Source organism: Neovison vison, chromosome 2, assembly GCF_020171115.1.
Source record: "Neovison vison isolate M4711 chromosome 2, ASM_NN_V1, whole genome shotgun sequence".
Lineage (NCBI taxonomy): Eukaryota > Metazoa > Chordata > Mammalia > Carnivora > Mustelidae > Neogale > Neogale vison.
Window position 1 is genome coordinate 183,591,970 of NC_058092.1, and position 144,179 is coordinate 183,736,148.

A 144,179-nucleotide genomic window follows, 5' to 3' on the forward strand; every position below is an offset into this window, starting at 1 on the left:
GCTTGTGTTCCCTTTCTCTCTGTCAAAGTCTTAAAAAAAAAAAAAAAAATCCAGGGTTGGGAACCACTGTCTAAACCATATAAGTGGTTGTTTCCATCATTAGTAAAGAGTTGTGTGGGGTTTTTTTGTAGTTTTGAACTTCTATTTTTTTTTAAGCTTATTTTAGAGAACGTGCAAGCAGGAGGAGGGGGTGAGGGAGAGAATCTCAAGGAGACTCCATGCTGAGTGGGGAGTTGGATGTGCGACTCAAGATATTGAGGTTGTGACCTGAGCCGAATCAAGGGTCAGACACTTAACCAACTGAGCCACCCAGGTGGCCGCTGAACTTACTTATTTAAAAAAGATTTTATTTATTATTTGACAGAGAGAGAGAGAGATTACAAGTAGGCAGTGAGGCAGGCAGAGAGAAGGGAAAGCAGACTCCCTGCTGAGCAGAGACCCTGATGGGGGTCCTGATCCCAAGACCTTGAGACCATGACCTGAGCCAAGGCAAAGCCTTAATTAACCCACTGAGCCACCCAGGCGCCCCAAGAACTTTTATTTTTTTTTAAGCAGAACTTTAAAAAGTACAAGAGGGACACTCTATAATCATTTTGAATTTCTGTTAGCAGGATCTGATAGCAAGAATCTAATGAAATAAAATAAGCAGTCATGGGGGGGTGCTATCTTTCTCTGTCCTTCCGTAACCCCCTCCCCCATGCTCTTCTCTAAAAGTGAATCTTACAGGCACCTGGGTGGCTGAGTTGGTTAAGCACCTGTCTTCAGTTGGGGCCATGATCCTAGGGTCCTGGGATCCAGTTCCATGTTGGGCTCCCTGCTCAGTGGGGAGTTTGCCTCTCCCTCTCCCTCAGCCCCTACCTCCCTCTGCCCCACTTGTGCTTTCTCTCTAAAATAAAATCTTAAACAAAACAAACCATGAACAATCAAATCAGTTTTTTAAAAAACTAGAATTTTTGTGAGGCGCCTGGGTGGCTCAGTGGGTTAAAGCCTCTGCCTTCGGCTCAGGTCATGGTCTCGGGGTCTTGGAATGAAGCCCCGCATCGGGCTCTTTGCTTAGCAGGGAGCCTGCTTCCTCCTCTCTCTGCCTGCCTCTCTGCCTACTTGTGATCTCTGTCAAACAAATAAATAAAATATTTTTTTAAAAAACTAGAATTTTTGTAATTTTTAACCCTTCCAATCAGGTCATGTTCAGTTTATATTAACTTTTCTTTCAAGAATGATTGGTAAATTATCATCTACTTTCCCTACTCACACATTTCCTCTCTACCTTGCAGTACTCAATTCTAAAGGCCAAAAAGCATTAATTTCTCATATTTAAGGTTCTTAAGTTACACATAAACATGGAAGTTAACATTTAGAAGATGTTAATTCTAAACAAAAAGCACCCTGTAAATCCAGTACCCTGGGCTTTTGAAGAAACCACAGTGGCAAATTACAGAAATAAAGAATCACGATTCCTTTTAAATGCAATCATCAGATTAAAAACTAGAACACTTAACCGATTCTACCTTAGGCGCTCTTAAATTTGAGAAACAGCTCCCAAAGGAGTTTTATTTTGAAATCATAGAAGGGGGAAAGTACAAAATTAGAAATAAGTGGTTGGCAGGCAGTGTTTGGAGTTGGTGAGGAGGAAAAACTTTTCTTCTACTTTTTTAGATCTTAGATTCTGTGTTTGGGGAGCCTGCTGGTTAAACTGACAAAAGACAAGCAAGGGTAAAGATGGACTTAATGAGTATGAGGGAGTCCACTTAAAGGGATAGTTAGAACTTGGGGCCTTATCTTGATAGGGGAAAGGGGGTGAAGGACATTTATACACTACTTCTTAATAGGGAAAGTTGGGGGTAGAAAGGGTACTTAAGGGAAAACAAATGACTTAAGAAAGATAAATGGGCCCTTTGGAGAATTGATGGTAGATAGAATACTTCTGTGACAAAGTCTGTTTAGGTATGGTGCCAACTTCTCACTGTACCTGGTAATGTCATCTTCCCTGGTTGCTCCCTGAGAGGGGGTTTATGACAATAAATTTTTCCTTTGAGGCAGAGGACTTCAGGAACTCAAATGCCTGCTCCTCAAAACTGTTATGCCACAGTGACATTTTCTAGAGCCCTTCACCAATGGGGATCAAGCAAATGGAATACTCAATTCTAAATACTTAGGTGAGTCAGTAGCGTCTTCTTTTCATGCCTTTTATATTCAACAGAATCTGTTGAACAGACCAAAAGGCACTCTCCAGGGGCTTATACTAGCTTGGATGGGAATATAACATATTTTAAGTTTCAAATCAAAGGCATAATGAAGAAATTGTGCACCCTTTAACATCATTTTTAAGGCTTGGGCCTTCTATGAGCATAATTCTTATGTCACTCCAGGACAGGAGAAGGCTTAAACTCTGTGCTACAAAAGACCTCTAGTTATTCTAAACTCCTTAGAGAATGCCCACTCTCCTGCCCGCACTCCACCTAGCTTTTTGTAAGACTCTCCTGGCCAATCTTGCCAGACACCATTTCCATCTCCAAGTCAAAAAGCTAGATGTTCTCTGTTTTGCTGCCAAGGTGTGCTGTGCTCACCTCCAGGACTGCGCTTACCACACTTAAAAAGACTTTTAATTTTATGGATTTTAAGCCTCTTGGCTCAGTCTTGTTTTAGTGTACTTTGTGCTTATGACATAATATACACTGAGTATCTGAATAAATGACTGAACCTTATTTTCCTAGTGACTATAAAATTAGGTGTCTTCCTTTAGACAAAAGTCTGATGAGGGACAGAAACAAAAAATGTCCACCATTAGCCCAGAAGGCTGATCTATAGCCTGCACAGTTTCAATAAGGGTCAGATATGTACTGGTTGTTATATTTTTATTTTTTAAAGATTTTATTTATTTATTTAACAGAGATCACAAGTAGGCAGAGAGGCAGGCGGGGGTGGTGGGGGAAGCAGGCTTCGCAATTGTGAGGCTCGAGCCCAGGACCCTGGGATCATGACCTGAGCTGAAGGCAGAGGCTTTAACCCACTGAGCCACCCAGGTGCCCCTGGTTGCTACATTTTTAAAAGGTCTTGTGATAGGGACACCTGGGTGACTCAGTCAGTAAAGCAACCAACTCTGGATTTCGGTTTAGGTCATGATCTCAGGGTCCTGGGATTGAGCCCTGTGTTGGGACTCCCTGCGCTGCAGAAAGTCTGCTTCTCCCTCTGCCCCTCCTCCTGCTCACATTCTGTCTCTCTCTCTTTCTCTCTCTCAGATAAAAAAAATTTTTTTATATTCTTAAAATATTTTATTTATTTATCTGACAGAGTGAGAGAGCACAAGCAGGGGGAGCAGTAGAAGCAGAGGGCCACCCAGGTGCTCCCAAAAATAAATCTTAAAAAAGTCTCATGACTGCCTCTACATCTCACTGAGTTAATATTGAGCTGAATCATAAGCAGCAGAGAAATATTATGAAAGTAGTTCTATGAGAAGAAATTTGAAGAAAACACTTATGATCTAATACTCCCTGCACATTCCCTCCCCCTTGAACACTAAGCATATAACCATCACTGGCTTCATATAGCAAAAGTGCAGCCCTTTCTGCCCAGGGGTCCTGTCCCTGTGCTACTTAAACTTACTAAGTTGCATGGTAAAATGGCTCAGGAATTACTTCTTGACTGTTGAGCTCAACGATCCCACAATTTTGGTGGCCTGTACAGGGATAATGGGATGACTCCAAGAGCCCTGGTGCAGCTTGGTGAGCCTTCTTTAGCCCTGGTCTTTGCTTTTTCATTTGTTCCTTTTCAGAGACGTCCTGGATAGTACAACCCTTTGGAACAGATCTTACTGGAATGCTCAGGAGAGAACCTCTTGCCCATGGCAACGCCACAGGCAGGAACAAACTCCTGCCACCTGGCTGGACACCAGTACCTTGGCCATAATGATATTGGGCTCAGAAATCAGCCTCTTCCTGTTTTACCTGTTAATACTTGCATTCTTCTCAGGCATGGGACGGCCACACATGCCATTAGGATGGCCACCAATCTTAAGACACCTGTGTAAGGTTTCTTCCTGAACAACCCAGTGTGATCCCTTGATGAACATAACGCCTGAGACATGTCTGACTGTGCTTCCTGAAAGGGACCAGAGCTAGTGCCCAGTTGGTGCATTCACCCAAAGGGGGACCACTCCCTTGGGACTGGGTCATGGATTAAACTCATGAGAAGGTTGCCTGGGTTAGATAGGGGTTCCAAACTTTCATTGTTTCATGTCTCTCATCTGTCCTTGCCCATGGACTATTTGGCATTTTCAGTCCTGCTCTTAGAATGAAAGTACTTCTAGCTTAGATAGAACACATTTAGTATAATATAAAATAGCTTCTCCTTCCTAATGAAGGCCAGGACCTTTACCCCATCCATTAATACTAGATCTAGAGGCTTTCAAAGGGTATTATTATTGGTCTCCAAATACAGTGGCTCCCCCAAAATGGAAAGAGGCAGCCCCCATCTCTGTGGTGTTTCAGCCCATTCACCAGTCCCTGTTGTAGTCTAGGATGCAATGGGGAAGGAAAGGGAGGTCGACATCATTTCTCACGTAGTACAAATGTTTCAAAGTGGTCGAGAACATGGAAGCCTCCCGCCGCCCTGAACCCCAGGAACTTGTGGCAATATTCCTGTTGGGATGCCATTCAGAAGCTGAAAGGGAGTTTGGGTAGTTAATGTACTCTCTTTGTTTTATAGGAATGGACTATGAGATCGGCTTTCTCAATCCTGAAGGACTCTGTCTTGGGCTGTCTTCTAGTATATTGGAGTCAATTTGGATTTAAAGAAAAAGCACCCCATGCTGTTGGACTATAAAATAAATCCAACCCCCAAGATGCACAACTCTTTTGTAAACAGGGTGCTGTCAAGATCCTTGCATGCCTGCCTGTTTTTCCTAAGTCGCTGGTCTCCTCTTTGCTGCTTCTTTTGTGTGTCAGGTCTGCAATATGCTCTTGAGAGGACTGGATGAGTGTCTGACTCTTGTATGTGGGTTTTCTCCATCATTCGTTTCCCAGGTTAATGGTTACGATCATTGGAACCAATGATCTGGTTGGTTCACCTTGGGACAGGGACTTTAAGGAATATTCCCCAGCAAGTGCCAAAACTCCCTTTGTTTGGGGGAGGTACCTTGTCTTCCCTGGTCCAACATGGACTGCCTATTTGCACTTTTTTAAAAAAGATTTTATTTATTTATTTATTTATTTGAGCGAGCGAGAGAGAGCGCGTACACACACACACACACACACACACACACACACAGGTGGAGCAGCAGAGGGACAGGAAGCAGCAGGCTCCCCTTTGAGCAGGGAGCCCAAGGTGGGGCTGGATCCTAGGACCCTGGGATCATGGCCTGAGCCCAAGGCAGACATTTAACGTCTGAGCCACCCACGCGTCCCTCACTTTTCACTGGTGGAAAACAGAAAATGTCTGTCTGCTCATCTATCGAAGCTGAGGAACTTTAGGACCAAGAGTCCTCTTTCTCTGCCCTCTGGGCTTTTACCTGCCTCCAGTCTTGCCAGCAACATCTCACCTACTCTGCCTCCACTTCCCCCTCCTGTTCCTGCACCACTCTGTGCCAAGCACTTACAACACTGGCTCCTGAGGGTCCCCCAGGCTCCTGGCACCATTGCCTCCTGCTCCTCCTACCCTCACTATCAAGGAGTGAAGAGCACCCCACTTCTGCCTCCTTCAGATTTCCCCACAGGTGCCTCAGGTAAAAATTGACAGTGGGGCACAAACTGATTGACTTCTAGTGGACTCTGAAACATATTCAGTATTTAAGCTAATTTAAATTCATTAGTCTAATTAAGGTAGAAATGTCTTAAGACTTCTCGGCGTTAAAGGTAAAACTTGTATTCTACCAAGGGTTATTAAAGGTCAAATAAGCTCTTGTTATTGCTGTTGCCAGTTGTCAGAAAAAATGACTTAATATAAGGGTTAATTGTGTTTATCACATCAGAGTTTACCAGGGTAATTGTTAAAAAAAAAAAACAAAACAACTGAGTGGGCTAAATAAGAAGGTTTATAGGTAAAACTTCTAAATAGCTTTCAAAATCTTTGGTAACCTGAAATTTCGAAGTTTTGCTGAGTTAAATGATAAATTGAATTCATTGGATATCTAAGTCTCTTCCGGGTAAGAGAAAATACTAAAAGCATTGGTTACTGGACGTAGGTTTGTCTGCTTTTGTCTTCTTATTACAGAGAAACGGAGGATACTTGGGTCTGTTAGCAAATGTGCTTCATGGTTTAGTAGTAAATGTGCTATGGGAAAATCTGTTTCTAGAAATTATGAAATGTATTCATGAATTTCAGCTATACAAGAATCCTGGTGTAATAGACAATTCACAATTGGTTCCTACTTAATTTTTACTGGAGGTGAAGGTTTCTGAAAGTTAAAATTCTGCTAAATGTCATTAAGACTGATGGAAATACCTTTTGTTGAGGGAAGAAGAAAGTAATTTTGTCCTAAAATGAGATGGGTTGTTTGGAGAAAAAAGGCTTAGGACAAAGTATAGATAAAAAAGAAAATTGTAGAAGATTTGCAAAGGAAAATCTTTGGAAAAAAATTTTACGTGTGGTCACAATGAAGGTTGAGGAATGCCTGAGTGGCTCAGTTGTTAAGTGCCTGGCCCTGGCTTGGATCATGATCCCAGGGTACTGGGAGCCCCACGTTGGGCTCCCTGCTCAGCCAATTGGTTTGCTACTGACGGGACAGGAGACCAGGTATCAGATGGCTAGCACCTAATGGAATGCAGTGGTTCTGTGGGCCCAATCTGGGGCCATGGCATCCACCAGTCTGGACTGGAAGATGTACTGTTGGTTATGCCTGGATGCACAGCCATAGCACTAAGACTAGCATAAGTCCAGCTAATGCCCCACATCTACAACAATGACGGACAGATGATCCTTACAACTTGAAACAAATTTACCCCAATGTCACCTCTGGACTCCACAGCAATTGGCTTCTGTGATAGTTACTTGTAGACACAGACAGTGATCAATTTCGATCCATGGATAGGGACATCTCTATGACCCCTGGCAGCTTGAAGAAGTTATAGAAGATAAGCCCTTTGTCCTTCAACAACCTTAAAGATTTAAGTACTGAAAATTCATCAGGAGGGAAATGATGTGGGACAGAGACAGAAAAATGTTCACCTTTAATCCAGAAGCCACCCAGGAGCCCCTGTTGTTGTTTTAAAGAAGGATTTTAAGCAGGGAACAGTTAATCAGATTTGTTTTTTTTTAATTTTATTTTATTTGAGAGTATGTGTGTACATGCGCATGAGTCGGGGGAGAGGGAGAGGGAGAGAGAATCCCAAGCTCACATTGAACGTGGAGCCTGACTTGGGGATCCATCTCACTACCCTGAGATCAAGATCTGAGCCAAAATCAAGAGTCGGATGCTTAACTGACTGAACCACCCAGGCACCCCCAGATTTGTGTTTTTAAAAGATTATGGTGACTGTGCAGAGTATGGATGTCAGCTTGAGAGCAGACAAGGATACCAGTTATGGTTATTGCATTCACCCACTCAAACAAAACACTTACTGAGGCTCTAAAATGTACTAGGTGCTGATAAATATCTCCCAAAGGGAATGACACCTCTCTATCCCATAGAAGCAAAAATTTTATGTTGAACATTCCCATTTCAATTTATAGAACTTTATGAACGGCTGAAGAGGAAAACCTATATATACTATCATAAAATTCAGACCACAATTTCTACGTGCAAGTAGGTGCAAAAAACGTTGCCAGTTAAAATTGTTCTAAGCTCCCCCCCCCTTGCCGCTGGGGATCCTGGGTGGCTCAGTGGGTTAAAGCCTCTGCCTTTGGCTCGGGTCATGATCCCAGGGTCCTTGGATCGAGTCCCACATCAGGCTCTATGCTCAGCAGGGAGTCTGCGTCCTTCTCTCTCTCTGTCTCTCTGCCGACTTGTGATCTCTGTCAAATAAAATCTTTTAAAAAAAGAGATTTTTTTTTCTGTGAAACTATATTAGAGTACATTACTACATCCATAAGATTAACAACTGCTGATTCTGGCGCAAATATAAACGTTTGTCAGGCATATTAACAAAAGGAAGACCATCAGCCTCAGCCTCATTGCATATTCAATATTTGGCTCATTCATTCTTCCAGTTTCCAAATCTAATGAGACATTCCTGTTTGATGGCATTTTCAGTCATTTTTAAATTGTCTAAGGATTTGTTAAGTCTCTCCATTCCATACACATGGTGTCCACAATTCAGACACACTAATCCACCATTTTCAGCTAGAAATTTTGCTATAGTTATAATTGGTTTTCCTCCCGGTTTTGTTTTGTTTTGGTGGGGGTTGTTCCAGTCTATCCTAGACATTTACTAATTTATTGCTCAAAAATTTAAAAACTATTTGCCAAATACAGAAAGAAGCCTGACTTAATTCTGGCATTTAAATTATTTCAATATGCCTTTTCCATAGTTAAGCCTCTGATTACATCCTTTCCTCTGACAGGAATTTCCTTAAAACGTCCCTATTTGTCTTGTTTGTTTGCTCCGAAGTCTGGCAGAAACTTCCTTAAGGATCTGAAATTGCTCCTTTCTTTGAACTCTCATTAGCCTAAGATTAACAAGCATTTGCATTATTTAACTTGTACAGTTCATATCACCAAAGCCAGATCTGAAACTTTTTGGGAACAAGGGGTTATCTATTTATATCCTGATGGTTGAAATATATTCTCTGGGACTGCCTGGCTGCTTCAGTTGTGGAACAGTATCCAACTTTGATCTAGGCGTCCTGAGTTGTAGCCTCACCTTGTGGGGAGTGGGGTATAATACTTAAAAACACACACACACACACACACACACGGAGTGGGGTAGAATATTTAAAACACACACACACCCCACCTGTGAATGAAAGGCCCACAGCCTATTAGCAAATTGTTACCGGAATCCTATTTGACACACGACATCACAATATTACAAGACGCGTCCCTTCAAGTCGCAAGATACTCTTTTATGTATAATGACAGAAACGAGGAAACTGTAACAGCGTATTTTGAATTAAGATGTTGCAGCCTCCTATGATAGTATTCAACTTATGCAAATGAAAGTAAACTTCGGCGGGGATACAGAGGACTTATTTTTGCTATGCGGTTGTGACATCTCAGCTACCTGATGATGTACACAAACTGATTACATTAAAGAACAAGTATTCACACAAGTGTCACACAGGGGGTTCACCTAAGAACCTGCAGAAAAAAATTCCTTAGCTACGTTCCCGAAGACCAGATCAAGCTATGTTCTCTAACGCTACTCTATCAGAAAACGAAAATTAATAATCCAATAAACTTGAGAAATGCTCTTTAGTGCTGGAGTCAGGAAGCCACGCTAGTGCTCACAACAGCGGTACATGACTAACCCGGAGCACTGCGCCCACCGCTCCCGGCGCTGCCCACGTGCTTCTGAGCTCGAGCGCACCTAAGAGTCTGGCTCGGGTCACGTGGCACAACTCGCAGGCCCCCTCCCCTCACCTGTGACATCCCTGACCGTGCCTGATTAGCTTCTTTTCTTTAGAGAAAGCTGGCCCAATCAATAATGAAAAAGAGAAAAAGAACAAGAACTGGTATTTAATAGATTTATTTCTTAGCGTTTCCTTTTCTATATGAGCAATCTCAAGACACTACCTTTTTTTTTTTTGTCAGGCTTTATTCTGGGCAGCACCCCTGCTCGGTCTGGGGCTTTCTGGACAGTGGGCGCTGGCGGGTCGCGTCATTGTCCACGGCCAAGTCCCAGGCCGCTCCAGCCAACCTCCCTTACGGCCAGCGGCCTCGATGTCCTTCCCCCGGTGTGCCCTGTTGTGGGCTCGGCTCCCCGCGGGGCGCCGGGCTGGCCACCCGGCAGCGGTCTGCTCTGTCCTTCGCGCCCGCGTTGAACCCGTGCCTGGGGCTCTGGGGCGCGCGTGTGCCGTTGCCTCCGCCTCCTCTTCCTCTTCTTCCGCCTCAGGAGGCTCCAAAGCTCCGAACACGTCCTTGTTCGTGCCGCTGACTGTGAAACCTCAGGGCCCCAGCGCGGATGGCGACGTCGGGGCCGAGCTAACCCGCCCTCTGGATAAGAGTGAGTGCGAGACTAGTGAGGGGCGGCGGGGGTGTCTGCGGGGTCGAGACGTGGCCGCGAGGAAGCTGCACCCTGGTGCCCTGGAGACCCGCGGTCCCCTCGAGCGTTGTCGTCGTGTCTGTCAGTGTCTGCTTATCGCGCTGGTTTGTGAGCCCCTTAAGGCTTGGGACTGCGTCTTACTGAGTCTTGAATATGCCGCCCAGAAGTGGTCTTTCCCCTTTGACTGCGCTCCTTTCGGAATGGTTTAAACCACCTTCTGATGGGACGTTTCCACCTTTCTTGAGTCGTAAGGTAGACTATCGCTTTTTGGAGCACCCTTCGTTGTTTCTCCTCCGCAGCCCATAACTATTCCCCTTGAAAAGGGCGAGGGGATGGTCATTGAAAAGTCAGAGTAAGATTTCTTTCAGGATTCTCAAGATGGGATAGGGAGCGAGACAAACCATAAGTGACTCTTAATCTCACGAAACAAACTGTGGGTTGCTGGGGGGAGGGGGGTTGGGAGAAGGGGGGTAGGGTTATGGACATTGGGGAGGATATGTGCTTTTGGGTAAATTGGAAGGGGAGATGAACCATGAGAGACTATGGACTCTGAAAAACAATCTGAGGGGTTTGAAGTGGCGGGGGTGTGGGAGGTTGGGGTACCAGGTGGTGGGTATAATAGAGGGCACAGCTTGCATGGAGCACTGGGTGTGGTGAAAAAATAATGAATACTGTTTTTCTGAAAATAAATAAATTGGAAAAAAAAAACAAAAACAAACCAATGCCATTGGAGAAAAAGAAAAGGATTATCTAGACTAAAATAGGGTAAACACAGTCAAAGTAATGCATGACATTTGATTGGATTCTTGTTTTGTTTTGTTTGAAAAAAAGATACAAAATATATTTGGGGACAATGAGGGAAATTTAAATTTGAGTCTAAGGTTGGGCTATATGTATTATATTATGAATACAATATTGGAGATTAATGTTAATTTTCTTTGGGGTTATAAGGACTTTGCGTTTATGGAACAAAATATGCTTATTCCGAGGAAATGCTTGTTGAAATAATGAGTGAAGTATCATGATGTCTGTAATTTACTTTCAATAAAAATAAAAAATCAAATATAAAAAAAAAAAAAAAAGATTTCTTTCAGGATTCTTTGTCATTTATTGGCATCTACCCAGACCTGGCACTGCTAGGCTGTGTGGTAGTTACCAAGAAGAACCAGACTCAGATCCAGCTTTTACGCTCCAGGAACTTAGAGTCTCGCGGGGAGAAAGGACGTATGGATAACCAACTCTAATACAAGTTAGAACATGAAAAGGGTTCCTCGGAAAGGTGTACGTATCCTTGATCATCCAGAACTCCAGAGAGAAAGGAATTGCTCAGTATCAGCAAGTGGCACCAACTAACTTTGAATGGGTTTGACAGGGAGGCATGCAAATGGTTTTAAGGGGGATTTCAGATTATAGGGCTATAAGACTTTAGTTTCTGGATGATTAGGGCGCAGGTAATTTCCTCTGACCAAACGAAGCTCTGGGAGATTGAGGGTATGCTGTAGCTTTAGAGGGCACTAGCTCTCCAGGAGTTATCTTAGTTCACTTCAACAAGCAACATTGGTGACTCCTATTGTAATTTAAAAATACAGAACTACAGTTTATTACAGGCCAAATCTTGTTTTGGAGGGCAGTAGTAGAATAGAAAAAGTAGACAGTGAAAGTAGACCTTCACTGCTTTAAATACCCCTGTGATTCTTCCTTCCTTTCTTTTTTTAAGCAGTGGCTTAATACTGAGTGTTTGCCACAGACAGGTACCGTTATACGCATGTGACTCAATTTCCCTAATAACTCTTTTGAGGTTGACAGTGTCTTTATCCTCCCAACACTTGTATCTCTACCATGTGCCAAGCACTCTTCTAGTCACACAGTAGGTGCTGAATATCTACCTATCTGTATTTCCTGGTTGATTATCATGCATATAGCCATGTGGATGCAGGTTGACTGACTGCGAGTAGAAAGTTGGTGCATATTTGTGATAGTCATGCAGCACTTAAGTTACTGGTCTGATTTACAGTCTATTTACCTTTTCTCCATTTCCTACTTGGTAACGTGAGCATAATATTTTCTCTGCCTACATCTCTGGATTGTGAAAATCATCAAAACATGTTAGGAAAAGCTCTTTGAAAAATATAAAGGGATGAACAAATGTAAACTAATATTATTTGTACTAAACGTTTGCTATTTGAAAAATGGAATTAATAGTTGTTGTTGTGGCACCTGGGTGGTATCTGCCTTTGGTTTGGGTCATGGTTGAGCCCTGCATCGGGCTCTAGGTGGGGAGCCTGCTTTTCCTTCTCCCTTGCCTGCTGCTCTGCCTACTTGTGCTCTCACTCTCTCTTTCTGTCAAATTTAAAAAAAAAAGAAAAAGTGAAAATTGGGTTGTCACCCTGCAATAAGAATAAGGAAACTGGGAATATTCCTTTAGAAGCCCAAATAACCTACCCTACCTATAAATCTAGGTTGATGTGAGGATTTAATAAAATAATGTATTTTTAGGTTAGCATATCAACAAGGGCTTTTTTTCTTAGGTTTTATTCTTTAGGCTATAATAGCTGGTGTAAAATTCCTTAGACATATTTCTACTTAGAATCAGCTGGTTCCACTAGAGTAGTATTTTTAAGAACTTTGGGCACTATTATGAATTTTTAAGAAGTTTAGAACTTCTAGAAGTTTATAAGCTCTAGCAGTGAAGTATAACTACCTTTTTCTTTCTTTTTTTTTTTAAAGATTTAATTTTTTATTTGACAGAGATCACAAGTAGGCAGAGAGGCAGGCAGAGAGAGAGGAAAGGAAGCAGTCCCCCTGCTGAGCAGAGAACCCAGTGTGGGGCCTCATCCCAGAACCCTGGAATCATGACTGAGGCTGAGGCTTTAACCCACTGAGCCAAGTACAACTACCCTTGATGGCAGAGTAGCCCTCTTTCTGGGAAAGGTGACAGCTGGAAGTTTTGGGCAGTCCCAAAAGGAGCAGCAAAGGAGGAAGATAGTAGCATCCAGACCTTGAGATCAGCCACCTGAGCCCTGGCTGACCATGGATGGCAGATGTACCAGCAGAGTGTGATCTTTTGATTTTTGATTCATCACTGGCTTTTTTACAGGAGGTGGCAGCAACAAATAATATTCTTGGTGGATTTTATTAGCAATTGTCACTCCTAGGGAGAGAATCAGATGAATTGAGGCAAGTTGTGGTAGTTTCCTTACAGATTCTAGTACTGGAAGATGGGTAGTTGCACATTGGAGCTTGGATATGTAGAGCTGTGGCAACAGGGTTGAAGCCACTTACCTCCCTGTTAGTAGAGTGAACTGGAGTTAGGAGTTTGGGGGAAGCTTGTCAAGACGCCTGGACTGATTTGTTCTGGCATTTGGATATAATGCTGTCGGGGTCAAGATTATGGAGACAGTCCCCGTATAGCCTGTTAGGTGACACTTCTTTTCAGAGGTCATCTAGCTTTCTGGATGAGAATCATGGTTGCAGGAGGAACCTTATGAAGGAGCAGAGTCTTAGTAAAGTCACTGTAGTTTGATGCAGGGTATCAGGCACAGACACATTTGGGGATGTAGAGAATAGCTGAGGCTCCACCTTCTCAGTGCTGCTGTCACACCTGTCATTGGAGCTCGAGGCAGAAGGGTCTGATGCATTTAGTCTGATGCACCTGTCTGCTACAGTAGTTGCCCTGGGAGCAAATCTGGTGCTTCTAACTCCCTTTGTGATGATATGAAAGATTTGGTCTGTTCTACACCTGAAACTAATTTTATACTGTATGTTGACTAACAGGAATTGAAATAAAAACTTGGAAGGGGAAAAAAAAAGGTTCATCATGAGTTCTGGCCACTATTAAAACAATATTCCAGCACATCTGCATATTCAGTGACAAGCATAGTAATACTTGCTGTAATATTAGGGGGAAAGGAAGTAGATACCACCACTAGGTTGTCTCTAGTACAGCCTCTTCAGGATTGATGCTGCCTTTCCTTTATGGATCCTAGCAATTTCCCAGCCTGTTCGATTACTTGCCTCCACCCGCATTTCCACTATGGCTTTGGCCTTGCCAGTTCTGTTGTGAAGAGAGGTTGAGTTGTATGACCTTCCATCTGCTTCTTCAGCCCTCAAATGAGTTATAGCTTTGATGTACTGAGGTGGGATTCTCTTTAGTTGTGGATGTGTACAGAGAAAGGAGTGAATTAAAACATTTTAACAAAATGGGTAAGTCCTGTGGTTTAAGCAACCACAATTGGTAATGGTTACTTTGTTGTTTATCATGGCATAGATGGGGTAAAATGGATTGTTACTTTTGTGTGACACTCATGTGCAATAGATTTACATTTTAGGAGAGAAGTTGTTCTTGTGGACTGTCTTGAACATTTTGTTTTCTCTTCAAAAGAAAATGTAATCATTTAAAACAATGCCACTGGCTTGGTGTTTATAGTTGGCTTCTTAATTTTAGCAAATGTAGCTGAGACCTGGCATAGCCATATTAAATCCCAGGCTCCCTTTGCAGGAGGCTAGAAGAAAGCTATATGATCTGGTGAAAAGTTGTAGTGACTGAGTCATTTCTACTGTGACTGAGATCCAGAGGGTGTCTCCTTTAATCACTGTTAATTTTAATGGGAAGTAATTATGACCAAAAATCAGGTCATTCTGTTAATAATAGTGAAACTGTGAAAGCTTAATTTTTATGAAAAGCAAAACTTACATCTTCGTATATTTTTGTAGTAAATTAAAAAAAAATTTAGTGCTATTTCCATTAATGTTTTTTGCACTTTCCTTTTAAAAATTAGTAGTGAATTTGGAACACCCTTTTAGATAAAATAAAGTGTCGATACAGAGATTTTTGTGTAGGTAATACTTATTTTTTTTTAAAGATTTATTTTATTTTATTTATTTGACAGAGAGAGATTACAAGTAGGCAGAGAGGCAGGCAGAGAGAGAGAGGAGGAAGCAGGCTCCCTGCTGAGCAGCGAGCCCGATGCGGGACTCGATCCCAGGACCCTGAGATCATGACCTGAGCCGAAGGCAGCGGCCCAATCCACTGAGCCACCCAGGCGCCCCAATACTTATTTTTTTTAAGATTTTATTTATTTATTTGACAGAGAGAGATCACAAGTAGGCAGAGAGGCAGGCAGAGAGAGAGAGAGGAGGAAGCAGGCTCCCTGCTGAGCAGAGAGCCCAATGCGGGACTCAATCCCAGGACCCTGAGATCATGACTTGAGCCGAAGGCAGGGGCTTAACCCACTGAGCCACCCAGGCGCCCGGTAATACTTATTTTTCAGCAACTTCAAAAAACAACGTATATGCCATAAAATTCATCTGTTTAAAGTGTGTAATGGTTATATTGTATGACTACCACCGTAATTTAATTTTAGAACATTTTTATCACCCCAAAAAGAAATTCCATACCCCCATAGTAGTCACTCCACATTCCTCTAGCCCCACTCCCCTTCACCCAGCCCATGACTAATTAGCCCAAGACTAATTCACATTCTGTTTCTCTTAGAATATTTCATATAAATAATATCACACAATATATGGTCTCTCTGACTAGCGTCTTTCACTTAGTACAAGAAACCTTATGCTTGAATAAAGTATCCTTGAATGTCTTGATTCTTGCATAACAAGAAAGTTAGTGTTAGTTATAGAAAGTGGATTACTGTTAGTTATAGAAAGTGGAAAGTGTTAGTTAGAGAAAATGGATTAATTCTGAACAGATGTGGTATCTTCAGTTTGTTTTGAGTCATAGTTCTGCAGAATTTCTCCAAGCAGTTGCATGTGCTTTTTTCCAATCTTTTATTTGTCAATGATTTTTCTACTATTGATGGAAAGAGATGACTGCTCCACTGTGTACAAAGTAACAGATACCCAGAAATATCAGGATAGCTGCCAGTGATAGGTGATATATATGTATGTATCTTACATTTCATTGTGGGAAAATCTCGTGCCTAAGCCATGGATTTTAAAATTCCCCATTATGCAAAACAAATTGTTATTAGTGGGTGCTTTATTAATACAGGTTTGATTTCTTTAGTAGGTATTGTGTATATTGTCGCTGCATGAAAATGAGGTTGGTACTTGTGCAGGAGATATAAGTACAGGCCACTTGGCCTTTCTGTGTTTCCTGGGCAAGGACGGTATCCTCCATGTTAGCCTCCCTTCCCAGAAATACAGTGTGTGTGTGGCAGGATCAGTAGAACATTTATCTCTGGAATAATGCAGTGGTATTTAACATGTATGATGTTAATACTATTGCAGCTTGACTGATTAAAATATTTTCACTTATGAAATTACTGATTCATGCTGTTATGTTACTTCAGCAGACATGTAACTCACCCTCCCCTCCAGCACAGTGATTCTCTGTCATCACCTGTGACATGCAGTCTGCTCAGCCTTACTTGGGTACTTGCAGTGATAGGGAGCTGGCACTTTTTTGAGACGGCCCTTTTCACTGTTCTAATTGTTAGAAGTTTTTGTATGAATTCCATTGAAATCTGCATCCCTCACTTCCCACTGACTGTAGTTATGCCATTTGGAACAAAATAAGTGTAGTCTGTTCTTAAAGTCGTCATCTTCAAACTAAAGATCACCCCTGACCTCTTTAGTCATTTGCATAAAAGCATGATGAGCTGGTCCTTGCAGCACTGGTTGTCCTCTTAAGTACCTTTTAACTGCTCATGGTTAGATGTTTAGAAAGGTTGTAAGTCAGTGAAACAGAATATGGTCATCTAAGAGTGGCGTGATGGAGGCTAAGGATGATGTCTAATCCTTTGGCACCTGGCTTACCTCTCTGTGGTGTAACAGGAATATTCTGTTATTTGACTTTATAATTTTTCTAGACACTCTTGCACTATTAAGCCATAAGAAGCTTGTGATCAACTGAAATTTTCAAGTACTTGAAACATTAAACTCCTGCCTTGAGTGTTATGATGTCAAGTTTTTTTTTGTTCTTTTGGGCATTTCTCCACCTAGAAAACTAATGTTAAGCACATCTTTCTTTCAGATGAAGTAAAGAAGATCTTAGACAAGTTTTACAAGAGGAAAGAAATTCAGAAACTGGGTGCTGATTATGGACTCGATGGTAAGGCTTATAGCATTTCCATTAGAGATATTTTATTACTTCTTAGCTTATAGCTTTTTCAGTCTTGTGTGAGACCTCGTGTGCCTGGGAAACAAGTACATACACATTGTCTGGATGATGTCCCTGACCTTCGCTTCTGTCTTGACAGGAGTTGGGCAACATGCACCTGGTGGGCCGGATACACAGCAAAGGAGCTGTGTGTTCATTTTTCCCTCCTGTGCTAGGATTTCACTGTTGGCCAGATCATAATAAACCAGCGGTAGGAGCCCCCAAAAGAGAGAGGACACTTTGATGAGTCTGGTGTGATGTATATATATACACTTTTAAATGAGAAATGGAATGAAAACTGAGCCCTGCCTATTGTGCTTTTGTGTTTCCCGCAGCTCGTCTGTTCCATCAAGCTTTCATCAGCTTTAGAAATTACATCATGCAGTCTCATTCTCTGGATGTGGACATTCACATTATTTTGAATGACATTTGCTTCAGTGCAGGTAAGTGTTTAGAGACTTTAAAAATATCTCTTTTAAAATATGTTGAGCATGCTTTGTATTTCTTCGCATGCTTCATGTTTATTTCTCTGGTCAGAGCCTGTTGTTGTAGGGTGGGCCCTGTTTACACTGTCTGTAAATAATTCTGTGCTTTCATAGGAGGCCCTTCTAGGTCATTTTGCTTTTATAGTGGGTCCCTGAGCTAATCAGTAAATGAGCCATATATCTTAGACTGGAGGAAGTCTGGGCCCTTGATCTATCACCTCTGCTTTCCACTGTGTGCTGTGTATAGGCCACAGTGAAGTGAACTCTCACAGAAGATAGAATTAATACATGGTAGATTCCATCTGTTTCTGCCACTGAGTATTTTTTGGTTAGATTTTTTAAATGTAGTGTTTGCACCTGCATTTGTCTTCAGTAACCATAGGTCTTGCTAATGTGTATTTCCAAGTTCATTCGTCCTTCCTTCCTTTCCTCCCCTTCCTTTCTCCCTTATTTTTTTTTTTTTGAAGATTTTATTTGTTTGAGAGAGAGAGAGCACAAGCAGAGGGAGGAGTGTAATCTCTGCTTAGCAGGGAGTGTGATGTGGGGCTTGATCCCTGGAGTTCCTTGCTTCAGAATTTTTCTTTTAATCCTGGCAATAACCCCTTGACTAGCTCACTAAGAAGGAAAGTTTCACTAAGTCTGGTTAGGGATAACATGTAGATTGCACCTGTTAATGCAGTGTTTTATTTTTCAGCTCATGTGGATGATTTATTTCCATTTTTCTTGAGACATGCGAAACAGATATTTCCTGTGTTGGACTGTAAGGATGACCTACGTAAAATCAGTGATTTAAGAATACCACCGAACTGGTTAGTTTCTTTACTTGTGGATTTGAAATACTAGTTTCTAATCTTGGGAAGTTAGTGATCATTACAGTTTTTCTTCTCCTTTTTAAAAAAAAATATTGTATTTATTTATCTGACACAGAGAGAGCACACATAAGCAGGGGGGAATAGCAGAGGGAGAGGGAGAAGCAGGCTCCCTGCTGAGCAAAGAGCCAGACATGGAGCCTGATCTCAGTACCCTGGGATCATGACCTGAGCCAGAGGCCGTTGCTTACCTGACTGAGCCACCCAGGCACCCCTGACCGTTACATTTTTTTATTGTAGGCTGGATGATAAATCCTAAAAAGTCTATGAGTTGTTTTCCCTAGAAAAACAGGCAGTTAATTCTGGTGTCTCCCCTTGATTCTGATCAAGCTAGCTTATAGGTTTTACTAGGACAAATCTAGAAAGTAGCCCTTACTTTAGAGTGTTGGCCTTACAAATTAAGTGTGGCCTTTCTGTGTCAGCTGAATGCCAGGGTGTTCATGAGCTCTCACCACTGCCACCACTGTGGCTAGAACTCCACATCTAGTGCCTTTGCCACCTCTTTGAGACTTTCTGCTCAAACCCTTAGCAAGCTGCTCTCTGCTAGGGCCTCCATATCTTCAGCTCAGCCCTTGGCCAAGGACCCAAGGGAAGTCTTACATAGACTTCAAGGCATCTCCTCCACTGAACCCTTTCTTCTCTCTTCCAACTTCTCCCTTCAAATTCCACCTGCTGTAGCATCTCTGAATTTGATCTCTACTGCTGAGCTCATTGGGACTGTCATACTTTGCTTGGGTTCTACCTCCCTGTGTCCTACTGGGGTACATTAGGGCTCATCTCAAATGTTCCTTTGTTTCAGGGCTTGTAGTCCTACATTGCCTGTCATTTATGTCCCCAAGAAACTGTGGTGTGTATTCTGTCCAGTTTTGTACTTGTTTGTGGTGGGAGGGCGAGTCCTGTACCATTTGTCATGGCCAGAGACAGAAGACACAGTCATTACATGGTACATGTTGAAATTCAAATGCTTAGGAATATTTACTTATAGGGTCATGTATTTAGAGCTGTGGAAATGTCAGCCTATCTGTGAGCTGATAGCAGTTTAAACTTACTTTAACTCCTGAAGAGAAGAGACTTGGACAGTGGCAGAAATAGCCAAGAAATTAATTTGAATTTAGATCTTTCTATCCACTAGTTAGTAAATGCCAATCTTGGAAAACAGTATTTTTTAAGTTTTAAATCCTAAAATTTTTTTTAAAGATTTTGTTTATTTATTTGGCAGAGAGAGCAAGAGAGCGAGTGAGCACAAGCCGGGGGAGTGGCATGCAGAGGGAAAGGGAAAAGCAGGCTCCCACTGAGCAGAGAGCATGATGTGGGGCTCGATCCCAGGATTTGGGATCGTGACCTGAGCTGAGAAGGCAGACACTTAACCATCTGAGCCATCCAGGTGCTCCAACAGTCATTATTTTAGTGTGGATCTGAAACTCATCATTTTATTTGGTTTTTCAAAGATGCTTTCATGTGAATATTAGCAGGATGTTTCATTGGAATCATTTTCAGTTGATACCTTTGTCAGGGTTGATTTTGAGGTTAATGGGAATAAGCTGTTTACCCACTTATGTTTTAGGTACCCGGAAGCCAGAGCCATACAGCGGAAGATAATATTCCATTCAGGCCCTACAAACAGTGGAAAGACTTATCATGCAATCCAGAAATACTTGTCCGCAAAATCTGGAGTGTATTGTGGCCCTTTAAAATTACTGGCACATGAGATCTTCGAAAAGAGTAATGCTGCTGTCAGTATATTACCAAATATTTGCTCTCTTTCTTATTAATTTGGGAGGGCTGGGCAGGGTGAAGATGGGAAGGTGGTAAAGGCATATGTAGTAATTTACCACTAATAAAAGTTGCTATAGTTCGTTGTACTTTGTAAGATGTACCATTATTTTATGTATAACTGAGAAAGAAAAAGATAACTGCCAATGAACTCTGACTTGCCATCTATTATTAGGCTACATCCTGATTTCAGATATGCTAAAAAGTGAAAAAATGTGTATTGGAATGAATGAAATACAGTATCATTATTTCACAAATACAGAGAAATGTAGAGAATTACATGTAAATAACTTGAATCCACTACCCAACTCCCATCAGATGCTTTTTTTTTTTCCTTTAAAGATTTTATTTATTCATTAGAGAGAGCACACAAGTAGGGGGAGAGGCAGAGGGAGAGGGAGAAGCAGACTCATCACCAAGTTGGGAGCCCTATGTGGGGCTCGATTCTAGGACCTTGAGATCATAACCCGAGCCAAAGGCAGACGCTTAACCATTTGAGCCACCCAGGCACCCCTTCTGTCGGATTCTAACATTCCACCATACTTGTTGTTTTATTTATTTTCTTAAGAAATAAGTTATTAGGGGCGCCTGGGTGGCTCAGTGTGTTAAGCCACTGCCTTCGGCTCAGGTCATGATCTCAGGGTCCTGGGATCGAGTCCCGCATCGGGCTCTCTGCTCAGCAGGGAGCCTGCTTCCTCCTCTCTCTCTCTGCCTGCCTCTCTGCCTACTTGTGATCTCTCTCTGTCAAATAAATAAATTAAAAAATCTTTAAAAAAGAAAGAAAGAAAGAAAGAAATTATTAATATGTTGAAACTCTGAGGCCTCCCTTGCTTCCTCAGAGTTAACGTACTCTGTTACCATATTTAATTTACCTTTTTTTTCCGATTAGACCTCTGATGCTATCAACTAGAACTAATGATAAAGACTGAAGCCACCTGTTCAGACCTGCAAAGAACTGAATGCCATGTTGGCTGAGGCATTGTTTGACTAAACGGGCCATGTTCTTATTCATTGTTTTATTATGACTATAATATGAGTTGAATAGGCTTGGGAAGATAAGTTGCATTCTCTATTTTTTGTTCTGGATGATTTGTGTATTTGGCGTACATCATGCCTCCTTATCGAAAATAAGAAAGTATTTCCTTAGAACAAAGACTTTCTTTTACATAAGCACATGGTATTCCTCAAAAGCAAGGTACTTAATATCGATAGAATGCTATTATTTAATTCACAATTAATACTAAAATTTTGCCAGTTGTCAGTAACACCACCACCACACTCTTCCAACCCCCCCCAGGATTCTGTCTGGAGTCTCAGCACTGTATTCTGTTGTCATACCTCTCGTTTCCACTAATCTCGGACAATTGCTCAGGAACCTTTTATCTTTCATAACCTTTATATTTGGAAGACTACCAGTCATTTGTATTGTAAACAGTCATTCAGTTTGGTTATGTCAGATGTTTCTTCATGATTAGTTCAGGCCTCTAGGGAGACTGGTTGTCCCAGATTGCCAGGACTTCCCTAAGATTTAGTACCTAAAGCCCTTTGTATTGAGGAACCCCTCAGTCCTGGGCAAACTATTACACCATACAATTAATGCTGCTCCTTCTCAAGGAATTCTGTTGGGAGGTTGTTCTGTTCTTAAATATTACTTATAATACTCTTCCTGAATATAGAAACAACCATATTTGTTTTATTTTAATCAGAATAGTACAGAAACATACAAAGTTTAAAAGTGAAATTGCTATAATTTCTCATGTTTGTGTTACCTGAGAATTTAGCTGATTTGAGATATTTCAATGTTTATATAGGTTATGTAAGAGAACCGCTTTTATTTTTATAAAAATTTTCTTTCCAGGATTGGGAATGAATTTGATGGTAATGGCAAGAATACTCTATTAAACGTAAAAATTTCTTTTTGTTGTCATTTTAAAGGTGGTGGTAACTCCAGATTTCTTTTTGTCATCCTAGGGTGTTCCGTGTGACTTGGTAACAGGAGAGGAGCGTGTGACCATAGAGCCAGATGGGAAACAGGCTGCCCATGTTGCTTGTACAGTTGAGATGTGCAGTGTTACAACTCCTTGTATGTACATGCCATTTAAAATGGTTTCATAAGGTTTAGTAATGGTTTAATTTTAAAATACAGATGAACATATGAAATGTGTTTTTTATTGTAAAAAAATATTTATTTATTTATTTATTTTTTATTTTAAAGATTTTATTTATTTATTTGACAGAGAGAGAGATCACAAGTAGGCAGAGAGGCAGGCAGAGAGAGAGAGGGAAGCAGGCTCCCCGCTGAGCAGAGAGCCCGATGCGGGACTCGATCCCAGGACCCTGAGATCATGACCTGAGCCGAAGGCAGCGGCTTAACCCACTGAGCCACCCAGGCGCCCCGTAAAAAAATATTTAAATGGAGATGAGTAGGACAACAGGTCCCCAGTGCTTAGAACAGCTGATAAATGTCAAACTCTCTGTGGTGTTTGCTTTTGAATGTTCCTTTTCTTTTTTCTCTTCAAGGAACTAAAATGTTAACAACTTTCCTTGTCCCACTCCTCGATTCAGTTCCTCTTTTGATCCAAGTGATAACAAGTATTTGGTATATGTCTTTCCTGTCTTTTTTCATATCACTGATACATATTACCTGTGAGCAACTGTAGATTGTGTATTTTGTTTGTTTATTTTTACTTACATATTTATTTATTTTAAAGAATTTTTTTTAAGATTTTATTTATTTATTTGACAGAGATCACAAGTAGGCAGAGAGGCAGGCAGAGGGAGAGGGGGAAGCAGGCTCCCTGCTGAGCAGAGAGCCCCATGCGGGGCTTGATCCCAGGACCCTGAGATCATGACCCGAGCTGAAGGCAGAGGCCCAACCCACTGAGCCACCCAGGTGCCTCTAAAGGATTTTTTAAGAAAGATTTATTTATTTGAGAGAGAGATCAAGCATGTGTACATGTGTGAGCAGGGGGAGGGAGAGGGGAAAGAGACTCCCTGCTGAGTGCAGACCCTGACATCATGACCTGAGCCGAAATCAAGAGTCAGATGCTTAACCAACTGAGCCTTCCAGGTGCCCCAAATATACTTTTCTTAAAAGTATATTTATCTATGGGACACCTGGGTAGTTCAGTTGGTTAAGTGTCTCTCTTCAGCTTAGGTTATGATCCCAGTACCACGTTGGGCTCCCTGCTTAGCGGGGAGTCTGCTTCTCCCTCACTCCCATCTTGTGCTCTCTCCCGCTCTCTCTTTCAAGTAAATAAATAAAATCTTAAAAAAAAAAATTTATTTATTCATTTAGTAATGTCTATGCTCAGTGTGGGCCTTGAACTCACAAGTCCAAGATCAAGAGTTGTGACTCTTCCAACTGAGTCAGCCAAGCGCCTCTGGATTGTGTATTTTAGTTTTTATTTATTTATTTATTTATTTATTTATTTTATTTTATTTTTTTTGTTTTTTGTTTTTTTCCAATTTATTTATTTTCAGAAAAACAGTATTCATTATTTTTTCACCACACCTAGTGCTCCATGCAAGCTGTGCCCTCTATAATACCCACCACCTGGTACCCCAACCTCCCACCCCTCCACCACTTCACTCCCCTCAGATTGTTTTTCAGAGTCCATAGTCTCTCATGGTTAGTTTTTATTTTTTTTAAAAGATTTTATTTATTTATCTGACAGACAGAGATCACAAGTAGGCAGAGAGGCAGGTAGAGAGAGAGAGGGAAGCAGGCTCCCCGCTGAGCAGAGAGCCCGATGTGGGGCTCGATCCCAGGACCCTGGGATCATGACCTGAGCTGAAGGCAGAGGCTTAACCCACTGAGCCACCCAGGCGCTCCCCTGGATTATGTATTTTTTAAAACATTGATGTGATTACCATATTGTATTATCGTTCTACAACTTGCTTTTTTTTCTTCCACAGCCTGTTTTTAGATCTAGTCTTGTTATACATGTATCATTTGTATGTGTATCATATATATCATAAATATATATATAAAGTTTGTGGCTAAAATTCCATCTTATGACTAAAATTATTCATTCCCTCCCCTAGTAAAAAATATTTAGATTGCTTCAAGTTTTTCACTAATGGACACCTGGGTGGCTCAGTCCATTAAGTGGCTGCCTTCAGTTCGGGTCATGATCAGAGTCCTGGGATTGAGCCCCATGTCCCAGCTCCCTGCTTAGTGGGGAGCCTGCTTCTCCTTTCCTTCTGCCACTCCCCTCTGCTCATGTTCTCTTTCTCTCAAATGAATAAATCAAATCTTTAAAAAAAATAAAAGTTTTCACTATTGTATCATATTTCAGTGAACTTCTATTTAAGTAGTTTTGAAAATATTTTAAATAAAAATTAATTTTTTCTTACCACTAAGCAGTCGTATCTTCATTATAGAAAATACAAAAATAAATGCAAAGAGAAGAAAAAAAAAAAACTACAACCTCCCAATCCTACCCATCCAGAATCAACAAGTGTTAACCTTAACCCTGTGGTGTGTATTTTCCAGATTTCTTCTGTGTTTGTGATTGTGTTGTGTATGAATATACTTATGAGTGCATTGTTGGTGTGTATATTTAATTAAATAGGGATTATACATTATGTACTTTAAATAGCTTTTTCTGTTTTAATAATTTTTCTGAGTAAATGAATAGTTTTTTTTTAAAAAAAATGAGTATTATAAAAGTAGTACATTATAAAAATTTAGGTAACACAGAATTTTATAAATCAGAATTCCCTCTTCTGTACCCTTGTTTCTAATCTTGTTTGTATATACCCAACTGCAGTAGGTGATTTTTAATATGATGGTTTTTCAGTATAAAATGTGCTTGCTTGCTTTTGTTTCCTAAATGTTATTGTGTGCATATTAATTTTTTTTCTTTAATGTGCTCTTCTCAACTCCTTGTTACTTGAGGAAGAAAATTAAAATACAGTTTACATGACTTAAAGAGAAGAAAATAATATGGTCAAAAGCATTTTGGCATTAGAAAATAAAATGAGGTACAGTTTTTGCTGTTGTGATGAGCTTAAAACCCCTAAGAATGAGCGTAATTAAAGATCAGGGATGACACTTGCTCTTCTCCTTCCTGCTCCTGACATCTGCCTGGGTTCCTGTGATGGAGAAGCTTCATTGTAGTAGGGCTGTCTACTCCTTGTTCCTGGAAGTGTAGATACTTTCTCTTTTTTACTACCCTGTGGGTATGTTTATTCTTTTCTTTTCTCTTTTTGTTTTTTTTTTTAAAGATTTTATTTATTTATTTGACAGAGATCACAAGTAGGCAGAGAGGCAGACAGAGAGAGAGAGGAGAAGCAGGCTCGCCGCTGAGCAGAGAGCCCGATGTGGGGCTCGATCCCAGGACCCCGGGACCACGACCCGAGCGGAAGGCAGAGGCTTTGATCCACTGAGCCACCCAGGCACCCCTCTTTTCTTTTTTCTTAAAGGTTTATTTATTTAGGCGCGCCTGGGTGGCTCAGTGGGTTAAAGCCTCTGCTTTTGGCTCCGGTCATGATCCCAAGGTTCTGGGATCAAGCCCCGCATCGGGCTCTCTGCTCAGCAGGGAGCCTGCTTCCCTTCCTCTCTCTCTGCCTACCTGTGATCTCTGTCAGATAAATAAATAAAATCTTTTTTAAAAATTAAAATAAAAAAAAAAGGTTTATTTATTTTAGAGAGAGATCATGTGCATGCATTTACAAATAGGGGGAGGGGCAGAGGAAGAGGGAGAGAAGCAGACTCCCTGCTGAGTGTGGAGCCCAGTGCACAGCTTGACTCCATGACCCTGAGATCATGATCCTGAGCTGAAATCGAGAGTCAAACACTCAACCAACTGAGCTACTTAGGCGCCACTGGGTGTGTTTGTTCTTATGAAGCAGATTCTCTAAGCTGTCTCATAAGACAAAGGGACCCAGTAGACGCTAGATGGCCTGCGTTTGAATTTCCTGTTTTTAGATCTTACACTTATTAACTGTACATGCTGTATAACCTTGGGCCAGAGATTTAACTCCTCTGGGCCTCAGTTTATTCTTCTGTAAAATGGCTAGAACGATGATACTGTTGTATATGTTTGTTGCCAAGATGAGTTGAGTTACAATTGTAAAGCACTTAGAGCAAGCCTGCTAGGAAAGAAGTGCTTAGTGAGTGGCGATGGTGGTGATGGTGGTGACAGAAGCTTGAGGTGTGGTGCTGTAATTTGTTCATGACACTGTTTAAGTTGATTGCATTGCTCATGATAACTTCTCGTTGTAGATGAAGTGGCGGTGATTGATGAAATTCAAATGATCAGAGATCCAGCCAGAGGATGGGCTTGGACTAGAGCACTTCTAGGTTAGTGGTCTTAATACTAAGAGCTGTGCTTTGTGACATCTGCATGGAGATGCATTTCTCTACTTTACATTACCAAATAGAGTCATTAGGATCTTCTCTTTTTGAGGGTTAGCCTAGTGTGAGTTTTTATTTCCTAATTATTATTTTAATAATGGGAAGTCCAGTTCTCTTACTACAAAGTTAGCATAACCAGTTAATTAAAGTTAAAATGTCTAAATCTCACCATCTTTACACAACCAGGATTAATATTTTGGTGTTTTATGATAGTCTTTTTCCTTGTGATGAGTATGGTGTTTTGTGAATATGCTATTTTGTATCTTGCTTTTTTTCAGTTTTCTTATTTCATAGACTTTTTTTTCACACCACATACTAATATTGCCTATTCTCCATTAAAGAGCTGTGCTGTTTTTTCCTACAGAGTTGAACATTTTTTTCTATTACTGATAGTGCTACAGTAAAAATGTTTGTGGCCATAGCTTTTTACTTATTTATTTATTTAATTAATTCTTTAGGATAGGCTCCTGGAATTGGAGTGTTTGAGATCCATGGACGTGAATGAACATTTCCACTGCTTGATTTTGGAGTGGATTTTTGATCAGTGTGTTGTAGGTCATGTGTTTTGTTGAAATTTAAAAACAAGTAGCCGAACTCCTTTAAACAAAGCATATACATTAAAATCTGTAATTTAAAATAGATGACAGTGAATCTGCTCAGCGGTAAGGAGCTTGTAGTCTCATTTACCCTTCAGCCCTCAGCCTTTGAGGCACTCAGTGATTCCATGGAGCCTAATTTGAAAAACATAAGTATAAGATTCAGGGCTATCCATCAGAATGCCATGTTCTAATCCTGGCTGGTTTCACCCTCGAAGAGACTCAAAACCTCGGCCAAACCAGTTTAAAAGCTCTGAGACAATCTCTGCCCATTAGAAGGTTGTTATTTTGGGGCGCCTAGGTGGCTCAGTGGGTTAAAGCCTCTGCCTTCGGCTCAGGTAATAATCTCAGGGTCCTGGGATCTAGCCCCACATCCGGCTCTCTGCTCAGCAGGGAGCTTGCTTCCTCCTCTCTCTCTCTCTGCCTGCCTCTTTGCCTACTTATGATCTCTGTCTGTCAAGTAAATAAATAAAATCTTAAAAAAAAAAGTTTTTATTTATTTTTTATTTTTAAAAGATTTTATTTATTTATTTAGTTGACAAATTAGAAGAAGGCAGAGAGGCAGGCAGAGAGAGAGAGTGGGGGAAGCAGGCTCCCTGCTGAGCAGAGAGACCGATGCGGGGCTTGATCCCAGGACCCTGGGATCATGACCTGAGCCAAAGGCAGAGGCTTTAACCCACTGAGCCACCCAGGCACCCCAAAAAAAGTTTTTATTTTGAGGTTTGTATCGAAGAGATGATTAATAGGCTTGGTAAAGTTGTAAAGCAATAGGTAAGCAAAGCATTTTTGTTATCTTAAGGTATTATATATTCAATTTCATATCTTTAAAAAAATGACTGATTTTTCATTTAACAGGGCTCTGTGCTGAAGAAGTCCATTTGTGTGGAGAATCTGCCGCTATTGACCTGGTTACTGAGCTTATGTACACGACCGGGGAAGAAGTGGAGGTACTAGATTACATGCTTTGTTCTCAAGGTGGCGTAGCAAATAGCCTAGAGTACCCCAGCAGTGCTTTGTAGGTCCCAGATAGTGGCACAGTCGGAACTTAACTGAAATAAAAAGAATGCTTCATTTCCTCCCAGTTGACTGGGTCATACGTATTTGGTTGAATATCATGATGTGAAATCCTGGCAGAATGGCCACATACCCTAAGCCTTCCAAAAGTACAAGAAGACTTTTCATCTTCTCTTGACAAAACTTTCTGGAGTTTGAGCAGATCTCTTTAGAATTAACTAAGTCAGGAATGTTGGAAGTTTGAGGCTTAGCAAAAGTTCATGGTTTTTCAGAGCCTCAGATGTCTGGTGTTAGGACCTTTGATATACATCTAATTGCTAGAGATAGTTTGTATCCCTTTCTTAAATTCATAGAAAGTAACTGGTTTCCTTTTAATTCTAGGTTTTGTTTTGTTTTTTTTACTGTAGTTCTTGAATAAGATGAAGGAATTTTTAAAAATTTGTCTTTTAGTTTTATGTTCAGCTTTCAGGGAGAGGCTAGAATGTAGTAGAAGAAAATCTGGGTTCTAGGCTTTGCTGTCATTAGCTTTACATTCTTAGGCAAATAGCAGAAGACTAGAACTGAAAGGACCTTTATCAGACCTGATCTTTTATATGAGCTCTATTTTACTTTTTTATAAAATGGAAATCATAGTTAATAACCCTTCTGAAGTTATCAAGTTGCCATGAAAATTGAATATATGTAAAAGTGCTTTGAAAAATTTTTGAAATGCTATATGGCATTTTAGGGGTTTAGAAATACCAATGAGAATCGATGATAACATTTATTATATGAAGAATAATGTGTTTTTTTGTACTTTCCTTTGAAAAATGTTGGAACTTGTCAGTTACTTTTTAAAAAAAGATTTATTTATTTATTTATTTATTTACTTATTTAGAGGGAACACAGGGAGGAGGGCCAGAGGGTGAGGGAGAAGCAGATTCTCCCTGCTGCAGGGAGCCTGATGCAGGGCTCGATCCCAGGATTCTGGGATCATGACCTGAGTCAAAGGCAGATGCTTAACAAACTGAGCCACCCAGGCACCCCAATATTTAGCTACTTTCATTTTTATTTATTTATTTTTTTTTTAAGATTTTTTATTTATTTATTTGACAGAGAGAAATCACAAGTAGATGGAGAGGCAGGCAGAGAGAGGGAAGCAGGCTCCTTGACTGAGCAGAGAGCCCGATGCGGGACTCGATCCCAGGACCCTGAGATCACGACCTGAGCCAAAGGCAGCAGCCTAACCCACTGAGCCACCCAGGCGCCCCTATTTAGCTACTTTTAATTGCAGGTTTTCACTTATGTATTAATCACAAGAAGCTAAGTGTGTTATTTTAAAATATCATGTCTTTATTGTAGGTTCGAAACTATGAGAGGCTTACCCCCATTTCTGTGCTGGATCATGCATTAGAATCATTAGACAACCTTCGGCCTGGGGACTGCATTGTCTGTTTTAGCAAGAATGATATTTATTCTGTGAGTCGACAGATTGAAATTCGGGGATTGGAATCAGCTGTTATATATGGCAGTCTCCCACCTGGTAATTATTGGCTTTCATTACGACAGATATGAAATCTCTTATTTTTGCTATTTGTGTCATGCTATGTATAGAGAACGTAGTAAAAGGTACTAAATTATGTCACTTGATAAACTAGTAATTTATTATGGGTCAAATAAAATAAATTCCTCTGTTTCATCTTGGTGGGGAATAGAAGTTTTTAAATTTATAGTTCTTACTGCTGCTGTTAGGCTATATTTTAAACGTTGAGTTGATAATTTTTTATAGCAGGTCATTAAAGGGGCACCTGGGTGGCTCAGTTAGACATCTGACACTTGATTTTGACTCTGGTCATGATTTCAGGGTTGTGAGATGGAACCCCATGTTGGGCTCTGTGCTGGGCATGGAGCTTCCTTGGGATTCTCTCTTTCCCTCTCCCTCTGCCCCTCCTGGCTCTCTCTAAAAACAAAACAGAACAAAAATATTAAAATATGAAATACCAGTTTGTTAATTGTGTTGAAGTTATAGTCCTGAAATCTTCTTCTTCTTTTTTTTTTTTCCCCTAGAGAGAGAGCATGAGTGTCAGTGGGGTGAGGGGGTCAGAGGGAGGCGGGGAGAGAATCCCAAGCAGACTTCATCCTCATCGTGGAGCACAGTGCAGGCTTGATCCCAGGACTCTCAGATAATGACCTGAGCTGAAATTAAGAGTCAGATGCTTAACTGACTGAGCCATCCCGGTACCCAGAAACAATAAGAGTTTTATTCATAAAAATGGAGAGTAGGAGATGAGGAGTTCCAAGATATACTTAGTGTGATGTGTTAAAAGACTGAAATTGCTGAAATAACATAAACCTTCTGATTTTAGGGACCAAACTTGCTCAAGCAAAAAAGTTTAATGATCCTGATGATCCATGCAAAATCCTGGTTGCTACAGATGCAATTGGCATGGGACTTAATTTGTAAGTAATTTAATACTCAGGGATAGTCAATGGGTTAGATGGCAATTAAACATTTTCTAATTGGCATTAGAATGACCAAACATTTAGGTTTAGAAGAATGGGTATTGTAATACAGATCTGAGATTGATCTTGTTTATGTCTCTTGAGAGAATAAAAAAAATAAACAGCACTAGGAGTTTTGAGTGATACTCCCTACCACTAGCCTGTTATGTTATTCCATTGTACTTCCAGTCTCAGTCAACAAGTGTATGAGTGCCCATTATGAATGTGGGGCTAGGCCTTAGCTCTAGGAGTAACAGTATTATGCTTAAATAGTCCTCTCTGGGTAATCAAGGCAATTATACCTTTGTGAATTAAAGAACTATTCAAAGCTGTTAATAGCTTTATTATATGTTAAATATAAATACACATTTATATAAATATGCACATATTTATATAAATATATATTAAAAATAAGTATATATGTTAATAGCTGTTAATAGCTATTTTGTTTTTGTTTTGTTTTTTTACTAGAGTGTGTGAGAGGGGAGGATTAGAGGGAGGAGAATCTCAAGCAGACTCTCTGCTGACCACACAGCCACCATGGGACTTGATCTCACAACCCTGAGGTCACAACCCGAGCTGCAATCAAGAGTCTGATGCCACTCACTCCCCACTGAGCCACCCGGGGTAGCAGCCAACTTCAAAAGCAGTCTGAGAGTACTTTATGTGGTTTACTCTTATAAAAAATAAAAAGTTATTTTTGGGGTGCCTAGGTGGCTCAGTTAGTTAAGTGTGCGACTTTTGATTTCAGCTCAGGTCATGACCTCAGGGTCCTGGGATCAAGCCCTGAGTCAGGCTCTGCACTCAGCACAGAGTATGCTTGGCCCTCCCCTCTCCCTTTATTCTTCCCCCTGCTCGTGCTCTTGGTCTCTCTCAAATAAATAAAATCAAAAAAGAAAAGTTATTTTCTGTAACTTATTGAAGGATAATTTACATACTCCACGGTTTACCCCTTGTAAATGGACAATTTTTTTTGGTAAATGTACAATTTAATGATTTTAGTAAATTTACTCATTTGTTAAAAATGCTATTTAAGGGGAAGAAAAAGAATTATTGACAAACCTCTTTTCCTTATTTTGTAAACAGTGGACAAGATTGTAAGGAAGCCTAACCTAAACTAGAATTGCAGTGAGCATTTCTGCAATGACCCAAATGATGGAGAGTTTTTTATTCAGCAGTCTGAGCGAGTACTTTTATTTCTCTTTCAGGAGCATAAGAAGAATTATTTTTTATTCCCTTATAAAACCCACTATCAATGAAAAGGGAGAGAGAGAAATAGAACCAATTACTACCTCCCAGGCCTTGCAGATTGCTGGCAGAGCTGGTAGATTCAGTTCAAAATATAAGGAGGGAGAAGTGACAACAATGAATCGAGAAGACCTCAGTTTATTAAAGGAAATTTTGAATAGGCCCGTGGATCCTATAAAGGTAAGATGTAACATGTTAATTACTTCTCCGTGGAGGACAGTCATTCCTTCCTTCATGTACCTTCCAGACTCTTGCTTCTGACCCCTGGAAATAGAAATAAGAAAAAGAAAGTTGTTTTTTTTTTTTTTTAAAGATTTTATTTATTTATTTGACAGAGAGAGATCACAAGCAGGCAGAGAGGCAGGCAGAGAGAGAGGAGGAAGCAGGCTTCCCGCTGAGCAGCGAGCCCGATGCGGGACTCGATCCCAGGACCCTGAGATCATGACCTGAGCCGAAGGCAGCAGCTTAACCCACTGAGCCACCCAGGCGCCCCAAGAAAAAGAAAGTTTTGTGCCATGAAAATCATGTTAAGAAAGCTCTACTTTACTGCTTCAGAGAGGCATAGGGACCCCTTCATCGGAGAATGGTGTGCAATGAAAGGTCCAGATGAAACAAGTGTGGTGAACCTGATACTCCTTTAGTTCTTCCTGTCTGGCGATGGGTTGAGGAGGGGCATAGTTGCTTCAGGTGGGCGCACAGCTGTGTCAACAGACCGAAAAATTATGAGAAGTTTGAATAGCACATATCCTTCACAATGTCTGTAACATGTGGGAGAATGTGGGAGAAGCCTTGAGTGTGGGGTAGAAACTGTACTAAGCAATACAACTTGGAGCTAGTAAGGACAAGGTTCCGTTTTGGTTAGTGCAGGTAGTTGAGGCAGCAGCATATGTATTTTAAGCAAACTGTTACAATTTAAGTTGCTTGGAAAATTCACTTATAAATTAACGTGGCTCGTTTTATTCTTCAGGGGTGCTGGTAAAGGGGAGTAGAAATGAGGTGATGCAAGGAAACATTCCTGGAGGAAGGCTGTGGTTGAACTAATTTCTGTAACTTTTGTTAAGAGTGCAGTTGATAATGACACACCCGCACTTTTCTCCTGTGTGCCTCGGTTCCTGTGCTCATGCTCCGCCTCCCTCCCATGACTCGTCTCTTCTTTCCTCCATTCATCCTTTGCTCTTTCTCTTTCCCTTGCCCTTTCTCTCTGCGTATACTTAACTGTAGGCATTTATTGGTACTGGAATACTGTTGAAGAGATCATTGGCCTCCAGTTAAGACATTCTCTCCTGTATTTGTCAGTTTTACTGCCTTGGCTAAAGCGATTGTTTTCGGTTTTTGTTTTTGTTCAGTGAAGATAACTGAGACCCTGGAAAGCAGTTTTGGTACTCTGTCAAATCATCATAGATTTTAGGAGTACAACTAAGATACCTGCGAAAGATTTACTAAGTACTCAGTTGGGTATAATTGGTTGGTTTTACTAAATCATCAGCTTTCTTAATTGGTAATAAATGGGAAAGTGATACTGCTTTTTTCTTTTTTACTCCAATTCTTGTCATTTAACTAATTTGGCTAGAGCTTAGCCTGTACTCCTATAGGAGTATTTTGGGAAATAACTTAAGGAAAGTTGTCCTTTAAAAAGAAAACTTAGAGTTGATCTTTCTTTTACTAAAGGCAGCCGGTCTTCATCCAACTGCTGAGCAGATTGAAATGTTTGCTTACCATCTCCCTGATACAACACTTTCTAATCTCATTGTAAGTAAAAACTCATTTTTAAATCTCTTCTACAATCTAAAATTTCTTTTCTAAAAATGTTGGTATGTCAGACAGTTACAGGTTAACCTCCTGGGCATCAGTGAGTAGTCTGTTTTATGACGTTGCTACCTGTGAAGTTTATCTTGAAGGTGGAAAAACGTTCTCTCAGAATCTTCTGGGACTCTCGTCCTGAGGAATTTTCTGAGTATTTCAGGTTGGGAAGGCCATGGGGGAAGTCTTGTGGCTTGGGAAGGCAGTGGATTAAGGGGGCCTTTCTAGAAGACTTACAGATTTGAAGAGATTGTCCTTTGTAGACTTGAGCACTTTATTCCTGCCCACTTAGGCAGACCAGTAATGTATCTTTCCCCCCGCCCCAGGATATTTTTGTAGACTTTTCACAAGTTGATGGGCAGTATTTTGTCTGCAACATGGATGATTTTAAATTTTCTGCAGAGTTGATCCAACATATTCCATTAAGTCTCCGAGTGCGGTATGTTTTCTGCACAGCTCCGATCAACAAGAAGCAGCCCTTTGTCTGTTCTTCATTGTTACAGGTAAGCCTTTGTCTTTGTATTTGCCTTGTTTCAAGTCCATGCATTTCCCCAAACAACGCTTTGTTATATAAAGTAAAACGATTGGAGAGTATCTTTCAATATGGGAGACTATACAAGAAGTTAAATATAAAGTGGTTCTTTTTTTCTTACAGGCACTTTTTTGGGGGTCAGGGAAACTGTTGCTTTGTATTTGGATTTATGTGGTAGCCTTTGTGAAGAAGCTAAAACAAAAACAAGTATAATTTTGGGGGGCTGGTTCTTTGCCTAATGATACATTTTTTTTTTTTTTAATGTTTCTTTTGGTCTTCTTTTTAATATTTGTTTATTTGTCTGTTTATTTTAAGTAGGCTCCTTGCCCAACATGAGATGTGAACTTAACAGCCCTGAGATCAAGAGTCATATGCTCTGGGATGTCTGGGTGGCTCAGTTGGTTGCATGTCTGCCTTTGTCTCAGGTCATGTTTCCAGGATCCTGGTATTGAGCCCTTCATTGGACTCCTTGCTCAGCAGCGAGCCTGCTTCTCCCTCTACCTGCTACTCCCCAACTTACGCACGTGTTCTCTCTCTTTGACAGATAAATAAATAAAATCTTAAAAAAAAAAAGAGTCAACAGGCTCTACCAACTGAGCCAGCCAGATGCCCTGATATACTTCTTTCTTAATGGCATTGGGTAATATTTTTTGGAAATTCAGTTTTCCTAATTATAAGGCACTGAGTCAGGGATAGCTATCTTGTGCATTTGGTGCCAAGGTTCTAGCCCCTTTTCTTTTCATTCATTTGCATAGGGATACAAAACTCTGCCTCCTGTGGAGTACAGGATGCTCCCAGACAAGGGGGGGCAGGGAAGGGCAGTGGAAGCTGGACTTCCAGCCCCCTGCCATGTCCTCTCAGCTCGCAGAGCTCTTGCCTCTCACCCCTATTGCCTGTGGCTGGAGTGCTCTCACTAAACCCCCAAAGGCCTCCTCTTTGAATCCTCCTCACACTCAGTCTCACTGCTGTCTTTTCTGTAGAACTCAACATTCTGCATACTAACTGTGTTCCTACCAGATCTGTTTCTAAATTTATGCTCTAAATTACTTTGCAGTCACATAAATAATACATAAATGCTTTCTCGCTACACTCAGTTAAAACACTACAGATAGGTTAAATTGGGTTACCACCCCCAATCCCAGTCTTCGACGAAGCTACAGTTAACAGTTTGTGTCATTGCAGACCTCTTCCATTGCGTTTGCCTACGTGTGTGTATGCATATAGAAATTCTAGTTTCGTTGAGTGGGTGTGTTTTCCCATAAATGTTGTGATGAATTATTCTGCAACTTGCCTTTCTCTTTTCCCATTAATGTGTCTTAGAGGTATTGCACGTCCCAGGTATTTACCTAGAAAATAGGTTTCTTAGAGCTGACGTTTATGGGGGAGTTAGTTGGCATAAGGTTGAAGTTCATGGAACAAAGTCTCAACTGCTATAACCTGACCTGGATAGAGCTCAAGACCATGGCCTTGACCCCTTTTATACAGCTTTTCTAATGAAGCAGCAGCATTTTACTAAGGAGTAAGAGGTCCGGAATGGTATAGACCAACAGTTGCTTATATGTTCTGTTAGTGGTAGCATGTTACATTTAGAGATTTTTCCTTTTTTCTTGATCACCATTACTTAGTGAACTATAAAAGAGCTCAATCCTTTGGATGGTCTCTGATGCCCCCCTGGATGGTTGTTTGGAATCAGTGTTCTAGGGAGCTCCTTGAGGGCTGGCTGCTGGATGGAGGTACCTGATTGGCATCTCTCTCTTCCCTTCTCTGCACAGCTCTGTACTTAACTCTTTTACATACCGGGTTTCCACTAGTCTGTGGCCACAAATATTAATGCCACTGTCTCTGTAAAAGAAACTGAGTTTGGCTTGTCCTGCTTTTAGCAAAGGTTAGTATGGTCACATTTCCATCTTCATGGCTATCCTGTTTGGCACTTATTAAGCTTAGTAGAATGCATGACTGAATTTAATAAAATCATAACTTTTTTTTTAAAAGATTTCATTTATTTGACAGAGAATGAGAGCACAAGCAGTTGGAGTGACAGGCAGAGGGAGAGGGAGGGAGAGAAGCATGCTCCCTGCCGAGCAGAGAGCCTGATGTGGGGCTCCATCCCAGAACTCTGGGATCATGACCTGAGCTGAAGGCAGACGCTTAATTGACTGAGCCACCTAGGTTCCCCAAATCACAACATTATTTAACCATAGTTGTTCTAAAACTGCCTTGCCTCTTGGAAGTATTGGCCTTGTTTAGGTTAAACATTTAGAGATAATTTTCCCTAATCAGCAAATGAACCATTTGAAATCAGCTTATTCTTGAAGCCAAAGATTTTAAACTCTTGCTCTAGAAGTCTCATATGGTTGTGGTCTGTCTGCTGTAGGCATTATCTGTGTCATATGGTTGTGGTCTGATGCATAATTGTGCCTAGTGTTGTTGGGGAGTGGGAGCAGCTTAGTTTTCCAAGCACATTATCCAGCAGTGTCCTGTGGTTCCAGGAGGAGGTGTGGTGGTCTTATGGTATTGATGAGGAAGCTGAAGCACAGAGTGGTGGCTTAGCCAAAACACCACAGCCAAGTGAAGAGGCAGTCTTTTTACCAGTTTGATTGACTCATACGCAACCAATCCAAAGAGTTTCTTTATGATAAGGGAGGACATTAACAAGATACAGCTCATACTTGTAGTTATAGGACTGTTGCCTGAAGGGATAGAAATGACAGTCTTTGATGTCTGTCCAGAACTTAGAACATTAAATGTACATAAAAGTTAATAAGACCTAGGCTCAGGAAAGTTAGTTCTTGTACAATTTCTGATGCACATATTATTGCCCTGGTTTTGGAAAATGAAGGAAGCCCCCCTCCCCTTCTTTTTCCTTAAAAGTGTCTTTGTAAAGTATTAAATGTTCTAAAAATTAAGAGAAGTATAAAGAGGGAAAGATACCAGCCTGCTTATTGAAACAACCACAGTTGATTTTTTGTTGTGCTTTCTCTTTCTAATTGCAGACTTAGGTGAATTTTGATTTTTCTACTATTCTTTTCTTTTCTTTCAGTTTGCCAGGCAGTATAGCAGGAATGAGCCACTGACCTTCTCATGGTTACGCAGATATATTAAATGGCCATTACTTCCACCTAAGAATATTAAAGATCTTATGGATCTAGAAGCTGTCCATGATGTCTTGGATCTTTACCTGTGGCTAAGGTATCACATTTTTCCTTTACGTACTCTCGTTTTTCTAAGTAATAGGGGAAATCAAAGATTTTAAGAGTAAATGGTCTTTTGCTCTCTCAAGTTAGACACATTTTTGCAGGATGTTTTATGTTATGTTTATTGTCCATTATGGCTGTTGAGTCTTATTTATAAACATTCTAAAAATGACTGAGGGACTTCTTGTGATTCTAGTTCAGATAGGTAGGTGAGAAGGTTTACTAGACCGTTGCTATACAAATGGTGGTCCCTGGACCGAAAGCACTGGTACCACCTGGGAACTTGTTAGAATGAGAGAATATCAGGCCCACCACAGACTTAATCAGACCACATTTTAAGAAGATCTCCAGGTGATTCACTTGTACATTAATATTTGAAAGGTACTCTGCTAGCTCAGTGATTTTCAAAGGTGGGGCATGTCCCATGGGGGAACATACCAGAATCACTTAAGATGAGAGTGATGACCTATCCTCATAATGACAGTATTGCTCAGGTGTGCTGGGGCCAAAATAAGGGTTGATCAGAAGCACTGGACAGAGTTTGCAAAAACAGAACATTTGGTATTAATCAGTGTCAAGATATAGTTACGTCAGTGAGATAAGTCCAATACTGTGAGAAGAGCTCTTGTTATAACCTAATGTGTCTCTTTCCCAGCTACCGGTTTATAGATATGTTTCCAGATGCCAGCCTTATTCGAGAACTCCAGAAAGAATTGGATGGCATTATCCAAGATGGTGTACACAACATCACCAAACTGATTAAAATTTCAGAGGCACAAAAGCTGTTGAATTTGGAGAGCTTGTCAGCAGAGAACCAGTCGCGATTGTCAGGAACTGTGAAGGGCCAAGCTAGAAGGATGCGTGGAGCCAAAACATTAGGGAATAAAGCTGCTGAGACACCTAGCCCCAGTGTGGGAGAGAAATCCCTGGCTTCCAGATTGGTACAGCAAGGCCTCCTCACTGCAGACATGCTGAAACAGCTAGAAAAAGAGTGGCTAACACAACAAACGGAGCATGGCAAAGACAAAACAGAGCATGGGACTCCCTCAAAAGGGACAAGAAGGAAGAAGAAGGAACCTGATTCAGATTAGTTTTACTTTATTTTTGCAAATAAAAATATTTTAAAACCTTTTTATTTCTCATATGTATTTACTCGTTGCTATGGTATTGTGGCTATCTCTTACTGTTGTGTTTTTTGTTTGTTTGTTTTTTTGGCGTGGGAAAATAAGCTCTTAAAGATTTATTTAAGATTTAATTATTTTAACATTTAAAAATTACAAATTACAAAATTACAAATGTCTTAGAGATTTTATTTAAAATTTATATACTGGCCATTTTTAGTATAGCACTAAGATAATGCATTGTAAGGAACTGTGTATGGGAATAAAATCCATTTGGTGAATTGTTTTGATCAGTTTCCTACACCATCACTGAGGATGTCATGTATGGAGTTGGTCCCTCACCCGGCTTAAGACTTTTTTAGTAAGAGAGAGAGAGAGTAGAGGGAAGGGACAGAGGGAGAGGGAGAGAGAGAATCTCAAGCAGACTCTGCACTGAGTGCAGACCCCAGTGGAGGGCTTGATCGCATGACCCCGAGATCATAAGCTGAGCCAAAACCAAGAATCAGACACTCGACCGACTGAGCCACCCAGGTGCCCCATGGAGATACTTGAACCACATTGCTGGCTACTGTACCCATGTACCAGAGACTGTTCTTGCTGCTGGAATTAAGCAGGAAGCAAGATAATGTTTCAGCCCTCATGGAGATTATAATTTGATGTGGAGTGAACAGAAGTTAGTTAACCAATAACAGCTCTGTGAGGGCAGAGTCTATTGTCTATGAGTTGACTCTGTACTACAGCTCCTGAACTACGGTAGAGGCACAATCAATCTTTGCGAAATGAATGGATGTAGTTTCAGAGAAATGCTAGAAAGAGGTAGAATAAGGGAAGAGAGTGGCAAGGCTTTGGAGTTGGACAGATCAGGATATAATTTGTCTTATCACTGCTAAGCTCAGTGACCTTGCCCTCTTTTGGACTTGGTCTCTACCTGGACAATAATGCATGCCTGGTTGGAATTGTCTAGTAGGTTAAGTGTGATAAGATCCTATTTAGCACAGGGCCTGGTATACAGAAGTGTTTTGTAAATGAACCTGGAGGTTTGGGTTTGTTCTGTGAATTGAGCTCTTAAGTTGTTTCAAGAGCTGAATGAGTTTCTTGAGCAATAGCTAAATTGACGCTGACTTCAGATTAGGGATTAAACCTGATTTGGTTGAACATGGGTCAAGGAACAGCCAAGTTTGCCAAGCTAGTCATCTCTTTCTGGCTTTTTCTTCAGTTGAGATGGTATTTCATTTACCTGAGATGGCAGTCTTTATTCTTCTAATCTTTGCTTTTGTGGAAATAAAAGCTGAACAGCTGGCACTGACTATATTTCTCCCTTGCTTGTGGGTAAACAATATTGAAATGCCTAGAAGGGCATAATATATTTTTTTGATACTCTGCATTTGAGCAGCTTCACCTTCTAGAATTTGCCATCCCCTGTGACTTAATACTCTAGCAGACCTAGTCCATTCTTGCTCAGATGGGCTCAAGAAATACTCCTAAACTGACCTGGATAATGGATGTGGTCTTATTGTATTTAAATGATAAGGTACATCACTTCGTGTGTCTTAATTCTCCCACTTTCTCCCATTTGGGGGCCCAATTGGTAAGTCAGAGAAGACACTTAGGCAAGACAATTGCAAACACAGGCCATTTAAGTGTTAGCAAAGCCTCAGATGAGTGGAGAGGGGCTAGGGGGTAATGTAAGAGAAGAAGGACTGCTTGAATGCTGAATTAAGGAGATTTTATAACAGTGATACACCATTTACCCTCTAACCCTTCTCTTTGTGGGGGAGGAAGAGCTTTGTGGCTAGGCAGAAGATACTGAAGAAAGATGACATCTGGTGAAGCAAAAAGATAAAAAATAATTGGGATGGCCCTGAGTAATTCTTTGCTGTGTGTTTACTTGTCTTCCACAAATAGCCTGGTCTTCCTTCCACTCAGGTTGTGTTCTTGATTCTAAAATACAGCTGTTTTGTTTTTCCTTGCAGTTTTCTAGCAGGTTTTGAATCCTTGGATTATCGTGGCTTCAGCTGTCCATCAACATGAGGTTTGGATGTCCATTCCATCTCAGATCCTGCAGAACAGAGCTAGGTAATTCACTAAAATGTGGACAGTACATAACTGGTTAGGAATAATAACCAATGGCTTGTACATTGGTTTTGTACAATTGTACAATGGCTTTGTACATTGTGTTTGTGGACTAGTGTAAATCTACAAAATTGAATTGGGTCCTTTGGAAAAAACAACTTTGAATCACAAACATACAAAACAATCATAAAACACCAAAGTTTCTTACAGCTTAGAACTGGGAGTCTATAGTTATGATGCAGTCATTCTGGGTGTGTCCGCCTCAGACCTATTAGGCTATAATGAAAAGTTATGGTTTGTTAAGAGACAAGCAAATGGGTAGATGAGTCAGGCTACTTCCCTCCTCTATTTCAAAGCCATATAAAATACATAAACTTGAGCAGAGATAGCAATACTTATAAACAGACTACTGAGTTATCACTGTTCTCTAAAAGCCTGTCACTTAACATAGGGGGATAATGTCAGAAATGATAAGTCACAGTTGTCTTTATGGGCAAAAATGCTGGAGAAAAACAACAACAAAAAAACCTTTTTTAAATAGGATTGAGCTTAGAAGACAATTCAAGAAGCTACTTTGGTAAATTTGGGTAGAGGAGGTGTTCTTGAACTTGGTCCTTCAAGGCCCCTCTTTTACAGTCTACCTTAAAATTTGACACCATATGCTCACTATCCACTTCATGGCCTTGAGAAGCCCCTGGTGCTTACAGAAGTTCTGGAAAGGCTTGTAACCTTAGTGACTACTTTGAACTGCTGATTGACACACTGTAATTTGCAGTGAAATTGATAATCCCTGCTGGGAAGTCTCAAGTCCTTGTAATCAAGCCAAGAGATGTATGGTATGTGTGTGTGTATGTATATGTGTGTATACATACATATTTTTAAATTTAATTTGTAATGTTCACACATTTTTTTGTTTTTCTCTTAATAGTTACATACTCATTTTCTTAATACATATATCACTTATTGTTATCCTTTTTTTAAAAAGATTTTTTCTTTATTTATCTGACAGATAAATAGGCAGAGAGGCAGGCAGAGAGAGAGGAGGAAGCAGGCTCCCTGCAGAGCAGAGAGTCCGATGGGGGGCTCGATCCCAGGACCCTGGGATCATGATCTGAGCCGAAGGCAGAGGCTTAACCCACTGAGCCACCCAGGCGCCCCTATTGTTATCCTTTTAAAACTGGTAAATAGGGGCACCTGGGTGACTCAGTCCTTTAAGCACCTGACTTGATTTTTGACTCAGGTCAATCACAGGGTTGTGAGATTGAGCCCTGGTGTGGGGCTCTATGCTCAGCACAGAACCTGCTTAAGATTCTTTCCCTCTCCCTCTGTACCCTTTGCTCGCACTCTCTCTTACTCTCTAAAAAACAAAACAGCCCAAAAAATAAACCTGATAAATAGGTGGATGTTGATTTCATTGTATCTATAAAATTCCCTTTGCATATAAGTATTTGAAGTGTAATAAATTTAAAACAAATTCATGATATAAATTCAAAACAAAGCTTTCTTGGAAATAAGAACTTTCCCATAAGCCATACTTCCATACATTAATTTATCTCTAATCTGTATACATAAGCCAAATAAGCCTAAGATATTAAAAAAATATTTTTTGGTCAAAGGATGGTATACACAGCTTGAAAACTAGAGGCAAGTACAATTGACTCTGTTACCTATTATAGTATTTACCTTATTGGTGCTACAGAATTTGTATCTCCTGCTATTTCCTAAGTTATTATAAGACATTAGCTATTGATTTCCTGTTACTGTAGGTGAGGATTTAGCTTTCTTAAATCTTTTCTTAAGTCATTCATTCTCTCCATTTCCCTTTAAAAAAAAAATAACTATTTGAGAGACAGAGTGAGAGAACGTGCATGAGCAGGAGGAGGAGAAACAGACTTCCCACTGAGCAGAGAGCCTGATTGCAGGACCCGAGATCATGACCTGAGCCAAAGGCAGGTGGTTAACCAATTTAGCCACCCCAGAGCCCCTCCATTTCCCTTTTGATACAGCTATTACTTCTTTTTTGTTTTGTTTTGTTTTTGTTTGTTTGTTTGTTTTTACCTTTTTGGGGGTTGTTAAATCTGTATTTAGCAATTATGTTCATGATTTTTGTACTACTTTATAGGTCATTTCTCTATTTTCTAAACTATCAAAATCTTAATTTATCTAGTGTTTTTTTCTTAGAGCTCTTTATTATTTGATAATTCCATTTTTCCTTTTGAAAATAAGAGTAACAATAATATAATGTCTGTGTCTTGAAAATAGATTTTTAGATGCACATTTAAAAAGAAAGATTTAGATACACATCTGAGTCATGGAATTCAGAAGAAGAAAAGAATACGGCATTGAGGTAAAAAGAAGGTAAGGATTTTGTTGTTTCACATTAGAATGTTGGCATTCTAACAGCTGACAGTCCCTAGCTCTAAGAAAATAGATGTATTCAGTGCTCGGCTTCTTATGGAGAGACTTTTATCTATTAGAGGGGAAGAATCTCTACCTTGTGAGATGATGGAAGAAAAATCTCCCATGACTTGGTCTTTTAAATTCTGCATGGTGATTTAATTTCATCACCATCTGGCCCATGTACTGTGACTTGTGACTACTCAGATATCTGTACAAATTCATAAAAATGATTTCCAGCTGAATTGCCAATTCTGCCTGCTGTTATTTAATTTTTAGTAATATTAGAATTCATATATTTTCTTCATAATCTTTTAACTAAGTCTTGCCCTGATCTTAAAGCTATTCTTGCCCTTTTTCCTAGGCTAATGCTCTTCTTCCCTTATTAATATAATAAATCATATCTTGTTATAGCAAAGTTTACAATATATGTGTATACATTACTTCATTTACTGACAACCCTGGTTTATAGTATTTCTTAGAGGCAGTCATTTGTTGACTTTAAACTGTTTGAAGCTAATTAAGAATGTTGTAAAATGTAATCAGAGAATATATAAGTATTTAATACTATCAAAGTAAAAAATATTGGAAACTGTGTTAGAAAGTATGCTTTGAATCATTCCCAGAAAGTATTTTTATTTAATTAATTGATTCACTAATTAATTAATTTATATGTTCAGTTAGCCATTGTATAGTACATCATTAGTTTTTTATGTGGTCTTATTAGGAAATGCTTTACAGATTTATATAAGCTTTTTATCAATTATGAATTTTCCTCATTAGCCCAAAGTTAAATTTCTCTTTTTGAACTTAAAACTTGTGCTAGGAAAAAAGTACTGAATTTTTTTTAATGTCATATAATTCTTCCACCCCTCCCTTCCAGTTCCATTGTTTTTAGTTATTTTATTCTAATTTCATGGATGCAATATCTTATTTCCCTAAAAATACTTTGGGGTTTTTTTTTGTGTGTGTGTATGTGTTTTTTAAAGATTTTATTTATTTATCTATTTGTCAGAGAGAGAGAGAGAGAGAGTGAGAGCGCGCGCGAACAAGCAAGTGGAGTAGCAGGCTCCCTGCCAAGCAAGGAGCCCGGTGCAGGGCTTTATCCCAGGGTCCTGGGATAATGACCTGAGCCAAAAGCAGCTGCTTAACTGACTGAGCCACCCAGGCGTCCTGATATTTTAGGTTTTTTAAAATTTTTCTTCTGTCTAATATATACATAATTTTTTTCTTGCTTGGTTAGATTTTTTAAAAAAAGGTTTCATTTATTGAGAGAGAAAAAGAGAGGGGAGGGAAGGGGAGAGGGAGAGAGAATCTGAAGCAGACTCCACACTGAGCGCAGAGTCTGGTGTGGGGCTCGATCCCACAACTGCAAGATCATGACCTGAGCTGAAACCAAAAGTCAGATGCTTAACTGACTGAGACACCCAGGTCCCTCTGGTTTGATTTCTACCTTTACTTTTGGTAACTTTTCTTGAGTGTCTAGTAATCTTTGGCTATGTTCCCATTTAAAAGTGAATTAAGCTTAGCTCTGTTGATATGGCTAGGGCTTATTGACTTCAGGTTTTAATGTAGGTTGATTGGATCATAAGCTGGCTTTTTTAAAATTAAGAAATAATTGACATATAACATTGTATAAGTTTAAGCTGTACAAGTTGTTGGTTTGATATTTTTATATACTGCAATATGATTACTGCAGTAGTGTTAGCTAGCACCTTTATCATATCATATATTTCTCATTTCTTTTTTGTATTGAGAACAATTATTATTTAATCTCTTAGTAACATTGAAGTTTCTGATGTAATACTGTTGACTAATCACTTTGTTATACCTTAGATCTCTAGAACTTATTGATTACTTGTTACAGGTTTGCACCCTTAAACTTCTCCCCAAATTCCTTGTTCCCTAGTGCCTGATAAATGCCATTCTACTCCCTGTTTTTACAAATTCAGTTTCTTTTTAGATTCCACCTATAATGGGTGCCTGGGTGGCTCAGTGGGTTAAAGCCTCTGCCTTTGGCTCAGGTCATGATCCTAGAGTCCTGGGATGGAGCCCCAAATCAGGCTTTCTGCTCAGCAGGGAGCCTGCTTCCTCCTCTCTCTCTCTCTTCCTGCCTCTGTGCCTATTTGTGATCTCTGTCTGTCAAATAAATAAATAAAACCTTAAAAAAATTCTTAAAAAAAAAAAGATTCCACCTATAAGTGAGGTTGTACAATATTTGCCCTTTTCTGTCTGACTTATCACACTTAGCATAATGCATTCAGGGTTCGTCCATGTTGTCACAAATGGCAGGATTTCCTTGCTTCTCATGGCTGAATGATATTCATCTTTTTAAAAAAAGATTTTAATTTATTATTTTATTTATTAATATATATATTTATTTGATTTAATTTAAAAAAGATATTTATTTTTTTGACAGAGAAAGAGAGACAGCAAGAGAGGGAACACAAGCAAGGGGAATGGGAGAGGGAGAAGCTGGCTCCCTGCCAAATGACAGATGTGGAGCTCAATCCCAGGACCCTGGGATCATGACCTGAGATGGGATCATGACCTGCGCTGAAGAAGACACCCAGCAACTGAACCATCCAGGTACCCCTCTTCTTTTTTTTAAGATTCACTTTATTTTATTTTTACTTTTCTATTGTCTTCCTTGTCTTTCATTCCTTTTTTTTTTTTAAGTATTATGTTAGTCACCATACAGTACATGATTAGTTTTTGATGTAGTGTTACATGATTCATTGTTTGCATAAAGCACATAGTGCTCCATGCTTTAGAGAGAGAGAGTGTTTGAGACCGGGGAAAGGAATGGGGCAGAGGGAGAGAGAGAATCTCAACCAAACTCCCCTCAGAGTGTGGAGCCCAACACAGGGCTTAATCTTAGGACCTTGAGACCATGACCTGAGCTGAAATCAAGAATTGGATGCCCAACTGACTGAGCCACCCAGGTGCCCCAAAGTTAATAAAAAAAACCTTTTTTTTTAAAAGTAGGTTCCACGCCCAGGGTGCAGCCCAGTGTGGGGCCTGAGCTCATGACCCTGAGATCGAGACCTGATCTGAGACCAAGAGTCAGATGCTTAACTGACTGAGCCACCCAAGCACTCTAGTATTCCTTCTTTATCCATTCACCCATTGACAGACACTTAGATTATTTCCTTATTTTGACTATTTTTGGATAATGCTTCAGTGAAAATATGTGTGCAGATTTCCCTTCATGATACTGATTTCACTTCCTTCTGATATATACCCAGGAGTGGGATTCCTGCAATATGTAGTTCAGTTTTTAATTTTTTGAGGAGCTGCCATACTATTTTCCATAATAATTGTACCAATTTACATCCCCAACAGCAGTGTATCAGGGTTTGCTTTTCTCCACATTCTTACCCACACTTGGTATCTCTTGTCTTTTTGATCAAACCCGTTCAAACAGGTGGGAGGTGGTATCTTACTGTGGTTTCGATTTGCATTTCCCTGATGATTAGTGATGTCGAACACCTTTTCATATTCTTGTTGGCCATTTGATATCTTCTTTGGAAAAATGTCTGTTCAGGCCCTTTGTTCATTTTTAAATAGGATTTTTTTTTTTGCTATTATGAGTTCTTTATGTACTTTAAATATTAGTCCCTTATCAGACATGTGGCTGGTAAATATTTTCTACTATTAGATTAGTAGATTATCTTTTCAATTTATTGGTTTTTTTCCTTTGCTGTGCAGAAACTCTTTAGTTTAATGTAGTCCCACTTGTTTGTTTTTGTTTTTGTTGCCATTGCATTTGGTGACTTATCTAAGAAGTCATTGCCTAGACCAATGTCAAGGATTGTTTTCCCTGTGTTTTCTTCTAGGAGTTTTGTGATAATATTTGATCATATTAAGTTACTTTTTTGAGTGGTATAAGGTTAAGTGTCCAGTTTTATTCTGTTGCATGTGGACCTCCAGTTTTCCCAGCACCATTTATTGAAGAGACCATCCTTTCCCCCACTGTGTGTTCTTGGCACCCTTGTCAACATTAAATGTGGGGATTTATGTGTGGGCTCTCTATTCTGTTCCACTGATCTATAGGCCCGTTTTTAATGCCCGTACCACAATGTTTTGATTACTATACCTTTTATTTTATTTTTTTAAGATTTTATATATTTGGGAGAGAGAGAGAGAACCAGAAGGGGGGAAGGGTAGAGGGAGAAGCCAACTCCCCATTGATCAGGGAGCTTGATGCAGGACTCAATCCCAGGACATGGTATCATGACCTGAGCCAAAGTCAGACACTTAACCGACTGAGCCACCCAGGTGCCTGAGTATAGCTTGTAACAGCTTGAAATCAGGTATTATGATACCTGTTCTTTCTCAGGATTGGTTTGGCTATTGGGTTATTAGCTGGCTTTTTTAGTATATATTGTCCAAATATTAGGATCTATAGGGTTTAAAAAAAATAAAAACTTAAAAAAAATTTAGAATAGTTTTAGAGGTGCAGAAGAGTTGCAAGAGAGAGTACAAAGCTCTCATATAGCCTATACCCAGTTCCCCCTGTTGTTAACATCTTATATAAGTGTGCTCTGTCTAATTACTGAGCCAATATAGATACATTATTATTAGCTAAAGCCCACAAATTGTTGAGAGTTCCTTAGTTCTTAACCTAATGTCCTTCTGTAGCAGGATCCCATATAGGAGACATTGTTACATTTAGCTATCACCTGTTTTTGGGCTCCTCTGGGCCCTGATATTTTCTCAGGCTTTTCTTGCTTCTGATGACCTCAACAGCTTTGAACTGGGCTAGTCACATTTTCTATAGAATGTCCTTCATTTGGGATTTGTCTGATGTTTTTCTAATGATTAGACTGGAGTTTTGATGTTTGGGGGTAAAGTGGAGGTAAAGTGCTTTTCTGATCATATCACATCAAAGACACACGCTATCAGCATGACATCCCTGATGATGTTGACCTTGATCATCTGACTGAGGTAGAGATTTAGCAGGTTTCTCTTGCTTAGTGATACCCCTGTCTCCCCCTTCCATATTGAATTCTCTGGAAGGAAGTCATTGCAGCCCACACTTCAGGAGGGGGCGTTAGGCTCCACCTCCTTGAGGAAGAGTTACCTACATAAAGTATTTGGAATTCTTCTGCAAGGGAGGTTTGTCTTTTCTTCCCCGTTTATTTATTTAGTCAGTTATTTCTTTATGTCAGTATGGATGCATGAATATTTATTTTACACTTTGGGTTATAGTCCAATAATACTTTTATTGCTCAAATTGTCCTATCTTTGGTTATTTTGAGGTATTTTCATTGGTTCCTTGTATCCCTTTGACATGTCCCCAACTTTTTTCTTTTTTTCTTTTTGGCATTTACTTATTTTCAGGCACAAGATGCTCCAGGCTCATTTTGTGTGTACCCTGCCGCCGCTCTAGAATCAGACATCTTTCTGAGGACCCCAAGTTCCTGTGTTTGTGTGTATGTGCGTGCACGCGCAGAATGGTATTAGAAACTTGTATCTGGGTAGCAGAGGTGCACGTTGCTACTGAGTATCATTGCTTCTGGGGTCTTTCAGCTGACAGAGTAAGGAAACAGGCAAGTACACTAACCCAGGTACATATATTTATCTACAAATATTTATACATTCATGTGTGTATATCTCCATATGTACCTACATTAAGCTAATCATGAGTTTCTACTGATGTCTTCAACTGTAGTACAGTAGCATGGATCATGGTAGCCCTCTACCCTTGCTTGTCGGTAACCTCCCACCACAGCAGTGAGAAGACCACCTCCTGCCATCCTGCCTCCATTTAATGATCCAATTCCAGTGTCCACAGATAGTGGTTTCAGAATGGTTCAGCTGAGCTCCCAGGGGAAACAGCGTTAGCAACCAGACTGCAGCACTCTACTTCTCCAGCTACTGTACCAGGGCCTGTGGGAGGTACAGAGAATAAACAGGAGACTGTTGCTAGGTGGACATTCTTTCTCTCATGACTTTAACTTAGTGAAACAGCAGGAGCAGGAACCCAAATTTCTGAATGATTCTGTTAAACAGCAGGGGGCAAACGACCCCAGCAGAGCCTCAAAACCATGCCTTCTATGGGAGGGACGACACTGTGGGGTTGCTGGAGAAGTTCTCTATACTCTGGAGCTGAGCAAACATGAGCGGGAAATTCAGGGCCAGGTCTCAGGGGCCCTGGAGTAAAAAAAGGAACGAGTTTAGTTCCCATGTGTGTAGTACATCTCACTCTTCCTCAAGCCCCAGTTACTTGGGTATTGTTCCTTTTGCCATTGGTCTGGCTGACTCCACTCCCTTCCAAATGTACTGAGGTCAGCATCTTTTCTCCCCATTCCCTTCAGTAAGGCTATCTCACACATTTGTGATACAGTTAGAGTCTTCTGTCCATCTGCATTGCACCCGTGATCTTCTAAGTATTTTCTTAAATTCACCTATGTTAAATTCATTCTTTGTGCTATAAGGTTCTGTGGGTTTTGACAGACATACTGTGTTATGTATTTAATGTTACGGCATCATGCAGGACAATTTCTCTGCCCTAAAAAAACACTCCTGTGCCTCACTTAATCCTCTTCTTCAGACCCGACAACCACTGATCTACTTACTGTCGCTATATTATTGCCTTTTCCACATCTACGGCCATTTAGTGCTAGCAGAGGAAAGACTGGATCCCCACTGAGGGAGAAAGGATGTATACAGACAGATGTCTGCTGGCAGAAACTGGGCAGAAAAAAATGGTTTGGAGTCTCATTGTTCAGTGTCAGGGTTTCACTTGGTGGCCGTATTTTCCGTCTTGTGCCTCACTCCCACTGCTCATGGTGCCTGAGGTCCCAGGTCCAGAGGCTTTGGCATTCGAGCTCTCCAGAGATTAAAGCCCGCACTGTCTGGGAAGGCTGGTGGTTGGTCAGCCACCCATTACTTTAGGTGGAGAAGCACACCTGGTGCCTGCTTTTGAAAATATTGTCTTTGTAGCCAATCTCCCATTTTTGGTTCTACATCTTGCCTCTTGCTCTTCCAAGGAACCAGGGCCTCCGATTCCTGAGCATTTCTAAAGTTAAAAATGTCATCACTCATTTCTCTGCAAAATCACCCTCCGCAGTCACTTGAGTTTCAGTGTTTCCTCTGCTATGCTAGGCTCTGTCAGCTTTCTGTCTTCCAAAATTATGCTAAGATCTCTTATTAATCACTATTTCATTTCTCTTTTCCTGGTGAGTTTGCCCAGTGTTTAACCAGAAGTCCTGTTTGGTTTTAGAAATTTCGTATTTTGTGCAATTGAGATTGTAACTACTGTGAAAAATGTTAACAGCCACAGGAATTGCATTTCCTTGTAGGACTTGTTTCTCCTTGGTATGTATTTTGCAAATACAGTTCTTAATGCAGTTGTGATAAAAATAATTGTGTGCCGTTAATTTCTCCATGAGCATTCCCAACCTTTTCTTGGTCAGGAGTGAACCTACAAAAAATGATCAGTAGCATTCTTTTGAAACTTGCTGAAGTTAACATTTCTGCTTCATTTGTGGTTGCTCCTAGAGACACCATCATAACTGTAACTGTTGGCAGGGTTTGGAAATTTCTACATTGACTTTCTTGTATGGAAGTTTGCTCTCTTACACATTCTCTTATTCTTTTGCAACAAGTGGAATAACAGTACATTAGACTAATTAATATTTCAGACAACTTAATTTTGGATATATCATGAAAAAGAGTACAGAACAGAATTCAAGATTATTTTCTTTAGTAACAGGAATAGCATATTTATAAAATTCCTAATTGTTCTAGTAATTCCAGTAAATGAAACTGTTACCTTCTAATGGTTTATGGTTGTTTTACTGAGTGTACTGAAAGGACTACATGTATTTTCTTATTCTAAGGGACCAAATGGGATGAGATGAAAGAGCAATTTTAGGAAGGGGTCTCCTTCTTAAAAGTGAAGAGGGTGATGGCTTAGATTAAAGAAATGCTTTTAATGTGCCCACTGTGGGCCACATGGATTCTCTTATGTGATCTCATTTACTTTTATTCTCAAAATGACCACTGGGATAGCTATAAACCCTGTACAGATAGGAGCCTGGAGCAGTTGTCTTCAGTGAGGACAGAGCCAAAGTGGGATCCCAGGACATGTACACTCTCCCCTGTGTGGCCTGGGGCTTTGGGCTGCTTTTCCCAGCTTAGGCTCCATATTCCCCCATACTTTCCTTCCAGGTTAGTGAGTGCCAGTATAACATAGGAACTCTAAAGCCATCCTACCCTCATTCAAATATTTATTCCACCATGTACCAGTTGGGCCCCATGCCTCAGTTTCTCCGCCTGTAAATCGGAGAGAATGAAATGATAGTTGCTCCGGGAATTAATATTGAAGACACTTAGTATATATTACTCAGGTGTTTACTAAGTAAGTGGGTAAATTCTGTTATACTTCTAGTCTTTCTGCCATGCTCAGTACTTAAAAGTAAGCAGACATTATCTTTAGGCCTTGCCATAAGGGAGAGTTCTAGGAAAACAGAGATGTATATAGAGGTGAGAGAGTTTCCCTTCTTATATGGAAGATTTGAGGCAGACTGGTACTATCCTTTAACCAAAATCTCACTTAGCAGTGCCAATCCTCAAATGGGCATTCTTAAATAAGATCTAAGTGCTTGTAAGACTGGCATCCAAGTATCTGTGAATGGCTGCATAGAAATTTAATAAGAGTGGAAGATTCCAAGGGTTGGACTGGGATAATCCCAGGTGAGGAATGGTAAAATAAGAAAATCGTTTTGTCTTTATAAATCTGAGCTAGATGGTTCCAAATGTATGTGATCCATGTAGCTGTGAAGCTTCTCGGCTCTTTTGGCTCACTCAGACCCACAACGGAGATGCTGATGTGCGGACATTTAAAACGGAACAACGCAACAGATGAACGCCCTCTGACAGCCTCTGCCTGGTTAACATTCCAGAGGCTGTCTCTCTGGTACACACAAGCAGCCATGAGACATTTGAGTGAGGCTCTGGGTCTTTTCCTCCTGGGGCCATCGTAAGCGCTTATCCCCTTATCCCGAGGGCGAATGGATCAATGACAGCAGGTGCCATGCTGCGCTGCAGAGGCTACCTTTTAAAAGGAGGAATTAGGGGCATCTGGGTGGCTCAGTAGTTTAAGCCTCTGCCTTCAGCTCAGGTCATGATCTCAGGGTCCTGGGATCGAGCCCCGCATCGGGCTTTCTGCTCGGCATGGAGCCTGCTTCCTTCTCTCTTTGCCTGCCTCTCTGCCTACTTGTGATCTGTGTCTGTCAAATAAATAAATAAAATCTTAAAAAAAATAAATAAAAGGAGGAACTAAGTCTTTTATCACCTATGGGCAGGTCACCTGCCTCAGGGTGTTATCCGCAGCCTGTAGGACTTGGGCAGAGCACATCTGTTTCAGAATACCAACAAATTCCACGTGGTTTGGGGAACTGAATAGTTTTAGCAACCGCAGGTCAACCTGTGTTTGTACAATAGACAAAGTAAAGGAGCTGAAAGAGAGTTCATAGTCTGAGGGGTCAACAGGCTGGAAAGGGTAGGGTTTCTGAATATGGGAGACACTTGGAAGTCTGAGGAAAGTATCTGGAGTGATTTTAATTGAACACTGTGCTTACGCTAGACTTGCAGTGGCCCGTACCCATGGCGGAGGGGGAAAGGGCACTGGCTGGAGAATCAGTGGCTTTTGAAGAGGCCGCAGTTGAAGGTTCTTTGACGAGGCAAATGCTCGGTGATCCCTGGATTCACGAGATTGTGTAGCAGAAAAGCAAACAGAGCTGAGGCTGCTAAGCTGATGGGGAGAACCCGTTTCTTCCCTTGTATTGAGGAGCAGGTGCTATGAAGGCGCAAGAAACGCCAGGGTGCCCAGCAAACCTGCTTTCACATCCGGTCAGTTGCTCATTTTAGGAAGCAGTTGATTAATACATGAGAAATTATGGTCAGGGATCCCTTCATTTGTTATTTCCCCTCACTGGGACCCTGCCGGAACGACGTCTCTGTATTTAGCTATCCAAGTAATTAGAATTCCTGACAGCACCTGACAGAAAGCTGCCGATATTAATAATTACTGGGTGATCATCTATTGCACAGAGGAAGAAGAGAGGCTATATCACATACCAGTTAAGAGCTGGGCGCTGGAATGAAACCGCTGGTTTTCATTCCTCTCCGTACCATTTATAGGTTTTGTGATTTTTCAGTAAGTCACTTTCTCTTTTGGGGCCTCAGTTTCCCCATCTATGAAATGGGAATAGTATGTGCTCTGCCCTCACTAACTGCTCATGTTGACACCATAGTTGTTACTGATTGTGTGACCACTGACTGTGGGAATAGTGCAAAGTCTACTGTACCCACACATCAGCCCCTTTCTGTGTCCTTCTCACATCAAGTATGATGCATGAGATGAGTGAGTAAACCAGATGTCTTCATGGTGTGAGACGTTTCCTGTCTGTGACTTCAGTCTTTCTCTCCAGCAGCAGCTTTCTGGTGAGCAGCCCTGACTTCCGTTCATCCTCTCTCATGGATATTTTTTCCTGGGTCACCACCTGTACAGTCAAGGTATTCTGGCTTATCATTGCGGGATAGATAAATTTTTATCAGTTCTTTTCCATTACCACGGGCTGTTACGCAAGAGCCCTGCTCTGTCACAAAGAGAAGGATTTGCCCCAACATTCTTGAAGTCTTCCTGTCCAGGGCAGTGTTTAGTCTTAATTAAGACAACACTGCAGAGGGGCAGGGAGTCAGGATTTCCATCCCTGTGTTGAGAAGAAAAGGACTCGAGAGAAAAGGCCAAGACCAGACATTTGCGGAGCCGCTCAGCTGGTTGAAAGTTGGCTTTGTTTAACTCCCAGCTTCTCAGAAGATTTTCCTCGGCTGAGTGGGCTTGGTGGAGCCCTGGCTTGAGAGTGTTGCTTAGCAACGAGATCTTGCGGCACCCAATTCTCCAAAGAGTCAAGCGACCCATCCCCTGCCTTCCCTCCACCAACCCTCAGCTACCATCCCAAGCCTCCTATTAGACAATCAAGTGTATGCTGGAGGGAGGGACCAAAGAGAGGGGCGAAGTTTAATCATTGAACTCTTAACAGCCTGGAGGTATTTAATCTGTAGCACCCAGTTGCCAGAGGCCCTCCAGCCTGAACTGGGAGCGGGCAGCACTCCAGAGACACAGGGGTAAACACCGCACAGAAATCTCTGCCCATCTCAAGAGAAACCAAACTTGGGGGAAAATGTTTGCGGTACACTTGATGGCGTTTTACTGCAGCAAACTGAAGGAGGATCAGATCAAGAAGGTAAGGAATCGCAGAACTGAGAGATCCCTGATTCATTCTTTGCTGGCGGAACTGATTGATACTTTGCCTACATCCAAAAAGGATTTAAGGCAGTTTATTAGAAAAGGTACAGGAACACAGGACCAGTCAAGAGCTCAGGGGAGGGGGGAGGAAGTGACTCTCCCGCAGGCTGGACATTACACATTGTCCTGAGCCTTGCATTTCACTCGGTACTTCCTGGTAGATACAGGTGGTAGATAAGGCTGGTAGATGTGGGACTGGAGGGGATGAGAGTCTTCAGAAAGGTTGAGGATGATTGTGGTTTTTTTTTTTTTTTAAGATTTTATTTATTTATTTATTTATTTATTTATTTTTTCTTTCCAATTTATTTATTTTCAGAAAAACAGTATTCATTATTTTTCACCACACCCAGTGCTCCATGCAAGCCGTGCCCTCTATAATACCCACCACCTGGTACCCCAACCTCCCACCCACCCCGCCACTTCAAACCCCCCAGACTGTTTTTCAGAGTCCATAGTCTCTCATGGTTCACCTCCCCTTCCAATTTACCCAAATTCCCTACTCCTCTCTAACACCCCTTGTCCTCCATGCTATTTGTTATGCTCCACAAATAAGTGAAACCATGTGATAATTGACTCTCTCTGCTTGAGAGAGATCACAAGCAGGCAGAGAGAGAGGGGGAAAGCAGGCTCCCTACCAAGCAGAGAGCCCAATGTGGGGCTCGATCCCAGGACCCTGAGACCATGACCTGAGCTGAAGGCAGAGCTTAACCCTCTGGGCCACCCAGGTGCCCCGATTGTGTTTGATATAAGGGGTATTTGGGAGGAAACGCTACAAAGGACGGGAGAGAAATTTTGAGAACTTTTAAAGTAATTCATATGACGCTTCATGTGCTTGGAAGAATGTAAGCATGGGAACCAGGAGGGGTGTGGGGTTCAGTGTGCAGTCATGGCACTATTTATTACTGGCTTGTGCTGTTTGCCAATAATGGGCCATCACTGGTGTGCATTATTTCGTCACTTTGCTCAAGAAAACCCCACACAAAACACATCCTAAGGTAGGACTCTTAACAGTGGCCAAGCCTCAACCAGAGCCCATCAGCATTGTCTCCGGGAGGCCTGGTATGAGCCCAGCCTGCCCTGCTAGCCACTCCTGCTGCCAGTGCCTGGGCCCTGGGCGCTAGTATCTCTCAACTTACAGATAATAGGAGCCCTATGGGCAGACTTAGCCAAGGTCACCCAAGTATTTCAGGTGGAGTGAGGATTAAACCCAAGTCTCTGACTTCCCTAGCATTCTTTCCATTGTGCCATGATGCCTCCTGGCTTCTGGAACAGAGAGAGAACACATGACCGCGTTACAGCCCTCTTGTGCTTGCTGTGAGAAACCTCCCGGGAATTCCGTTCATTAGAGATTTGGGTTAGAAGTTACAGCAAATCTTAAAATGTTGTAAGTCAATCTGATTTAAGCTGTCTTAATTTTCATTTATTGATTATATTCACAGAGTCCCTCTACTGACTTCTTGAGGAGGTAGAAAAGTCCTACATAGCACTGCTGAAGGACTCACTTTCTGTTACTACCTGCTTTGTACAGAGGACACCTGCATGGTGTTTCTCCAGCTCCCAAGAGGGAGTCTTTGGAACCCTTACATTTGGTTCTGCAAACTAGTTTCATTTTCTGGGGCCCCTCTGTGGCAGTTAACCTGTTGTTACATCCTAGAATCAGAAAGGACATGTTTGTCCACCAGCCTAGGTGCAGGCTCAAGAGGAAGGTTATGCAGCCTCGCCTGACTCATTCCAGGTCCTCTGGAAGGAGGGTCAGCCTTTGTCAAGGCCGGAAGTTGACCCTTCCCTCACCCCTGCCCTCGCCCCTGCCCTCGCCCCTTCAAGAAAGCTGAAGATTGAGCTGTGTCAGGATAGTCAGGAACGCCGAGTATCCACTTTAAGGAACGGGTGACGGAGATAGAATGGGCATCTGGTTTATGGACTGCAGGATGACTCACAGGTTCTGAGAACAAGGGTTCATGCACTCCTCCATGTGGTAGCAGCACACCTGGTCAAAAGGCACAGGCCCTTTCTCTCTCTGGGGTCAGGACGGCCGTCGGCTCCTTAGCTTCTGTGCTTCCTGCCCCCAGAATTGTCGAGTTCCTGGGCATTACTTGCCTGTGAGGGTTGCTATTCAGACCCTGGAACAATTTGTAATTGTTTTTTTTTTTTAATTTTGCATATAATGTTTTAATAAATTAATATATAAAGGAAGATTATATATTTTTTTCTCCTTTTATTTTTTTTTTCCAATTTATTTATTTTCAGAAAAACATTATTCATTATTTTTTCACCACACCCAGTGCTCCATGCAAGCCGTGCCCTCTATAATACCCACCACCTGGTACCCCTACCTCCCACCCCCCGCCACTTCAAACCCCTCAGACTGTTTTTCAGAGTCCATAGTCTCTCATGGTTCACCTCCCCTTCCAATTTACCCAAATTCCCTACTCCTCTCTAATGCCCCTTGTCCTCCATGTTATTTGTAATACAATTTGTAATTGTTTTAATGTTAATCTCCCTATACCAACATTAAAACGAAGAACAAAGTAAAACAGGAAGGAAGGAGAGAAGGAGGAAGGAGGGAAGGAGAAACCACTCTGGTAGCTTCTTTTCCAATTCGGTATATTGACATTATTTGACTTATTGAAAACATTGGGCTGAGTCTGGTCACTGACCTACAAATTGTTCACTCATAAGAGAAGGCCTGGCTAGGTTTTCAAAGTGTACTTTTTACAGTTGAGTAAGTCAACATTACGAAAAGGGAAAATGTTACCTTTAATCCCAACCTCCCCCCCCCACAAACACTGTCAGATTTGCCCTGTGAAAACCCTTATAATATGTTTCTGTGAATATGTCATACCTACAATTCTAAATTTTGTGTCCTTCACTTATTGTTAAATTGTAACCACTTATATACATTTCTCCCATTTCTTCATAATTATCATTCTAATATCTTCTAATATTCAGTCCAGTTGGATATTCTTAATTCCACGTTTTCCCTCTTCGGCTACTTTATTTCCCCCCAATTTTTATTTAAATTCTAGTTTGTTAACATATAGTGGTATATTGGTTTCAGGAGTAGAATTCAGTGATTCATCACTTACATACACTGCTCATCATAACTTGGCTACTTTCAAAAACATTTTTTTAACAATGAAGATATTGCTTTGAAAAACATAGGGATGGATTTAATGTTCTCTGTCTTTGGGATTACTCTAAGGTTAGATTTCTAGAACTGAGATCACTAAGTCAAAGAGGTGAACCTTTTTATGACTCTCAATTCATATGCGACCTTTGGACTAAGCGATCTCTAAAGTCACTTCTGGCCTCCACATTCTGTCATTCAGCAGATCTGAGCTTATAGTTTGGGGAATTTGTTCTTCCACGTTAAATGTGCTGCTCATCAGCTCTTTTGTTTAGAAGATAATCCTGTTTTATGGTTTCAGAGTCTTACCAAAAATGTGCTTGGTTTTCTGTAACTCAGACACCCTCCCTTAGTGCCAGCAAAGAATGCACCTGTCTATGCAGGCCCCAGATCACCTGTTTGGATTTAAAATGTAGCTTTTTTTTTTTTTTGCCCCAGCATATGTTTCATTCTTCCCTTCTAGCCACTGTACCCTAGAAGGTACCCTAGAAGGGCCCCTGGGAGGTACAGAGAATAAACAAGAAACTGTTGCTAAGTGGACATTCTTTCTCTCATGACTTTAACTTAGTGAAATAGCAGGAGCAGGAACCCAAAGTTCTGAATGATTCTGTTAAACAGCAGGGGGCAAACAACCCCAGCAGAGCCTCAAAACCATGCTTTCTGCAGGAGGGATGATGCTGTGGGGTTGCTGGAGAAGTTCTCTCTATTCTGGGGCTGCATAGCACATCTCACCCTTCCCTAAGTCCTAATTACTTGGGTCACATCCCTTCCGTTGGTTTTCTCTGTGTTTGTAGCTGTGCCAACCAATTAGTCATAAACAGACTCAGGGTGAACAGGAAGCTCTTTATGAAGCATGACCTATTTCCATCCTATCTCTTCAAATACATTGAAAGCCCAATTGTCTTTTTTTTGTTAATGGCTCTCTGATGGTTTTCTGGACTGTCTCTGGCCCCCAAATCCCTGGAAACTTGGGTCTCGGGATTGGTCTCCAGACTGAGCTGGGATGCCTGCCCACGGGGCCTGGCTGATGGCTAGGACCTATCCTATGATACAGGTTATGTGACCCCTGCACTTCAGGTATAATGTCTCTGTTGGGCTCCTGTGTCGTGCACAGAGCTGTGAAGCAAAACCAGGCAGTGGGGCAAGGAGTATGGGGACTGCATTCTAGTCCCAGTGCGCCACTCACTTGCAGCTGTCCCACTGCTGCGTCATGGCTCTGAGCCTTGGGGTCCTCACCTCTCAATCTGAAGCAAGAACTCTGGCCTCACTAGGTTGCCTCAAGCAATATCAGGGATATTAAATGAGGTGACGTATGTGAAAGCATTCTGTAGACGTCAACAGATGTTCTTAGCTTTATTTATTTTTTTAAAAGATTTTATTTATTTATTGGACAGAGATCACAAGTAGGCAGGGAGGCAGGCAGAGAGAGAGGTGGAGGCAGGCTCCCTGCTGAGCAGAGAGCCCGATGCGGGGCTTGATCCCAGGACCCTGGGATCATGACCTGAGCTGAAGGCAGAGGCTTAACCCACTGAGCCACCCAGGCGCCCCTGTTCTTAGCTTTAAAGAAAAGCGTGGGAGAGTGATTCCTCCAGGAATGCACTGATATCAGGTCTTCTTGTGACTTGGATGGGTAGAAAGACTGCTCAGTATGTGTATAAAGCAGGAGGGGCAAATACAGGGGATCTCTGCCACTGTCCCTACTCCTGCTCCCCTCAATAATCCATTCCAGTGAGCCCTGGGAATTCAGGCTGCCATTCCAAATGGTTAGTGTTAGCATGAGGAGGAAGCTGGTCTGCCGTTTCTGATATGACGCTACCTTCAAGTGGGCTGAGCATTGCCATAGTGATGTTTATAACTTCCCTCCATTAGGGCAGTGGTCCTTTGCCCCAATTTCCCAGTTACTTGAGTGTTATCCACCCACTTCCAGCAGCAGTTTCAGCTGGCTTTGAAAATTAAACTTCATCTTAATTAGAACAATCTCAGTTAAAAACAGAATGAAAATTTAAAGAACGGGAATTTACAGATTACAGTTGGAAACTGAATTGAGCTCTGAGCTTCCTAGCAGCCCATAAACAAAGGGAAACAAGTTTGGGTATATATGGTCATCATCATAAAGGAAAGGTTCTAGAAAGGTTCTATGTTTACGAGCTTAAGGTTCAAGCTCTAGCTAGTCTTTTGCAGTGGAGAGACAATGATGCAAGCCCTGAATTGGGAATCAGAAACCCTGAATCCTCTGTCGCTTTTGCCCCTCTATTGTCCCATCAGTAAAATGGGTGAATCCTTTCTACCAGAGAGTTTGCTTTCCAGAGGAATAAAATCCTACCTCCCAGACTTCCATTCCATTCTGTTCTTCCAGCTCCCTACCTTGTCTCCAGCTTGGTGAGGGGTCAGGCAAGGAACCATTGGGATTCCACATCATGAAGCTGTCCCCAAAGTCAAAAAATAGCTTCATGATGGGAGTGGGAATTGACAGCCTTGACTGAAGGATAAGCCTCCCCCTGCCTATTGCCCAGCAGGCATCCCTGGTCACCCTGACTTCTGTTGTAGGTGGACAGATTCTTGTACCACATGCGGCTCTCCGATGAGACCCTTTTGGACATCATGGCTCGCTTCCAGGCTGAAATGCAGAAGGGCCTGGGGAAGGACACCAACCCCACAGCCTCTGTGAAGATGCTGCCCACCTTTGTCAGGGCCATTCCAGATGGCTCAGGTGAGTGGGGCTAGGGTCTGCGGGGGACCCTGATGGCCCTGCTTTCTTCTTGGCTCCTGTACCGGGCTTATCTCTCCTGCCTTCTGTGCGTACTCCTCCACAACTCTCTGCTTCTGTCCATTCAATACCAAAAGTTTTGAACCAAAGTTCAAATGTATCCTGCTTTCTTTTCTGCATGTGTTGGCCCCACACGTTTTGTCTATTTACTTGCTGGAGTATCCCAACATTCTTCCCCTCATGAACACCAACTTAGCTTTTCGGTCTCAGGGTAGAGGTCACCACCTCCATGTAGGAAGTGTCCCCATGCTGGGTTAGGTGCTTGTCCTGACTCCTGCTGTATGTGAGTTTCCCTCCTGGGTCAATGCTCCATTAGAACGGGACCTGTGTCCTCTTCACCATGGTGTTCTGAGCACCTTGCATGGTGCCTGATGCCTACTAGGCCCTGAAATATTTGCCAAATGGAAAATAAATGGTATTTCATGCCTAAGTATCTAGATTCTAGGTCCAAGGTAGTAAGTAAGGGAGACAACATGATGTGGTGGAAGAGGAAATAATTCAAGAAACCTGGCCTCTAGTCCCAGCTTTGATATTTCTTAGTGTCCTTTGGCAAAATGTTTAGGTGTAATTTCTTTATCTATAAAATGAGAGAGTTGACCTCTGTATTTGTTTTCTATTGTTGCTATAACGAGTTATCACAAATTTAGCTTCTTAAAACCGTGAAATTTATTCTCTTTCAGCCCTGAAGTTTAGATGTTTGAAGTGGGTCTCATAGGGCTGTAATCACAGTGGTGTCAGGCTGCATTCCTTCCAGAAGTTCTAGGGTAGAGTCTCTTTCCTTGTGTTTTCCAGCTTCCAGAGGCCGCCTGTGTTCCTGGACTCATGCCCCTTTTTATTTCCAAACCAGCCAGTTAGCTTAAGTCTCCCTCTGAGTCTGACCCTTCTGCTTCCCTCTTTCACGGTTAAAGACCTTGTGATTAAGTTACGTATACCCAAATAATCCAGGATAATCTCCCAACCTCAAGGTCAACTGATGAGCAATTTTAATTCCATCTGTAACCTAATTTTCCCTTGCTGTGTTAACTAACATATTCCTGGATCTGGGAATTAGGATGTGGACATATTTGGGGAACTATTACTTTGCTGACCACAGCCTGGAGACCTTTAGTGGGAATCCATGAGGTTCCATCCAACTCCTCCATTCTCAGCCTCTGGGCACAGCCATAGGAAGGACAGGAAGTAGTATCTACCAGGAGCCTTCTGTGGTCAGGGGTGTTAGGAACTCACTGTCTCACATAATCCCTAAAGAGCCCTGAGGTGTATCTGTTACGCCCAAGTCAGATGAGAGCACGGAGGACCAATGTCAGGGTCTCAGGGCTCTGACCAAGCTCCAGCAGGGGCTTTGGGGCCCTTGAAAGAGCAGGGGCTGAAGTCTGGGGAGCTCCCAGGGACCTTGATTGGAATAACCAGGTTCTGGACCCCTCTGGGCCAATGACGGGGGGTCACAGTAGCATCTACCATCCAAGAGGTCCCTGGGAACTATGATGGGGGAAGCTTCTTTCCTCACTGGTGGGTAGGTGACTGGGTTGGCTAGGTACCCCTCTGGAGGGACATAAGCTTTGGAGAGAGACCGTCCTGCTTTGAAATCTGATGAGTACCAGACACTCCTCTATGAGAGTGCCAACCGGACTGTGGTCCTTGAAAGGTCATCCAGGGCCTTTCAAAGTAAGTGCCTGAGTCATGGGTGTGTCGTGGGGGAGGGGGAACCAGGGTGAAGTCCTCCAGGCTTCCTGTGCTTTGGCTTCTCCTGTCGAGCCATGTCCCCAGAAGCAAGGGAAAGTGACTGTGAGGCCCTGGAGAATGCTGGGATGGATGAGTCTTCTGGCCCTGGCTGCTCCAGGAAGGTTTGGAAGTGAAATGAACCAAGTTTTAGAAGCCTCTTCCTCAGGCCAGGAGGTGGTGCCTCTCCTTAGAGCCTCTTGTCACATCATAAATCTCACCAGTGAGCCTGTTGCATGAGGTCTTGGGGCCCAGAGCCTCCACAGCAGGTGGCCTCAGTAAGTCCCTGGACCACTGCAGTCCTGTCCGCATCAGGGTTGTTAGGATCAGACGAAGTCATGTGGAAGGAGTACTTTAAAATCTCCAAACCATTGCCCCAAGCTTTCTGTAGCTCCTGCGAGCTGGTGGTGTAATTACATGGTCACTAACAAACAAAAGCCAACAAATAAAGTGCTACGAATCCATTGGGGCCTCCATTTCAAAAATGTATGCAGTTTCCAGAGAGATCCTGAGTTCACCTACTCTCTCTAGTTTCCCTCCTGTCATCCAAACCTACCTGAGGGGGGAAACTGGTGGAGCCTTAGTTCCCTTCAACTTTTCCATCAGGGAGCTGCAGTCCACTGTTCTTACAAAATGCCTGAGAAGTGTTAGCATTTGTGCCTCACCCTATAGCAGCCACAAGGGAAAGGGGACTCTGGCTCTGCAGGGAGCAGGGACTCTGACTCTGGAGACCTGATTCCAGCTGCTGCTACTAAGGTCATGGTGGAGGGGGCTTGAAGGGGAGCCCAGGGAGCCCTGATGTCCAAGGCTGATGGACCCAGGGGTCTGCCCTAGGACAGGGGTCTCCTGCTCACCCCCTGGAGCAATTCCTAAACATATAGTTTCTCAGATCTCTTCCGTGGAGAGTCTGGATCTGACTACTGTCAGTCAACACTGTCAGTCACTGCTGCACTAGGGAATGGGAACAGGACAAGGAGAAGGAAATCCTGGAGCCACTGAAAGGTCCCAGGAGCATTATCTACAGAGGTGGATCATTATCTTCTTATTATTAAAAAATTTTTTTAATGGAGATATAATTACCTTAACATTATATTAGTTTCAGCTGTACAACATGATGTTTGTACATACCACAAAATGATCGCCACAATAACATTCAGTAACATACATAGTTACAAATTTCTTTTTTCTTCCAATAAGAACTTTGAAGATCTACCCTCTTTGCAATTTTCAAATATGCAACACCTTCTTCTTAGCTATTGTCACCATGTCGTGTGTCCCAGCCCCATGACGGGAGGTCATAATAATTGTAATAATTGCTGTAGAGATCCTGACAGCTGTTGCGCCCTTCGGTGGCTGTTGCCTCTTCTTCAGGCGCGTCCTCCCTCCCTCAGGGTCGTCCTCCCTCCCTCAGGGTCCAACGAGTCCTTTTTCTGGGGTCAAAGTCGCAGAAGGGATCAGGCCAAGTGGTTTCCAGGAAATACCCTGTTGAGTCACTGTTGAAGCAAGGTGCTTGCCTGCTGATAAGGGTGCCAGAGGCCAGAGGAAGTGAATCTGTGCTATGATGCACGAAGGTTCCGAGATGACCTCTAACCTGAATTTGCAGCCCAGGAATCTCCTCTTCTATGAAAATCCCCCAGTCTATCCTGATCGGTGCCCCGAGGCATTTTCCCCAAATCTCACTCAGAGCTGGGCACACCCCTGCTTAAAATCTTTCTGCAGCTCCCCTCACCTTCTGAAGAAAGCTCAAGCTCTTCGGGGTGGGCTAGTTTCCCCAGATCCTTCCTAGTTCATCCTGAGACTGCATTTCTGTCTTCCCTCCTTCCTCAAAAGCAGCCTCCACCCTCCCTATGTGAGCTCATTCCTTGGCTTGGTTCCTCTCCCAGGGACCTGCTCTGGCTGGCTGCCTCCCTCCCTCTCGTTCTTCTGCACTCAGTTCTGTCCCACCTCTTCTGGGGTTTAGAGAGCGTTCCCTGGGCTGCCCTAGCACCTGGCATGTTATTTGGCACAGAGTCATGCTCAGTGAATGTTTGTACATGGACTGTGTGATCTGCCCTATTTCCTGTTCAACAAGAGAACATCTGGGAAAACATCTCTTGCTTGCTATGTGTTGAAAACAGAAGTTGCACAGTATTAGGTCCCTAGATTCCCTCCCTGAATAATAAATGGCTCCATCAGGCTTCTTTGGGGGCAGATCTAGGGAGATAAGAATCTTGCTTTCCAGATAATCTCCACAAAAAGAAAAGATCCAGCTGGCTGGGTCTGGAAATGATCAAGGCCCGTGCTGCTCTGACTGTGGTCCACACACCTGCAGCAGCTGTATCTGGGAACCTGTTTGGAAATACCAAATCTCGAGGGCGCCCCACTGGTGTATGACTCTTGAGCTCAAGGTCATGAGTTCAAGCCTGGTGAACTCATGACCTTGAGTTTGGTGTAGAGATGACTTAAATAAATAAATGAACCTTTAAAAAAACACACACACACAAGAAAAACAACACCAGAATCTCCGACCCTACCTCACAATCTGTATGTTAAAATTCTTAGGAGAGTCACATGCACATTCAAGTTTGCAGAGCACTGCTCAGGAGGGCCTGTCTCTAGCTCTCTGACTGCCACAAACAGAGAACTCAGTCGAGCCCGGTGAGGAAAGGAGTTCTGTTTTACAAGGACACGGAGAGCAAAAGGGGGACATACAGGATCTTGTGGGACTCTGAGGGCAGGAGCTGTGGTCTGCTCAGGTTGCAAGCAGACTGGGTGGGACTCAGATTTTCCCCTGTGGTTTCAGCCTACATACATGGGGCCACCTGGGCCACCCAGCTGACCTCTGGTTTGGGGGATGCTTCTACTTCAGTCTTTATCATAAACTAGCACTTCTCACTGTTTTATTTCACTTGTCACACGGAGTAAATCTGAATTGCCAGCTGGTCCCTCATCCCCATGCAGCTGTATCTGAGGTCACATGGTACAAAACAAGGCCACTGGGAACCAGATCTGTGGTCCTAGAATTTCAATCACATGTGCCTTGGGCATATATCACGCCATATAACGATATATACTGTACCATATAATGTACCTTATAACGCCTAGTACCTGTCAGCACTTTTCAGGCACAGATAGTTCTATACAAAGGATTGTGGGTCCACAAGTATGTGTTCTTATTCCATATCTGTGGCTGGTGCAGAAGGCTGGCAGGCATCCTGGCAGGAATCCTGGCTGGATCCTGAGTTGAAGTCACCAAAGTGGGCTGCCTCACCTTAACATATGGGTCATACCCACCTTTTTCTTAATAGCATCTGTCTTGTACTGGGCTGGGTCTGACCCCAAATATGAAGATCCTTGGCCCTGTAAGGGCCATCCTTGGGTCCCTATCTCTTTACCCTCCCGGGGTATTTCCCATCTGTCCAAGAGACCAAGGCTTGTATGGGGCTGGTTTCCTTTCCCTGCACGCCTCCCTGCCTTTTCCTCCTGCCTTACCAGCACTTTGCCTGCACTTGGAATATCAGCTCTCTCAGCCTGGTTGGGGCATGCTGCACTGGGCTCCACCCTCGAGGCCCATTTCTGATACCATCTGCCTGAAGTGGGATCACATTGGCCTTCTCCACGTTCACGTCCTCCAACAAGGCCCGGTGGGCAGATTTGGGTCACGCCCCAACTTCTAAAGCTGAGCTGGGTATAGAACAACCTTTGCTAAATGATACCTTTTTTTTTTCCCCCATAGAAAATGGGGAGTTCCTTTCCCTGGATTTTGGAGGGTCCAAGTTTCGCGTGTTGAAGGTGCAAGTCTCTGAAGCGGGGAAAAGAAAGGTCCAGATGGAGAGTCAGTTCTACCCAACACCCAATGAAATTATCCGAGGGAATGGCTCAGAGGTATGGGGCAGGGGCAGGGGGAGGCCTAGACATCAAGTTTATAGCTGACCACGCCTTAGCCCAACGTCCTGTGCTTTCTCTTCTCTGCAGCTGTTTGACTACATCGCTGACTGTCTGGCAGATTTCATGAGGACAAGGGGGTTGAAGCATAAGAAATTGCCCCTTGGCCTAACCTTCTCTTTTCCCTGCAGACAGACTAAACTGGAAGAGGTAAGGTTCATGACCAGGAAGGAAGAAGCCATGTAGGGTTTGGGGTTGGGGCTAGAGAATGTGGGCATGTTCAGGAGTCAGGCTGGGAACAGGAGAGGTCAGCAGGAGTCTTCTTGTTTTGTTTTCTTCTTTTTTGTGTGCAGTGAGGTGGAAATGTGAGGCATCAATGCAGTAGCCTTGATTTTGCACTTGACATGGGCATGGCACATGGCAACGGGATGGTTTTTACCCCTTCATTCTCAGACTTGGTTGCATGGGGATCCCTGGAGGGCTTGTTAGACACAGATTGCTGGACCCTGTCCCAGAGATTCTCAATCAGTGGGGCCTTAGATTTGCATTTCTAACAGCTTCCTGGGTGATGGATGTGGATGCTGGTGGTCTGAGGACCACACCTAGCACCCCGGACATAGCCGACTGGAACAAGAGCAGAAGTCTTGGGGAGTTTCCCTCTCCATGAACCCTGAGGAGAAGGCTGCAGGTGGGGTCATTGGAGGGACAGTGTTGGGACATACAGACTCAACTGTGCAGCTGTCCAGCAGGAGGTCTCATCTCTGTGTGCCTCATACATTCAACTGATAAACAGGGAGAAATCAAACCCAATTTTATATCAGTCTGCAAGAATAAATAAGGGGCCACAGGAAAGAACAATGAGCTTTCTGGGGTCAGGGAGTCATAGTCAAGAGTCAGGTATCCCCAGGTCACGCCAGTCTGGGGTGGGGGCCCATGGTCTCTTCTTCCTGCATGTGCCGGTCATGATGCCCAGCTGGTGGTCCATTCATGGAGAACCTTGACATCCCAGCCTGCCCTAGGATGTATTTGCTGTTGCTGGCTTGAGCCATCATCAGTGGGGAGGAGTGGAAAAAAAAAAAATGGGTTATCATATCCCACAGACTTATCTTTGCATCATGGCTCAGAGCAAGCTGTGTCCCCTGGGCAAGTTCGTAACTTCTTAAGCTACTTGTTTTTCCATCTGTAAAATGGGTAATAACAGCTCCCTGCCGGGTTGAGATGTTTAGACCAGACTGTGCCTGTTGCATCAGTGGTAGCTGCAGCGCCACCACAAGGACTGTCTCTATGTCAGTGGTTTCTTGGTGCTTTTGTACCTTGTCCCCAGCCTCAACAGATGTTTCTGGAGGGCAGGCACTGTCTTATATTAGTCTTTTTTTTTTTTTTAAGATTTTATTTATTTATTTGAGAGAGAGGGACTGCAAGCACAAGGAGGTTAGGGACAGAGAGAGAGGGAGAAGCAAACTCCCCGCTGATCAGGGAGCCCGATACGGGGCTTGATCCCAGGACCCTAGAACCATGACCCGAGCTGAAGGCAGACGCATAACGGACTGAGTCCCCAGGCGCCCCTGTTTTATATTCTTCTCTACCTGCAGGGTCTATAGCATGGTGTCTTGTATTTTATAGGTGATTATTACCTATTTGACAATTAAAGGTACAGCCAATCATTTACTTGATTCCATTGAGTGGGAACTAGCCATGATCTATCTAGACAGGGCATGGGTTGAGGTTCTCATTTTTATTATTTTATAAAAAAAAAAAAAAAAGGATGGGACAAAATTAGCATGAAGAAGTGTTTAGAGAATGTGAGAAGAGGCCGGGCCAAGTTGGGCTGTGCAGTGTCGCTGTCTTTGCTGGCTGGAGGAGCAGAGGTCCCAGAGTCTAGAGGGAGTGGGAGGAAGAGTGGTGGGTATCAGACCCCAGGATAGAGATCGGATTCACCTAGTAGTTCAATGGCTCTTCTCTGTGCTCAGAAATGGAGACCCCAGGAAGAAGGAGGAGACCTCTCAAGCTCTGTTGGGGTTCATTTGAGTTTGAGAACCACACTTGTGTATTTTCTTGATAACTGGGAGGTGACTGTATGGTTTGTTTATCCAAGATTTTGGCATTTTTCTAAGCCAAATCCCTACCAACATCTTTATGTAATAATATTAATAATAATAATAATAATAATAATAGCACTGTACCTTTGATTTTGGCATTGTATCTTGCAACTTGCTGAATCCTTATGTGTATTATCTCATTAAAATCCCAAGCAAACATACGAAGTAGATATGATTATTTCCATTTCATATTTGAGAAAATAACTGCAGCTCAGAGATGTTAAGATAATTTGCCCAAGGCCACACAGCCAAGAGCGGCTCAGCCCAAACTTACCAGCTCCTGCCCACACCACCTTTCCAGAAAGACGTGGCTCTAGAACTTTGTTTACAATACCACCAAGGTGCATAGAAGCATTTTGACCCATTTTGTGCCATTTCCCAGTAAGGATAGTCAGTTTAAACATTGAAGCAGGGAAAAGTGCTTGATTATATCAAGAAAGCAAAAAGTGCTTTTTCTGATCAAAGTCTAGTTGAATTATTTGCATTTTAAAAAATTTCCCCGCAGACTGCCTTTCAGTGAAGTCTAAAGTTAAGTAAAAAAACTTCAGCCACAGGAAATGTACTAGTGATAACAGCTAAGTGTGGGCACAGCCGTTTCATCAAGGCTGTGCTGTGGATGTAGGCTTGTGACACCGAAATAAGGGCTCTTGGAGAAGGTGGGGCTGGTAAGTCATCTGAGTGCAGGAGGAGGTGGAAAGGGGAGGCCTTCCTGAGGAGGGTGGGCTCTGGAGGTTTCTTTGTGAAACTAAAAGATGATAGAAGAAAATAAGAGCCTGGGAATTAAGACGGGAGGTCACTTCACTGTTGTTTTGTTTTGTTGTTTTTAAATGAGGGAACAGAAAAGTCTTAGCAGAAGAGAAATTTCTGTGTCTCTGTGTGTGTTTCTGATGATAAAATGGTAATACTTTTCAATATAGAAGAGAGAGAGAGGGAGAGATAGAGAAGAGGATAGGATTGAAAAGTTTAAAGAAGAAATCAGAAACACCTCTAAGCCCAACCTTCAGGAGACCCAGTACTTGAATTGTTGGCCTTCTAGTCATGTCTATACTAAATACTGATGTTATGCTGTTTGCATAGTATGCATATGTATGCACAGTTTTTTTTTTTAAAGTTTACGTCTTCTTTTTTTTTTTTTTTTAAAGATTTTATTTTATTTATTTGAGAGAGAGAGACAGTGAGAGAGAGAATGAGCGAGGAGAAGGTCAGAGAGCGAAGCAGACTCCCCATGGGGCTGGGAGCCTGATGTGGGACTCGATCCCGGGACTCCAGGATCACGCCCTGAGCCGGAGGCAGTCGTCCAACCAACTGCGCCACCCAGGCGTCCCTGTATGCACAGTTTTAAGAAATATAATAAGGTCCTTTAAAATTTTCCACTTAACTGTATATCACAAGTATTTATTCTCCACTCCCTCATACACCCTGCCTGTAATACATACCACATTGTCCCTAGCAGCCTTTTTGTGGGGGGGCGGGGGTTGCCCTCTATCTCACGAAGCAGGGATGTTCCCATGACCTGTGAAGGAAGAAGTTAGGGAGGGCTGCCACTAGGTAGTGCTGTGGTGCAGGGAAAAAGCCCTGGTGTCTGGTCTGGAATCAGACCAGGGCATCCCAGTTGGACTGTGTCCTTCACTCACTGTGATCTAGAGCAGTTTCCTTCTGTAAATCTCAGCTTTATCCGTAAACTGAGAGGACTTGGAGGGCATAGTGGGGATTCTGTGAGTTCGGGTTCAGCTATTTTTTGACTGGGTGGCCTCGGGCAAATCTCTTAATCTCCAAACTTTTCTTCTAGCCTGAAACATTCTGATTATTCGCTATTTTACAAAACTCTTGGGAATTACCATTTTTTTAAAAAAAACATTTTTTTTAAAAGTATTTTTTTAAAGATTTTATTTATTTATCTGGGGGGGGGAGAGCGAGCACAGGCAGACAGAATGGCAGGCAGAGGCAGAGGGAGAAGCAGGCTCCCCGCCGAGCAAGGAGCCCGATGTAGGACTTGATCCCAGGACACTGGGATCATGACCTGAGCCGAAGGCAGCTGCTCAACCAACTGAGACACCCAGGCATCCCAAAAAGTATTTTATTTTTAAATAATCTGTATACCCAACGTAGGGCTTGAACTCATGACCCCGAGATTAAAAGTTGCATGCTCTACCAACTGAGCCAGCTGGGCGCTCTAGGAAACACCACTTTTATGCAAATAATTGATAACCCAAAGAGAGAGCCATTTTTCTAAGTTGAACTTAAGTTCCCAAGGGAGTCCTGCTCTCTAACACCGCGTTGGTTCTGTTTTGTGGATCTGGCAATCCATATGCAGCCTGTGTACGTAATGCGTATCTACCACGGGCCGGGTATTCCCATCAGAGCATTCCTGTGATAGGGGCAGGGAGATGAGGGTTCTCCATTTCACGGATGAGTAACTGAGGCTCAGAGAGGTTAAATGACTTGACTAATGTCTTGCTGAGTCTAGGTCCTCAGCAATTGTCCTGTCTGCCATTCCGTATACTGTTTCAAACTGCTCAGATGAAATAAAGATGTTTATATGTTTAGAAAAAGCCTCTGAAGGAATGTTGAAAGTGTTGGGGGTGGTTCAGCTTCAAGAGGAGAAGCCTGTACAGATGTGCTTCATGCTTGAGATTTCTGCCACTCATTGTCAGAGTTTCAGAACTGAGCACCTTCTTCATTTTAACTGGCTCTGAAATCTTCCACCAGGGTATCCTGCTTTCATGGACCAAGAAGTTTAAGGCACGGGGAGTTCAAGACACAGATGTAGTGAGTTGTCTGACCAAAGCCATAAGAAAACACAAGGTAAGGGGTTCGCCTCCCTGTCCTAGCCCCTTTCTCTCCCTGTGGAGTTTCCTACTGTGTCTGTCTTGGAAGGAGAATCAGAGAAGGAATTGATCCTGGGGCAGATCTCACTGTGGTATAGGTGTGATCAGTTGTGACCAATTTGGGTATACTCACTGGTCAGCCTCGGTACATGGTGCTTGTTCCAGTAGCCGTTGAAATGTGGCCTCACGCTTTCCTGGGACCTCCCCAGCTGCCACAGCCACCTCAGAAGGTCTTGGTTAGACCCCGTGCATGTGTAATGCTCTAATCGCCTTTCCTCTCTGAGCTTCAAAGATCACTTTCTTTCCAGTCTGGCCGTCTCTCCTATTTTCTACTCTCTATTCATAGGTTATCTCTATTTGTTAAATAAATTTTATGATAATCTAAACTGAAAAAGCAAGACATGGTCCTTGCTGAGCTGAGAAGTAGACAAATAAATCCAACTTATTTGTTGTCCTGATAGCGAGAAGAGTATTTTGGTGGATACCCTTCTAGTCTTTTTTCTCTCTAAAGATGCAATCATAATCTTCTGTAGCCTTGTTTTTCTTTTATTGTTTCATTTCACTTTAGAATGCTCCCCCCAAACCTTGGGGAACCATATTACCTTGGGGTAATAATCCAAGTTGACTAGTCAACATGGGAAGCCCAGATGAGAAATCCGTGGTGCTGCCCATGGAGAGGACTTGGCGGAGGCTGGTTAAGCTGTTCCCGTGGGCGAGGGAGGGCTTTGCTCCCAGGAGAAACATGCTTTCCTCGGGGGCCTTTCCAATAAAAGGCTGGATTCTTGGTGGTCTGTCCTCATATTTCCATTGCACAGAGGCCTTCAGCCATAAGGCAGGAGCTTGGGTTCCACTCTTCAGTTCCCAACTGCTCTTTCTCTCTTCTAGACCCCTGAATCTGACAGAAGCTCTGTCTCTTCCAGGCAGGATCTAGCGATTGTCTCATCAGCTTCACAGCTCTTGCTTCCTTTCTGGGAAAAGATAAAGGGATGATGCCCCCTTCCTACCCCCTGACGCCCTCTGGGACTTGTGTTCCATCAGGACATAGATGTGGACATCCTGGCCTTGGTCAATGACACCGTGGGTACCATGATGACGTGCGCCTATGATGATCCCTACTGTGAAGTTGGTGTCATCATTGGTAATTCAGTTTGACTTGATTTTCCAGGTCGGGAAAAGGGGTTAGTCTGGGGCTCAGTTTTAGCAACCTGAGTACATTCTGTGGGAGGGTACTGGCACTTTCTGTTCATGAGATGTAATGTGGAAAAATGGAAAATTAATGCATTCATTTGACAGGCACTTGTGGAGTGCTTCTTGGGTGCTAGACCCTGTGCTCTGCATTGGGTTTGCAGTGGAGGTAATTCCTGTATTCCTGCAGCTTTCAGTGGGGAGCTGGGTGAAAGGCCTGAAAGGTCCAGACAAGTAATATCAGGTCATGGTCGGTGTGATGACAAGAGGGAAGCAGGCTGAGGTTACTGAGAATGAGTGTGGTGGAGGGGGAAGACAGGTTTCTTTGAGGGCAACATTTGAGCAGGGACCTCGGGGGATAAGGAGGAAGGAACAAAGTGGAGATGGAGAGGAAGAGAGGCCCTGGTTAAGCAAAGAGGAGACCTGTGGCCTCTGAGGTGGGATTGGTCTGGGATGCTCTAGGAACCCTAGAAGCCGGTGTGGCTGAACTACAGTGACTGAAGGCTGAGAGGACTGGGCTCTTCAGGCCAGAGAGAATGGACAGGACCGGGCCAACTGCACAGGACATGGGACATGGTCCCTGTGTGGTCTTTGGCTTCCATCCTGAGAGGAGGCAGGCAGCAAGGCCCTAGAGGACTTCGGGTGGGGGTGGGTCAACGGGTTATGCATTTTTAAGAAACGCATTTTGGCCTCTGCGTCAAACAGAGAATTGACTCTTGCGGGCAACAGTGGAAGCAAGGTGACCAGCCAAGAGGCCATTCCCCTGTGCACATAGTACATAGTGGGGTGTCGCAGCACAGTGGAGGTATCTGCTGGGTGGTCCTCAACACCTGAATGGGAGGGGGTCTGCCAGAGGTGTCTGTGAGAAGGCAGTATGGGGGACCGGAAGCTGGGTGGATTGGGTTTATCAGCTGTTCTTGAACAGATCCTACCGTCTCCACATCCCTCTCCACTACTGGGGAGAGTTTTCTGAATCACTCCTCAGCTGGACGTTCCCAAAGGGCAGGATCTTTACACCTGAGGGGCTTGATCTGCCTTCTCAGTTCCCGAGCCCCACAGCTCGCCATGGGATGGGCGCCTGCAGCCACAGCTTCAAGCCCTGTCCACTGCGTCTGGCAGACTGCAGATCGGCTGCCACGCCTAAACTGTGCCCACACTTTTCTTAGAAAAGCTTTTTCCACGTACTGGATTACGTTTGCTTCTCTCTTTTCTTATTTCTCATGTTGGCTTTAAAATCCTCAGACCAGAGCATCAGACAGGGGAAGACACTTTAAAAAAATAATTTTTTAAGCAGCTTTGAGCTGTGAAAATTCTCATTTAAGGTGTACAACCCAATGGTTTTTAGTAGATACCAAGTTTCCTGACTGTCACCTGGATCCAGATGTAGAACATTTCCATCATCTCCGGTGGGGGGCGGTCTCCCACGGACTGTCCATTTGTAGCCACTCCCCAGTATTCTTGTGCTTGAGGCATTTCCTTGGAGTGATTTTGTGTTTGAGTAATGGAATGTTGAGTTCTTATGTGATAGCTTATCGCTGTCAAAGATAAGGATGCAGCTTTTGCTGGGAGCAATTTGTGGCAGGCCATGAGTAAAGAATATTTTTAGTATCAGTAGAGAAGAGGCTAAGTAGTTTAGGGGAAGGATTAAAAAAATGACTGGGTGGGTGAATTTTTTTTTTTTTTAAATTTCCAAGGTTAGGTTCACTCATCCTCATCTTTGTAAATGTGCTCTGTCAGCTTTCATCCATATTCATGGGACTTCCTCACAATCAGCTCCATTCAGGACAGCAAACCATTAACATCTGAGAAGTGTAGACTTGACATATCAGCTTTATTCCTCATGAACTCCCAGGCTTGCCAAAGCTGCTTCCCTCAGTGAGAACCAGCCCGGGAAGTGGATCAAAAGCACTTTGTGGTACATTCAGAGGGCTCTCAGGCACTTGAGAGGTCTCTGTGTCTCTGCCCAGCTGGGAGCCTTTCGGTCTTTGCCTGTTTGCTCTGATCCCTCACGCAGGCACTGGTACCAATGCGTGTTACATGGAGGACATGAACAACATCGACCTGGTGGAAGGCGACGAGGGGAGGATGTGCATCAGCACGGAGTGGGGGGCCTTCGGGGACGACGGGGCTCTGGAGGACATCCGTACCGAGTTCGACCGGGAGCTGGACCTCGGCTCTCTCAACCCCGGGAAGCAGCTGTGAGTCCCCTTGTGCTGTCATCGGGGCGTTGGCATCAGGAAATACCCAGTCCCTCAGGTACACCTTGAATGTGGGAGGCTTTCCAGTGGTGACCAGTTACCTGTTACAAGGCCAGGCCTGGGTTTTAGTTTCATCGGGCACCTGTGAAAGTGAAGGTGAGGAGATGGAGTGATCTCCTCTACGTCGTAACCCAATTCTAATTCAGTCCCTATTTCTAGAGTGTGTACATGTTGGGGGGTGGCTACCCCTGGGGACCAGGTGATTCGCATCCTGCCCTCTCGGTGCCTTCGGACGCTCAGCCACAGAACAAACCCAGTGCAGCCCAAGGGAGCAGGACCCAGGGAAGCTCACAGGTGCTGCGGTGCCTTCCCAGCTCAGGTCTTGGGGAGTCTTTCTCGGCTCTCACCCCATGCTCACTAGGAGGAGAGCTACTGGGGGTCTGCGTCAGCTCCGCCTACACGCTGAGCACCCAGAGCTGCACGTCTGAGTTTTCTTTCCTTTCTATGCACGGTGTCTTACACGTTATTGGTTCTCATTAAGTGTTTATTGAATGAAAATGTATTTAAAATTTAAAAAAAAATAATTTTAGGCTTACAAAAAAGTTACAAAAATGGTTCAAGATTCCCCTCCACCCAGATTCTTTAAGTATGAATATTCTCTCTCTGTTTCTGTATGTATATACATACACATATATACAAAATGTCTGAATAAAATTACTTTTCTGAGTCATTTGATACTAAGTTGCAAACATAATATTCCTTCACTCCTGAATACTTCAGTGTATTATCTGCAAACGAGTATAGTCTCTCACAGAACCAAAGTATAATAGTCAAAATTAGGAAATTAACACTTAATCAGTTCTAATATCTAATTTACAGACCTTACTCAAAATTCATTAGCTGTCCCATTAATGTCCTCTATAAAACAAGAAAAAAGGAATGGTCCTGGTCCAGGCTCTGTTCAGGATCACCCATGACAGCTTGTGGCTTTCTCATGAGCCTCTTTGAGCCTGGAAACCCTCTGTAGTATCTCTTTCTTTTTCGTGAACTTAAAGCGTGCAAGCCATTTATTATACAGAATGTCCCTCAACTGTCTGAGGTTTCCTTGTGATTAGATTCAGCTGTGCATTTTCGGCAGGACGGTCACAGAAGAGACGTGGGCCCTCCTCAGTGCATCATATCTGGAGGCCCTGGACGTTTGTTCATTCCTCGCTTGGCTTTCCCAGATCACTTGGCCAGGGGGCTGCATAACAGGTTCTCCCAGAAGTTGTTACTATCCCTTCTGTCATGAATACTATCTGGTGAAGAGATACTTGGAGACTATGGAAATATCCCCTTTCCCATTAACTTTCACTCTTTATTTTGAGCATCTGTTGATGAATTTCTAAATTCATTGTCTTTCTTTGTTGTGATTCTCCTGTAAACCATGGCTTTCCTGTCTCCTCCATCTATCTGTTTATCCTCATAGAAATCCTCATAGGATTCTTTCTCTTATTTAATGGGGTATCATTTCTTCCTATCATTATTTATTTTGATGCTGGATATTTCCACATTTGGCCAACGGAAGCTCCTTCAAGCTGGTCCTGTGTCCTTTCAATGTGTTCTCATCACTCCTTATGGACTTCCTTATTTTCTGGCCCTGTAAGATGTTCCAGGCTTCTTGTACATTTGTCTAGCCCCAGCCAATTTTCCAAGAAGCTCTGGTGAGTAAATACTTAAAGTACCTCCTAGAAACCATTCAGACAGTAGCACTGCATGCCCAGAAAGCAAATTTCTGCTTTGGATATCCCTGCTCCCCCAGGCACACACCCATTTCACCGGTGACACAGCCCTTATGGCCCAAGACCATCATTGCCCTCATCACCCTCGCTCTCTCCATTTCACCTAAAATAAATTTCACTCCCCCAAACCCAACCTGGATTTCTTTTGATTGTCTTCTGTTTCTGCGATGTTCTACAACTTTCTCTAATGAAATAGATAAAGTTGATTAGAAAACAGGTTGTCCTTGATTTTGTGCCCTATTATGTTGGGAGAATAAAAATTAAATTTAGTTGTTTGCCTGGGAAACAGTTAGTCATTGCTTGTCGGATGCAGATTCGGAATCAAGGTGTGGGCAGCCCAGTGGGATATTTCATCCACACTATTGGAGAGCCTTTCAAGCCCATCTCCCAGACAAAGCATCTTTCTTTCTTGGCCAAAAGTATGGCGTAGGCATTGGAAGCATCTGAAATTTGGATTTATCATGCCATGGTTGGTGGTCTGGGGGGCACCTGAAATCCCTAAGGTTGGGATTCCTTATGCCTAATACGAGAATGGTATTCTCGTATTAGGCATAAGGGGTGATAAAGATTCTTGGATTCAAGCACTTCATGAGCAGGAAGGAATTATGGATCTCCTCTAGTGCAGTTCTCTCCTTTTATAGGTTAGGGGAGTGCAGTCCAGAGGAGACAAGTGAGCTCCCAAAGGCACCCGAGGCTGTGAAGGGGCCTAAGGCCCCCTGACCCATGGAGTGGTGCTTTCATTTCTCATGACCCTTGACCACGGGCCGTGGCTCATGGGCAAAGGATGTTACACACCCATAACCACAGCTCTTACTGATCTGTTCACCAAATCGTAGGTTTGAGAAGATGATCAGCGGCCTGTACCTGGGTGAACTTGTCAGGATCATCTTGCTGAAGATGGCCAGGGCAGGTCTCCTGTTTGGTGGCAAGAAGTCCTCTGCTCTCCACACAAAGGGCAAGATTGAAACACGGCACGTGGCTGCTATGGAGAAGTAAGCTGCCAGCTGGGTCCCTTCACCTTGGATCTGCAGTGGGTGAGGGTGGGTAGCCAAGGTGTGGTGTGCTTATGGCAGTGGCATAGCGGAAGGGACCAGATCCATCCTGATCTTCAGCAGGACACCTTCAGACCAGGGCCCAGCTTTGGGTGTGTTAGCAATGCCTGCTGTGACTCGGATGCGGCTTCTTGCTGGTTTCATCGGCCAGGGAGTCTGGGGTTGGAGGCCTACGCCTTTCTTATATTTTGCTGCCTTCTTCCTCCTGCTTTCACCACCTGAAGTGGTGACTTAAAACTTTTTTAGGGTCCCAGATCCCTCTGAGGATCTAATTCCAATTCTGGACCCTTTACCACAAAAATGCATGTTTGTACTCAATTTTGCTTATAATATCGGGCATCCTTGGGCCCATTAGAGCCCATGCATGTCTAAGAGCTCCTGCTATAACAAGAGGCTTCTGTACTTGGTACTGTTGGGGACTGGCCTTGGCTTTGGTGACTTGAGGCCTCACACAGAGGTCCCTGCAATGAGGAGATGGCTGGTGAAGGCGACTGCCTCCAGTCCACTCAGGGTCCTGTTCTGCAGGCTTAGAAACCCTGACACTGGCCTGAGCTTTGCAATCAGTTTAGATTCTGAGCTCCGCAAAGTGCCTCTGACTCCTAGAATCTGTGCAGAGCATGGCAGAGACTGAGTTTCTGTGGAAGGCAGAATAGTACAGTCAGGTCAAATCCTGACCCTTGCACTACCTAGCTCTGTAACTGGGGACAAGTACCCCACTCTACGCTTGTCAGATCTTCAGACGAGTGCCTGGCACATTGTGACAGCTCAGTGAACGGTGGCCGCTATGATCATTGTGGATACGGTTTTCATTATTATATCACTATGTGCCAGCTTGCTTGTTTTCACAATCTGGAGAGGCGGGAAAGCTGGTTCTCTAGGGGACTTCCATGGGATGGCAAACCGTGGCCTCTCATTGCCGTCCCCCTGGCCAGGTATAAGGAAGGCCTTGCCAATACAAGAGAGATCCTGACAGATCTGGGCCTGGAGCCTTCGGAGGCCGACTGCATAGCCGTGCAGCATGTCTGCACCATCGTCTCCTTCCGCTCGGCCAACCTCTGTGCCGCGGCCCTGGCCGCCATCCTGACACGCCTGCGGGAGAACAAGAAGCTGGCACGGCTCCGGACCACGGTGGGCGTGGACGGCACACTCTACAAGATACACCCTCAGTGAGTGCTGCCTGCGCCCCACTCCCTCCGCCCCCAAACAGAGACCCAGCTCACTCGAACTGTGCTGCTTTTCTTTGGGGCTGGAGCCAACCACCTCCTCCTGCTGCTAAGTTTCCAGGGGAAGGAGAGACCGTATGCCTCTAGCTGGCTAGGTTATTTTGGGGGGATTGTTCTTAAAGAAATGCTCTGCTACACCTGACTAGAAGGGCGTTCACCCGGACACTTATCCATCTGTCCATCTATCCATCCAGCTATCTATTACTATTGAATACCTACTGAGATTGGAAAATAAAATACACTCAGTTATAGATGGGGAAAGATCTGAAGGGCAGAGGTTGCCAAGTTCACAGGAAGGATACGGTAGGAAAATGCAGGGAAATGAGAATTTCCCAGGAGGAGGGAGTGGGAGAGCCCCTCTGGCTGACAGAGGTGGTTTTGGGAGTCAGGCAGGTATATGCTGGAAAGATCTGGGGAAAGGACCCTTCCCCTTTGGATGCAGATGATTCTCGGCTAATATATTATGTGCAGACATGCCCTACTTATTGAAATATTAGTGATGAATAAAATAACCACTTCTTTGAGCCTCCAAGTGTCCCTTTCACCACCCTAGCTGCCCTATAGCCCTTCCCCCCAGTCAGCCCCTTGCCTCCCCATCATCTGGTAACTGAAGGGTTGAGCCCAGCCCAGCAAGATGGCTCAGGACCCCCATTCCACACCTGTGTCTGTCCCCGCTGGCCAGGCCTGGGCCTTTATGGTTGTTACACATTTTGCCGTTGCCCCTGCCTTCAGATACCCGAAGCGACTGCACAAGGTGGTGAGGAGACTGGTCCCGAACTGTGACATCCGCTTCCTCTTGTCGGAGAGTGGCAGCACCAAGGGGGCTGCCATGGTGACCGCAGTAGCCTCCCGTGTACAGGCCCAACGGAAGCAGATCGACCATGTGCTGGCTCTGTTCCGGCTGACTCAAGAGCAGCTCAAGGATGTGCAGGGCAAGATGCGGGCAGAGTTCGAGAATGGGCTGAGAAAGGACACCCACCTGACGGCCACGGTCAAGATGCTGCCCACCTATGTCTGTGGGATGCCGGATGGCACAGGTGGGCCACGATCAGAGCTCCCACCCAAACTCCTTAAATCCAGTTAGGCTTTAGTTTTTTTAAAAAAAAATTTTAAAAAGATTTTATATCTTTGAGAGAGAGAGGAAGAGAGAGTATGAGCAGGGAAGAAGGAGAGAGGGAGAGAGAGAAGCAGACTACGCACTCAGTAGGGAGCCCAACTCAGGACTCAATCCAAGGACCCTGGGGTCATGACCTGAGCCAAAGGCAGATGCTTAACTGATGGAGCCATCTAGGCACCTCAGGATTTTAGTTTTAAAAGCCTTGTATTCATGTCTGTAATGGAGGGAGGGGGAGTAGGGTAGAAAGTCAGTACAGTGATTCTATTTGCCTTGGTGGACCCTGGGCATTTGGAATGGACAAATACCCTAGTGAGGTCACACGTGTGTCTGCGTAGCTGAGAACATGGCGTGTACATCATGCTGCTGGCGACGGAAGCCCAGGCTTTGCCCTCGGAGCTGCCATCTGGACACTTGGACTTGTCTGGCTTGTCTCCTGCCTGCTACCCTGACTCTCCTCTCCCAGGGCTTGGCTCTTCCTTTCTGCTCTCATTGCTTTCTGCCCCTGACTTTTCTGACGCTTGATTCTTCTCTATGCTCAGCCAAGAGGAGCCACGACACAAGGCAGTCTCTTCTTTAGACAACTGACTTCACCTCTCTGAACCTCAGGGACCTCACTTAGAAATAATGACCTTTGTAAAATGCTCTAGGTCTTGTACTTTGTTTTGGAATCTTTAATTTCATCTCATCCTCAGAACCACTTGGGATGTTTCACAAAGAAAAAAATGATTCCCATTTTATTGCTGCCGAAACTGAGACTCAGAGAGGTCAGATGGCATCCTCAGGGTCGCACAGCTGCACTTGGGGACTCTCAGCAACAGAGATCTTTCCAGAGCCAATATCCTTCAAGTCTACATGGGAAAGAAACTAAGAGCATAAAAGACAGCGTTCAAGTGTTTATTTTTTCGTCCTTTTCATCCTTCTGCCTTTGTTTTTTAATTTTAATTTTTAAATAAAGATTTTACTTATTTGAGAAAGAGTGAGAGAGAGCATGAGAGCGGGGTGAGAAGCAGAGAAAGACAGACTCCCTGCCCAGCAGGGAGCCTGACGTGGGGCTCGATCCCAGGACTCCGTGATCATGAGCTGAGCTGAAGGCAGATGCTTAACCGACTGAGCCATCCAGGTGCCCCTGCCTTCATCTGTCAAAGTTCCATTAAGCACCTACTAAATGTCAGGCTCTGGTCCAGGTCTGGTGATAGCACGGGGAGGGAAACACAGTCCCTACCCTTGTGGAGCCTACGTTCTGTTGGGCTTGCAGACAATAGACACACACCATATGAGGCCCTGTAGCAGCAGGGGCTACGAAGAAAATCGGGAGAAGGCTTTAGAGGGCTGGCTGGGAGTGATGTCTTTAGCAAATTCAGGAACCAGCAGAATGACCAGTGCGGACAGAACAGAGTGAGAGAGGCAGAGGGCAAGGTGAAAGGTCATATAGGACAGGCTCTGATGCTCCACCATGTCAGAGAAATGAGAGATACTGTTGGGGTGGCCCTGGATGGTAATGGGGGGCTGGCCTCGACATGGCTTCTTGTGAGTCAGGAGCAGGTGTGGGAATCCACACGTGGGACAAGCAGGGGGCACGAAGAACCCTTTCATGCTCATGGGGAATAACTCCTGTAGGCCATAGAGACAGGATGGAAACATCCCCCAGATTTCACTGTGGTCAGTGTAGACTGACTTGGATTCGCCTTCAGAGGCTCCTTGAGCTTAAGCATCATATGCAGCCTCTACCAGGTAACAAGAAAAGTGGACTGGCCTTGGACAGGCTCAAAGCGCTGTCCAGGGCCTGGAGGCTGCCCTGGGGGACTGCCACTCTCCTCTGGCTCGGGGGCCCCCAAGGAGAAGGCTCCGAGTCGGCTCTGGGTCGGCAGCTCCTTTTCCTCTCAGTGCCTCCACACCAGCCCCTGCTCTGTGCATGCTGGAGGAACGCAGCACCCAATTTTTCCCCCCGCAGAGAAAGGAAAGTTCCTGGCCCTGGATCTGGGGGGAACCAACTTCCGGGTCCTCCTGGTAAAGATCAGAAGTGGACGGAGGTCGGTGCGAATGTACAACAAGATCTTTGCCATCCCCTTGGAGATCATGCAGGGCACTGGCGAGGAGGTATAGGCGGGTTGGGGGAGTTCCACGCCCCAAGATGCCGGCCTGCCGCCCCACTGCCCCGTGTTGCTGTTGGCCAGGAACGACTGCCCCTTTCTCCCCACAGCTGTTCGACCACATTGTGCAGTGCATCGCCGATTTCCTGGACTACATGGGCCTCAAGGGAGCCCAGCTGCCTCTGGGCTTCACGTTCTCCTTTCCCTGCCGACAGACAAGCATCGACAAGGTGGGACAGCCCTGCAAACTTGTAGGCAACCTGGCGCGCTTCCCTCCTCCCCGAGAGGACTCTCACAGGGTCTGGGGCTCAGGGTAGCTGGGGAAACGTAACCAAGCCTTTGAACTATTTCATGTTTTCCATTTCTTACGTTCTATTTTCACCTTGAGGAAATAGTTCCTTGTATATAAACACACTATTTTTTTTAACTTAAAAAAATTAACATATAATGTATTACTTGCTTCAGGGGTACAGGTCTGTGATTCATCAGTCTTACACAATTCGCAGCACTCACCAAGCACATACCTTCCCCAATGTCCAGAACCAGCCACCCCATCCCTCCTACTCCCCACCCCCCTGCAACCCTGTTTGTTTCCTGAGGTTAAGAGTCTCTTATGGTTTTGAGAAATGGAATCTTGAGAAGTGAATATTCTGGCTCTTCTTGTTCCATCTTGTTTCATTTTTCTCTCCCTACCCCCATGGCCTCCTGCCCTGCTTCTCAAATTTCTCATATCAGGGAGATCATATCATAATTGTCTTTCTTTGACTGACTTACTTCAGTCAGCGTAATACCCTCTAGTTCCACCCACATCATTGTAAATGGCAAGATTTCATTTCTTTTTTTTTTTTTAAAGATTTTATTTATTTATTTGTCAGAGAGAGAGGGAGAGAGAGTGAGCACAGGCGGACAGAATGGCAGGCAGAGGCAGAGGGAGAAGCAGGCTCCCTGCTGAGCAAGGAGCCTGATGTGGGACTCGATCCCAGGACGCTGGGATCATGACCTGAGCCGAAGGCAGCTGCTTAACCAACTGAGCCACCCAGGCGTCCCAAGATTTCATTTCTTTTGATGGATGCATAGTATTCCACTGTATGTATATATATACACACCCTACATCTTCTTTATCCATTCATCTGTTGATGGACATCTGGGCTCTTTCCATTGTGGACATTGCTGCTATAAACATTTGGGTGCATGTGCCCCTTTGGATCATTACATTTATACACACTATTTTTTTAAAAGATTTTATTATGTGACAGATAGAGATCGCAAGTAGGCAGAGAGGCAGGCAGAGAGAGAGGAGGAAGCAGGCTCCCTGCTGAGCAGAGAACCCAATGTGGGGCTCAATCCCAGGACCCTGGGATCATGAACTGAGCTGAAGGCAGAAGCTTTAACCCACTGAGCCACACAGGCACCCCTATATACACTATTTTTAATCACCATGTTGTGGGAAAGTAAAACAGAGGCTCAGAGAGGTTAAGTCAGTTGTCCAAGTTGCCACATCTATAAACTGTGGTGGAAGGTTCCAACCCAGGACACTGGTGTGAGAGCCCAGGTCTTGCATTTTGCCTCTGGGGGAGACCAGCACCCAAAACCAATGTCCTGAAACCATCTTGGCTATAATACACAGCACACCTATATATATAATTAAAACCCGCAAGTCAAGAAATAATGTCCTTGTTGTACGCATTACACTCTCTTTTCTATCCCTTCTCATTTTGGGTATGAGAAGCTTGAGCCACACTGGTCTTATCTGATGGGTTGGTACAAAATCAGAACTGGAACACATCTCTTCAGGGCTCTGAGAACACCATGGAAACACCCATGCCAACAGCTCCTTCCTGCCCTAATTAAATCAGAGAATGGGGAGACAGGGATTTAAAAGGCTGAAATATCTGGTCACACACCTAGCTCTCTTAAAATTAAAAATGCCAGAAGGCTAAGAGCCAGAATATCCATTTCTCAAGATTCCATTTTTCAAACATGTGCCGAGAAGGAATGATCAAGGATGTTCACTACAGCACCCTTTTTAATAATGAAACATGAGAAATCGCTCCCATGGCAGCAGAGGGTGACTAAAGACACTGGCAGAGCCATCATAAGGAATTACTTCCTTGATCTGCGTTTACCAGGCACACACGTGGTGGTGCTCGGTGCCGGACATGGTTCTAAGTGCTTCACGGATGCTACCCACCGGACTGGGAGGAACAGAGCGAGAGCGTGGGTCTGGAAGCTGAATCTTGGCTTCTCCACTTACTGACTGAGTGACCGTGGGCAAATTGTTTAACCTTTCTGGACCTTGGTTTCCTCATTTAAAAACTGGAGATAAAAATAGTACTTATTTCATAAGTATTCTTTATTTCTATGCAATTATATTTGAGGAATATTCTGCTCGGTGAAGGCATGGGGCAGATCCACATGAACTGACCTGGAAAGGTCTAGAAGACACATTATTAAGTAAGAAAACCAATTTCCACTAGTCCACACACAGTGTGAATTTATTTTAAAATACACGTAAACGGAGAGAAAGAGGTCTGGAGGGAGTCCTATCAGCCTGAGAGTAGAGGTTACCTCTCAGACTGGGAGGATGGGCAGTTAAAGGGGACTTTGTCCTTACCAGTAACACTTTAATTTTTTACAAGGGCAACATATTACTGTATGACTGCTGCCATTAAAAATTAATATACCATTAAGACAGCTGTGTGCAGCTGTCCACAGTCCTGAATGATCAATGAACCCCCAGGCACAGCCCCTCTTCCTGACCCAGGATACTGGGTCTCGAGGCCTCTCCCAGGAGTTCTGACAGGTTCAGAGGGAGGGGGAGACAGATGGACAGCTGGGAGCAAAGCCACTGATGGCTAGGGAGAAAAAAGAAAGACTTTTAAAAATATATTATTTTTTTGTGTAACAGCAACATTTTCAACTGTGGGTGGTGAATCTCTGGTGTTCTACATACATCCACCAGTGAAGGGACAAGGGAGCCGAACTCCCCAAGGACTTGGAGAGAAGGAGGGAGACCAGGGCTAAGGGGCCCAGGGTGAGATGGCCATCTAGCCCATGGGGGTGAGGGCACTGCCGTCAGAGCTGTTCACTCCTGCTCCCACCCCAGCAGCTCTCTTGGCCTAGACACCCCAGCTAGACCTGTCCTCACCCCACCTCCAGCTCAGCCTGCAGAGTCTGAGGCTAGACTAACTCCACCTCTGGCGAGGAGTATAAACTTGGGCTTTCTCTTAAAAAATGAAAAATAGGGTGCCTGGGTGGCTCAGATCTGCCTTTGGCTCAGGTTATGATCCCAGGGTTCTGGGATCGAGTCCTGCATCGGGCTCTCTGCTCAGCAGGGAGCCTGCTTCTCCATCTGCCTCTCTCTCTCTGTCTATCTCTTGTGAATAAATACAGAAAATCTTTTAAAAATAAAAAAATGAAAAATACTTTTTTTCAATATTGTAAAAATTATACAAGCGAACTTTGGGAAAACTAGAAAATATGGACACACAAAAAGGAAAGACTAAAAGGCACCCATAATCTTGAACCCAGAGAGAACCCTTGTCAACTTCCTGGGATAGGCATTGTTGCATACCTTTTTCTAGATATGAATGTGTGTGTGCGCATGCATGTATGTGTCTGTGTGGTTTTTAAAAGAATAATATCTGTATTTGTTTAGTGTGTGTTCACTTTACAGTGTGTGGTGACCATCTTTCTCTAACGTTCACTGTTCTCTGACAGCCTGATTTTTTATAACTGTTTAATATTTTCTATATTCATGCACAAGATAATAGATCTCTATCATTAGAACGATAGGCTGCCTCTAGTTTTTCACTGTGGAACCATGCTTTGATGGATATGTTGTAGCTTTTAACTTTAATCACATCTTCATCTGTCCTTGGCTGAATTAGACATGGAATCACGATGACCCAGGCCTAGTGATAAGCAGCCGACCACAGCACTTTGCATCTTTCTGATGCTGAGGTTGGGCAGTGGTCCCAGCAAACTGTTGCTCAAATGAATTTCTCCTCCTCTCCTTCAGGCAACACTCATTGAGTGGACCAAAGGCTTCAAGGCCACTGACTGTGAAGGGGAAGACATGGTGGACATGCTCAGGGAAGCCATCAAGAGGAGAAATGTATGTTACAGTGTTGAGGCTCATGCCTGACCTTGCGCCTTTTCCCAGGTCCCTTTGCTCTGCCACCCTGTGCCCCCCTTGGGCTGATACACCCCTCCTGAGACTACCTGGTGTGCACACCCAACTTTACAGTATGACTGCTTCCTTTGCAGGAGTTCGACCTGGACATAGTTGCAGTTGTGAATGACACAGTGGGGACCATGATGACCTGCGGCCATGAAGATCCTAATTGTGAGATTGGCCTGATTGCAGGTAAGTGGTCAGGCCTGTCCCATTAGCCTACTCATGTCTGATCTTCTGGTGGTTTCCTTTTTACATGGTGTGGGGCTGGGCCAGGGGTGGGGCTGGGCGTGGATGGAACACTGTTCCATTACACAGATGCTCTAAAGCCAGCTTTGTCCGTGGCAGAGATAAAGTTAAGATCAGGAGTCCAGGTTTCCTAATTTCTAAAACTTTACTTAGTATCTTTCTCCTTAAGAGCCCTAAGCCAACATTGTCCTTTTGTTGAGGAAGGAGAATGACACAGAAAGACGAGATTTTCAAATTAGGGTTTAGGGGCAGATTATCTGGAGTAGAAAGAGACCGCTGTTGGCTTGGGGCTGATTTCCATGCAGCTCTGATGTACATCTCCTCTGTTAGCTGATCTCTTCTGGCTGTGGGCATGAAGGATGGGGAAGAGCTGGAAAGAAACCTAAAAGGGAAGGGGGTGGCCTGACATGTGATAGAGGCATTTGAGGGGACTTTGAGAGAATTCTGGCAGTGATTAAGGGCAAGGATGGATTTCAGAGGGCTGACTTTCTAATTGGCAAGGAGATGGGTAGGATTTGAACTGGTAAAGACAGAGGCGATGAGCATTGCAAGTGACAGGCACAGGTTAGTCATGACAGAATCGGGGAAAGTTGTTCCAGTTGTCTGTCTGGGCTTCCTGAAGGAGAGCAATGGGTAGAACAAGGAGATGGGGATATAGTGAGATGCTCCCAAGGCCAGCTAAGAGGTCTCATCTCACTGGAACTCTTATCCACTTGGTGATGATGGGCAGGTTACTCACTCTGCCTGGACTTGAGTTTCTTCATCTGCGGTAGGGGTCAGGCTAGAATTACGAGGGCCATGGGGTGAGACTTGTTTGATTGGACATAATAGTTGCCTGGACTGTTGCACTGAGGATAGTTCTGAGATCGGGTCAGGGGCAAAGGTGAGAGAAGGTGGCCACAGACACCAATGTTTATATCTCCAAGACTAGATAATTCCTCATGGTCCCTTTTAGCTCTGGCTGCTAAGCATGACTACTTGGGAGCCCATTTTGGGTGCCTGTAACTTCACAGTAATGGTGAGGATAGGAAAGAGATGATCTGATGCGATGGTGAGGAGGAGGGGGAGGATGGTGTCCTCTCTTGTACCACATACTGTGTGGAGGAAGCATCTCGTTTTCTTTAGAACAACCCTATAAGGCAGGGATTACTTCCTTTTTATAGATGAAGAAGATGGACCTCTGAAAGACGAGATTCTTGCCTGTAATCCCTGTGTTGTGAGGGTAAAGCTGGAATTCACACCCAGTCGTATCTGACTCCAAGCCTACATTCCTCTCCACTGCCCTCCTCTGCCTCTTTAGGGCCTGGGGATGTCTCTTGAGACTAAAGTCCCTTCATGATTCCTTTCAGGAACAGGCAGCAACATGTGTTACATGGAGGAGATGAGGAACATCGAACTGCTGGAGGGGGACGAAGGGAAGATGTGCATTAACACGGAATGGGGGGGATTTGGAGATAATGGCTGCTTAGATGACATCCGGACCCAGTATGACAAGGAGGTGGATGAGGGGTCCTTGAACCCTGGCAAACAGAGGTGAGGAGGGCCAGTGTGTATATTTAAGCAGGGTGTGCAGTGTATGACTTTATCAGACCGAGGGAGGGATACTATATTCATATCGTAGCCGCTATAGCATTGTATTTTAATTATACGTCCCCATCAGAGGTCAGTGATGTGTCTTATTGGAACAAAAGCAAAATACAGGACAAGTTTCCAAGAAGTAGAAAGAAGGGGTGACTTTTTCTAATTACCATAAGGTACTATAAGGTCTAGGGTGGCTTTGGAAGTGATTTAAACATAGTCACCAAGTTCACTCACTGTGGGCCAAGTGTCACAGAGCAGGGGCATGCTGATTCAGTGGGCCTGCTCAGGGTGGGCTTCTAGGACATCCTAGAGGTCAACATCCTCAGCCTTTCAAGGGCTGCTACCAGGTTGGTGACCTCTGTTGTTCTGGGGGTAGGGAAGTGACAGCGGGTGGCAGATGGGAGCACTGGTTCTCAGTCATGATGTCATGTCCCACCAGGGGCCACAGTCACTGGGGAGATAGATTCCCATTACTAGCCATACCAAAAATAGGGAAACCAATGAATGATTCTTTAAAAAAAAAAATTAGTACATTTTTGCTTGTGTTCTCATCTAGCTTCTCGAGGAAAAGAGAAAGGGGCAGGTAGAGGTAGAAGAAACGTGCTAGGAATTGATCATTAACTCAGGCCCTTCCATGACAGCAGGTGTTGGCAAACTTTTTCTGTAAAGGACCAGATTGTAAATGTTTTACTATGAGGCCATATGGTCTTTGTCATAATGAAGCTCAGTGTCTTAGTATATAAAATGAGATGAAAATATAGATTTATCATGATGATGATATCCCAGTGGGGAAGTTGAACAGATAGGAAATGTAATGGGATATGCGGGCCACAAATACCTTGTAGCTGTGGAACCAAGAACCAAGTATCCATACAAGGAGATACCTGGGGAAAGCCAGTGCTAGCCTTAATCATTCTTGGGCTTTCTTTAGCACTAGTCTTTGTAGCTAGGAGGAAGATGAGCTGTGGGGGGCTCAGCTGAACCAGGGCTTGCTCCAAAAAGAAGGGACCTTATCTCTGAATCCCAACTTGGGACATTTGAGTATCATGGCTCTTCTTAAGGGGCAAGTGCCGCCTTCTTTTTTTAAGATTTTATTTATTTATTTGTCAGAGAGAGAGAGAGAGAGAGAGCGAGCGAGTACAAGCAGGAGGCACAGCAGTCGGAGAGGGAAGGAGGCTTCTTGCTAAGCAAGGAGCCCAATGTGGGACTCAATCCCAGGACCCTGGGATCATGACCTGAACCAAAGGGAGACGCTTAATCGACTGAGCCACCTAGGCAGCCCAGCACCTCATCACTGTTAGTGACACTGTCTCACCAGCCTGTGCACAGTGGCTGGTCAGTGCCTGGTCAGGGCCTGCTGGTTACAAAGTCCCTTCTCCTCTTGTTTCTTCCCTCAGGGAGCTCACAGCCTGGTTTAAAAGGGGGGGTTTGGCTCCCTTCCAACATGTTCAAGATCTCCTGGTATGTGGAGTTTAAGTATAGTATTTCACAGAGCAGAATCTCTAATGGAACAGATTTCTTCAAATGCAAAGCCGAGGGGGAATCTAGTAAACCAGATTCATAACACAAAGCCAGGGAGAACTGGCTCTGGGACCTGGAAAGGAACTCACTCAGTGCCCGCTTTGGACCAGATGCTGGCCTCCCAACACTCTTGCAGGATCAGGCTTTTGCTCTCTGTTTTACAGATGATGGCTCACAGTACTTGCTCCTGTGCCCAGCATGGGGCAGTGCGGGGACCTGCCTTCCTCCCGGTCCACAGGACTCCCAAGACTGGCTGTCCCACATCGTGCAGACTTCTGCATTGCCCTTCTCTGGGCCTACTGCCCACTCTGTACCACCCCAAACCAGGCGGCTGTTGGATGCCAGTGGTCTACCTTCCATACCCAGACCCATGGTCCTTTTGTGAACCACTTACCAGGGCTGATTTTCCTGCTCATACTTTCCTGCTTATCCCTATTCTCCAAACAGATATGAGAAAATGACCAGTGGGATGTACCTGGGGGAGATTGTGCGGCAGATCCTGATTGACCTGACCAAGCAGGGTCTCCTCTTCCGTGGGCAGATTTCAGAGCGTCTCCGGACCAGGGGCATCTTTGAAACCAAGTTCCTGTCTCAGATCGAAAGGTAATGTGGGATCAAGTTCACGTGCTCGTGTGAGAGGCCCTCACTGGAATGTGCTGCTGTCACGCTGGGGTCCAGCAGACTTGAGATTTAAAAATAAAGACATGAAGGGCCTGGCTGGGCAAAAGGTTTCTTTCTGGAGCTGCTCTGTCTCTCTAGCAGCATGGGGAACCATAGCACACAGTCAAAGGGCCCGTCGCATGCCTAGGCCCTAAGCTTCCCGAACTGTTAACACAGGAGTTAGCTTAGGCTGAAAAAACTGATCCTTTTTTGTTTCTGAAAAGGTGATGTGTCCATAATATGAAAAAAAAAAAAACCTTTTAAAAAATCACCCATATGCTTGCGACTAACTATAACTGTTTTGATTTTTGCATATTCCCTTCCAAGTTTTTCAATGTGTGTAAACATATTTTAGTAATTACAATCATAGCACACATATCATTCTATATATTATTTACTTAGTGTTTGTACATGACAATTTTCCATTATAATTCTGGTTTTCTATTTTATTTTTTATTATGAAAAATTATAACATATATGAGTAGAGGGAATGGTAAAATGATTCTAATGTTTGCATCACCACCTTCAACAATGATCAACTCACAGCCAGACTCAGTCCGTTAATATACTCTTGTTTTTCCCACCCCCAAGCTGGATTAATTAATTAATATCCTGCCAGTGTTTCTGTTTTCCAGATTGTCTAAAAATAATGTCTTTATAGTTCATTTGTTTGCATCCATATCCAAACAAGGTCCATACGGTGCAGCTGGTTGATACGTCTTTTAAAAATCTCTTTTAATGTATAAATTTCTCCTTTTGTTTCCCCTTGGAGTACATTTGATGAAGAAACTGTCATTGTATCCTAGAAGTTTCCTGTGTTCTAGATTTTGCTGATTTCACTTTTAGCATTTTTCTCTCCCTTGTATTTCTTGGAAACTCACAAGAAGACCGAGATGCCTGGTTAGATTCAGTGTTGAAGTTTGGACAAGAATATGTCATAGGGGGTGCCTGGGTGGCTCAGTGGGTTAAGCCGCTGCCTTCGGCTCAGGTCATGATCTCAGGGTCCTGGGATCGAGTCCCACATCAGGCTCTCTGCTCTGCAGGGAGCCTGCTTCCCTCTCTCTCTCTGCCTGCCTCTCTGCCTACTTGTAATCTCTCTCTGTCAAATAAATAAATAAAATCTTTAAAAAAAAAAAAAAAAGAATATGTCATAGGTGGCATTGAATTTTCTGTCTGTGTCTCTTTTATGTTGTTAGCAGTCATTGATGCTCATTGCCTAGATCTGTGATTGTAAAAGGATGGTAAGCTAATGCTAATACTCCGGCATTTTCTAGCTGGAATACTTCTAGAAAGAGAAACTTCCTCCTCTCAACTCTTTGGTATAATTATCATTTTAAATAGCTGTGTGATGTTACATGATATTGCTGTACTGTAATTTACTAAACTTTCCCTTTAATATAAGATGTCTAGCTTATAATTTATGGATTTCTGCAATTCTGAGCAATACCATAATTATTCTTCTTGTGTTATCATTTGCATCTCACAAATTATTTCCTTAGGAGTAGAAGCATTTGGTTAAAAGAAGCATTTCCCTATGGACACACTTTTATTTTTTTATTTTTTATTTTTTTTTAAATATTTTATTTATTTATTTGACAGAGAGAGATCACAAGTAGGCAGAGAGGCAGGCAGAGAGGGGGAAGCAGGCTCCCTGCTGAACAGAGAGCCCGATGCGGGGCTCGATCCCAGGACCCCGGGATCATGACCTGAGCCAAAGGCAGAGGCTTTAACCCACTGAGCCACCCAGGCGCCCCTGGACACACTTTTAAAAAGATAATTCTGGTTTCCACTACCACCAGTGATGCACAAATGTGTTGGTTTCACTGCTTTTCCTACCAGCACTGGTTCTTATTAGAGATTTTGTATTTGGAATTTCTGTCAATTTGCATTCATTCAGTTAATTTTACTGGTCTTTATGGCCAGATGCCAGCAAGCCAAATACCACTTTGGGAGACAAGGAAAACTCTTTAGAAGTGAAAGCAGTGTACTTAATGAGAGAAATCTGCAGAGCAGATCTTGCTGTCTAAGGAGATGGAGGTAGAATCAGTAACAGCAGCAGCAATTTTGTGTTTTCAGAAATGTTGATCAGCAGATACCCAGCATCCTTTTATTTATTTATTTTTTTGGTCTGGCTTCAACCCGTTAGATTAAAAGTTAAAAGTCATCACCTTTGATGACCAGAGGATCTTCTTTGGCTGCGGGGGCAAATGGTTTCTTCCTCCTGTGCAAGACATAAGCAGATGGACTATCTTTGCCTTTTTTTTTTTTTTTTTTTGCCTGAGTACAAAGGAAGATGTCCCTGGACAAGCGTGAGTTAGCGGGACCTATATGCCTCTAGGAATATTTGCTTCTGCCACACTGAAGGCATCTGCTTTGGATGCTTTGATTTTCAGTTTCTAGGTATTTTATGTATTTTAAAACTTCATGGAATAAAAATCATATTTTTATTGCCAGTGTCGTGCCAGTTGGGAATGGGAGGTGCTATACGCACTGTGGCCCATTTCAAAGCACATTGTCCAATGGATGTACCAGGGACCTTGGGGGGAATCCTGGGCTTACCTCCGAGACTGAGTTTAAGATTGCTTGTGCTGTGTGAGCTGGGGCAAGTCGCTTTACCTCTCTGGATGACAATTTCTTTCATTATAGAGGATAAATGCTCTACTGCTTAACCCCAATGATCGACCCAATCAATGGTCAAGTAGGGGAATGTACATGAAAGTACTAGGTAAACTGTGATGGGCTAGGTGAGCTAGGTAAACTAGGTAAACTAATGGGCTAGGTGAACTAGGTGAGCTGGGTTAACTGTGATGGCCAAACTGTGGAAAGAATTTCAGGTTTTGTTATTTTATATACTGAAAAAAAATCTACTTTTTTTCATCCTATACAAATATTACTCATTCATAAGCAAAAGGAAGAGGCACCTGGCTGGGCTCAGTTGGAAGAGCATGTGACTCTTGGTCTAGTGGTTGTGAGTTCAAGTCCCAATGTTGGGTATAGACATTACTTTTTTTAAAAAAAGATTTTATTTATTTATTTGAGAGAGAAAGAGAAAGAGAGACAGAGCATGAACAGAGAGAGGGAGAAGCAGACTCCCCACTGACGAGGGAGCCCAATGTAGGGCTCTATCTCAGAACCCTGAGATCATGACCTGAGCTGAAGGAGACACTTAACTGACTGAGCCACCCAGGTTCCCTGGGTGTAGAGATTACTTAAATTAAAACAAAAACAAAAACAAAAACAAAAAACAAAAAAAAGGAAGAAAGTAAGAACTACCATAATCCTACCAGCATCTAAATAGATTTCCTTCTGCCCTTTTTTTTCCTGAGCAAAGACAAATATTCAAAAACAAAACCAAACCAAGATCATATGGTACATAGCATTTTACCATCTATTTTTTTTCACTTAATATGTTGTGAACATTTGCATTAAACATTCTTATGCAAGCTCATCATTGGGATCTACAAAGGATTCTATTATCTGACTACACCACCATTTACCTGTTGAATCCACTCTATGGCTAGAAGGGTTATTTCTCAGTTTTTCTCCCTTGATAACAGTCTTCCCTACATATTCCCTGAGATAGTCAAGGCTATAATTTTACATTGTGTAGCTTGGAAGTCAGAGCTCCTTAAGTTCCCTGGGAGATAATCAGGGTCTAGACTTGAGGCCAGCCTGTCCCCACAGCAGGTGCTTCTGTGCTTATGGTCCGGTGGGCGGGTTCCCGTTCACTAAGGTGCTGATTTTACATTGTTCATTAATTTATTCACTTCCCCCATTGAATGTACACAGCCCTATGCTGGTTTCTATTGAGAACAGAATACGTCTTACCCTCATAGAGCACGTAGTCTAGTCGGGAAGAAAAAACAGAAAATTAGAAAAAGTTAAGGGGAAGGAAAATTGGCCTCCAGTTGAACAGGGCCCAAGTAGCGGGAGCGCCCATGCTTAGTGGGAGAGGTTAGACTGGGTGTGAGAAGGCGAGTGCTTGAATCCCTGCTCTCTACTCTCTGTGGATGTCTCTAGCACCGTGAACCTCAGATTCCTCTTCGGAAAACGCACACCAGATGTGTTAGTTGCTGAATCTAATAGGAACTTCTAGTGAGATAATAGGTTTGAACATGCCTAACACAAGAGGTGCCCACACTTTATTTCTGGAAGGTGGTGGGACTCCGAGGGCTCGGAGAGGCAGATCGCAGGCTTCCTTGAGTCCCAGCTTCTGTGGCATTCTGCGCTAACTCAGCCATTGCCTGGATCATTTTTCCCTCCTTCCTCCTGGGGCATTGGGGGCTGCGGGGTTGTGAACCATGTGGAGCGGGTTTGAGGGCTCTGGGAAGCAGGTCCTGACGTCCCGCTCTGCTTGCCCGCAGCGATCGTCTGGCCCTCCTCCAGGTCAGGAGGATTCTGCAGCAGCTGGGCCTGGACAGCACATGTGAGGACAGCATCGTGGTGAAAGAGGTGTGCGGAGCCGTGTCCCGGAGGGCAGCCCAGCTCTACGGTGCCGGCCTGGCTGCCATCGTGGAGAAAAGGAGGGAAGACCAGGGGCTAGAGTACTTGAACATCACCGTGGGAGTGGACGGCACCCTGTACAAGCTGCACCCGCAGTGAGTGCGCTGGAGAGGCCGGGATGGGAGGGTGTGGACCCCACTCTATCTAACAGACAAGGTGTGAGCCTGCAGGGCTCTCTCCCCCAGTGGTTAGGATGTGGGAGTATTCACCGTCCTCTCTGGACCCCATGCTCCTCGAGGCAGTCATAATCTCCACCTTGTAGGACTGCATAAGAATTGAGGTCCCAGGGCTCCACAAATGCATGTGACTAGTTCTAACTACTCCCACCAGACCTCACGGGGAAGCAATGAGAACTGAGTATTTTGCACTGCACACAGCACTTGTCAAGTATGAACAGGTCATAATTTTCTTAGCTCAGAGCCAGTGGACAGAAGGAATAATGTAAGTTTGAATCCTGGCTCCACCACTTAGAAGCTGGGAGACCTAGGCCCAGTTTCTGACCATCTCTGAGCCTCAGTTCTTAATCTGTAAAATGATGACAAAAATCTTACCTACCTCATAGGTTGTCATGAGGGCAAAGTTAAACAGTGTGTGTAGAGTGCATGGCACATCACAAAAATGTCAGTCATTAAAGCTGTTATTTTTTTTTGAAAGCTATTATTTTTCTTTAATGTTTAATAGATTGTTTTGGTGAAGAGAAAAAGTGTTAAGTTTATAAAGATTTCCAATCATATTGAAACATATACACGAACATACTGTTATCGTAATTCTGGATCATTAGCTCTTCCAATGATGATGGCTCATTATCCAAAATAATGGACTGCTATCTTTTCTTGTTTTTTCCCTTAGAATCACTTATTTTATTATTATGATTGTTCTTATTATTATTTTGTTGACATCTCATTTGATCTATTAATGGGAAAAAGACAAAGGAAATCAATTTTTTTTTTAAAAAACCTGGGGTTTTCTGATTTACTGTGCTGTCTACTATCAACTGTTACTTTCCTAGAATCATATGGACTTTTAAAATCTTAATTCATAACTGATTGACTAGAAAACATCCCATAGCCAATCTAACCACCAAGGTCAGTGTGCTGGAAGGCAGGGTTTTGGAACGACTCAGTAACCAGCCCTTCACATTGCTTTCCCTCTGTCACCCTCTCTCCACCCTAACGCTTTAAGGCTTATCTGTAGTTTAAAATTAAAGGAAATGGACCATCTTATCAAAAGAGAGTCGATCCTTAGTGTTGAGATTTTAGGTATGAGAGAAGTGGGATTATAGAAATAAAAATGCCTGGGTGGCTCAGTTGGTTAAGCAGCTGCCTTCGGCTCAGGTCATGATCCCAGTGTACTGGGATCGAGTCCCACATCGGGCTCCTTGCTCTGCAGGGAGCCTGCTTCTCCCTCTGCCTCTGCCTGCCACTCTGTCTGCCTGTGCTTGCTCTCCCTCTCTCTCTCTCTCTGAAAAATAAATAAATAAAAATCTTAAAAAAAAAATGGATATAGAAACAGAACTTCCTGTCCTCTCAAATGAGACCCCCGGATAAACATCTTTATTTAAGTTGGTCCATGGTGCTGGGATTGCTTATGAAGTGATATATATAGTATGGAATATGCAGTTGAAAGACTCTCATTCTAGCAAAATTAGTTAAAGAATGTTTTCATTACTTTTGGTTCCACAAGAATCACTTATTTCTAATGTGGTACCAACAAGCCTCTCTCTTAAACCAAAACTGGACCAAAGGACAAAAACCACATGATCATACCTTTTTTCTTTTTTAAAATTTTTATTTATTTATTTGTTTACTTGTTTATTTATTTGAGAGAGAGAGAGCAGGGAGAGGAGCCAAGGGGGAGAGAGAAGGACAAGCAGACTCTGCTGAGCGTAGAGCCTGATGGAAGGTTCGATCTCGCGACCATGAGACCATGGCCTGAGCTAAAATCAAGAGTCAGATGCTTCACCTGAGCCACCCAGGCACCCCGTAATAATTGCTTTTAAACTGTTATTTATTACACTTTGTATGTATATTCTATATGTGAAACACCGATAATAGTCTCTGGCTTTAGTAGTTGCTCAATAAAAGGTACAATTAAAACAGCTCTTCACCAAGTGGTATGGGAAGCCTGGAGAAGCAATCTGGAAGGAACAAACTAGTTTGGAATTATTCATAAATATGTTGGTCATGTATGTAAGTGCTGATGATGTTTCTCTTTCTTTCTTTCATAGCTTTTCTCGGATCTTGCAGGAAACTGTGAAGGAACTGGCTCCTCGATGTGATGTGACGCTCATACTGTCAGAAGACGGGAGTGGAAAGGGAGCTGCTCTGATCACTGCTGTGGCCAAGAGGTTGCAGCAGGCCCAGAAGGAGAAGTAGGAACTCCTTGGGGCTTGGGCCCAATGTGCCTTGGATACTGGCCGGCAGATGAGTTGGGGTCAGGGACCAACAGGCAAGCTTCTAGCTGACTTCACATTCTGGGTGGCCAAAAGAGAACCCTGGGTTCTAGGGTACTCCTAGCATTTTGTTACTTGGTGTTGTTTTCAGGGGCATTCAATGACATTTCTGATTGGCATATTTGACCCAAAATGGGCCAACTTGTAAAATCAAAGCATTTGGGCCTGAAATAATCCCCTTTTAGCAATTTTTTCAGTTGAGGCCTGAGCTGCTAGTTCTCTATGGCTTTGGGTCCTGTGGCTTTTGGACTTAGAACCATGTCCACAGTCTGCCCCCATGGCCTGGCTGGCTGAGCTCTCCACTGGGATGCTTCAGCCATTGCTTGCAGTAGACTGGGTCCTGACTCGCAGATACCCCTTTGAGAAGGATAGAGATTCATGTAATAAACTGGAGATCTAATCTGACTTGTCCTTAACTCGTCATGCTGACGAGGGAAAGCGAACAAAGACTTGGGAGTATCAGCCCCAGGATGAAGAAGGGTTGGTTGCCAGGCAACCCTGCAGGAATCTTTTCCTGCTTAAAGTGAGTTATAGCAGCACCTGTAGGATTTTGTTTCTCAATGTTGCGTGTGTGACGGGGAGGGGTGCCATTTGGGGCACCTGTTTTCATTTTACACGTGGTTTGTGTTGCTACTGTGGGTAGTTGTTTTCAGGACTGTTAGGGATATGAAATCCAGTAAATGAATAAAAAATATTTGATTTCCCAAGAATCTTTGCATGAGGTATCAGTATTTCATTGGGGAGGCTCGCTCGCGAACTTCATGCCCTGCTTGTGGAATAAGGACACTGACGTTTCTGAGAGCATCTCTCTCACCCAAACTTCTTCCCAACAGGGAGAAATATACAGAGTATCTTTTGTAATACTTTAACCATTTATCCAAATCTCATTTGAACAAGTACTTCTCATAACTGGGGCATTTACCATGTGATCCTACAGCCCTTGCCTTTGAACAGCTGAAGTTGACCGGAGGGCCTTTGGAGTTCCAAGCTGACTTCTACCTTCCTGGAACTCAGCCCTCCCCACCCGCCCTGTTAGACTGCATTCTCCCTTCCAGAACTAATCGGACTTGGCCTGTCCTTACCCATTTACCTGCTGGATGTCCTCACTTTTTCTCAATGCCCCCCCTCATCTGAACCACCTGTGACTTCCTACCTCATTACCAGATTACCTGCATGTGTTTCTCATCTGGCTCCTAGATTGAAAGATTTTTTTTGTTACATACATTATTGTATTGCTCCAGTGAACCCAGGATGATGATGTTCTTACTAAATGCTTACTAGATGGAGACATGATTGAAAAATGAACTATTCCAAGAAATTTTCTTTAGAAAGAGTGGCCATTATCATGGACCACAGACTGAAGAGAATAATATCCCAGATCATCCAGGTCGGTTTTATTTTGATTTATGTACTTAATTCCTGGTGGTAATTGTCGCCATTTGTTGAAGCAGGATGTTCAGACAGACAGGATGGAGGAGGCTGAAGGAGGGTAAGAGAGAGGCCAGCTGGGGCTGGGGACACATGAGGGAACTGAGGTTCCCTAGGAATTCTTTTTCTTATATCCAGTAAATGTGTAGAGAGATACTGCTGTGGGGAGGGCCTAGATTTATCAAAATGAATTATTTTGGGTTTGTATTTTAAGATTATACCTCTCTGGGGATGCTGTATGGATTTACTTATCTTTCTGTATTTTGAAGTTATGCTTCTTTGGGGTAATGTTCCACCTTACCAGATTTTGTCTTCATCAACCCCAAACCTTGTAGTCCTTGTTATCTCTCCCGGGTTCTCTGTTTCCTTGGGAAGACACGTCCAGCCCCCAGTCCCTTTTCCTCCTGCCTCTGCTGGGAGTCTTTGCCTTCACCCTCCCGCCTGGACAGGTGATCTGGCCCAGAGAGGCAGGCATCGGGCCACCACATTGTCCCATACCTAGTCCCCTCACCACGTGTTTGGCAGGTTTGAGCAGCTCACCCAGCTCTGGGCTATTACCAAGAAAAGAACACCCAAGGTATCTAGGCAACCTTGCACATTCTGACTAATTGATAGCATCATAGGATCTTTGAATCCGAACGGAACTGCAGAGAGGGCACACAACCATCTTGCTGTCTTTGGACAGGCTGGTCCCTGAAACACCAGGGGCAATGGAAGGCTAACTTCTCCTCAAAGTTTACTAGGCAAGACCAGCAGTCACACCAACAAGGTAAAGTGTCCTCATGTGGACCCGACTTTTCCTCTTAGGAAGGGCTTCTTAGTCTACATTTCTACCCTGTGGTTAGTTTCTCCCAGTAACCTTTTGGCTAAAAAGAGCTGATAGATTTAAGAACTAGATTTTCCCCCATGACTCTGACTCTTCAGAAGAAGGGACCTCATTCCCGTTTGTCTGTCTTCAGAAGTCTTGTGTATGCTTCTTCCCATTACCTGGAGTGTGGGCTCTTTGAGAGTAAGGACTTGGATCTCATCTTTCCTCTTTTCCCCGGAGCCTGCCACAGTGACTGTCATTGAGTAACCATTAGATAATTCTCTACATGGATGAATGATGGATGCTCAAACAAGTGTGTGGCCGAATTGATGGCTCTCCCTTGAGTCTCTTCATTCTTTAGCCTCTCCCAATGGGACCTGAGCCTTATACACGTGAAATTTTCTATCAATGATCATCCAGTGAATGCCAAGCCCTGTTCTAGGCCCCTAGGACCCAAAGGAATAGAAGACAGCACTCCTGCTTTATTAGAATTCACATGCTAGCAATGAAGGACAGACATAAATACCTTCAATACATAATGCTTCTCAATGCCTAAAATACATGAGAGTACAAGGGAAGCCAGTGGTATTGAATTACAATTATTAGATTGAAGTGGTGATTAAAGTAACATATGGGCTTATTTTTTAATGCACTGTAATGAGATCTAGCAGGAACCTGATAACAACCAGATTTCTGAAGTCCTGATATGAGTAAACAGTATTTTGAGATGCTTGCAACAACAGCGCAGATATGAAAATGGCCATGGTTTCTCCCAGAGACAAAGTCCCAGGTGCTGCTACCAGTTCTGTGGTTTGTTACCTGCATCCAAAATGGAACAGGGATGATGAATTTCGATGAGCGGTGATTGAAAATCAGTCCCGAAGAAGCTCGGGGACTCCCCACTTTGGGGGTCTCTCCTTTGGGGGCCTAGGTTGATAATCCCCAATTGAAATGACCTACTAGACCTGGCACTCAATCAGGGAGGGCGTCTTAGATGGCAGAGGCAGTGTGGTTTGGACTCAGAAGAATCAGGCATGTTATTCAAACTTTCTGAGCTGCAGTTTTCTCCCCTAAGAATGGAGGATGCTAGAACAATCTAACAAGGTTATGCTAACCACACAAACTAAATACATGGACACGGGGATCGGCTGTGAGCCACTTGTACACGTGTGAAGTCGTTGCGTTACGGCTGTTGCTGTTGTTAGGTGGCCTGTCTTATTGGTATGATCCCCTGGAACATCAGCCTAAAGGTCCTTCAGAGCTGATTGACCAGACATGCAGATTGGTAAAGAATGGCAATTGCGGGCGCCTGGGTGGCTCAGTTGGTTGGTCGACTGCTTTCAGCTCAGGTCATGATCCTGGAGTCCCAGGATCGAGTCCCGCATTGGGCTCCCAGCTCCATGGGGAGTCTGCTTCTCCCTCTGACCTTCTCCTTGCTCATGCTCTCTCTCACTGTCTGTCTCTCAAATAAATAAATAAAATCTTTAAAAAAAAAAAAAGAATGACAATTGGGAGAAATGCATTTCTCACAACCCCTTCCCTCTACCTCCACTGTCTTGATATATACAGTCTTGTACTGTTTCACAGTTGAAACTCCTCGTGAACCATATTTCGTTACAGGAAGGATGACTTGGGCCAAGTCAGGAACGGTAGAGGGATCTGGTAGCTCATTTTTGGGGTGAACTATGAGGGTCAATTAGAGGAGAAGAGTTGAATTCCTTTCTCGTCCAGCCAGAGAAAGAATGATGCTGGTGAGAAAATGAAGCTAAAAATCTTCTTCCTTTTTTTTCCTTTTTTAATATATAAGAAAGAGAGAGAGCAAGGTAGGTTACTGATAATATAGGGAATCAGAATGGTTTGGGGGACTGATCTAAAAAGCAGCGATGCATTGACAGCACAGGGCAATTCGAGGTGGGGGGTGGCATTTACAGCACTGTCTGTATGTGGCCCAGTTCCTGCTGAGTTACCTCTGTGACAGCCAGCATGGTCTAGAGTGGCCTTTCACAACGTCACCCAGTCTGGAGTCATTCTTTCCTCTAGTGCTCCGGTGAAATGGTTCAGTTCTCTGTCCCACATACTGCAGGGAGGCCGGTCTCCACTCATTTTTCAACATTCCCGAATGGAATGCTTACATCTTCCAATTACTCCTCTTATTCCTGCCTCCAGTTTGCTTCTGCTCGTCTCAGTTGATGTCACAATTTCTGCAGCTCCTGCCTCTCTCTCTCTCTCTCTCTCTCTCTGTTTTGTCTGATGTACGGAACTGGCCCTTCTTCTTGGATTCCCCAAACACCATTAACTTGAGGCCAATGTCTGGAGCAGATTGAGCTAGAGGCTTGGGGATTGTGGAATGGGGACCACTTCACAGAATAGGAAACAACTTAAATATGAGTATTAGATACCAAAATTCTATGACTATCTCCACCCCAGAGAATTTTTCACAGACTGTCATTCCCCATAGGCTTTGCTGGTTACATGGATTATGATTTCTCCCCAAATACGCTTCAGGCTTCCTTTTCATATCCTTCTCTTCTCAGAATTCTGGACTCTTCCCATAAAATGAAAAATTCTTACCGTTTTGTTTTGTAGAGCTAATGACTCGTCTATAGCATTAACCCACCCCTATGCCAGCCCAAGAGACCTCACCTTTCCCAGCCAAAATGTTTCCATTGAGTATTTGAATAAAAAGAGGGATTTTCTCTCTAAAAGGAATTATTCTGTTCTCTTACAGTCAAGTTACAGCAAGCTTTTTTCCTTGACATCCAGCAAACTGCCCGTATTTTAAGCAATGACATCGTTACCACAGTCAAGATAATAAACATATCTATCACCACCAAAAGTCTCCTTGTGACCTTTTGTAATTCCTCCTTTCTGTCCAGCTTCGCTTTCCTTTTACTCAGTTAACTATTGAGTGGCTCTCTGTTTCTATATAATTTAATTTGCATTTTTTAGAATGAAGCATATAGTTGGTATACTTTTAAAATCTGGCTTTCTTCACTCAGTATACTTATTTTGAGACTCATTCATGTTGATGCAAGTATTGATTTCATTCCTTTGATTGCTGACTATTCCATTGTATGGATATACCACAGTTCATCTATCCATTCATCTGTTCATGGATTTTGGGTTGGTTCCAGTTTGGGGCTATTACAAATAAGACAGCTATAATCATTGTATATAAGTCTTTGTGTGGACCTCTACTTTCATTTCTCCTGGGTAAATACCTAGGAGTAGAATAGATAGGTCATTGAATTAAATTTTTAGACAAAAGCCAAACTATTTTCCAAAGTAGTTGAACCATTTTATACTCCCATCAGTAGTATACGAGAATTTGAGTTTTCCACATCTTTGCCAACACCTGGATTGGTTGGTCTTTTTATTGATGGATGGATTGATTGATTAGTTGGTCTTTTTAGTTTTAGACATTCTAATAAATGTATAGTGGTATATAATTGTTTTAATTTGTATTTCCCAGATATTTAACATTTCTTCATATATTTATGGACCAAATATTTTCCTTCTTCTATGAAATGTTTTAGTCATGGCTTTTGCCTATTTTTAAATTGGGCTCTTTGTTCCTTCTTATTGATTTATAAGAGTTCTTTATATATTATAGATCTAGTCTTTTGTCAGTTTTAGGCATTACCAATATCTTCTCACTTTTTTCATTTTCTGTAAGGTTTTGATGAACACAGTTCTTAATATTGTCAAAATTCTTAATCTTTTTTAAAAAGTTAGCATTTTGGGGGGGCACCGTGTTGGCTCAGTTGGTTAAACAGCTGACTCTTGATTTCATCTTCGGTCATGATCTCAGGGGTGTGGGATTGAGCCCAATGTCAGGCTCAGTGCTCAGACTGGAAGTCTGCTTATCCCTCTCTCTCTGCTTCTACCCTTGATAGCTCACTCTCTCTCTTAAATAAGTAAAATCTTTTAAAAAAAAAAAAGTTAGCATTTTTTTTGTTTCTTAACCAATTTTTCTTCAAGGTCAGGAGAATTTTCAACAGTATTGTCTTCTTTTTTTAAGATTTTATTTATTTATTTGACAGAGAGAAATCACAAATAGGCAGAGAGGCAGGCAGAGAAAGAGGAGGAAGCTGGCTCTCTGCCAGGCAGAGAGCCCGATGTGGGGCTCGATCCCACCACCCTGGGATCATGAACTGAGCTGAAGGCAGAGGCTTTAACCCACTGAGCCACCCAGGTGCCCCCAACAGTATTGTCTTCTAAAAACATTTAAAGTTTTAATTTTAAGGGCACCTGGATGGCTTAGTCAGTTAAGCAGCTTCCTTTAGCTCAGGTCATAATCTCAGGGGTCCTGGGATTGAGCTCTGCCATGTCAGGATTTACTGCTTATGCTGTTTCTGTCTCTCTCTCAAATAAATAAATAAATAAATAAATAAATAAAATCTTTTTTTAAAAAGTTTTGCTTTTGAGGGTGCCTGGATGTCTCATTTGGTAGAGCATGTGACTCTTGATCTCAGGGTTATGGGTTTAAACTCCATGTTGGGTGTAGATAATACGTAAAAAATTTTAAATGATTTAAGTTTTGCTTTTTACATTTGTTCTCAACCCAAGTGAAGATGATTTTTAATATGGATAATTTACAAACCAATTTTATTCCCCCCCTTTAGGTAACTAATTTTACAAGCTCTGTTTCTTAAATAGTCTCTCCTTCACCACTGACATGACATGACATCTTGTTAAATTCTACAAAAACCAAAATTCAAAAAAGCCTTATGGTAATTGTGTTGATCTCACATTGCCTCTGTAGATCAATTTCGGGAGAATGGCCTCTCTGTTTTTTTTTTTTTTAAGATTTTATTTATTTATTTGACACAGAGAGACACAGGGAGTGAGGGAACACAAGCAGGGGGAGTGAGAAGGAGAAGCAGGCTTCCCCCCAGCAGGGAGCATGATGAGGTCCTCGATCCCAGGACCCTGGGATCATGACCTGAGCCAAAGGCAGACACTCAATGACTGTACCACCCAGGCACCCTGAGAATGATCTCTTTAAGATACTAATTCTTCCTAGCTAGTCGTCTCTTCATTGATTTAGGTTTTTCCAAATGTTTTCCAAAAACCTTTGTAATTTCCTATATAGGTCTTGCATTCTTTTGTTCTTATGTTTATTCTTAAGTAGTTTATAGTTTTGCGATAGTTCTATGACACAATTTTGTGATTAAAAATGCAGTCTTGGGGTGTCTGGATGGCTCAGTGGGTTGAAGCCTCTGCCTTCGGCTCAGGTCACGATCTCAGGGTCCTGGGATTGAGCCCCACATCGGGCTTTCTGCTCGGCAGGGAGCCTGCTTCCCCTTCTCTCTCTCTGCCTGCTTGTGATCTCTGTCAAATAAATAAAATCTTAAAAAAAAATGCAGTCTTTAAAAAAAATCTTAGTTCCTAATTTGTTGCTAATGGGAAGAAATGTAATAGACTTTTATTATTAACCTTATATCCAATTACCTTACTAGACTTTTCTTTCTTTTTTTTTTATGATTTTATTTATTTATTTGACAGACAGAGACCACAAGTAGGCAGAGAGGCAGGCAGAGAGATGGGGAAGCAGGCTCCCTGCCGAGCAGAGAGCCCAATGCGGGGCTTGATCCCAGGACCCTGGAATCATGACCTGAGCCAAAGGCAGAGGCTTTAACCCACTGAGCCACCCAGGCGCCCCCTTACTAGACTTTTCTATTACTTTTGGAAACCTTGTAGCTTGTTAGTTTGCAAAAATCTGAAATCTATGGAAAATGGGCAAGAATGTTACAATGAACTCCCATTTATCCTTCACCTAATTTCACCGATAGATAGTATCTGCAGATTTGTTTTATCTCCCTCTCTATGTGGATACATATGTAATGTAATAGGGATTACTTACTACTCATATTCTAGTTTTGCAAAATCATTCAAGAGTGAATTACAAAGATCGTAATTTTAGTATATGTGCTGCCGAAGCGAGCACTGAATTACAAAGATCGTGACACTTTACCTCTGAATAATTTATCATGTATCTATTGAGAACAAGGATAATCTCTTACACAACCACAGTGAAATGATCAAATTTAGGAATCTCTTATTTCTAGTTATTTAGATTAGTTTGGATTTTATGTATAGACTGTCATATAATCCATCAATATTATCAGTTTAGTGTTTTTTCTTTCTATTTCTACACTTTTAATTTCATTTCTTGTCTATGTCACCTAAATCATACAGTACGATGTTGACGTGAAATGGCAGTGGTGAGGATTTTTGTCTGACTCCTAATTTTAAGGGGTATGTAACTACACATTTCTTCATTTAGGATGATTTTTTTCAATGCACGGTTAGTGTTTTATTTTTGAAGAACGGGTCTGAAACATCACACCAACACAAGCTGTAAAGTTTAAAATAGTTGTATAGGGATCTGTTATAACATATGCAATGACTGTTCCCTTGACAAAAATCTCGATCACAGAGCTTGTGATAAACCCAGTTGCCAGACGCGCTGGGCTTTCCAGACACTCAGCATTTTTCTCTTATCTGCACAGACTTCTCATCAGCTGCCTTCTGCTTTTGCTGTGTGATCTCAGAGTCCCTCTGCTTTCTCTTAGAGGTAGTCAAGGTACACTCCTTTCTCTTTCCCTTGCTAATTTCTTGGGATCTCTTCTTGTTTTCCCGATGGCAAGTTCTGGTTGGTTTCCACAGGCCCTGGCAGTTGCTGGACTAAGGCTGAAACAGAGTGATTAGGAAAAGCTGGGGGGTCTCTTCCACACTCAGCGGCAACCCCCACCTGGGGATCTTGAAGCCTGAGCCCCTGCAGGCCCTCTGTGAGGCAATGCCTCTGCTCCATCCTCCTAGAAAGATTTTTAGGTGTTTTTAGGAATAACTTTGATCAGCTTTAATAGGTTCTCTTTAAGTCATAGCTTATTAAGACATTTTGTGTTTCTGCAAACAGGTATTGAATTTTATCAAATTATTTGACTACACTATTGATGGTAGTATAAAACATTTTTTTTCTCATTTACTTACAAAAGTTGAGTGACATCTATTTAATAACATTAAAGCACTACTGCAATACTAGGTAAACCCATCTTGGTCATGGTTTATTATCATTTTTATGACTTGGATTTGATTTGTTGATATTTTATTTAGAATTTCTGCACCTATATTTATGAGTGAAATAAATCTCTCATATTTCTTTTTCATACTGTGACTGTTTTTGTGTGGGTATACTAGCCTCACAGAATGAATTTTTATTCTCTCAAAGAATTCATTGAAAGTTCTTTAGAATCCACTTCAAAAGCCATTTAGGACTTGTGTTTTCTTTGGGTTAAGATTTTAACTACTGCTTCAATTTTTTTGAATAACCAGACTATCTGGGCTTTCCATTTTTTCTTCAGTAAGGTTGATTAGGTTGTATTTTTCCAAGAATGTATCTACATTGTCATATTTTTCAAATATAATGACATAATTTTTTTATTTAGATATAATTTAAACAATATAAAATTCATCTTTTAAAAAATGTGTGTTCTTTAAAATATCAGGTTATGCAACCATCACCACCATCTAAACCCAGAGCATTTTCAGTGTCCCAAAAGGAACTCCATCCCCATTAGCAGCCACGCGCCCTTCCTCCTGAGCCCTAGCCCAGACAAACACCCAGCTTTCTGTCTCTATGGGTGCACCTGTTCTGAACACTTACAAGATGGAATCATACCATATGTTCCCTTTTGTGTCTGGCTTCTCTTACTTAATGTTTTCAAGCTTCCTTCATGTTGTAGCATGTGTCAAAACTTCCATTAAGGAGTGCCTGGGAGGCTCAGTGGGTTAAAGCCTCTGCCTTTGGCTCAGGTCATGATCTCAGGGTCCTGGAATCAAGCCCCGCATTGGGCTCTCTGCTCGGCAGGGAGCCTGCTTCCTCCTCTCTCTGCCTGTCTCTCTGCCCACTTGTGATCTCTCTCTCTGTAAAAAACAAACAAACAAACAACAACAACAAAAAACAACAAAAAAACCCTTTCATTAAATGCCAAATGATATTCCATTGTATGGATATAGTGCGTTTTGTTTATTCATTTATAAGTTGACGGATCTGCATTTGGTTATTATGGATAACACTGCTGTGAACATTTGCAAATAAGTTTTTGTGTAAACAGACAATTTTCAGTTTTTTGGATATACATCTACTAATAGGATTGTTGGACCATATGCTAACTCTATATTTTAACTTTTTGAGGAACAGTGAATTGCTTCCCAAAGTGGCTGCATTGTGGACATTCCCATCACAGCAGTGTGTGTGTGTGTGTGTGTGTGTGTGTGTGTGTGTGTAGTGGAGCATTTTTACCACCTTGTCCTTGTCAACACTTGTTATTGGCAGTCTTTCTAATTACCACCATCCTAGTCGTTACAAAGTAGTATCTCACTAGGTATGGATTTGCATTTCCCTAGTGACTCTTGGTTTTGAGCATCTTTTTTATGCTTATTGCTCCTTTTTGTATATCCTCTTTGGAGATACGTCTGCTAACATCCTTAGCCCATATTAAAATTTGCCTATTTCTCTTTTCATTGTTCAGTTTTAAGTGTTCTTTATATATTCTGGATACTAGACCCTTCTCAGATGTATGATTTACAATCAATTTCTCCCATTGTGGTGGCTTGTCTTTTAATTTTCTTGATAATATCCTTTGAAGCATACAAGTGATACTTTCGATGAATTCCAATTTATTTTTTCTTCTGTTTGTGCTCGTGGTGGTGTATTTAGAAAACACCCTTGCCTAACACAAGGTCAAGATTTATTCCTATGTTTTCTTCTCTGTGTTTTATAGTTTTTGTTTTTACATTTCGGTCTTTTACACATTTAGGGTTAATTTTTGTATATGGTGTGAGGGAGAGGACCAACTTCATTCTTTTGATTTGGCTATCCATTATCGAATCCCAACACCATTTCTTGAAAGGACAGTTCTTTCCTCATTGAAGGTTCCTGGCACTCTCGTCAATAATCAATTGACCATGAATGTATGGGTCGATTTCTAGACTCTGTGTTCTAGTCTGTTGATCTATAGGCCTACCACTATGACATGGAGTTTTACTAATATTCTCTCGTTATTTAAAAAATATCTAGGGTATCTCTAGTTATGCCCCCATTTTCACTCATTACATTATTCAAAGCCTTTTCTCTTTTTGTTGGTCAATTTTGGCAGAGACTTTTTTGTTTATTTATGTCTACTTTGTTTGATACTAAGATATTTGCATCAGCAGTCTTATGGTTAATGTTTGCATGTTATATTATTTGCTGTCCTTTTATTTTCAACTATGTGTACACTTATATTTAAAGTGTGTCTTTTAGGGGCACCTGGGTGGCTCAGTGAGTTAAACCTCTACCTTCAACTCGGGTCTTGGGATCGGGCTCTGCATTGGGCTCTTTGCTTGGCAGGGAGCCTGCTTCCCCCTCTCTCTGCCTGCCTCTCTACCTACTTGTGATCTCTCTCTCTGTCAAATAAATAAATAAAATCTAAAGTGTGTCTTTTGTAAACAGCATTTATATGGGTCTTATTTTGTCTCATTTTTGTGTTGCCTGATAATTTCTGTTTTCTAAATGGAACATTTATTCTATTTACATTTAATGTAACTACTGTTACGAATGGGTTTAATCCCATCCCCTGAAAGGTTTGTATTTTAAATTGTCCTATTTGTTGTTTCTTTATTTCTGTCTTCCTGACTGCTTCCTGGATTAATCAAAGTAGTTTTATTATTCCATCTTAGTTCATCTATTGGCTCTTAAATTATACTAATTGTTAAATGCTTTTATTTTCTTTTGAGATAAACTCTGTACACAATGAAATGAATAAAATTTTCCATGTGGTGAGTTTCAACAAATGCATACCCTGATACAACTTAAGTGGACAATACTATCTTCATCCTGGAAAAGTTTACTTTGTCTGAGGTGGTACTCTAGGGGTTACAATATGGATTTTTATGTATCACAGGCTACCTTGACTTAGTGCTTTACCATTTCATGGACAATGTAATAACCTTATTGTATAAATCTATTTACCTTCCTCCTGCCCTTCATGCTATTGTTAACACATAGTTTACATATATATTTGTTTTAATACCTACAACACACAGTTACTGTTGTTTTAAACAGTTGATAGTCTTTTTATATTAAAAACAGTGTTATATTAATCCACTTAGCTACTTTTTCTTTCATTGTACAGTAATATGATTCCTTCTGGGATCATTCTCCTTCAGCCTGGAAAACCTCAGTCAGCATTTCTTGTAATACAGTACTACTGGAAGTAAATTCTCTCAACATTTATTTGTCTGAAAATGTCCATATTTTGTTTTTTGGTTTTATTTTGTTTTGTTTGCCTCATTTTGGAAGGGTATAGGTTTCTAGTTTGGAGCATCTTCCAATATTTTAAGGATGTTACTTCATATTTTTCTGGCTTCCACAGTTCTTTGTGTGAGCACGCACACACACACACACGCACACGCACACAAGTGGGATGGGGCAGAGAGAGAGAAAGAGAATCTCAGCGAGGCTCTACACTCAGTTCAGAGCCCAACATGGGGCTTTACCCAATGACCCTGAGCTCATGATCTGAGCTGAAATCAAAAGTCAGATGCTTGGGGTGCCTGAGTGGCTCAGTTGGTTAAGTGACTGCTTTTGGCTCAGGTCATGATCCTAAGTCCTGGGATCAAGTCCCACATTGGACTCCCGGCTACACAGGGTATCTGCTTCTCCCACTGATCTCTCTCCTCTCATGCTCTCTCATTCTTTCTCTCTCTCTCTCTTAAATAAATAAATAAAATCTTAAAAAAAAAAAGCCAGATGCTTAACTGACTGAGCCACCCAGTTACCCCTGACTTCCATAGTTTTTGATGAGAAGTCAATCACCATTCTTATTTTTCTCCTGCAAGTAATGTGGCTTTTATATTGTGGATGTTTTTAAAAGTTTCCTTTTATCCTTAGTTTTTAGCATTTTAACTACAACGTGGGTAGGTGTGGCTTTCTTTTTATTTGTTCTGCTTGAGATTTGCTGAGAGCTTCTTTAATCTGTGGGTTGATGTCTTTGTTGGATTTTGAAACTTCCTGGCTAGTGTCTCAGTATTTCTCCTCTCTCCTCCTAGGACTCTATTATTTTATCATGTCTCACACATCTTTCATGTTCTACTCTGTTTTCATTAATTTTTTTCTTTCTGTGCTTCAGGTTGCATTACTTCCACTAACCAATCTTCAAGTTCACTGACATTTTTTCTGTTGTTATCTATTCTGCCATAAGCCTAGCCAATGAATTCTCTTTCTCTCTCTCTCTCTTTTTTTCTTTTTTAACAAAATACTGCATAAGAAATGCTTTGCAGAGGACATGACTAAGGAGTGCCCACAATAAATGATTATCATCAGGGGCACCTGGTGGCTCAATCATTAAACATTTGCCTTCAGCTCAGGTCATGATTCTAGGGTCCTGGGATCGAGCCCCATGTTGGGCTTCCTGCTCAGTGGGGAGTCTGCTTCTCCGTCTCCACATGTGTTCCCTCTTTCTGTCAAATAAATAAATAAAATCTTTTAAAAAATGGTTATCATCAGCATTGGATTAATAGAAAATGTTTTCTTGCTACATATTATATTGATATCTAGTTTTATTGGGTAATGATAAGAGAATGTCTTATAGAGTAGGATGAGATAAAACAAGTAGTATTTATAATTTTTATTGAGATATAATTGACATATAACATTATATTAGTTTTAGGTATAAAGTATAATGATCTGATTGGGCACCTGGGTGGCTCAATTGGTTAAGTGTCCAATTCTTGATTTTAGCTCAGTCATGATCTCAGGGTTGTGAGATTGAGCCCCACATCAGACTTTCCACTCAGCAAGGAGTCTGTATGAGATTCTCTCTCTCCTTCTCCCTCTGCCTCTCCCCACCCCACTGTCTCTCTCAAAATAAATAAATATTTAAAAAATATAATGCTGGTATAGATATAGATACAGATATATGTATCTATCTATCTATATCTCAAACTGATTGCCACAATAAGTTTAGTTAAAATCCATCACCACACATAGTTAACTATTTTTTTTCTTATGATGAGAACTTTTTTTTTTTTTCATTTTTGGTTTTGTTTATTCAAATGTGTCAGTATTTTACATTGCTAGATGTACAAACTTTATACAGAAGCACAACCCTATGATTTTTAATTAAAAATGGGAATGGTTTAATGAACCATTAGGGTTAGTTTGCCTAAGTCATTGCTTTTTAAAAATGGTTTCACTGTACATACTACATACAGAAGTGACCTAAGAAATACTAGAAACATCTTTCTGAAGAATGTAGTTTGATATTTATTTAGTATAAAAGGTTTGTGCACAGTGTAACAAATACGGTTTTTACAAATCTGTTTTGGAAATGTGGTGGTTGTTTATTTGGGTTTCATACTCTTAATTACTTCATCCATCATTTTTTTTACTTCTTTGTGTCTGGTAACTGCTCGACTCATACAGTCCTGAAGTTTAGCTCCAGTCAGCCCACTTCCACCTGGTTTGTGAAGACAACATAGCTTGCCTTCCTCATCCATTACTACTGTTAAGGTTCCAGTTGCCAGATGTTCCTCCTCTCCAGTAGGGTCAACTATGAGCAGAGTGTCATCAAATACAGCAAAGGAAGTTGCAACTGGATGAGTTCTAATATTCAAATAACTTTTCTTCTTTAAATTAACTTCTGCTAAACCAGTTTCTTCATTTATAGTAACTTCTGGCAGCTGTACATTTTCTAAGGCTGCTAACAAAGCAAATGTACAGGCATCCAAGATGTTCCCATCATAGTCGAGGCAAATGATATCACAGTACAGAACCCAAGAAAGCTTTCCTGGAGAAATGCATAAGTCTTCTTTCTGAATTATCTGTGAATTTTCAATGACATCTGCAATGAACTGGCTAGCCACTTGGGCCTCTTCTCTAGGAGGTCCAGACCGAAATCTCGATGAACACAGAGGTGGTAGATCCACATTAGGAACAACATATCCTTTATCAGGGGCATCTGTTGGTGGTGCTGCAAATTCCGCCTTAATTCCACAAATTACTGTAGTATTTCCCAGCTTCACTAAAGCAGAACCATCTGCAGTACTAATTGAACCTATGTTGACAGTTGTGGTTCTGAATTCACCAAGTTCTCTTCCATCAGGATGGCAGTTCTCTTTCAAAAATCTCCTGTAATACTCCAGAGGTTCCACAGTTTTGAACCCGGCCGCCATCTTCCCGCCCACGCGCGTGCCTTATGATGAGAACTTTTAAAGTGTACTGTCCTAGCAACTTTCAAACATACAATCTAGTATTTGTTAACTATAGTCACCATGTTGTATATTACATCCCCAGCACTTACTTAACTTATAACTGGGCATTTGTACCTTTTGACCACCTTCACCCATTTTGCCCACCCTCCTCCATACCCACCCCTAGTAACCACTTATCTGTTCTCTGCATCTATGAGTTCAGTTTTTTTAGATTCCACATACAATTAAGATCATATAGTGTTTGTCTTTCTCTGTGTGATTTCCTTAGCTTAACATAATACCCTCAGTCTCCATCCATGTTGCAGCAAATGGCAGGATTTCCTTTTTAAGGCTGAATAATATTCCATTGTATATGAATACCAATTTTCTTTATCCATTCACTGATAGACAGAGGTTGTTTTTGTATCTTGGCTATTGTAAATAATCCTGCAGTGGACATGGGAGTGCAGATATTTCTTTGAGATAGTAATTCCGTTTCCTATGAATTAATACCCAGAAATAGAATTGCTGGATGATATGGTAGTTTTAGTTTTAATTTTTTGTGGAACCTCCATACTGTTTTCCACAGTATGACATAATATCTCACTGTGGTTTTGATTTGCATTTCCCTGATGATTAGTGATGTTGAACCCCTTTTCATGTACCTGTTGGCCATTTATGTGTCTTCTCAGGAAAAAATGTCTACTCAGGTACTCATCAGTTTTTTAACTGGATTCTTTTTTTCTGTAGAGTTATATATGTTTTTGAAATACTTTGGATGCTAACTGGGTGCCTGGGTGGCTCAGTTGGTTGGGTATCCAACTCTTGGTTTCCGCTCAAGTCATGATCCTCAGGGTCATGGAATGGAGCCCTACAAGGAGCCCATGTTGGGCTCCTCAATCAGCAGGGAGACTGCTTGTCTCCTGCTGCCCCTCCCCTGGCTCATGTGTACTGTCTTACTCTCTCTCTCTAAAATAAATAAATAGGGGCACCTGGGTGGCTCAGAGGGTTGAGCCTCTGCCTTCAGCTCAGGTCATGATCTCAGGGTCCTGGGATGGAGCCCCACGTTGGGTTCTCTGCTTAGCAGGGAGCCTGTTTCCCCATCCCTATCTGCCTACTTGTGATCTCTCTGTCAAATAAATAAAATCTTAAAAATAAATAAATAAATCTTTAAAAAAATATTTTGGATATTAAGGCCCTATCAGTCATATGATTTAAAAATATATTCTTTCATTCTTTAGGTTGCCTTCTCATTTTGTTGGTAGTTCCCTTTGCTGTACAGAGCATCTTAGTTTGATATAGTGATAATGTGAAAGAGCTTACCCTTTGTTTTCTTCTAGGATTTGTATGGTTTCAGGCCTCAGGTTCAAGTGTTTAATTCATTTTGAGTTCACTTTTGTGTATGGCATAAGATAGTGGTCCACTTTCATTTTTTGTTACATGGCTGTGCGGTTTTCCCAACACAATTTATTAAAGATACTATCCTTCTCCCAATATATAGTATTGGTTCTATGTTGAAAATTAATTGACCTTAAATGTGTTTTATTAGTCTTTTTATATTTTTATTAGTCTTTTTATATTTTTAGATTTTATATTTTTTCATGGTTTAGTCTATAGTTTTGTCTTCTAAGAATTTATATCTTCTAAATTTTCCATTTTGTTGGCATATAACTGTTCATATTAGAATCTTATCAACTTTTGTATTTCTGTGGAATCTGTTGTAACATCTCTTTCATTTATGATTTTTATTTACTTGAGTCCTTTTTTCTTGGAGAATCTAGCTGAAGTTTTGTTTAGTTTATCTTAAAAAACAAACAAACAAACAAACAAACAGCTTTTAGGTTCATCGATCTTTTCTATTGTCTTTTAATGTCTTTATTTCACTTATCTCTATCCTGATCTTTGTTATTTCCTTCCTTCTACTAAATTTGGGCTCTTTTTTTTTTAACTTCGTTTAGGTGTAAAGTTAGGTTGTTTATTTGAGATCTTTCCTGTTTCTTAATGTAGGTGTTTATCACTAGAAACATCTCTCTTAGAACTGCTTTTGGTGCATCCCATTAGTTTTGATATATTTCCATTTTATTTCATCTCAAGATTTTTTTTTAAACTTCTCTTTTGGTTTCTTTTTCAACATGTCATTCAGTAGCATGTTGTTTATTCTCCATGTATGTGTGAATTTTCCAGTTTTCTTCTTGTAATTGATTTCTAGTTTTATACCATTGTGATAAAAAAAGATGCTTCAAATGATTTCGGGTCTTGTTAAATTTATTAAGACTTATCTTGTGGCCTAACATATGATCTATCCTGAAGAATGTTCCATGTGTGCTAGAAAAGAATATGTATTCTGTTGCTTTTGGATGGAATGTTCTCTATATGACTGGTAAGTCATTCTTTTTTATTCTTTTTTTCTTTTTTGCCCCGCTGATTGGGTGCATTCCACTGCACTGTCTTTAGTTTGCTGATCCTTTCTTCTGTTTCATCTAGTCTGATGTTGAGCCCTTTTATTGAATTTTTCAGTTTAGTTGTATTCGTCAGCTCTATGATTTCTGTTTGGCGTTATCATATATTTTATTTTATTTATTTTTTATTTTTTGAATTATCTTATATTTTAAATCTTCTAGTTGAAATTCTCCTTTTGTTTCTGCATTGTTTTCCTGACAGTGGCAAGCATCTTTATGACCATTATTTTGAACTCTTTTTTATCAGGTTAATCTCTTATCTCTGTTTCATTGAGGTGTTTTTCTGGCCTTTATATTGTTATTTCATTTGGAACATATTCTTCTGTTTGTCATTTTTCTTGATTCTCTAAGTTGGTTTCTATGCACTGGATAATACAGCCACCCCTCCCAGTCTGGAAAGAGTGGCCTCAGGTAGGAGAAGAACTTTATCATTCAATCCTACCCTAGCTGTTGGTTGTCTCTCAAACCTTTGTAATTGTCCAAGTAGCTTTCTTTGTTCTTAGTGCCTCCTAGTCATTGAGGGCATGCCAAGGTGTGTCAGTGTCCCAGAAGAGAGAATCTCCTTCAGCATCTAGATGGAGACTGATTAGAAGATCTCATCTCAGGCAGCAGCTTTTAAGGTGTGCAACTACACCTCTTTCAGGGGAATATGGGGAGATGGGCATTTCTCTTTGATTCCTCTGCACTGATTGCTGCGAGGATAGCCCATTAAGAACTGTTTCTGTGTTTGCTAGAGCCCTTTTGAACCTATAAATACAAGCCATTCTGGCCACCAGAGCCAGCCTATCAAGAGTTGGCCCAGTAGCTTCTGGGCCATGGCCACAAAAGCCAGGGTGCCAGGCTTACTCACAAGTTCCTTTCATGGAGACACAAGAGACCTAGGGGAGGAGAGAGGGAGAGTGTTAACATTTCACCTGCCAGCCTCTCTTTCTCTGTAGGGGATTGAAGTTGGTCCCTAGATATGTGTTGAATTAGTGACCCTCAGGCTGTAGTCTTAAGATCTTTAAGTAGGCCTTAGTAGAAAAACTGGATATTTCAGTCTACTGCCTCTGCACTGTGCCCTGAGAGGATAAGCAGTTAAAAACTGTTTTGTTTGTTTGTTTGTTACAGTTCTGTGAGACCCTGGAATGTAAGGCCTACTGACCACTAGAGCCACATAATCAAGGGGTATCCTCTGGGTGTCAGTTACAAAACCTGGGGCACCAGATGTGTGCTCAAGCTTCTTTCTGGGAGACACTGGCCACCTGGAGTGAGGCTCAGGGAGAGTGTAAAGATGGATTAATTAATTCTTAATTTTTTTAAAGATTTTATTTGTTTATTTGACAGACAGAGATCACAAGTAGACAGAGAAGCAGGCAGAGAGAGAGAGAGAGGGAAGCAGGCTCCCTGCTGAGCAGAGAGCCCGATGCGGGACTCGATCCCAGGACCCTGAGGTCATGACCTGAGCCGAAGGCAGCGGCTTAACCCACTGAGCCACCCAGGCGCCCCAATTAATTCTTAATTTAAAATACTGTGTTTTTTCAATTATAGAATATCCATGAGTTTTTCTTTTTTTTTTTTTCTTTCTTTTTTCTTTTTCTTTTTTTTTTTTTTAGCAATTCTTTGTGGGCATTCTTTATCTTTTTATCCATTTTGCCCATCTTTTATTTTCTTCAACATATTTATAATAGTTATTTTAAGGCCCTTGTCTACTAATTCTAATTTCAATTCTGGGTGACCTGTAAGACTTTTTTATTGTCTATTTTCTCTCTTGCTTATAGGTCACATTTTCTTACTTATTGGCATTACTTCTTTCTTTCTCTCTCTGTCTGTGTAATAATAGCCATAGAATCTGAGTAGATGTTGTTTTTTCCCAGAGAGAGAACAATCCTTTCTTCTCTGAGACAGCTGAAATGATAGACTCATTGCTTCAATCCAGTTTTAAATTGAGCTGGATCAGTTTACTTTTAGTTTCCAATATCTTAAGATTGATGCTTAACTTGTTTTTATTGCAGGTCCTTTTTTCAGGTAGACTTCTTTTTCTCAAACATAATATTTCAGGAAATCTTCCCCTGAATTCCCATTCTAACCCCTAGACTCCTCTATTGCCCAGATTATTGGAGCACTGGCAGGTGGGGAAACCAGCTGTGTGCTTGAGCCTTCTTGAGATTCTACTTTGTCAATCCAACCTACATGGTCATTAAAAGCTGTTTTTTTTTTTTTTTCATTCTCTCTGTCAGCAGGTTTGCCTTTCTGAGAAGCCCAATTTCTATCAGTCCACGCCCAGACTCAGCAAATGCCCTCAGAAGAAAGCAGTTGCTAATCTCCATTGACCTTAGAAGAGTTCTTTCTGCCTTGGAATTTAGTTCCATCAGACTTCTTTGTATCTATAGCTTTTAATGTCTCTAAAAAGAAATGTGATTTTTTTTTCAGCTACCCATTTTTTTCCTAATTGTTATAGTGAATAGAGTCATCTGCTGCTACTTCTACAGCCTAAACCAATTTCAAATATTTTGAATCCTCAGTATAATTTCTTATTTTACTCATTATTTAAAAGAACTTCTAAGTTTTTACTTTCATAAAATATGAAGTTTTAAAATTTATCGTTTTGTTAACATCTGACTTAATTGTGTATTGACCATAGGATATGGGGTCCACAAGCTTATTCAGTAAAAGGCCAGATAATAAATATTTTAGGATTTGTGAATCATATAGTCTGTACCATTGTAGCACAGAAGTCTCTATAGACAATATGTAAATGAATGGGGATGGCTATGTTCAGATAAAACTTTATTTTTAAAAGCAGGCGTCAGACTGGATTTGGCCTGCAGGCTGTAGTTTGCTAACCCCTAGTCTATATTTATGTTTTAGAAATCTATTAAAGTTTGCTTGGAAAATATTTCATGTGTCCTTGAAAACAATATATAATCTCTGTTAAATAAAAAGTTCTATATACGTCTATTAGATTAAACTTGTAATTTTGTTGTTCAGCTCTTCTGTGTCTTTGTTGACTTGGCTTGTTAGCTCGACCTAACAACAGAGAGAAATATAATTTAAATCTCTTCTTAAAATGCAGAATTGTTAGATGCTTCCAATAGGTCCAACAATTCTTACTTTAATTATTTAAAGGTCAATTTTTAAAAAAAGATTATTTATTTGAAAGAGAAAGAGAGAGCACAAGCTCGGGGAGGGGCAGAGGGAGAGGGAGAAGCAAACTACCTGCTTATCGGGGAGCACAAAGCAGGGCTCGATCCCAGAACAATCATGACCTGTGCTGAAGGCAGACACCTAATGGACTGAGCCATCCAGGTGCCCCTTAAGGCTGGTTTATTAAAACTTTAGTATATTCTTCATAAGTTAAAATTTTAATATCCTTGTAATTACCCTCTTTGTCTAATGATGCCTTTCATTTTATAGTCTGTATTGTCTGATATTAACTCACCAGCTTTCTTTTGGTGACTAAGTCACCGGATAGATCTTTCTTCATTCTTTTGCAGTCAACTCTTTGGTCACACTTCAGACATACTTCTTCAAAATAGCATCTGGCAGTATTTTTGTTGTCTAGTACATTTACATTTCTATAATTATCAATATATTTGAACTTTTAAAATTATTTTTGATTTTATGTCTCTTTTAATTTATTATTTTTTTTTGGTAGTACAGAAATTTTATTTTATTTTTAAAAATTTTTTATTGTTTATAAACATATATTTTTATCCCCAGGGGTACAGGTCTGTGAATCGCCAGGTTTACACACTTCACAGCACTCACCAAAGCACATACCCTCCCCAATGTCCATAACCCTACCCCCCTTCTCCCAACCCCCCTCCCCCCAGCAACCCTCAGTTTGTTTCGTGAGATTAAGAGTCACTTATGGTTTGTCTCCCTCCCAATCCCGTCTTGTCTCATTTATTCTTCTCCTACCCACTTAAGCCCCCATGTTGCATCACCACTTCCTCATATCAGGGAGATCATATGATAGTTGTCTTTCTCCGCTTGACTTATTTCGCTAAGCATGATACGCTCTAGTTCCATCCATGTTGTCGCAAATGGCAAGATTTCGTTTCTTTTGATGGCTGCATAGTATTCCATGTTGTGTATATATACCACATCTTCTTTATCCATTCATCTGCTGATGGACATCTAGGTTCTTTCCATAGTTTGGCTATTGTGGACATTGCTGCTATAAACATTCGGGTGCACGTGCCCCTTTGGATCACTACGTTTGTATCTTTAGGGTAAATACCCAGTAGTGCAATTGCTGGGTCATAGGGCAGTTCTATTTTCAACATTTTGAGGAACCTCCATGCTGTTTTCCAGAGTGGTTGCACCAGCTTGCATTCCCACCAACAGTGTAGGAGGGTTCCCCTTTCTCTGCATCCTCGCCAGCATCTGTCATATCCTGACTTGTTGATTTTAACCATTCTGACTGGTGTGAGGTGATATCTCATTGTGGTTTTTTTTTTTTTTTAAAGATTTTATTTATTTATTTGAGAGAGAGAGAGACAGTGAGAGAGCATGAGCGAGGAGAAGGTCAGAGAGCAAAGCAGACTCCCCATGGAGCTAGGAGCCTGATGTGGGACTCGATCCTGGGACTCCAGGATCACGCCCTGAGCCGAAGGCAGTCGTCCAACCAACTGCGCCACCCAGGCGTCCCTCTCATTGTGGTTTTGATTTGTATTTCCCTGATGCCGAGTGATATGGAGCACTTTTTCATGTGTCTGTTGGCCATCTGGATGTCTTCTTTGCAGAAACGTCTGTTCATGTCCTCTGCCCATTTCTTGATTGGATTATTTGTTCTTTGGGTGTTGAGTTTGTTAAGTTCTTTATAGATTTTGGACACTAGTCCTTTATCTGATATGTCATTTGCAAATATCTTCTCCCATTCTGTCAGTTGTCTTTTGATTTTGTTAACTGTTTCCTTTGCTGTGCAAAAGCTTTTGATCTTGATGAAATCCCAAAAGTTCATTTTTGCCCTTGCTTCCCTTGCCTTTGGCGATGTTCCTAGGAAGATGTTGCTGCGACTGAGGTCGAAGAGGTTGCTGCCTGTGTTCTTTTAATTTATTTTGACCTATGTTTCCTTTTACATATATTTCATTTTTCTCTTTTCTTCTCTTTTTTGGGACAGTGGAATTAAGAGGTTGATAGGTATATTTTTTTCCAAAGAAGACAAGTATTTTAGCATATTTTTATGTACTTTGGTCTCTCCAACTCCTGCAGAAGAGAGCCTAGAATATTAGTTCTGTGTTGTTATTGACAAACTTTCACTTACTTGACTACTTTCTTCAAAAGTATTTTTTTAAAGACTTTATTTATTTATTTGACAGAGAGAGATCACAAGTAGGCAGAGAGGCAGACAGAGAGAGAGGAGGAAGCAGGCTCCCCGCTGAGCAGAGAGCCCGATGTGGGGCTCGATCCCAGGACCCTGGGATCATGACCTGAGCCGAAAGCAGAGGCTTTAACCCACTGAGCCACCAGTATTTTCAAGGAGAGACTTTATGCAGCAAGTTGAAGATTTACATATTAAAAATAGTTTTACTATGCCCTTATACTTAAGTGATCATTTGACTGGGTATAAAATTCTAGACTTAAGAATCCTTTCCTTTCAATTCATTAAATTCATTGTTTTCCTAGTTCCTTTTTGTTGTTAAGAAGCCTAATGTCAATCTAGTTCTTATTCCTTTTTGGGTGATTGGTATCTCTCTAGAAGCTTTTAGACTTTTCTCTTTGTTTTGTCTATGATATTCTGTAATATAGGGTGGATATTTCCTTTTATCTTTTGCTTATCACTCTATGGCCTTTTCTTTTCTTTTTAATATTTATTTGTTATTTATTTGAGAGAGAGAGAAAAGAAGCAAGAGAGAATCTCAAGCAGACTCCGAGCTGAGCACAGAGCCTGAGGCAATGCTTGATCTCACAACACTGAGATCCTGACCTGAGCTGAAACCAAGAGTCAGATGTTTAACTGACTGCACAATCCAGGTGCCCATTTATGGCCTTTTCAATCTGAGGTGCTTCATTTTTTTCCTTAATTGTAGGAAATGTATTTCTTTTTTCTTTAAATATTTTCTATTTTTCTTTTTCTTTTTTTCTGGAGCTCCTGTATTATACAAATATTGACACTTCTACTTCTCTCTTCCATATTGTTTAACTTTTCTACTTCTTTTTCTTTCCCCACTACTTACTAGGAGAATTCCTCAATCTAATCTTCCAACTCAGCAATTCTTTCTTCACCTGTATCCTTTCTAATAGATGTATCTATCTATTATTATATCTATCTATTATGTTTTGCCTTTTATTTTCTAACAGTGTCTCCCAAAGAGAAAGAAGTTTTAATTTTAATGAAGTTTAGTTTAGTTTATTAGTTTTTTCTTTCATGTCTCAAGCTTTTGGTCACACACACACACACACACACACATGCACATATGTATATATGCCTAATTTTCTATTATGTTGCTTTTCAACTCTGTATTATGTTTTTCATTTATAATACCTCCAAATTTAAATAATTTCATCTTATTTCACACCATTTTTCTTTATCTCAAGTATATCTATCCTTTAAAATTTTTTATTTAAATAAGTATATCTATCATCTTTATTTTACATTCTTGGCCTGCCTATTCTATATTTCTGCTTCAAATGGTATATATTGCCTGGTTTTTGATGTTGTTTTCAGGTAGTTTTGTTCCTCAGATATCTAATTAGTTGCCTGGTGAGTTTTTTCACTTAAGGGTTATCTGCTGCTCTGTCTTGGAATGTGTTCAGGGTTAGAGTCCAAGGCTAGAGCCTAGTGTGAGGCAGTCCCAGTGAATTCATGGAGATGGGAGAGGCTGAGTTCTAGGATGTAGATTCCTGGGTCACCAAACCCACAGTTGAACATTTCTGTTAGCCCCAAGTATTTCCCTTGTTCAGGGTTTCAGGGATTGACCTTAATTTTTGTGTTTTTTTAATAAAGTTTTTTTATTTTTTTGACAGAGAGAGAGAGCACAAGCGGGTGAGCAGCAGAGGGAGGGGAAAGAAGCAGGCCCCCTGCTGAGCAAAGAACCCAAAGTGGGGCTCAATCCCAGGATACTGGGATCATGACCCAAGCCTAAGGCAGCCACTCAATGGACTGAGCCACCCAGGCACCCCAGGATTGACCTTTAGTCTCTTAGGAAGAAGCAGTACTGGGTGGGAATATCTCACTGGGTTATCATCTCCCAACCCCTGGAGATAGGTGAGTAATACCAGAGGCCATTCAAGCCTCACCTGCTTTTCTGTTCTGCTCTGCTCAAGCCTTCTGCCCCTATCTTACTCCATGGACCCCTGTACCAGGATCTGAGATACTCCCACATGGAGTGAAGGAGCAGGAAGTGACTGTCTCAGGTGATATGCAGGGAGAGGCACATGACTTTTCTCTAACCTTCCCCGTCTTTCACCTGCACAGTCAGACATTTCTTGTGGTGCAGCCAATACACATGGATATGGTAGTTTTCATTTGCAGCAGTGGTAATACAAAGGGGATTTTACTCTACGCCTTTTGCCGCATCTAACTTTTTTGGCTTAACAATACATCAAGGGTAACCATTGGGATTTATGTCATCTTTTTTATTTTTTTTAAGATTTTATTTATTTATTAGAGAGAGCACAAACAGGGGAGAGGGAGAAGCAGACTCTCCGATGAGCAGAGAGCCTGATGTGGGACCCGAGGCAAAGGCAGATGCCCAACAGAGTGAGCCATCCAGGCGCCCCATCTTTTTCCTTTTTCAATAGCTTCTTACAGGCCTAGATGAAATACTATTCACTAGGCATCCTGGTGCTGATAAAAACACAGTATGTCTTGGGGACGCCTGGGTGGCTCAGTCAGCTGAGTGCCTGCCTTCAGCTCAGGTCATGATCCTGGGGTCCTAGGAGTCCTGCATTGGGCTCCCTGCTCAGCGGGGAGCCTGCTTCTCCCTCTCCTTCTGCCTGCCGCTCCCCCTGCTTGGACTCTCTCTCTTTGTCAAATAAATAAAATCTTTAAGCAAACAAACAAACAAACAAAAAACACTATGTTTTGTAGTCAACTGAGGAGGGCTGGGGAGGGCTGGGGAGGGCTGGGTGCAACAGTCAATCTGATGGTGGGATGAGGCCTGAGGGGCCAGAGGAAAGGAGACTGACATTCCCCAGGGAAACTGGCAGGTTAGCTGACATCTGAGGTCAAATCCATCTTCTTGGATCCACCAGGCATTTCCTCTGACAACTAAAGCACTTATTGTAAAGCCCTCACTGCTGATATGATGGCTGCCTGGCTCGTTGTTCTTGGGTGTATGTGGGCTTCATCTGTGTTTTGCCTATGAGCTATTTGAGGACTTCATAGTTCACTCTGCTCCCAGCCCCCACCACTCACCCATATCCTCTCCCTCCTGTGGCTGGTACACAGCAGACAGCACTTATTGGGTCAAACTGGGAATTCATCCCTCCCTTGAGACATGAACTATGCATGTGGCCGGTCTGTGGGCCCCAGATCCGAGTCTGTCTAGATTCCTAAGTCTGCTTGTGAGGTCAGGAGATGCTTCTGGCAGGGAGGACAGGGTGGACTGTCCTGTGTTTGAAGCTTGGGATCTGCCCTGTTGGACAGTGTCTGGAGTTTTATACAAAGGAGAACTGAGTGGTAGATCAGCTGGGAGGTCACTGTGATATCCTTGATGCCCGAGCCTCACGGGCACTGGAACCCTGTGGGAGCACATAGCTGGCATTTTTTGCTTGAGATAGAAAGTCTTTTGCTTCCTCTGCGAAGAGGCTTGAATGCAAAGGACTGTTGTGTTAGGATGGAGTCTTTTTCATGGTAAAAATGAAACAGTTTTGGCTCTGGTTGTTACGAGGTGGTGGGCAAATGAGCTCTGCTTCCAGCGTTTGGTTCAAAGCCGGATTAAGAGTTCGTGTTCACATTGTTGTCCGACATCTCAGGAAGCATAGAGAAGCTGTGCCTGCAGCCTCAGAAGAGTGAGCTTTGATCTCGAGGTGACTCTCCAAAGACCATCCTTATGCAAGAAGTGTCAGAGACCCATTGCATTGTAAGTTTCTCTCAAGGTTTTGTTTTGGTGGATGATAAGTTTCCTATCAGCACTCAAGGGCTGATCTGACATCATCTCCAGACAGTGGTGTCCCCAAGAGCCTTCCCAGGCCTGGGAGGAACTGACTGGTAGGGGGACGACTGGGCTGAGAGGCAGAGCCCTGTGTTATATTTCCTCCTGGGCCTCAGTCTGGCTCCCTCCCAGAAGCGCTAATCACCTCCCTGCCTTCTTCCCAGGCTGTGGGGAGAGAAGTTTGGAAAGAGAATGAATTTAATTTATATGGAACCAGAAAAGACCTCGAATAGCCACAGGAATATTGAAAAAGAAAGCCAAAGTTGGTGGCATCACAATTCCGGACTTCAAGCTCTATTACAAAGCTGTCATCATCAAGACAGCATGGTATTGGCACAAAAACAGACACATAGATCAATGGAACAGAATAGAGAGCCCAGAAATAGACCCTCAACTCTATGGTCAACTAATCTTCGACAAAGCAGGAAAGAATGTCCAATGGAAAAAAGACAGCCTCTTCAATAAATGGTGCTGGGAAAATTGGACAGCCACATGCAGAAAAATGAAATTGGACCATTTCCTTACACCACACACAAAAATAGACTCAAAATGGATGAAGGACCTCAATGTGAGAAAGGAATCCATCAAAATCCTTGAGGAGAACACAGGCAGCAACCTCTTCGACCTCAGCCGCAGCAACATCTTCCTAGGAACATCGCCAAAGGCAAGGGAAGCAAGGGCAAAAATGAACTTTTGGGATTTCATCAAGATCAAAAGCTTTTGCACAGCAAAGGAAACAGTTAACAAAATCAAAAGACAACTGACAGAATGGGAGAAGATATTTGCAAATGACATATCAGATAAAGGACTAGTGTCCAAAATCTATAAAGAACTTAACAAACTCAACACCCAAAGAACAAATAATCCAATCAAGAAATGGGCAGAGGACATGAACAGACGTTTCTGCAAAGAAGACATCCAGATGGCCAACAGACACATGAAAAAGTGCTCCATATCACTCGGCATCAGGGAAATACAAATCAAAACCACAATGAGATATCACCTCACACCAGTCAGAATGGTTAAAATCAACAAGTCAGGATATGACAGATGCTGGCGAGGATGCAGAGAAAGGGGAACCCTCCTACACTGTTGGTGGGAATGCAAGCTGGTGCAACCACTCTGGAAAACAGCATGGAGGTTCCTCAAAATGTTGAAAATAGAACTGCCCTATGACCCAGCAATTGCACTACTGGGTATTTACCCTAAAGATACAAACGTAGTGATCCAAAGGGGCACGTGCACCTGAATGTTTATAGCAGCAATGTCCACAATAGCCAAACTATGAAAAGAACCTAGATGTCCATCAACAGATGAATGGATCAAGAAGATGTGGTATATATACACAATGGAATACTATGCAGCCATCAAAAGAAACGAAATCTTGCCATTTGCGACAACATGGATGGAACTAGAGCGTATCATGCTCAGCGAAATAAGTCAAGCGGAGAAAGACAACTATCATATGATCTCCCTGATATGAGGAAGTGGTGATGCAACATGGGGGCTTAAGTGGGTAGGAGAAGAATAAATGAGACAAGACGGGATTGGGAGGGAGACAAACCATAAGTGACTCTTAATCTCACGAAACAAACTGAGGGTTGCTGGGGGGAGGGAGGTTGGGAGAAGGGGGGTAGGGTTATGGACATTGGGGAGGGTATGTGCTTTGGTGAGTGCTGTGAAGTGTGTAAACCTGGCGATTCACAGACCTGTATCCCTGGGGATAAAAATATATATTTATAAAAAATAAAAAAATTTATAAAAAAAAAAAGAGAGAGAGAATGAATTTAAGTTGCTTTTTTATACTCTGCCAAATTTTGTTTTCTCTCAGCTGGGTCTTTTGTTAGCATAGTCTTCACAGTAGAACTTGCCTAGGCTTGGGTTTCTCAGTTCAAAGAAGAAATGGGTACTGCTTAGCCCCAGCTAGACTGGAACTTCATGTGAAGAATGTTTCAGTGAATGTGTGAACGGACCTGCACCTGGCTGGCTTTGATGAGAGGCCTCGGAGTGACCCAAGAAACATGCTCTGGGGGCAGTTTCCTCCAGAAACTGAGAAGATCCTGACTGTGAAGTAGTTAATACACATAAGCATGGGCGGTTTAAATACACAGTCCAAGTCACGAATGCAGGACTTAAAAGAAAGCATATGGGAGGGGCCCAGTGAGCTGGGGAGCATCCAAGGCTCGGGCCAGACTTAGAAGTCAGCTCCTTGTGACCTTTAGTTAACATTCTTCAGAATGTGGGCCAGTCTGCTCAGCCACCCATGAGTTGGACTGCCCAGCCGAAGGACACGTGTACTTGATGTTGCTATCCTGTTCACTCTTGCTTTAACACAAGTGTTTGTAAGTCTGGGGTTTCTCTCCTCCTTGGTCAGCCAGGGATTGTATCTTTGCTAAGAACCACCGATCAGCATGACTGTCATCCTTGGGAGGTTGTGGGGAAGGAGGAAAGGGTTTTCCGCGAGAGTCCAGAGAACTAAGGCCAACGGAAGGAAGTCAGAGGGAAGCGTATTTCATCTCAGACACAACTTGCCAACAGTGGAAAAAGCTGCTTTTAAGGGTGAGATACTGCCTACCGGGTCTATTCTGGGATGGGGGAGGGGGTGGGACATGATGGGCTAGGTTCTTTCCAGCTCTCAAACAATATGCTTTTACCTCCTGGAGCCTCATCTCCTGGGAAATTAACCTCCAATTTGCTAAAATCCTTGCATTTTGTCACCCCCTCTAATCCCATTGAACAACTGGGCCCATTTCTCTCTATGGCTACAGATTCCTTATCTCAGAACGTCATCTGCGAATTCCTCTTTCATGTGGAGAGCATGAGAGAGGGGGAAAGAACCGGATCATTCTACCTCTGATGAGTGAATGCGTTTGAGTGTAGACATAGAGAATGTGGCTCTCAACTTGAACAGGTGGCTGAATGGCCAAGAGGGCTTCTTAAACATAGACCGTTGGCTTCTTCCCCGAAGTTTTCAATTAGATAAGTCTGTGGCAGGACCTGAGAACTGTGCATTTTTAGCAAGGTCCCAGGTAATGCTGCTCCCACTGGTCCAGGGACCATACTTAGAGGACCATTGCCCTAGAGGGCAGAGACCCAGACCAGCCTCCTCTCAGCAAGGCCCAAAGCTGCAAGTGGTGAATTAATAAATTTTAGGGCACTTCCTCCTCCTCTACCATTTTCTCCTCCTCTTTTATTAAGGCTCCCTTGTCCCTGCCTCAGGGGTTTCAAAGAAAACTCTGACCTAGACCAATGTGTCCCAGATCCAAAGTCACTTCCGCCGGGAAGCCTTCCATGAATCCCCAGGATTAGAAACTGTGGCTTCCTACACTTCCTTATGATTGCTACCAGACACAAGTCACAATTTATAATGGTAATTCATGCGATTTCTTAATTAACATCTCTCTCCCCAAGAGACTATCAGGAAAGGTCTTTGAAAGTAAGACTTAAGAACCGTAGGAAAGGGGCGCCTGGGTGGCTCAGTGGGTTAAGCCTCTGCCTTCGACTCAGGTCATGATCCCAGAGTCCTGGGATCATGCCCTGCATTGGGCTCTCTCTGCTCAGCAGGGAACCTGCTTCCCCCCTCTCTGTCTACTTCTCTGCTTGCTTGTGATCTCTGTCAAATAAATAAATAAATAAATAAATAAAATCATTTAAAAAAAGAACCGTAGGAAAGAGGTAAAGTGGCTGGGGGTGGGGGTGCGTGTAAGAGTGGTGGGTCATCCCCAGAATTATGGAAGAGAGTGGAAGAACAGGGGCTTTTGTCCCCCAAGGAAGTCCTCATGAATGGAAGAGGAAGGAAGGAGGTGGCATTCTCCAGGATTTTTGGCTCAGATCCACCCCAGTTCTGGCTGGCACCAACCAGACATTTGTCGTCTCTAATTTTTCCATCAGCCAGAGTATTTCTTCTCTGTTCATACTGTAAAACCTGAGTTGGTTTTGCTTGCTCTAAGCCTCAGCTACTACATCCATAAAAGAGAGTTAAAACCCCCAGGTGGGAGAGATCTGAGTTCAAACCCCAGTTCTGCTACATTTCATGTACATTACCATTGCATTTCTAAGAGCACCTGACTTCGCTTCTATAAGCTTCCATTGCCCTAGGCACAAGGAAGTGGCTTCTGTTTCCTGGCATTTGGGGGAAACTTCTAGAGTCAATGCACAGTTTCTGGTGACTGTCATGAGGGTTCAGTGCCCATGGGCCACCATTCATCACCGTCCCCACCTCTTCAACATCGCCATGATTCCTGCCCCTCACCCAAGGTTTTTATGAGGTTTCTATGAGTAGGATAAAGAACTTCATAACCATAAAGCACCTTCTGAATGTCTAGGACACCAAGTGTCCCAGCCCCTACCCACAAGGCCACCATACCATCTTCTTCATTAGAAACAAGGCCTGTGCCCTTCTTTCCATAGGACACCAGTGCACACTGTCCCCTCGCCAGTCCTCTGCTGACTCTTGATGTTATGACAAATGTACCGTTTGTCTCTTTCTGTTCTCAGGACTCTCAACTAACCAACTAAAGAACTGTACCCAGAGCATTGTTCCCGAGGAAGAAAAGAGCTAAACACCCACCCACAACTGCTTTGTGCCAAGAATCTACAGTTGGGTTGCAAGTCAGCACATGTTGTCCTTTTGGAAAAATGAGAGTGAGACCAAGTAAAGAGGCAGCAGAGGGGTCTCAAGACATCCCAAGGCAAGTGGCCAAACCATGAGGGTCTCCCTCCTCCCTGGGCTAGACTCCCCTGCCCCCGGGGCCTTTTGTAGCACGTAGCTTCCTGTCCTTCTCTGTAAATAAATACTCGAGTCTCATGATCTCAAAGTGTAGCTGCTAGGGTTTAAACCCACTTATTTTACTTATTTTATTGATGAGGCCCAGGGAGGGACAAACACTTTCCCAAGCTTACACGGTGATTTGTAACTAGACCAGAACATTCTGCAGCTAGGTCTTTTGATTCGAAGTATTGGGGCTAATGCTATCTACAGTGTGATTTTTTTTTTTTTTAAGGCAAACACTGTGTTCATCACAGCTTGATACACTGTAAAAGGCATCCCTTTCCTGAGTACTCACTTCAACTAACCTCTGCATCCAAATGGATGCTGGGCACTGTGGCAGGAGAGCGTCGTACAATGCCAGGGTGCGTGGAAGCTGGATCCTGCCCAATGACAAAGCTTGGCTCTGCTCCTCCCCTGCTGTCTGAGGCCAGGAAGTCCCTTCTTCTTATTGAGCCTCAGTTTCTTCATCTGTAAAATAGGATAATGTGACTTAGGAGGGGTTCTTGCCCTTTAATGCCTTGAATCATTTGTAGCAGTGCCTGATAGATACCAAACACTCAAAAACGCTAGTTAGAATGACCTGTGAGTGAGTTGCTGAAGAGAAAGATGGAAAGGCCATCGATGAGGGGGTTCAGGGTGTCTGAGAACAAGGGTAAGTGATAAAAAGAAAACAAAGCTGGAAACGAGCAAGAAATCTGGCCATCAGGAGACACAAACGAGTTACGGATTTTTCTGTTACTAAAATGCTGGCATATCCAGATCCCTAAATTTAGGTAAATGATTCAAGAAATGAAGCATCTACTTTGAAAGCGTGTTATGATGCTGCCTGTGCCGGCTGTTGTGGGAAAGGCAACACTTGGTTTACACAGATGCTTTAGAATCTGAGGAGGAAGATCTGGAGAGATCTGTGCAAGTCCCAGGGAGGAGAGTGAAGGGCTCCAAGGGTAATGGAGTGATAGGGGAATGCCAACCCCCAGCACGAAGCAGGCTGTGTATGCAGAATGGAACTGTGGAGTAGGAAGCCACGGAAGCAGGCTGTGTATGCAGGATGGAACTGTGGAATAGGAAGCCACGGAAGCAGATGATAACATCATCTCTGTCTTTCGACAGACCCCTGGGAACTCAAGAAATGAATGCAGATAGGGAAGGTGTAGCGTTTATTCTTGGCAAGGTTGCTTTGGTGATGCAGCAGTGTGTGAACCAGCTTTGGGAAGTTACCCAGGTATCAGAATGGAAGGCAAGAGTGCATGTGGGATCTGCTGATATGTCGCTTTGAGTGCTGGTGGGCAGCATAGCTCCCGCGGGCTCTCCTTGCCCAGGGCCTGGGGCTGGGGAGCACACAGTCCCTTGCACCCCAGCATTCAGGAGGCTGAGGTGTGAGGATGGGTGGGTGATGTGGCCCAGACTCTGCAGGAGAGGCTGCGTGTGGAGTGGGGAGAAAGAGGGCTTTGGAATCTGTGAGATCTGCACCCTGCTCGTCTCCTCTGGGTCCTGCTGGGTGAATTTGAGAAAACCAAAGCCCTCTTCTGCATGTCAACATTTTCAGCCCTACAGAGAGTCTTGCTACCTGCTTGTAATGGAGTGACAGGATCACATGAGAGGATGTGTAAGAAGCATGAGGCGGTTAGTGCTCCCTGAATGCAACTCGTTCTTGCAGCATTATTAATGGTTATTGGGCAACAAGGTTTCTTCCAGCTTCCATTCAGGCCATGCTGATGGTTCCCTTGAGGGAGTCACAGAGCTGTATGTGGCCCTCACCACAGCCTCACCACAGCCAGGAGGCTGACAGGAGAGCAGTTGCCATCTGGTGGCACACAGAGGCTTGGCAAGGTTTAGCACTGTCCCTGAGACCACTGGGCAGCAGGTGGTGGACCCCGGGTCAGAGCCCGCTCCTGGCTCCAGTTCAGGGCAGCTCCGCTGGAGCCTACTCCTGAGGGGCGGGGACCAGCTCCGTGGGGCTCAGTTACCAGCTACTACATACAAAGCACCCCATAAAAAAACTCGAGTGACCTCCAAGATCAAGCTCAAGATGCCGTTTCAGCCGTTTGGGTTGTGCTCAGCTGGGTGTTCCAAACAAAGAAGCCCTCCGCTTGTGTGTGTCCTGCTCGAGCCTCACTGAACCATTCTGGTTACCCCAAATGAGGAATGGCTTATGATCTAACTCACTTCTACTTGGAGATGAAAGAGGACTCCAGTGACCTCCATTTTGACCTCAGTCTGTACTTGCTAATCGATTAAGTTCTTCCTAGCTTATCTCTTAACTCTGGCAAAAGACTGAGTGGGCAGAGCATCCCATGATGGGAGCCAAAACTACCCCTTCAAGCGATAGGGGCTGCCCTGAGCCAGCAAGACCTGGCGGGACTGGCCCCAAGATGGTGATCCACCTAACCTTCACTGCCCACTGACCTTGGTCCCACGTTTTCCTTATATAAACCTGCATGTATTCAGCCTGTTGGGGACCATCTTTGAGACATTAGTCTACTGTCTTCTGGGTGACGGTCTCGCTGAAATAAATTCCTTTCTTTTTTCACCAGCACCTGGTCTCTGCCTTGGGATTTTGTCTGTGGCAAGTGGCCAAACCTGGTCTGTTTGGAACCCGTGGAGCAGGTGCTTTCAGACACTGCACCCCAGTTATAGAGATAGTGTCAGATCCCACAGGTTAGTGTCAGTCCCACAGGCCTTCTCCCTCCCCTCCTTTCTGATGCCAATCCCAAGGCCAGGTTGTCACCTGTGCTTCTGACCCATTGGCTGTAGAGTCTCAGTCCCCCCTCGCCCCGTTCGCTTAATTTGCTAGAGCAACTCAGAGTTCAGGAAAGCAGTTTACTTGCTGGATTACTCCATAATCATAAAAGAATGTAACTGAGGAACAGCCAGATGGAAAAAGCACATAAAGAAAGGGATGTGGGAAAGGGTGCGCAGCCACCATCCCCTCGCCGGGTGGTCACCGGCCCCTGCCTCCTCGTATTCCCCAGCCTGGAAACTCTCTGAACCTTGTCCTTTTACATTTTTATGGAGGTTCCAGTACTTAGGCTTGAGTGATTAAATCACTGCCCATCGGTGACTGATATATCCTCCAGCTCCTGCCCCTGCCTTAAAGAAAGTTCCCACCCTTAAATTACAAGGTTGGTTTCCCAAGCAACCAGCCCCACCCTCATTAGCACAAACTCAGGGTCGTTGAAAGGGGCTTGTTTTGAGTAACTAGACATGCCTACCACCTTTATGACCAGAGCTATTTCAGGAACTAGAGCTATTTGAAGACAAAAGACCAACTATTTAAAGATGAGATTCTCCCATTGCTCTAAAACTTAGGAAATTACAAAGATTTTAGGAGCAGTGTGCCACGAATGGGGACAAAGACCAAATATATATTTCTTATTATAAATCACAATATCACAGTGGTTTGGCAGAGCTGAGCAGGGGGTGGCTGGTTTGGGTTGGGCTTACTCCCGCATCTTAGTCTCCTGGCTGGCGGGGGGATGGCTGAGCTAAGATACTCCACTGGGGCTAGGACGGTTGTTTCTACCTCGTGTGGCCTCTTGTCACCCAGTCAGCTCACTGGGGCTTCTTTCCATGACAGCAGTAGCAGGGTTCCCAAGAGCGACAAGAGAGGGTAAGCTTGTACGTAAGTACTCAAGAGAGTAATCCCAAAGCAAGTCACTGGCCAAGGTCAGGTCTTTGTGGTTGAGAACTACCCAGGGGCCTGGATAGAGAGAGGCAGGTCAATGGCTGCAACAAGCTACCTTGTGTACAGTGAGCAGAGGAAGAAGGTAAGCACTGAGGCTCTAATCTTCATCCAACCTAGGATTCTGTGCCATGGCCAAAGGCTGGTTTCTTACCCTGAAAAGTCTTGGATTCCCAAATATATGTAATTCAGAATAAACTACCCCACTCTTCCCCCGCATCACATGCACTGTCATTACGCTCTTATAAGCTCTGCAAGGCAGGGACCATGTCTATCTTTTCCGTCTTCTCGTCTGGCACTGAGATTGGCATGCCGTTGGTGCTCAATAAATACTTGTGTGGAATGGACATTTGTATAATTTTGCCTTTCAGAATCACAGAGAGGTGTTTTCTCCTGTTTCATAATGGGCCTGTATCTGGCAGTCTGATAGCCCACCTGGGCTTCTTGGAGTTAGAATAATCTCTTGCCTACTATGAGTAAGTGAATGTTGATAAAACAAAATACCAAAAATAATCATAATCAGCATTTATTTAGCACATTTAGCCATTGATTCAATACTTACTGTATGCCAGGCTCTCTGCACAACTTAATCCTTAACCCCATCAGGAGTGTTCTAGACCTTCAGATCTAAACGTTCAGATTTCATAGGCGGCTACCCACCACACTTGGCTCTGGGCTGCCTGTAGGGCTCTAAGACAGCCACCAGAGCAGGACAATGCTAACCGTCTCTTTTCTGAGGGCGTCTGTGCAGCAGTCCACTGAGGGAGAAGCTCTCACTGGGTAGATGCAGGATTCCTCCTGGCTGGAAAAGCCTCCTGCTCAGCAGGAGCCAAATTCTCTTCTAACAACTCCATAGGGACAATTTCCAGGGTCTCTGTAGGGGACAAAACAAGAGTCATCTCACTCAGAGAAACTTAGAGCTATGGCATCCCATCTCGTATTCATAATGTTTCCAACTCAGGAGCAATCTAACAACAAGGGGTCAGCTTTATCATCAGAAATGTTACCTAGTAACAGGGGCACCCAGGTGGCTCAGTTGGTGGAGCAATTGACTCTTGATTTCGGCTCAGGTCATGATCTCAGGGTCATGGGATCAAGCCCCACATGGGGCTCCACACCCGGTGTGGAGTCTGATTGAGGATTCTCTCTTCCTCTCCTCTGTCTCCACCAACAGCCCCAGTAAATAAATAAATAAATAAATAAACACATCATAAGAGAAAAAGAAGTGTCACTCCTCACATATTTGGCCCAGCCATGCAGGTGTGAATCCAAACTGGCCTGAGCTCTGTCAGGGTGTTCATTACTGTGTGAGAGGTGGTTTCAGTTTCTCGCGGGGATGATCTGCCTGTAGGGTCTTTCACCTGAATTAAAAGATAAGCTGGAGAGAGGAGCTTTAAGGAAAAATGTGGGACAAATTTGGTGAGTACAAGCCGGTGAGCGGTGAAGGTCAGATCTTGGGGTTACCAGGTAGGGGCGCCTGGGTGACTCAGTGGGTTAAGCCTCTGCCTTCCGCTCAGGTCATGGTCTCAGGGTCTTGGGATGGAGCCCGGCATCTGGCTCTCTGCTCTGCAGGGAGCCTGCTTCCCCGCCCCCTTCCCGCGCCTGCCTCTCTGCCTACTTGTGATCTCTGTCTCTGTCAAATAAATAAATAAAATCTTAAAAAACAAAAGCAAAACAAAACACATTACCGGGTAGCTGGGGGAATGGAACCAGAAGGTTAACCTAATGCCCAGTTCTAATGCAAAAGGGGAAAAGGTTATTACTTCTCACCTCTTACCTCCCTCATTTTACAACAAGGAAAATTAGGCTCAGAGAAGTTTTAGTAAGTGGCAGAGCGAGGATTAGAACCCAGATCCCAGGCTGTATTCCTGTTTTGACTGTTAGCCTGACATAAGCATAATTAGGAGAAGATCTTTTTATAAAAACAAAGTTAAACGATAAATTACAAAGCAAAATGCATATTTTCTTTAGATCACTTTCTGCTTTGGCCTGTGTTAGCTGTTGGGTTTTAATTAGCACAGGTCGATGGACCTGCTTCTGTCAGTGTGTCAGTGTCTGTACAGGAAACTCAGAGGAGCCGGAGACAAAACCCAGAAGGTTCCACACTCTCAGCCAGGCCTCTCCAAACCTGTTTGGTCATGTTACTCTATCAGTAAAATATTTCTGCAGATGCATTCCCCAATACATGTATCTTATTTTTTTTTCGGATTTATGCATTTATAATCCCGCATAGTGAAATGTCCAAAATAGGCAAATCCACAGAGAAAGAAAGTAGATGAGCTATTGCTAGGGCCTGGGGGCAGGAGAGACTGGGAAGTGACTGCTGAGGAGGACACGGGTTCCTTTTTGGGGTAATAGAAATGTTCTGGGATTAGATAGTGGTGATAATTGCACAACCTTATGAATATACGAAGAAACGTGTTACATGTATTCTCAAAGGCAAATATTTTGGTATAGGAATGATATCTTAATTTAAGAAAATTATGTACATTTAATAATGTACTAAAATAATGTGTATGTTACAAAGAATAGCCTAAAGAAGTTAGAGGGTGAAATTTTAAAAGTCATAAATAAAAGTTCTGATATCATCTTGTATCACCCCAACAAATTGTCTTTTGCTCTCCCTATGGACTGAATTCTTTAAACCAATCCCCTGGATAGTCTATGTCTCAATTATAAGCCATTTATGACCCCTTTTTGCTTTCACCACTGTTGTGAATTTCAGTAACGTTGCCAATCAATCAACAATAATTATAGTTAATAGATACATATCGAGTATTTGCGAGATACAAAGCTTGATTCTAAGTGCTCTATTTACATACACAGACCTCCTGTTCCCATGTGACTCTATTATTACTGTTAGTGTCCCCATTTTACAGTTGAGCAAACTGAGGTTCAGGTAGATTAAGTAATGTTTGCAGAGTCAAAGCTACTACATGCCTGTGTAAAGCTTCAAACCAAGCAGCTTGACCTCAACAGTGTGTTTCACTTTTGCCATGTGCCAAGCCTTGGGGCACACTCAAAGTCCCTGCATCCTGGAAGTTTATCCTCTTACGGGGGCGAGGGGTGAATATTAGACAAGTACTGATATTTTCAAGTTTCCTGAAGAACACGTCACAGCCTAGTTCTGTGTATCTTCTCCCCCAGAAATGCTTGGGATGAAGGAATGAAGTATGAGCTTTAAATCACATTTTGTTAATGTAAACAAATAACAAGGACACCCCCCAAATTCTGTTCATGCCCCTGAGCTGGACCAGGGAGGGATCGGGATGTCAAGGGAACTAGGAATCCCAAAAAGACCAGCTCTGGCAGAATTCCCCAGCCCTGAGCCCCTGGGGTTTGGGGGCTGGAGGCCCAGTGTTACATCACTGTTTAGAAGCCTGGGCTCTTGGCTGACTCTCTCCAAACTGAAAAGGCCTTAAATAGTAGGGAAGGTTTTGGATTCGCTGCAGCACACTAATTGGCAGGCAAATCACATAATACTTCCTAACCGCTCAGGATATGGTAGAGACTTAATAAAATTGCTATGGATTTCAGGGGTGCCTGGGTGGCTCAGTTGTTGAGCATTTGCCTTCGGCTCAGGTCATGATCCCAGGGTCCTGGGATCAAGCCCCACATCATCGGGGGTCCCTGCCCAGCAGGAAGCCTGTTTCTCCCTCTCCTATTCCCCCTGCTTTTGTTCCCTCTCTCACTTTCTCTCTCTCTCTCTCTGTCAAATAAATAAATAAAATCTTTTTTTTTAATTGCTATGAATTTTGACCTAGGATATCTGATTGCTTATTGAATTATTATTATATCATTCTTGAGTTAGCCTTTCTGAATATGAACTGTAAGATCTCTACCCAGTGTAACAAATTTAAAAAAAAAAAAAGACAAGATCTTTATTAACAGACACGAAAAAAAAGTAGATTTTAAAAAAAGTAGAAGAGCATGGTTCCATTTTTGTGTTGTAACTGGTATGTGGTTATCTGGAGAAAAAGAGAAGGGAGGATACAGACCAAAATGTTAAGAGAACTTATTTCTGTAAGGAGTGAGGGTGATTTTGATTTTTAATTTTTAATTTTAATTTTAATTTTTACACTACTTGCCTTTATGTTCTGACTTTTGTGTGTGTGTGATGAGTGTGCTTTGCTTTTGTGATTAGAGAAGTGATTTTTACCCAGGGTTATGCCTGACCTTGTTTAAATTAGGAGGAAAGCATGACACTTTGATGAAGATCAGACTTAAAATTTGGGCTTTTTGAAGTTGTCTTGGCTAATGTCCATTTCTATTGGATTTCTTCCCTAAAGTAAGCCCCTTTTTTTTTACTTCTTTGTAAGCAGAGGAGGCTGTTGGTGATGGGGACCACGTTCCAGGGACTGTCTTCTAGAAGAATACCCTGCCAGAACCCTTATGACACTTTACTTAGGATTACGGGTACTTCTGGACACAGGGGCCACTTCTCTGCCCCTAGTCCTCAGTATTGGGGTGTTTCGCTTACCAGCTGTTGAGGAGGGGAGTGAGGTTGATGAGCCCCTCACTCTTCCTCCTTTGGGCTTTGCTTTTCTCTAGGCCTCCCAGCCCCAACTGCTGAGAGTGACTGCTGAGAGCAGAAGAGAAGAGAGAACCAGCAGAGAAGAAGGAAGTCGGGCACAGCAGGGGTCCTCCCCACCATGGGGCAGACCTGCCAGAGAGGATGTGTGAGTTGTCCCCTTGCTTTCCTCTAAGGTCATGGGGTCACACACACCAGGCCTGCCCAGTGCACTCTCCCACTGGGTGTTCCTCTCGGTCCATTTTCTAGGAGGGAAACCCAGACCCAGAGCACAGCAGAGTTGTGTCATGGGGTAGGGTAGGAGACACTCACATCTGGCCTCTAGCTCTCTCTGTGCAGTTTAATCTTTTTTTATTTCTTTTTTTTAAAAGATTTTATTTATTTATTTGACAGAGAAAGAAAGAGACCACAAGCAGGCAGAGGGAGAGAGAGAAGCAGGCTCCTTGCTGAGCAAGAAGCCTAATGTGGGACTTGATCCCAGGACTCTGGGATCATGACCTGAGCAGAAGGCAGCCACTTAACCGACTGAGCCACCCAGGCGTCCCTCTCTGTGCAGTTTAATTTTTACTGGGTCATATCTGACCTATCGGTCCTGAGCGAGGGGCACCCAAAGGGTCATAAATGTCACCTTTGGTTAATCACCTCTTAGGTCGTTATACTGCAAAGTCACAAATGGGTGTTGAAAACAGGAGTGTGACCTTTTCTAAGAGAAGCCTTCCTCAGCCAGATTGTATATGGCCATGTAAAAGCAGAAACCCACTTTTGCCCCCAACAGAGAGCTTTACTCCCCACCGCCACAACCCCGGGTATGGAAACAAGTCGGGGAAAATGTTTACGGGACAAATGACGTTCTTCTGAGTAGCTGGTTCATTTTCAGTCAGCCTGTGCAGCGGACGGTCCCTCTGGGGCAAGGGCTACGAAGCCCCCTCTTCCAGTTTGGGAAATGGAGGCACAATGGGGTGTCAGCACAGTGACACACACAGGGCTGGGACTGAAGCAGTGCCCTGGGGACAGGGTTCTCTCAGAGCAAGCCTGTCGGTCACTGCTGTGGCCTGGCCTGCCTGCTTTGCGAAGACTTCCCTGGTCAGTCTGTGGGTGGGAAATTCATTCCCAGACCGCATGTGGGAGTGGGGAGGAGGGAACACAAGCTCCGGGAGTGGCTTTCGCCTCTGTGTGAGGAGGGCTGGCACCTTTCCCCAGTCCTGGCTTGAAAACACTCCCTTTGTCATCTCTGAGGAGATGCGCCTTCTAGGCCAGATACACCCCCTGAGAGAACGGAGTTTGACTGCACTCTCACACGCACGTGGAGGCTCGGGCTCCCGTCTCAGTCTCCTCTCGGGACTCCGAGGTGCCTGCCTGGGCTACAGTGAGCAGGAGCCCACTTGACACGTACACCTGAAAGCCCCTTGGGTCACGGGCCCCCAGGGCCTCTTCCTTCTCCTTTACTCCACGCTCAGGGTGAAAATAGTTTTGCCTCTTCTAGGAAAGGGGGAACACCTCCAAATCAGGAGGTCCACTTGGGATGTCTTTGCCACCTCTCACGGTCCCCACCACCCCTTCTGTGCCCCTACCCAGCCTCGTGAGCCTCAGGCAGAATGCCACTGAGAGCTTCCAGCAGGCCAGGCCAGCTTTGGAGAGGTGGCACAAAGCAGCCAGTGTCCCCGGCGCCACGTGGCAGTCAGCAGGCTCTGGCGCTGGCCCTTGGACTTAGTTCCCCAGCGGCCTCTGGGTCTCTGGCTGGTCCTCTGGGGTCCTGGGGGATCTGGACACAGGAAGCCAGGCTCCAGGATCTCAGACACAAGCAGGAAACCCAGGAGTTGGAAATGGGTTTGTCTTCTCACGGGGCCCCAGGGTGAGTTCTGATTATTGCCCTTGGGTCTGCGCGAGCCGGTGATCTTCACCGTAGCTGCTGTCATTCAAGGAGCAACTGCCCTGCGCCCGGCCCTTCACACAGTCTTCTTGCATTTTCACAAAGTTCCAACAAAGTAGGTATCATTCTCCTCTTACAGATGGGAAAACTGAGGCGTAGAGAGCTTAAGGTACTTGTCTAATTTTACATGGTTCATCAGTGACAAATCTAGGACATAAACTCAGGTCCCAATGACCCCGAGCCCGTGTGCTCTTTCTACCTCCAGGACAAACCCAGGGCTGGGGGTGAGGATTGGGACGCCACCAGTAACTGCCTGGGGACATTGGTACTTTGAGTGGTTCCGAGCTTAGAACAGTTGTGCTCTGGATATCGACTTCCCTCTGTTGATCTAAGGAAGGGCCCCAAATTATATGGTGCGTTCCGTTTCTTTGTCCTTGGCGCCTCGGCTGTTCCAAGCTCAGGCAGTATTTTGCATCGTTTCCTTACTCTTAATTCTCCGAAAGGCTTATAGACACTTTCACGAGAGACTTCACGTCAGACTTCACGAGAGTGCCTTTTAGCAGCAAGTTTGCTCTCAGGGGGGATCGGTGTAAAATCCAGACTGTTTGGTTTTTGGCCACGTGAAAACTTGCCGAGAAACCACATGAAAACTTGCCAAGATGGCCCTGGTCACTTGGGTTGTCTATGGAAAATGCCTTTTCTTGCTCCTGTAGGACCATGATTTCTGTAGAGCTTCTTTGAATAGCAGTCTACGAAGAGGTTGCATTGTCTCTGTTCACGAACTAAATATTTATAGGGCACCTACCCTCTGCGAGGCAGGGCAAGAAGGGTTGAAAAGATGGTCTCTGCCCTTCATAGAGGATGTGTATATTACCCTGATTCTTATACAGACTGGCTACACGCCTGTGGGCCGCCATGCAGCCCTTCTAGAAAGTGGGGTTACCTGTGGTGGTCTGTCTCTCGGGGCTCCCTCCCTCCTCACGTGCCAAGAGAGGTGGTTCCAAGAGTCCCAGAGCCGCAAGAGAGGGCAGGCCCTAGCACAGGTATTTGAAGGTATTATTGTCCTACTGGCTAATGCCAGTCACACAGCCAAATCCAGAGTCACTGTGGGAGGAGACGACAGAGCATGGGTCCAAGGAGGAGAAGCGTTATGACTGTGTTCCACAAACAAGGTACCACATCTTCCTTATCCTGTCAGCCGCCATCATGGAGAGATCTGCATGGTCCCCTCTTTGACTGGGAGCAGCTTCCAAAATCTGGGAGGTGTGGAAAGTCCTAAGAGGGATACAGAGGGCAGGACGCTCATTCATCAAGGATACTGACTCACCCAGCCGGTTGCTGCTTGATGGACGTGTTGCCTCCATGTTCCTGTGGGAAGTATCGTGTCCTACAATCATGGGGACATGGTGTGGCCAGGGGCTTAGCAGGGACAGACCCCTGTGTTCCCCCAGCCCTGCTACATGCCTCTCTGGCAGCGCAGCCAGCGCCATGCTTTCATTATGGATGGGCATGTCTGTGTGCTCTTGTGGAACGTGGGCTCCCTGTGGGCAGAGCCACTCTTGTCTGTCATAGTTGAACCCCGCTTCCCAGCACTGTACCTGTGCAATTGTAAGCACCTAATCCATGATGATGTGATTAAACTCACGAATAGGACATTTCTGAGCTCTGCTGCATTCCATCCAGAGGATGGTTAATCAAGTCAGGATGTTGTCAGCGATTTTGGGCTTACTTGTAGTTACTGTTGCTTCTGAGCCTGATTGATTAGGTATGAGCGGCAACATGTTGTGAATACAAGTTGCTAAGATGCCTTTGCCACGCCTCATTTTGTCCTGTCTTTCTTTAAGAGTGACGCATCTGAAAGGCCCATCAAACCCCCGCTTACTGAAGCTAAGGTAAGACACCTACATGTTCTCTCCATATCCTTCTGTAACATTTTCTAGACAAGAGGGATAGTGTGTGGCAATTCCCTTTGGGGATTCTTTGCTTTCAGGGAGCCAGGCAGCCCTACGGTGGATTCCCAGGGGAGGAAGAACATTTACTTCTCAACTGCTCCTCCCTGGGCCCAGCCCACCCCACGGGGCAGATCATTTATTGGGGCCGGTGCGGGGGGGGGGGGTGCTTTGTTGCGAGGCTCATCTCTTAATTCTTTATTGGGAGCAAAATGCCAAGAGTCTGAGCTAAACCCAAGACCTTCCTGCCTTGGAGCTGTATGGCTTCCTGACTGTGGGAGAGGCTCGGGGAGAGGGAATGGAAGGTCTCTTCCCTCTCGTCTTTTCCAGTGTGTGGAATCCAGCATGCCAGGAACTTGGTACCCATCCCCTCTGTGCTGGAACATGGGCCAAAAAAGTTTCAGATCTTCCCTATTGGCATATCCCATGTGGTTCTAAATCAGAATTTTCAGTGCTATCTGTGATGGCCCTCACCTTCCCTCTCATTCCCCAAGTGGGTGCTTTTCTGTGCTTATCACATTGCAGTAGAGTGAATCTAAGATGGGTTACTTCATGTGAAGGGGGTGAGGTGGAGGTTTTAGAGAACCAGCCTGCTGGGAGAAAAGTACAGTAACTTTTGATTTCTGCTACATCTGCCTCCCTTATCTAGTCCCAGGTGAGGTCCAAGTATGGGTCCTGATTCGTAGCCACCTCTGTTCTGCTTCTTATTCCACTGATCAAATAGCCCTATTCTTGTTCTTTCTAAAATGAATCAGAGACTCCAGCATTTGAGGATTTATAGCTGAGAAGTAAAGCTCAACATGCAAAAAAGGAAAAAGTTACAACATAGAGTAACATGTACCTTAAGAGCCAGGCGAGGGGGAGGGATCCATCCTGTCTTGGGAAGAGAAGGAAGGGAAGGTTGGACAGAGGAGGTGAGATTGGCAGAAGGTCTTGAGGCAGATGAAGGAATCTGCAGGCCAGGAAGGACATTCAGGGCAGAAACAGCAGTTAGGGCAAACACGGAGTCTGTGAAGGATGGAAAGAAGCTGGGAGGCTACCTAGTGTGTTGACGGTGGGGAAGCGGGAGGGGAGGCTGATGAATTTGGGTTGGGCTGGCACTGGATATTAAGTCCAGTTAAGGAACTCTATGGAGGGGTCCCAAAAGATCTTTAGGTTGAAGAGTCATGTGATTAAATGGTGTTCTGTCAGCAGCAAGGAGCATGGGCCTTGAGCATCCAGGGAACCAGCCAGGAGGTAGTGGGGATGAGTGTAGAAAGCTCCCCAGAGGCCATGTGTATGCAAGATGATACTCCTTGGAATGGGAAGAAAGTTTTACAAATTCCATTGCTAACAATTTTTTAAAGCTCAGTCAGCAGTGGTAGCCTTGCTTGGTGAGCCTTGCAGTTGGAGTTACTTGTTTCATTTTGTGCTCAGGGTCTCTCTTCATGAGAAGGGGCACATCATGGTCCCTTCCTTTATTTCCAGGGCCATTTTTAGCATATCATGAGGCATTACCGTCTTCTGACTGCCTGGTTGAAGTAGTTTTACACATCATATTCTCTGTCTTTAACTCAGTTGACCCTCACAAAATAAGCAAGTGGCTTAGGAAGATTTCTGCATAGAAACTATAGATTAAAGCTAATGAACAATGGGGCAACTTGTTGGTTCTGTCGGAAGAGAGAGTGACTCTTGATCTTGAGGTCTTGGGTTGGACTCTCATGTTGGTTGTAGAGATTACTAAAAAATAAGAACCAAAGAAAACTACAAAAAACCACTAATGAACAAAGAGAAAATAAGAGCACTGACTTGTTTCCTATCCCTGGTACCGGCTACTCATCAGTCACATCTTGGGGTTAAATGAAATAAAAGATCTGATCAGATATAATAAGTTGAGAAAAAAACAGGAAAGCCTTTTTGGATTCTGGCTTTATTTGTATATCACTAATGATAAGCTAATCCTTTTGTATATTGAGGGCCTTGAGATCATTAGCGAATGGTCCCATTAGGCCACCACATTTAAAAACAGTTTATCTCATCTATATGCCTTTTTTTAATTAAAGTATAATTTATTAACAGTCAAAAGCATACATCCTAAGGGTCAGGTCAAGAAATTTGGGGGCGCCTGGGTGGCTCAGTGGGTTAAGCTGCTGCCTTCGGCTCAGGTCGTGATCTCAGGGTCCTGGGATCGAGTCCCACATCGGGCTCTCTGCTCAGCAGGGAGCCTGCTTCCCTCTCTCTCTCTCTGCCTGCCTCTCCATCTACTTGTGATTTCTGTCTGTCAAATAAATAAATAAAATCTTTAAAAAAAAAAAAGAAATTTGAAGACATGTCTATACCTATAGAACCCAGTTCAAGTTATAAAATATTTCTGGGCACCTGAGTGGCTCAGTGAGTTAAGCATCTCCTTCAGTTCAGGTCATGATCTCAGGGTCCTGGGATCGAGCCCCACATCAGGTTCCCTGCTCACTGGGGAGCCTTCTTCCCTTCCTCTCTCTCTGCCTACCTCTCCGACTACTTGTGATCTCTGTCAAATAAACAAATAAAACCTCTTTAAAAAAAGATATAAAATATTTCCATCACCCCCCAAATCTCATGTCCCTATCCAGTCACTACTTCCCCATCCCCTGTCCTGAAGGAATCATTGTTCTGACTTCTATCACCACAGGTTAGTTTTCCTGTTCTTGAACTTCATGTAAATGGAATCATACATGTGTACTCTTTTGTACGTGGCTTTACTGTTTTCATATTGCTGCATGTACCGAGTTCATTCATATGTGATCTTGTATATAAACAGTCCTAAGATACACACACACACAAGCCCACACACTATTAGAATAAACACATTCAGTGAGGTTTCAGGATACAAAGTTGATATGTGAAAAATCAGTTGTACTTCTATACATTTGCAATGAACAACCCAAAAAGAAATTAAGAAAACAATTTCATTTATAATAGCACCAGAAAGAACAAAACACTTAGGAATAAACTTAAAAGAAGTCCAACCTTTATACTCTCAAAACTATAAAACATTGTTGAAAGCAATTGAAGAAGAGCTAAAAAAAAAAAAAAAAAATGGAAAGACATTCCATGTTCATGGATTGGAAAACTTAATATTAAGATGGCAATACTCCCCAAGCTGACCTACAGATTCAACACAATCCCTATCAAAATTCCAGCTGGCATCTTGGCAGAAATGGACAAATTAATTCTAAAATTCATATGGAGAGGAAAGGTACTCAGAATATCTTGAATAATAAGAAGAAACATCTCGAATAATAAGAAGAAAGTCAAGGAACTTGCATTTCCTGTTTTTACAATGTATAAATCTCCAGTACTCAAGACAGCATGGTACTGGCATAAGGATAGACCTATAGATTAATGGAATAGAATTGAGAGTCCAGAGGTAAACTCTTACATTTCTAATCATTCAGTTTTCACAGGGTTATGAAAACAATTCAGTGGGGTGAGAATAATCTCTTCAACAAACAATGTTCTGACAATTGGATATCCACATGCAAAAGAATGAAGTCGAATCCCTACCTTAAACCATATACAAAAATTAATTCAAAATACATAGTAGCTAAAATTATAAAACTCTTAGAAGAAAACATAGGTATGAATGTTTTTGATCTTGGATTTGGCAATTGTTTCTTACTCT

At 43.0% G+C, this 144,179-nt stretch overlaps 3 protein-coding genes across 3 annotated transcripts; 2 read left to right on the forward strand and 1 right to left on the reverse strand.

The window, feature by feature from the left end:
* Window positions 1–9,771: 9,771 nt before the first annotated feature.
* On the forward strand, window positions 9,772–38,740 carry SUPV3L1 (Suv3 like RNA helicase). The gene is made up of 15 exons (XM_044239666.1): window positions 9,772–10,097; window positions 17,128–17,205; window positions 17,589–17,696; window positions 18,433–18,547; window positions 20,172–20,340; window positions 22,352–22,463; window positions 26,613–26,690; window positions 28,196–28,287; window positions 29,696–29,876; window positions 30,700–30,793; window positions 32,044–32,263; window positions 33,752–33,832; window positions 34,210–34,386; window positions 37,456–37,604; window positions 38,265–38,740. The coding sequence occupies exons 1-15, from the start codon at window positions 9,815–9,817 to the stop codon at window positions 38,698–38,700; spliced, it is 2,373 nt and encodes a 790-aa protein (XP_044095601.1). The 5' UTR covers window positions 9,772–9,814; the 3' UTR covers window positions 38,701–38,740.
* A 15,564-nt stretch (window positions 38,741–54,304) lies between these two features.
* HKDC1 (hexokinase domain containing 1) lies at window positions 54,305–97,030 on the forward strand. Its single transcript, XM_044239667.1, has 18 exons — window positions 54,305–54,461; window positions 60,198–60,360; window positions 65,852–66,000; window positions 66,091–66,210; window positions 70,809–70,904; window positions 71,966–72,065; window positions 74,127–74,310; window positions 76,928–77,083; window positions 78,076–78,309; window positions 79,099–79,403; window positions 81,435–81,580; window positions 81,684–81,803; window positions 85,595–85,690; window positions 85,843–85,942; window positions 87,349–87,532; window positions 89,549–89,704; window positions 94,126–94,359; window positions 96,492–97,030. The coding sequence occupies exons 1-18, from the start codon at window positions 54,399–54,401 to the stop codon at window positions 96,637–96,639; spliced, it is 2,754 nt and encodes a 917-aa protein (XP_044095602.1). The 5' UTR covers window positions 54,305–54,398; the 3' UTR covers window positions 96,640–97,030.
* A 14,142-nt stretch (window positions 97,031–111,172) lies between these two features.
* On the reverse strand, window positions 111,173–112,177 carry LOC122898907 (exosome complex component RRP43-like). Its single transcript, XM_044236567.1, has one exon. It carries the CDS (start codon window positions 112,171–112,173, stop codon window positions 111,343–111,345), a length of 831 nt encoding a protein of 276 aa, XP_044092502.1. The 5' UTR covers window positions 112,174–112,177; the 3' UTR covers window positions 111,173–111,342.
* Window positions 112,178–144,179: the final 32,002 nt, after the last annotated feature.

What these genes read in the sequence shown, in the direction of transcription:
- HKDC1 (XM_044239667.1), top strand. Translation starts at nt 54,399, where the DNA reads ATGTTTGCGGTACACTTGATGGCGTTTTACTGCAGCAAACTGAAGGAG. An exon ending in CACGTGGCTGCTATGGAGAA is followed by an intron (nt 77,084 to 78,075) that starts GTAAGCTGCCAG and finishes CCCCCTGGCCAG; the next exon opens with GTATAAGGAAGGCCTTGCCA. An exon ending in TGAGATTGGCCTGATTGCAG is followed by an intron (nt 85,943 to 87,348) that starts GTAAGTGGTCAG and finishes GATTCCTTTCAG; the next exon opens with GAACAGGCAGCAACATGTGT.
- SUPV3L1 (XM_044239666.1), top strand. Translation starts at nt 9,815, where the DNA reads ATGTCCTTCCCCCGGTGTGCCCTGTTGTGGGCTCGGCTCCCCGCGGGG. An exon ending in AACCCGCCCTCTGGATAAGA is followed by an intron (nt 10,098 to 17,127) that starts GTGAGTGCGAGA and finishes TCTTTCTTTCAG; the next exon opens with ATGAAGTAAAGAAGATCTTA. An exon ending in TGACATTTGCTTCAGTGCAG is followed by an intron (nt 17,697 to 18,432) that starts GTAAGTGTTTAG and finishes TTTATTTTTCAG; the next exon opens with CTCATGTGGATGATTTATTT.
- LOC122898907 (XM_044236567.1), bottom strand. Translation starts at nt 112,173, where the DNA reads ATGGCGGCCGGGTTCAAAACTGTGGAACCTCTGGAGTATTACAGGAGA.